The 144,179-nt window shown below is 36.0% G+C and overlaps 8 protein-coding genes and 1 pseudogene across 8 annotated transcripts; 6 read left to right on the top strand and 3 right to left on the bottom strand.

Moving 5' to 3' along the window:
• Positions 1 to 11,885: 11,885 nt before the first annotated feature.
• Positions 11,886 to 12,404, bottom strand: LOC131155110 (dirigent protein 23-like). The gene has a single exon (XM_058108038.1). It carries the CDS (start codon positions 12,402 to 12,404, stop codon positions 11,886 to 11,888), a length of 519 nt encoding a protein of 172 aa, XP_057964021.1.
• Positions 12,405 to 34,216: 21,812 nt separating this feature from the next.
• Positions 34,217 to 34,970, top strand: LOC131156721 (dirigent protein 23-like). The gene has a single exon (XM_058110613.1). The coding sequence runs from the start codon at positions 34,244 to 34,246 to the stop codon at positions 34,826 to 34,828; it is 585 nt and encodes a 194-aa protein (XP_057966596.1). The 5' UTR covers positions 34,217 to 34,243; the 3' UTR covers positions 34,829 to 34,970.
• Positions 34,971 to 59,274: 24,304 nt separating this feature from the next.
• Positions 59,275 to 59,814, top strand: LOC131155108 (dirigent protein 23-like). Its single transcript, XM_058108036.1, has one exon. The coding sequence runs from the start codon at positions 59,275 to 59,277 to the stop codon at positions 59,812 to 59,814; it is 540 nt and encodes a 179-aa protein (XP_057964019.1).
• Positions 59,815 to 63,295: 3,481 nt separating this feature from the next.
• On the top strand, positions 63,296 to 63,883 carry LOC131155107 (dirigent protein 21-like). The gene has a single exon (XM_058108035.1). It carries the CDS (start codon positions 63,296 to 63,298, stop codon positions 63,881 to 63,883), a length of 588 nt encoding a protein of 195 aa, XP_057964018.1.
• A 10,412-nt stretch (positions 63,884 to 74,295) lies between these two features.
• On the top strand, positions 74,296 to 74,963 carry LOC131156720 (dirigent protein 23-like). The gene has a single exon (XM_058110612.1). It carries the CDS (start codon positions 74,331 to 74,333, stop codon positions 74,916 to 74,918), a length of 588 nt encoding a protein of 195 aa, XP_057966595.1. The 5' UTR covers positions 74,296 to 74,330; the 3' UTR covers positions 74,919 to 74,963.
• Positions 74,964 to 79,674: 4,711 nt separating this feature from the next.
• LOC131156719 (translocase of chloroplast 120, chloroplastic-like) lies at positions 79,675 to 84,227 on the bottom strand. Its single transcript, XM_058110611.1, has 2 exons — positions 83,946 to 84,227; positions 79,675 to 83,581 (listed from the first exon to the last, which is right to left on the bottom strand). Exon 2 carries the CDS (start codon positions 83,549 to 83,551, stop codon positions 79,982 to 79,984), a length of 3,570 nt encoding a protein of 1,189 aa, XP_057966594.1. The 5' UTR covers positions 83,552 to 83,581; positions 83,946 to 84,227; the 3' UTR covers positions 79,675 to 79,981.
• A 15,963-nt stretch (positions 84,228 to 100,190) lies between these two features.
• LOC131155106 (pentatricopeptide repeat-containing protein At2g21090-like) lies at positions 100,191 to 103,081 on the top strand (annotated as a pseudogene).
• Positions 102,980 to 104,908, bottom strand: LOC131156718 (translocase of chloroplast 120, chloroplastic-like). The gene is made up of 2 exons (XM_058110609.1): positions 104,687 to 104,908; positions 102,980 to 104,290 (listed from the first exon to the last, which is right to left on the bottom strand). Exon 2 carries the CDS (start codon positions 104,132 to 104,134, stop codon positions 103,175 to 103,177), a length of 960 nt encoding a protein of 319 aa, XP_057966592.1. The 5' UTR covers positions 104,135 to 104,290; positions 104,687 to 104,908; the 3' UTR covers positions 102,980 to 103,174.
• A 31,323-nt stretch (positions 104,909 to 136,231) lies between these two features.
• Positions 136,232 to 138,599, top strand: LOC131156717 (pentatricopeptide repeat-containing protein At2g21090). Its single transcript, XM_058110608.1, has one exon. The coding sequence runs from the start codon at positions 136,493 to 136,495 to the stop codon at positions 138,332 to 138,334; it is 1,842 nt and encodes a 613-aa protein (XP_057966591.1). The 5' UTR covers positions 136,232 to 136,492; the 3' UTR covers positions 138,335 to 138,599.
• Positions 138,600 to 144,179: the final 5,580 nt, after the last annotated feature.

The raw sequence follows: 144,179 nt of genomic DNA, 5'->3' as shown, positions 1-144,179 counted from the left end.
ATTTTATTTTTCCCGGTTACTACACAGCCCGTACGCTGGCAAATCACATTCATAGCTCGGCCCGTACGCCGAAAAATTATATCATAGCACAGCCCGTACACTGGCAAATCACATCATAGCACGACCTATACACCGACAAAATATATCCATAGCATAGCCCGTACGTTGGCAAATCACACACATAGCCAGCCCGTACGCCGGCAAAATATATAAAAATCTCGGCCCGTTCGCCGATTTTCCATTTTAAAAATCAGTATCATAATCACATTTCTAGAAAACAATATTTCATAACATTTTATACTCATGCCACACTAACATATTTTCGCATATTCAACATATGAGCATTTTCAACAGTACTTTCCCAAATATAAATCATATATAAATAGATATATTCACTTTCCTGAAATCAACTGCTATATATATATATATATATTTTTTTTTTCTTAAAAAGAACTAGCTTAGTTTATCCCCTTACCTAATTCTTGAAAAACCCCTAAGAAAATTTGTCCCGCACTTGCAGGATTCTCAACTCAACACCCTGGAAACAATATTTTCCATAACTAAAGTTCAGTATTTCTAAGCGTATAACACTTTCCTCAACTGTCAAAAATCTAAATATTGAGTAGAAAGTCTTACCCTGAATTTGGGATGGTTTCCACATTACTTTCACCAACGATCCGCTCAGGAAGATTTGGAGAGAACTTCCCCAAGAGCATTGTGGTGGCTTCGGATTGTCGATCCAGCATAAATCTGGCCCGAAATCGACAAAAGAGAGAGAAAGAACCGAAGGGGTGAGAGAGAGGAGAGAGTTGGCTTCATTTGTAAGTTAAAATCCAGATTTTTATATTTATAGAATTGGATTCGTCGATGAGCCACGTCATTCGTTGACGAATTTTTCATTAATTTCGTCGACGAAATTCAGTCCATTCAACCTCTCTTGGTATTTCTTTGTCGATGAATCCCCTGTATTCATCGACGAAACCCTGATGATCTCCTCTCGATTATTCCTTCCAAAGTTTCGCGTTCGTCAAAGAAGTCGACTGCCTCCTTCTGTTTCCGATTTCCATTTCCCTTTCTTTTATTATTTAAATATCATTATTCTTCGAGTCATTACAGAACCTGCATGAGCAAGTGGTAGGTTTCCGAGCTCAGAATTTCTCAGAGATAGTGGACAAGGCTGTGATGATTGAGAGCAGCATATAGAGAGGCAGAGCAGCCCAGAGCTAGAGGAAGAGATCTGCGCCTTTTGATTTTCAGGTAAGGCCCAGCCGAAGGCCGTGAAGGAGATATGATAGCAGAGGGGGATGATGACAGAGAGGAAGAGATCGAGCAGCACAAGGCAGACAGATGCCCCCTCCTCATCCCAGATGTTTGAGGAGGCACCCAGGAGAGTGCCGAGCAAGAAAGGTTGTTTGCTATCAGTGCCACCAACCTGGGCATATTACGAGGAATTGTCAGGCACTGCCAGCGGTAGCAGCTGCTCCTCGACCATACAGAGGAGGCTATCGAGCACCTCGAGGTGGACAGTAGAAGAATACTACCCTAGCATGAGTTTATGCACTGACGCCGGGAGATGTTGAGGCGGCGAGAGATGTGGTGATAGGTACGATTTCAATATTGTCATTTAAAGCTATTGTCTTATTTGATTCTAGGGCGACTCATTTTTTTATCGTCCGGGATTATGTAAAGTTGTGTGGGTTTGAGCCTCAGCACTTAAATATTAGTTTGTCTATTGCTACGCCGACTGGAGCTGTAGGGATATGTAGAAAGGTATTTAGAGACTATCCAGTGGGTATTTAGGGGAGGTCTTTATCAGCTAATCTGGTGGTTTTAGATATGCATGGGTTTGAGGTAATCTTAGGAATGGACTGGCTAGTTGCCCACTGTGCCAGCATTGATTGCCATAAGAGAAAGGTAGTATTCAGACCTCAAGAGGGACAAAAGTACAAATTCGCGGGATCATGTGTGCGCACCCCACCTTAGTTACTATCCGCTATTCAGGCACGTGGATTGCTATTAGAAGGTTGTCAGAGATATTTAGCCTGTGTGAAGGCAGTATCAGAAGGGGAGCTGAGGGTGGAGGATATCCCAGTGGTAAGGGACTTTCTTGATGTATTTCCTGAGGATTTGTCAGGACTACCTCCTGATCGTGAGGTAAAGTTCGTTATTGATCTGGTTCTGGGGATAGCACCGATTTCGAAGGCGCCGTATAGAATGGCACTGGCAGAGCTGAAAGAATTGAAAAAGCAGTTGCAGGAGTTGTTAGATGAGGGATTTGTTCGGCTTAGTGTGTTGCTCCGAGGAGCACCGATTTTGTTTGTGAGGAAGAAGGATGGCTCGATGAGGTTGTGCATCGACTATTGAGAAATAAAAAAAGTGACTATTAAGAATAAATACTCGCTTCCGCGTATTGATGATTTGTTTGACCAGTTATAGGGGACACAGATCTTTTTGAAGATAGATTTACGCTCCTGGTACCATCAGGTGAAAGTTAGGGCGGAAGATGTTCCGAAGACGACATTTAGAACACGTTATGGTCATTATGAATTTCTAGTTATGCCGTTTGGTTTGGCGAATGCTTCTGCAATGTTTATGGATTTGATGAATAGGGTATTTCACCAGTATTTGGATCAGTTTGTGGTAGTATTTATTGATGAAATACTGGTGTATTCGAAGAGCCCAAAGGAGCTTGAGGAACATCTGAGGATAGTGCTTCATGTGCTGAGAGAAATAAAGCTTTATGCGAAGCTCAAGAAGTGTGAATTCTGGCTGGAACAGGTTACCTTCCTTGGAAACGTCATATCCAGGGGTGGTATTTCTATTGATCCGAGTAAGATTGAGGCGGTAGTAGACTGGGTACGACCAAAGAATGTGCACGAGATCAGGAGTTTCTTAGGATTGGTTGGGTACTACTGCAGGTTTGTTGAGGGCTTCTCGAGACTGTCAAGCTCGTTGACCAGGAAGGGAGTGAAGTTTGAGTGGTCTGATGAATGTGAATAAAGCTTCTAGGAGTTGAAGCAACGACTCATCACTGCGCTTGTGTTGACGATTCGTTCAGGAGAAGAGGGGTTCGTAATTTACAGTGATGTGTCCGATATGGCCACACTGTGTAAATAATTTATTCCTTCTTACTGAGATGTGTCTTACCCAAATTATCTAAATTTTTCAGGAAACATGGATAGACCAGGTGATAGAGCTCCGTGATCATAGGGAGTTAGGACCCTGACACACAGGGTGAGTTTTTGGATTAGGGGATGTGTTATTTCCCTAGAGTTGGATTGTTTTGAGTTTGTGATGATGATGTATATATGTGTATGTAGATACTCTGGGTATTGTATTCTGAATGATATAAATACATTGTCTTCCGCTGTTAGGTTTTATAAATAAAATGACTTTTTACCCGGTACCCAATGAGGGTCGGGTCGTACGAATGATAGTAGGATTGTTGACGTGGCCGATTTGTGAATGCTATGGATGACGTGTGATTATTTATTTATTATTGAGAAAAAAAATTATACGAAAATCGGGGCGTCACATCTTTGTTATTGTTCACATCTTTGTTATTGTTTTTGTTCTAGTTGTTTGCATTTACTTGCTGTTTATTCTGCTGTGCATCTTCATCATTCGATCCATATTACAACAAATTGGTATTAGAGCGATTGTTGTTATGGCATCGAGATCGTCTTCTGTAAGATTTGACGTTGTCAAATTTGATGGAACCAGAAATTTCAGTTTATGGAAGAGGAGAGTGAAGGACATTCTTGTGCAACAAGGAATGACTAAGGCTTTACTTAATACTCAACTAGAAGGAATGGATGAGGAAACATGGGTAGATTTAAAAGCAAAGACATTGTCTACAATACGCTTGTGCTTGGCTGATGAAGTTCTCTATCGGATGATGGAGGAAGATTTTCCAGCGGCTATTTGGAGAAAGTTAGAAAGTTGGTTCATGTCTAAATCCCTCAATAACAAACTTTTTCTTAAGCAGCGTTTATATTAGCTTAAAATGATTGAAGGATCAAGTCTGGATCAATATATCAATGCTTTTAACCAAATCATAAGTGATTTGATGAGGGTTGATGTGAAGTTTGATGAGGATGATAAGGCTTTGATGCTGTTAAATTCTTTGCCCTCGACTCATACCTACGAAAATCTTGTGACCACTTTTACATGGGGAAAAGAAACCCTTGATCTGGAAGTGGAAACAAGTGCCTTATTAAATTTTCATCAAATGTTGAAGATATGTGATAAAGGAGAAGGACTTGTGGTAAAGGATAGTAATGAGCGAGGCAAAGGAAAGTTTAAGAATGGGTCTAGTCAGAAATCATCTCGAAATAAATCCAAGAAGAAAAAGGAAATCCGATGTTATAAATGCGGTAAAAAGGGGCATGTGAAACTGAAGTGTCCGAACTGGAAGAAGGGAAATGCTAAAAAGCATGAGAGGATTTCAAAATCTGTGAATGTTGTTCAAGAAGAAGATTTAGTGGATGGTGATGTTTTATCAGTTTCAGGGGGGTCTGAAAATCAAATGGACTCTTGGATACTTGATTCGGTATGTTCTTACCACATGACTCCAAACAAAGAGTGGTTCAACACTTACAGGTTAGTGAATTCTAGATCAGTTCTTATGGGTAATGATGCTTCTTGCAAGATCGTTGGCATAAGAAATGTAAAGATAAAGATGTTTGATGGTGCTATAAGAACATTGTGTAACGTAAGACATATACCTGAGTTGAGAAAGAGTTTAATATCTCTTTGCACTTTGGATTGTGATGGCTTCAATTACAAGTCCAAAGGTGGAATCTTGACGGTATGAAAAGGTAATCTGACTGTAATGAAAGGGCAAAAATTGGATGAGAATATTTACACGTTGTAAGGAACTACCGTTGTAGGTGGAGTTGCGGCCATGGATGCTGAATCAAATGAGATCGTTTTGTGGCATATGCACCTTGGGCATATGGGGGAACACGACATGAAGGAATAACACAAGAGGAAAGTCTTGAAGGGCTTGAAATTATGTTAGCTGAAATTTTATAGGATATGTGTTCTTGGAAAACAGAATAGGGCAAAATTTAGACAAGTCATTCACAATAGAAAGAGTATTCTTGACTATGTACATTCAAATGTTTGGGGTCCAGTTAGAGTTGCATCAAAGGGTGGACATATGTATTATGTGAGTTTCATTGATGATTACTCATGGAAAGTCTGGGTTTACTTCATGCGTCGCAAATCAAGTACGTTTGCCAAGTTTAAGATTTGGAAGGCTGAAGTAGAGAACCAGATGGGGAGGAGAATCAAATATTTAAGGTCGGATAATGGGACCGAGTACGCTGATTTTCGATTTATGGAGTTTTGTGTGGAGCAGGGCATCAAAAGACATTTTACAGTTCAATGGACACATCAACAAAATGGTGTGGTAGAACAGATGAACCAGACTCTTGTTGATAGAGTTCAATGTCTTAGATTGAATGTAGGGCTATCAAAGAACTTCTGGGCCAAGGCAGTTAGTATGACTTGTTTTCTGGTAAACAAGTCACCAAGAGCATCACCAAAGGGTAAAGTGGGGGAAGAGGTATGGATAGGCAATGCAGTAGACTATTCTGAATTGAAAGTATTCGGGTGTCCGGCTTATGTCCATGTGTCTAGTGAGGAGAGGTCTAAGCTCGATCCGAAGTCTCATCATTTCATCTTTTTGGGGTATCCAATAGGTGTAAAGGGGTACAAGCTATGGGACCCAGTGGCAAACAAGGTGGTGATCACTAGGGATGTAGTCTTTGATGAGAAAGTTATGGGGAAGTATACTCAAGAACGTGATGAACAGAAGCAGGAGTCAGAAAGCTGGGGCAGTGATGAACATATTGTGCAGGTGGAGTTGGAAGCTCAAGGCAATGGAAATGATCATGGTCTCGTGGTTGTAGGGAGCTTTAGCTTAGAAAGCTAGCAAGTCAACGATATTTCGTTAAAAAGATCTATACGCACTATTCGGCTTCCACCAAGGTATAGGTTTGAAGAATTAATGTCTTATGCTTTTCTTACTAGTTGCAACGATCCAACTACATTTCAAGAGGTAGTGCACGGCCAAGAGAAAGATAGATGGATGAGAGCAATGATTGAGGAGATGGAGTCACTACGTAAAAATCAAACTTGGGAGTTGGTGGAGCTTCCAGATGGGAAAAAACCAATTGGGTGCAAATCAATGTATAGGAAGAAGAAAATAATATTAGAAAAGGAAGGTGAGAAGTTCAAGGCACAGTTGGTGGCAAAAGGATACTCACAGAAGAAGGGGATATATTATGATGAGATCTTTTTTCCTGTGGTCTGACATAATTCTATCAAAGTTGTGTTGGGTTTAGTAGCTCATTATGATCTTCATTTCAAACAAATGGATGTGAAGATGGCGTTTCTTCATGGTGACTTGGAGGAACAAATCTATATTGTATAGTCGGAGGGATTCAATGAAATTGAGAAAAGAAAATTTAGTTTGCAGGTTCAAAAAATCTCTTTATAGGCTGAAACTGTGATACCCCATAGATGAAAGACTTAAAAAATTAGATGTTACTAGCCATATCAACAAGGTGCACCTTTCTTTTCGGGAGTTTTCCCATAAGAACTCCATAGTTAAGCGTGCTTGATTTGGAGCAATCTTGAGATGGGTGACCACCTAGGAAGTTTCCTCAGGAAGTGTGTGAGTGAGGACAAAACACACTGAAAATGACACGTGTTGGTTTGTGGGGTCAGTCATTAGTCCGATGAGGAGAGACGCAGTGCTCCCTGGCAGACCCAAGTTGGGGTGTTACAAATGGTATCAGAGCCAACACCCAGTCGGAAGTATGATAAGATTCACATTGCCTGGGTTTGGAAATGTAGGTTTGCAACGAGGACGTTGCGTTCTATAAGTGGCGAAGAATGTGATACCCCATGGATGAAAGACTTAAAAAGATTAGATGTTACTACCCATATCAACAAAGTGCACCTTTCTTTTCCGGAGCTTTCCCATAAGAACTCAATAGTTAAGCATGTTTGACTTGGAGCAATCTTGGGATGGGTAACCACCTGGGAAGTTTTCTCAGGAAGTGTGTGAGTGAGGACAAAACACACTGAAAAGGACACGTGTTGGTTTGTGGGGTCAGTCATTAGTCCGATAAGGCCCGCCCCCTATTGTCTGGTCCAGGTGGAGGAGGAGAAATGCTCCCTAGTAGACCCACGTTGGGGCATTACAGAAATAGTCTCCAAGGCAATGGTATAAACAGTTTGATTCCTATATGATCAAAATTGGCTACAAAAGGTGTGAGTATGACTGCTGTGTATATGTGAACAAACTTGATGATGGCTCAGCAGGTAAAAGCAGAGCACCAGAGGCCAATGGGACCACTTCAGCCACTTGATATCCCTAAGTGGAAGTGGGAGCATATCTCAATGGACTTTATATCAGGGTTGCCTTCGGTGATGTATGGGCAGAATGCTATATGGGTCATTGTGGATCGACTGACGAAGACTGTGCACTTCATCCTGATCAGAGTCAGTTACTTTATGAATAGGCTGGCAGAGCTTTATGTGCAAGAGATCGTACGACTTCATGGCATCCTGATTTCCATTGTTTCAAATCGAGATCCACGGTTCACTTCTTGGTTCTAGAAGAGTTTGTGGGATGCCTTGGGATCTCAACTCACTTTCAGTACCGCGTTTCACCCGCAGACGAATGGGCAGTCTGAGAGGACCATTCAGATTCTAAAGGATATGTTGTGGGCGTGTGTGCTGGATTTTGAGGATAGTTGGATCTGGTATCTACCGCTCGTTGAGTTTGCATATAATAATAGTTATCATACCAGTATCAGGATGACACCATATGAGGCTTTGTATGGTCGCTGGTGCCAATCTCCGTTGTACTGGGACGAGGTAAGGGAGCCGCATATTTTGGGGCCAGAATTAGTTCAGCAGACCTCTGCAAAGGTCGAGCTTATCGAGGAGAGGATTAAAGCAGCACATAGTCGATAGAAGAGTTATTCGGATACTCGTTGACGGGAACTAGAGTTTGAGATCGGTGATATGATATTTGTAAGAATTTCTCCGATGAAAGGAGTGATGAGGTTTGGGAAGAAAGGCAAGTTGAGCCTTTGGTACATTGGGCCATTTGAGATCCTAGAAAGGATGGGTTCAGTTGCCTATCGTGTGGCGTTACCCCCAACATTGTCTAGAGTCCATAATGTTTTCCACATATCAGTATTGAGGAACTGCATGCTAGATCCTTTGCACATGATAAGTTATGAACTTTTGGAGATTGGGGATGCTTTGACATACGAGGAGGTACCAGTTCAGATTTTAGACCAGAAAATAGGAACTGCATACTAAGGATATACCGTTAGTGTAGGTACTGTGGCGGAATCATGCAGTTGAGGAGGCTTCTTGGGAGTTAGAGACTGAAATACGCCAGAAATACCCACAACTTTTCAGAGAGCTTTAGCCCCAGACAGATTAGTAGGAAAAACAGGTAAGTGTTAGTTTTATTTGTAGGTTAGGTAAGGTAGGTTGGTTAGTTTGTTATGATTTCCGTATATGAATGGTCTTGGGAGAGTTTGGTATGATATTGTAATCTCCCAAGATATGGTGTGTAACCACGGTATTCTTTTGCCATAAGTGAGGGTAATTAATAAATTTGGGACGGGGCCGTTATGTGGGTGGCTACTGACTCTTCAGTAAAGATGGATTGTGAATTAGGAGGTGATTAATAACCGTTAGCAAATTTCAAGGATGAAAAGAAAATAAGTATAAAAGAAAGAAATAAAGGAAAACGAATGAAAAAGAAGGAAATTTTTTTAGTAGGACCCAAATCGTCGATAATTTTATAGAGGGTGAGAAAACCGTCGCCGATTTTTAGTCAACTGGTAGGGACAACTGCCAAACCGTTGCCAGTTTTCTAAGGACAAGGAAAACCATCGCCAATTTTCTCTTGGGCTGCTCACCCATAAATAGAAGTGAGCTCATTTTTTCTTAGAAATTCAAAATCTCTCCTTTTTGGGCTCTACTAGGGTTTCGAGATTTCTTCATTAAAAGGCTCCTACGGGTTCTCTCTTGATCCAGGTTCACTCTCTCTCCTCCAGGCTAGTCAATACTCGTAGTTCTACCAGTTCAAAAAGCTAGGGTTTTGGGTCTTTCCACCCGTTTCGATTTCTTTTTCAGAAACAGGTAAGGGAATTAAGTTAGGTTAGTTTTTTTAATGAGTTTGAACCGATTGAAATGTTTTTGGTGTAAGTATATTTATGTTTTCAGTAGTTATTTCGAAAACCAACCATTCAAAATGGACTTTTCAAACCTAGGATATATGATATGGTATTTTGAGTAGAAATGAATAGTGGAAAGTTGGTTTGACATTATAAACTAAATATACTATATTTCTCGGTTGTCTACGGGCTATGTTTAAAATACTGAAATCGTGTGGTAGATGAATATTATTTTGAGGGTTATTGTATAACTAAGTTTTTGAATGTTTGTGAAATACTGGAACTGTTTGTGGAAATGCAGGGATTTGATATAGTGGTAGTGAGCCAAGTTTTATATGACGTCTAAGGGCCGGGATTTTGATATAGTGGTTGTGAGTCGAGTTTTATATGACGACCGAGGGCCGGGATTTTGTTTAGTACTTGTGAGCCGAGTTTAATATGATGAGCGAGGGCTAGGATTATGTTTTTTGGCTATGAGCTGATATGTATATGACGACTAGGGGCCGAGTTTTATAATATGACAAATTTTATACGAAATGAGTTTGAAATACAATTTGTATTACTTAAATTGCATAATATGCTTTAGGAAGCTTGAGGACTAGTTATGTTATGAGCACGGTACCGTTGCTAGAGACTTAGTATTTGACCATATGCGCCCACACTGTTCTGGATAAAAGTGTAGGGTGGTTTCTGTAGAGGGTGTACCTTCTCTGGAAGTCCTAGCCAGGAAGTGGTAAGACAATTGGACCCACAAGCAAGTTGCGGATGCTTGCAGTCGTAGTTAACGGTAGATGGATGATTTTGACTTTGTCTAGGTTGATCCCCCAGGGCTTAGTCCAGTTTTTGGGCCGTATAACCCGCACCATGGGGGAAGTAAATGATGTTTACTTCTCATAGGGATAGTGCACACGCACAAGAACACAAGCACATGCATGCAAAAAATGAAGAGTCGTGCGATTCAACTTTAAGTGATCAAAACACATTCAATGGCCATCCAAAAAATCAAGGCACACAAAAAAATGTTTCAAAATATAAAAGTATTCTCCTTTTTCCAGTTAGGTTTTGTTTCATTTGAATTTTCTAAAATAGCACTATTACTACTTGCTTGTAAGATAGTGTAACAATATAAATAATTTATAGTACAATTATGTTTTAATTCACAAATTGAAATAAATTTTGAAATTGTAAATCACATGTCAACACATTCGGTTTAGAAAATAGAATAAAAATTTGAATAAACAACATGTGAAAGTTGAGTGACTATTCGATTGCATTCGGTTCCTAAATCTTACACGAGAATGAAACATGATCAACAAAAATGAAATCAAAAGTATTACATGATTCCTCCAAACCAAACATGACATTAGTATGTGTCCATGACCAATTAATTGACCTAATATTTCCATTGGTGTCATGTTTGATTTGTAAAATAAAATAGGATACAAAAGGAATGGAATGAAAATTTGAACTAAAAGTATAACGAAACCAAGTAATAAATTTGTTTCAATTTTCTTTGATTTCATTCCATTTTCCTATGCCAAACTTATAGCAAAGATGTTTAACCCAATAATTTATGAAGCATCTCTATTAAAAACAATAGAAAAATGTCCTTGGAAATTGAGGTTGGTGGTACAGTGAGTCTTCAAATTTCTATGCCTTTCAACTTTCTTCGTCAACTACATTTTCCGATCAAAAAATCAATCTTCAAACGAAGTGCTTATTTCTATTATGTGCATCTTTATGTTTCAATTTTCATACAAATGGAATCTGCCATCAAGGAAGATGCAAATCTCACTGGTCCGTCTAAATCTTATTTGCACAGCAAATACATAATTAGGGTTCATTTGGATAGAAAATTTTGTTTGGAAAAAAAGGAAAGAAAAGAAAAATGAGTAGGAAATTCATTTATTTTCGTTTCTATTTTCCTTTTCTATTAAATACTATCTAAAACAAAAGTTTATTTTAATATGACTAATTTTTTTTTTTTTTTAAAAGCTAAATATTAATGATGTGTAAGATTTAATTTTTGTTTATAAATTTAGCACTTATTTTCTTTTCTTTCTTTTTTTATCATTTTTTTTTATAACCAAACATGAAAATGAGGATTCCATTATATTTTCTCTCTTTTTTGTAACATTTTTTGAGTTCTAAACGTGGCCTTAGTTTATTGTGAATTTTAGTCATGTGTTAAGTTCTTTTAGAGAAACATGAGCTCTAAACTAACAAAGTAGACAAGATAAAAAGGAAAATAATAAGTTTTTAAAAAATTGAATCACGAGTCTCCTAAACACAAATAGACTCGAGATAAACCCCACACAAAGCATTTGGGTCACTCTAACCCTAAGGTCACGTTTGAAACTTAAAAAATATAAAGGAAAGGAAAAGAAAATATCATAAAATTCTTATTTTTATGTTTAGTTATTAAAAAAAATGAGAAATAAAAATAAAAATATATTAAATTTACAAACAAAATCTTGATTTTACACATCATTAATTTTTAATTTTTTCTAAATTTTAGTCAAATTAAAATAAAATTTTATTTTTGATAGTATTGGGAAGAAAAAATATATAATTTTTTTTTATTTTTTCAAGTAAAATTCATGATAAAGGCCCTTGAAAATACAACTCTGAAAAGCTCGAGATAGAAACAACTAAATAAACAGCCAGTCAAAAGTAAGACACCAAAACATGGTATTCCACGACAGCGTCACCAGTCGTCAAGTCGAGGGAATATGTGTTGGCCAGTGCAACACCAGACGCAAATCTGAAAACACCGGTCCCACCAATGATGGGCATCTCGCGATACTTCTCCAGCGCCGCGTTCCGGCCCAGGAGTGCCAAGGTGCTCCCCTTGTAGGGCCCGTCGGGGAAGTAAAGGTTCATGACCATGAGCAGGCTCAGCTGCTCCAGCCCAGCCGAGGCGTAGAGGCCCTGGGCCCGGCCCACCAGCCTGGAAGACGGGTCGGGCCCTGCTGTAAGCGGGTTGTCCACCATGGTCATCTGCCCGAAGAAGGTGAAGGTCCGGTTCGCGACGGGTGACGGGACCACCCGCACCGCGCTCGGGTTCTGCCCGCTCAAGGTGTCGTGGAAGTAGTAGTGCAGAGTCGCCGTCTTCGGGTACCCGCCCTTGAATTTGCTGGTTCTGAACCACTCTCTACTACTGGGTTCTTCTTCGACTCTGCTCATGTGAACCAGTGATATGCTTATTGCAAGAGAGATGAACATTAATGGAAGCAGAGCTATCTTCTTCCCCATCTCTCTCTCTCTCTCTCTCTCTCTCTCTCTCTCTCTCTCTATATGTTTGTTATGGGACCTTAGAGGTCAGGTTTTATAGGAGGATGTGGGAGAGGGTCAAAAGCCAATTGACTTTTGTCAATTTGGGGATTATAATTGTACATTTTTTTTTTTTTTTTTGTGTTGGGTGGGGGGGTATTATTTTAAAATAATATTTTGTACATTTTTTGATAAAAATTGCTTGAGCATATTTTTTGAGCAATTTCTAATAATTTATAGTGATTTAGAGGGTAAATTTTATGGAGAAAATTTAATTAAATTATTATGTATATAAAATTTAAAATTTGTAAAAATTAATTAATCTTATAAAAAAATTAGGTGAATATGTATAACGATTGCATGTAGTTGCTTTAGAGAAAATAAATAAATACATGTTTTCCAAAATCAGTTGGTTAGTTTGCGAATAATACCTTCTAAGAAAAGTAATAATAATAAAATAGATAGTTGAAATAAGAGGAGATAGTAGATACAATTTCCACAGATTTTGGAAAGAAAAAAAAGGTGGGTGGGTATGGTGAGAGATAATGGGTGGGTTAGCGTTGAACTTTGGTTTGACTATTTTAAACTTACAGCTTGGGCATGCCTGATTTAAAATTAATACACACTTTAACATATATGTTAAAATTTGGACTAACAAATTATTAATCCCAATATTAAGTATGTTGGAATAAAATGGACTAATTGAATAAAAAATTACATGACAAATATGTAAAACTATAAAGACCAATTTCATTACATTCTATTTTATTTTTCTGTATCAAACAAGTTATAAGAGAAACTTTCGATAAATTGACTTAATCGGCTCGCTTTATGGTCAAGTTTAATATTTTAATGATTAGAATTTATAATTTATATGGGCAAGAAGAGATTCGAGGTATTATAATTGGCCAAAAAAATAAAGTTTAATAAACGCAATTGGATATCAACCTCAAGCGTTTTAATCGAACTTCATCTCAAAGTTATCATTAACATTAAAAATAATAATTTTTTTATACTGGCATTAATATTTTGTGTCTACTATTAGTTAGTTGCAATTTTTCTCAATTTTTTTGTATCAAAATAGATCTCAAGATTTAAAGCACCACACGATTGCTTGTAAAGATAATCTTCCCAATGTCATCTAAGTCATTCTTCCTTAAAGATAAGGTCATAAATTTGAAAATGAGTAAAAGACCTTCCCTAAGGTTTCGTAAAAAGATACAGTATTCAGATCTTTCCTGAAATTTAAAAAATTTCATTGACCTCCCCTAAAATTTCAAAAATGCAACAAACTTCCCCTTAAATTTGCTAGAAAATTCTTTTATTTTTTATTTTTTTGACATATCTCTTTGGAGGTTTTTGGAATTCTAAAAATCTCAAGTAAGGTTCTTGAAAATTTTAAAACTTTAAGGGAAATCAATGTCTTTTTGTCAAGTTTCAAAGGATAATGTCAGTGTTTTTTACCTTTTAAAAATATATAAAATAATTATCTAAAATTAGTAATATTAGCATTGAGGGCCAAATTTATATTTGTATTTTTTGTCCCAAAAATTTTATTTTATTGTAAATGTCACATGACTTTCTTTTAACTGAATTTTTATTTTCAAAATAATAATAATCCAAAAATTAAGATTTTTATTGAACTAACTTTTATAGTGAACCAAGTTAAAGTCAAGCCCAATGCCAAACTAGGTCGTTTAAGTCAAGATTGTCTGTGTTGATATTTCTTGGACCAAAATGCCCCACCAACCGAAACCATTTCACCTCAATTTCCAAGGCGATCAGCAGTCAATATGTGTACTCATGAGTTTAGAACTTTAGGCAGAAATTTTCACGGCGGAGATGGCGATGCTTGTGCTCTCAACACTGTTGCTAGGCTCACCGCTCATCCCTGTTAAGTTCTATCATTATATTCATATTTTCCAACGTACTTGATAACTTTTTGAATCTTGATGGGCTGCCGGCGGGTCAACTCAGTTAGGCACAAGTGAGGTTCACATTGGCATCACCTTCCACCATATTCCATTGATTTTTATATTTAAATTTGTGTAAATTTGAACAAAACATAGCATAAATTTTATAAAAATTTATCCCTATATTTGTAAATTCAAATCAAAAACTTAAAATTTGTACAATTAGGTTGTCACGCCCAATCCCCAAACTTGTAGGATCTAAGGTACGACTTTGTGTGTAATTGGATTTGAATGGATTTGGACAAAAAAATAGTATAAAATCATATTCAGTTGCTTTCAAATTCATAAATATAAATCAAAGTTTTGAAATTCATACTTCCAAATATTTTTTATATGTGTGTGTGCGTCTCTAAATTGAGGTTATGTTTGAACTAGCTGACAAAATAAGTGAACCAGGTAGAAATTGAGTGTTTGGGGTCATCCAAAGAAATGCTGCCCATTCCTTTCTCTGCTATTCTAAGCAATGAGCAGAGTTAATCCGTGTAGGGCATGTGGGTTCAAACTTACTTGAGGCAAGTCGATCATGTTTATATCACATTACTTATTGATCTACTTTAGGCAAGTTGGTCATACGAGGTGCAGACCTATTTTGGATAGGTTGGTCATATGCATGTATCATGTGAGTTGCAAACTACTCTGAGCAAATCGACCACACATATATCACATCCAGTGTAGATCTACTCTAGGCAAATTGACCATGTATAGACTGGACCTGCTCTAAATCTCAAGTTAATATTATCTTTGGAATGAATTTTGGGTTGAGTTATGTTTTATAGTAAGCTCAGTTTGCTCTTTTTTAAATCTCAAGTTCGTTTTTGTGTGAGTGGATTATTGGATTTAGTTTGGTTATTGTTATTTTATGCGTGTTTAATTTTTAGTTAAAGTTTAAGTTTCATTACAAAATCTCAAAAATCACAAGAACCCGAATCTGAACTGTGTTCAATAAAACTTTTTGTTTCTTATTTTCTTTCGGATTTACGCGAAATTTGGAATTAAACTACATTCCCTGAGGAGACAGTCTGGCTTTTGAGTTAAGTATTACACGACTAAATTCCTATATTTGGGATAACTTTCGAATTGCTCATTTTTCGAATGAGTCAATTAACACCCACTCACACACATGACTTTTATACACAGCAACCCACACACACCCTTGAACCCTGGCTACCCTTTATGTGCTTACACACAGAAGACTCACGGCTACACACACACACTAAAACATGCACTGTTACACATACACATACTAAAATACACACATACACACACTGTTTCACGCACTAAAACAAACAAAATAAAAAATACACACACAGCACTCACCCACGCGAACTGCACACATAGCACTCACCCACTGACGTGCATTGCCTGCAAAATACACCCCCACACACACACACACACACTATTTCATGCACTAACTCACGCACACACCAACACACACCACTAACACACACCTAAGCGCGCGCGCGCACACACTATTACACAAAATGAAACACACGCCACTAACCTACACCTGCACACACATTGATACGCACACCACTAACACACTAATTTAAAATCACACATACACCTACACACACCACTAACCCACACTTGCACACACACACTGATACACACATCACTAACACACTAATTTAAAATCACCCACACACCACTAACACACTAATTTAAAATCACCTACACACACCACTAATTTACACCCACTCACATGCACGTGCCCACTTCATGCACACACACACACACCACCCATGCAATACACACGCTCATATACTCCTGCACATTCATGCATCCATACTAACACCCATGCACACGTAAAAATGTTTGCATGCAACACATTCATACACTCAAGCATGTACTCTTATACACACTCATGCACATACATGCATGCAATCATACACTTAAACACATACATTCACGTACTCATGCATGTACGTGCATGCAATGCTCACATTCACGTACTCATGCATACATAGTCATGCATGCGCACGCACTTATGCGCGTACACAATTCATACATATGCGTCCCGTGGGCACCACATATTGGCTTGGCCCTGACTAAACCTTAAACCAGTTGACCACCCCTATTGACTGCTTCATTCCCTAAATTAGTTTGGTCCCCAGAATCGGTATTGGACCGGTTCCTGTTTTTATTTTTGTTTTTAATGATTTTAAAATTCACAAAAATTCATAAAATTCACAAAAATTCTGAAAAAAATCACAAAAATTCAGAAAACTCATGAGAAAATTCTAAAAATATTTTTTGGGTTTGTTTTTCAATATTTTTGCTTTAATTATCCTTCTGTTATTTCAAAATTTGGAAAAATATAAAAAATTTCCAAAATTCACAAAAATTCACAAAAATGTTTTTTGCACTTAGAAAAATCATAAGTCATAGAAAAACCATAAAAAAAGTTTTTGAGGCCCTGAGAAATTGTTTTCATCCTGAATGAGTCCAAAAACTTGTCGAAATATTACTTTTCACTTAGAAAACTCTATAAAAATTTCAAAAATCCTGGGAGCGTATTTTCCTAACTATTTTCTTGATTTTTCAATCACAATGATTGCAACCAAAAGCATGGACTCTTTGGAGTATTGGATTGCTTCGGTTATGAGGGAATACCTATATTGTATTCATTTTGTGCATTTTCTTTGATTTTCGTGAGGGAGTAATTTTAAAGGCTTATTAAATTTATTTGGGGGATGATTTTCGATTAATCTGGTACCATTCGTAAGAAAGGGCGCGTAGGGGGTGCTAATATCTTCCCCTCGCGTAACCGAACTCCCGAACCCAACTCTAGTGACGTAGACCAATTCTACCCCTAACAGGATAGCAATCAAGTGTTTTAACCGCACTTCAAAAGGTTAGTGGCAACTCTATCACACATTATTTTTCCACGAAAATACCACTTTTTCAAAATTTACATCCATTTTTCCTAGTTCGCAGTTGCACCAGCGCTAGAGTGGTTTCTGGCGAGTTCGGGACGTCGCGACAGCTTGGCGACTTCGCTGGGAATCCTTGAGAGTTGAGCCAGTAATTAATTGAAAATTATCCCAAAATTCAAATTTGATAAGCCTTTATGAGTACTCTCTTTCATTTTTGTACAAGTTGATAATTTAATTATACATAGGTGAATAATTGTGTATGTAGGATTAACTGTAAATGCTTGGCTTACTTTTACGTTTGAATAAGCATGTGATTATTTGGTTCCACTTGTTGTTTGAATAAACATGACTACTTGGTTTCCTTTGTTAGCATGTTGTTGATTGTGAATACTTGGTTTCCATAATTGTTCGAATAAGCATGTTGAATTGTAAATATTTGCTTTCACATTTTTGAATAAGCATGTTGAATTGTGTATATTTGTTTTCATATCTTTGAATAAGCATGTTGTATTGTGAATATCTGTTTCCATATTTTGAATAAGCATGTGAATTGTAAATATTGGTTTTCTTACTTTTGAGTAAGCATGTGAATATCTGTGTGAATATTTGTTTCCATGGATTGTCTCAATGAGCCAGTGTTTAATTGTGAATAAATATGGGGATAGTGGAATTAGACTAAGCTCATAAATTCACATACTTTCACTAGTCTTCTACCTGGGCTTCATCCTTTAGGAATAGAAAGGAGCACAGTATTGTTAGCCCTTATGGGACATGGTCCTTGGGGGCGCACAAACCACTTCGCTTAGTGCGAACTTTGTTCAGACCTTTGTGAGGGAGGATAATGTCACGACCCACTCATTTTTCACATATTTTTTTTATAATAATAATATCAACATCAAACATCACAACTCAGCAGGTCACCATCCACCTAGACCCGTGGGTACCAGAGATATAACAAAACATACAGCAGAAACCTACGCAGCAAAAAGTATAAAATCATATACATCACATCATAATGTGCATAATACATACCAGAGTACTACAAACACTATCTCTCAGTATATACATCCCAAAAATAAGTCTAGGGACAATTCCCACAAAAAACCTATTCCTACCAAAAGCTTACCTTCAAAAAGGGCAGATAATCCACACTATGTCAGTGGGGCTTTTCCCGCTATCCTATCTGGGGCTCCTGAAAAGTTAATGAAGTTTAGAGTTGAGACACCTCTCAGTAAGGGAAATAAACTAATACTAGTGTGTGGCAACATGAGTAATTCGTGTTCAACATATATCCTATATAACACATTTAGTACTGTTTCATCAAATCTGGGAAAACATATATAGATATATATATATATATATATATATATATATATATATATATATATATATATCAACATGGCAGAACATACTACATTTTCATAACATATCTCAACTCATGTCATAATAATAATAACATAAAAATTATCCTAGTGGGTTAGTTGGCTGTTGTCATGTATTACCCCCATATGACTGGGTTGTGTGGCCCGAAGGTGGGACCTGACAATGGTTGGCCGACCACTGCCAAGTCGATAGTCTAGTCTGTAGGTCCGATGGGTCTACCCAGATTGGTCCGTACACTAGGGGCGATAACAGCACACTCTTCGAACATAACCCATCGACCATCCAATCTCACACCACTCCGTACAGCGGCGTTAACACAGATATCATAATCACGAGGACCATGGACACATAGCAACAGTACCGTGCAAGTGCTAGCTTAAACTAAGCCAACCAGGCTCTGATATCATATACATATACTGAAACCCTGATACTTAAATATCCCATATCATTTATTTTCACATCAATCATATCATTTCACATATATACGTGTATCATGAAAATCATCGGCCCGTACGCTAGCTACACATAGCACAGCCCGTACGCTGGCAAACAGTAATCACATAGCATGGCCCATACGCCGGCAAATCACATCTCCTAGCACGGCCCGTACGCCGGCAATCACGGTCACATAGCATGGCCCGTACGTTGGCAAATCACATAGCACGGCCCATACACCGGCAAATCACATCCATATATATATATATATATATATATCTAAAAACATCTCGGCCCGTACGCCGATTTTTTTATCATAAAAATCCATCTCATCCACGTTCCTAGAAAACAGCATTTCACAATATTTTTACTCATGCCACACAATAGATTTTCCACATATTCAACATATGATCATTTTCATAGTATTTTTGCAAATATAAGACATATATATATATATATATATATATATAATCATATACATTTTCCATAAATCAAATGATAACTATATATATATATAAATATTTTCCAAAACAATACTAGTTTAGTTTATCCCCTTACCTGATTCCTGGAAAGCCCCTAATAAAATTGTCCCGCACCCGTAGGGTTCCTAACTCAACACCCTGAAAATGAAAAATCCCAGAATTAAAGTTCAGTATTTCTAAGCATACAATATTTTCCTCAACTGTCAAAAACCCGCATATTGAGTAGAAAGTTTTCACCCAAAAGCATTCAAGTTTAACACCTGAGGGGTTCCCTGACCAACACTCTGAAACTGAAAACCCCCAGTATTAAATTTCAGTATTTTCATACACACAACATTTCTTCTAACTAGCGCAAGACCAAATATGGCTTAAAAAGTCTTACCTCAACTTTGGGATGATTTCCAACTAACTTTCTCCCACGATCCGCTCTAGAAGATTTGGAGAGAACTCTGCCAGGAGCGTCGTGGTGACTTCGGATCGTCGATCTGATGATTGGTGGGGCCGAAAATGTAGAGAGAAGGGAGAGAGAACCGTAGAGAGAGAGAGAGAGAGAGAGGAGAGAGAGAGCTCGGAGGTAAATGATTAAAAAATCCCGGATTTCAACTATTTATAGAACAGGGGATTTCGTCGACGAGACCCTGTATTCGTCGACGAGTCCTTCACAAATTTCGTCGACAAGAACCTGTATTCGTCGATGAAATTCAGGCCACCTCAGAACCCCTCTCGGTATTTTCTCGTCAATGAGCCCTTTGTGTTCGTCGACGAATTCTCTTAAGCCTTCGTCGACGAATACAGGGGATTCATCGACAAAGCCCTGAAACTCCCCCTTTTTGTTTTTCTCTTCCAAAATGCAATGTCGTCGACGAAGTCTACGGCTTCCTTCTATTTTCGGTTTCCATTTCCCTTTCCTTATTATTTAAATTTCATTTTTAAATTCGGGTCGTTACAGATAAAGTTTCAATCTGGAAACCTATTGTTTATAGGGATTAGAGCCTACCCACACATGGTTGTCCAGAACCCCTTGCCTAGATAGAGCCTCAGATAACCCCATGTATATCCAGATCTACCTTGAGTTGGGACAAGAGCCACATCCTTCTCCACATGTTGTAGTCCATGTCTTTTGTAGATATGCTTGGAAAATGCTTTGTGCTGTGTACATCTTGCATCCATGTTGGTCATCCGTATCACTTGGCCAATATTTCAGAAAAGCCCAATTCATTTTTGGAAAGTCAAATTTTATTTCCCAAAGTATCCTACCAAGGGGAAAATGGATCATTTTTGGGATCATTAATGGATAAGGTTTTTCTCAGAACTTTAGCCGAATGATTATTTAGGTTGCATGCATCCATGCATAATCCATGCATAAGATTTCATCTCCAATGGGCCAGTTTCACATTTCGATTTCCAGTAAAGTCGAGCCAAACCAAAGCCCGGAATTCCAACATTGAGTACACCTCTTCTCACCCTTACAATACCAGAAGTAAGGCAAGGATTATGGCTGAACAAATGGAAAGTCGAATTATAGGCCTAGAATAGGGGCAAAAACAAATAAGAGATAATATGAGTAAGATCTTGGAGCTCTTAATGGGAAAAAGTGAGGCGGCACAAATATGAGATGATTCCAACCCCACCCACGCTCCGGGGTTTACCTCAGTGCATGGGCAAACCTCGACTCAACCGCCTATCGTCACAAAAGACTCTTTTTCGAATGTTTCCTCCTTCATCCCAATTGCACTAGTACCGAGAGGTCCAGCCATGGGAATATCTCCAATGATGATAACAGATTCGGGAGTGAACAAATCTAAAACCGAGCATCATCGTGACGTGCTTGAGGAGCGGTAGCCATCGAAGGAACTAATGTGTTCGGTTCTGTTGATCCGATAGACCTCTGCCTAGTATCGAAGGTGGTCCTACCACCAAAATTCAAGATCCTGGACTTTGAGAAGTTCGATGGGACCTGGTGTCCACGAGCTCACCTCCAATTGTATTGTCAGGTAATGACAGTGTACTCAGACTATGACAAACTAATGATGCATTGCTTTCAGAACAGTTTTGTAACATCCCTCAATTTCTAAATATATAATGTCACATAATAGATAAAATGGTCAACCCGAACCCGTGGGTAGTGGGACACCTGTCAAACACAGCGGAAAACCTAACAGTAGTAAACATAAAATCTCAACATCCAAACATAAAACATAATACCAGAGCGTTCTGTTAACATCAATATACTGTTTATATGTACAATCTCCAAAAAGTCAAAATAACTCTAGGACTATGCAACAAAATCTCCTAGTCCTAACTCAACGCTTACCCTTCTAGTAAGGAAGCTCCACTCACTCAATGGCAGCCTTGACCCGCAGGTTTCTCTAGGTTTCCTGAAAAATGTATTAATGTTGGGTGTGAGACACTTCTCAGTAAGGAAAAATAAACTAAATACAGATGTATGGCAACATGAACATTTAAAGTACTTATACATATACAGTACATTTCATAACTTTGGAAATAATCATAATATCATACTGGATAATCATGTACTATCATATTTGTTAATAAATCATAACATACATAAGCATCTGTTATCACTGTAATAACATACATAAAAACATCTATTGTAACTGTAGTACTGAAAATGTACCTAAGATGAATAGCTAGCTAATGTCATGTATTACCCCCCCAATGACGGGTTGTGCAGCCCGAAGGTAGGACCCGACAATGGCTGGCCGACCACTTCCGAATCAAATATGTCAGTAAGTACGATGAGCCCGCCACACCCTGGTCCAGACTGCCAGGTGGACGTCCACACTGCCAGGTGGACGTCCACACTCTACTGAAAGCCACATCGACTATCCATCTCACATCCCCTCGTGGGACGGTTAGTACTAATCTGAAGTAGATATCTGATCTACACATATAGCTACGGTACCGAGCCCTGAACTGAACTAAACTAACATCCTGACTATAATAACATATAATACATGAACATACATAATATCGTCATGACCTCGTGCTGAAAACATAGATACGGCCTCGTGCCGAAATCATATATATGGCCTCGTGCCAAAATCATAGTAAATACGGTCTCGCGCCGATAACATAGTAAATACGGCCTCGTGCCGATAACATACATGTGGCCTCGCGCCAAAATCATTTCATGTATATATATTCTGAAAATAACTCATTTATCATATATTCATCAAACTCAATATAGTATAATTCGTCTTTTCAAAATACCTGAAAATATGCTTTGCTTGTAAAATCATTCATATCATGATTCGCTTCACATAAAAATAATGTTCATGCCACACATGTGCTGTTAAAAATCATACTTCATATTCTAGAATCATGTTTTCCTATCATCTCATATATACAAATATATTTTAATCATCATAACAGTATTTTCCCAATCGTACATTTCCTTCATAATACACAATATAACATATGCTTTTCTGAAAATAAATTTACTCATAATCAATAATAATTTGTATGGAAAATTACTGCTTTAATTTATTCTCTTACCTGGCTACTGAGAAAGCTCCTCAAATTTCCTAGCCTGACCCCCATAGGATTTCCTACTCAATACCCTGAAACTCAAAATTTCCAGTATTAAACATCAGTATTTTTATGCGTACATCAATTTCTATAACTACCATAAAGTCTAATTTGGCTTAAAAAGCCTTACCTCAACCTAGGGATGATTTCCAACTTCATTTTCCTAACGATCCACTCTGGCAAACTCGTAGAGAACTTCGCCAGGAGGGTTGTGGTAGCCTCAAATCTTTGATCCGACGACTGGCGGGGCCAAAATCGAAGAGAGAGAGTGAGAGGGTCGAAGAGGAGAGAGAGAGAGTGGAGAGGAAGCTTCAAATGAATAAAAAATCAGATTTTTCACATATATATACAGCAGAATTCGTCGATGAGTCCTTCACAAATTTCGTCGACGAAATCCACTCCTCGTCGACGAAATTCAGTCAGCTCAAAAACCCCTCTTGGTATTTCTTCATTGACGAAGCCCTGTATTCATTGATGAAATCTTTTAAGCCTTCGTCGACGAAACCCTGTGTTCGTCGACGAATTCAGGCAATCTTTTAAAAATTATTTTATTCCCCAAATGCATTGTCGTCGACAAAGTCTACGGCCTCCTTCTGTTTCTGTTTCTATTTCTATTTCTCTCTCTCTCTCTCTCTCTCTCTCTCTCTCTCTCTCTCTTTATTATTTAAATTTCATTTAAAAATTCAGGTCGTTACAAGTTTGACCAGTTCAACCATCTGCTGGTACACACAGCAAAATAGTACCAGGGTCAGCTCTTGGAAAGACTTGGCCAACGCTTTCATTACTCAATACCGCCACATGACTGAAATGGCGTTAGACCGAGTGACCCTGCTAAGGATGGAAAAGAGGCCCACAGAGACCTTTGGAGAATACGCCTATAGGTGGAGAGATGTAGCAATCCAAGTGGACCCCCTGGTAGGTGACCGGAAAGTTATCACGTTGTTCGTGAGTACCCTAATTAAAAGACCCCTACCATAAGCATCTCTTGGGAGCAACTCCCAACGATTTCATAGACATCGTGGCAGCTGAAGGAAGGATTGAAGCCGACATCAATGCAGGTCGGGTCAAGGTTGGTAATGCCAAGACTAGCCTAAGCAAAAAATGGAATGGTAAAAGGAGAGATGAGGAAGCCTAGATGATTCAAGGGCGTTACCATCAGGGAGGCTGAAACCAGAGGCCCAGGAAAAATTTTGTTTTTGGAACCACTACTGATTAGATAACACATGCAAGCACAAGGCCCTAGACCAGGCTTACGCCCGCCTAGCCAAATGTTTGGGCACAGGATAAAGGCCTCTAGAGGAATTTTTGAAAAATTGATCCCATCTCAATGCCATATGCTGAGTTATTCACATAGTTGCTTGAAAAAGGGATAATCTCCACCGTCCCCGAGGATTTTGTTCCAACCCCTACTCCACATTGGTACACCCAAAGGCTCGATGTGCATATCACTCCAACTTCACCGGTCATACCATCGACCATTGGTGGGCATTTAAGCACAAAGTACAATCAATGAGAGATGTTGGATGGTTGGTATTTGACAGCAAGGAGCTCGGTATACAGAGGAATCTACTGCCTAATCATAGCAGGGGGTAGGGGTGAGCAAATGATCGATTTGGTTAAATTCGGGTAATTAACTGAATTAACCGAAAAATTCGGTTAAATAATACCATTAACCGAACCAACCGAATTGACAAAGGACACCGAACCGACCTCGACCGAATTGCCCATTCGGGTAATTCGGTTAACCGATTTTAACCGAAATCATTTAAAATTAATTGCTAGAAATATAATACAATTATAAATTTTTTTTAAAACCAAATCCAGCTTAATTAAATACCTTATTTAATAATTTTATCAATGAAAATAATATTTTACCATAGAACAAAGAATTCAAATAGGTTAATTAAACTCCTTAATGCACTTGCATAAGCAAAATTTATATTCATAAATTATATTTAAAATCTAATTAATTAGTAATTCGGTTAATTGATTAACCAAAATTTTTTTTACCCTTAACCGAACCGAAACCGATTAACCGAAATTTTGTAGAATTATAACCGAACCGGGATTTTTACCCGAACTGAATCGGCCAATTTTGGCCGGTTAATTCGATTTTCACCGAATTATGCTCACCCCTAGCAGGGGGTACAATTAAGGCCATCGGGTCGAAGGAATGATTAGAAATGATCTCAAGAATGAATCATGTGCTAAGAGGGATGCTTCTATATGAGTCCATTTCATTTTAAACATTTTAGATTTGAATTAAGTGAAATGCATTTTAGTCTCATCACATCACCTTGTGCCAAATTTTATCTATTTTAGCTTGCATTTTGTGCTTTGACACAGGAAATGATTTTACTAGAACAAAGGACTTGGAGCCCGTAGTTAGCTGATTTTGTGAATCTACTCAAAAATTTAAAAAAAAAAAAGAAAAAAAAAAGAGAAAGAAAAAAAGAGAAAAACAAAAAGAGAAAAACAAAACAAAACAGAAAAAATAAGAAAAAAAATAAAAAAGAAAAAAATGAAGGAAAAGTCTCCAAATTGGAGTCTAGTAAGGACCCCACTACAAGATACGGTCCAGGAGCCCTTTAAGGAAAGGCGGCCAAAAACGACCTATCAAGCTTTACATTTGCTCGACGAAATCAATTAACAAAGTCTCCTGTCTTCATTTTCCAAATCAAGATTGGTATCTTAGGAGTATAATGATTATATTCTAATCAAATGAGGGGTGGCCATCTTTGGTCGACCAATTTTTCCATAAAGAACCAAACAATGATTTACCATTTGTCAACGAAGTTGACCCTAAATGTTAAACCGAATTTTTCCTAAAAATCAGTTTGCCAAAAATTCAACTTGGGTTTGGGTCTCCTAGGGTTTGACAAGTCATTTGAGGTGATGGCCACTACCTAAAATGATGGCAGACTATTTTTCTGCTACCCAGAAAGAGGATTGAGAAATGACAAACCCTTTGCTAGCCATGTTGAGTTTGAAATATTCAATTCTTGCTTTAACCCGTCGAAGGAACACACCCCACACTGAGGCAATTTTAAAAGGTTTAGTTCTAAATGGAGTTCACATGAAAATGAAGATTAAAACTCCTCCATGAAAGGAAAAGCGAAAAGGAAGAAGATGCAGAAAAAAGAAAGAAAGAGAAAGAAAGCAATTAAGGGATATATATCACATATGATCCTTAACCAATGATTACCTTTGGTAATATCAACAAAATTTGAGCCTTATCATACCTTTTTCTTCAATAACCTTTATCCCTAAGCCTATATTGCTGTTCAAATGAAATTCCTGACCAGATTGGTACGCATTGTTGTTTCTAATGATTTGTCATACTCAACGTCGAGTATGAACTACGTAAAAAGGTATGTAGGCACCTTGTTCAAATAACAAGTTTGGTCAACACTTACGCATATGGCGTCCTAAAATGGGGCAGAATTTTTGTTATGGGATGGGGTTTTTAGCCTGTGTTTCCTTATTCTTGTTAAAACCTAAATCCCTAGCCTACATTTTGTCCCATGTCTTAAAGTCCACCTTGAGGTTGGAATATTAATCATGTTTCTCAATAAGACACTAGATATAAAGTTGATATGAGTAAGGAAGGATCACTGGTTACGCGGTTAATGAAAAAAAAAGAAAAAAAAAGAAAAGGGGGATTTGCTCATTGATGTGATTCCCTAAGCTAATAGCAAAGTTACACAATACTGGTAAAATTGTTTCCTGTTAAGCAAGCATAAAAGGGCAAGCAAGCTTGAGCATTCCATTCATATCCCTAATAAGATGGAACTATCTGATTGCATGTTTATTCATTTAAATTTCAAATTAATTTTAAAACATTAAGGATGCAATCCAAAGAAAGCCTTTGTTTGGAAAATGCAAGATGAACAGGACCCGTCACAAAATGCATTAACTAGGAATTTCATGTCAAGTTTCAGGAGAGCCAATTCAAAAATTTGCTTACTCGAGTGGAATTTAAAAATATGGCCAGGATCAGTTATAGATGCATGTAACTGGGGCTGATTTCGTGTTGAGTCTCATTGGAGTTAGGACGGGTACTTTCATGACTGAGTAAATTTTGAAAACATGGCCGAGAGCAGGCACACACCAATTTAATTAGGGCAGGTTTCATGTTGAGCTTTAGGGGAACCAATTCAGAGACATTCACCTCAGATTGAAATTCGAAGATATGGCCAAGATCAGAGATTGGGTTCATGATTACAGGTGCATTGGAAAAAGAAAATTAATACATTATCATGCATTTCATAGGAAAGAAAATGCATACATATTGCATTAACATGCACACTCATCTCCACATTTAGGCATTGTCAGTAGCAACATGCATACAATGGAGCACCATTCATACGTGTCTGGTTGAATGAGTTTTTGAACAGTCATCTGGCATACTTGACTGAGCAATCTCTGGAAACTGGGGCAGTTGACCTCAGACACACAAAGAGTTACCTGGAAACTAAGGCAGTTGACCTTAGGCACAGATTGGCGTACTTGAAAACTAGGGCAGCTCACCCCAAGCACAAATTGACATACTTTTTAATTTCCGCATTGTATTTAAATTACTTGTGTATTGTGTCTGTGTTGAACACTTGTTACATCTGTGAGTAATTGGGTAAAAGTGTATGCTTGACAAAGACACATATTAGATTGATTAATTGTGAAACATTAATCTAATTGTTAGGTAACTTGAAGTTTGTAATTGAAGGTTTTTTGAAATTAGATCTTAAAGGTCATAATCTTATAAAAATACTCAATTTGCTCCTTTCTTGAGATAACATCGTAATTCACAGAAAGGATTTTGATTACTATAAAATGAATATATGAATATATTATATAATGAGACGTGATTTATGTTGAGATAAAAACAGATATGTTTTAAATAGATATGTTGATATGAGATATGTACATATATGTTTTATACTAATATAATGATATGAGTTATATACAGATATGTTTAATGCAAATATGTTGAGATGAGATATATACAGACTAGTTTTATTAGATATGATGAAATGTGATATATATACAGACGTGAATTTCATTGATATGTTAAAATGAGATATACACAGACATGATGAAATATGATGAACAGTCATGAGTTACAGATGAGATGTGTTATTTACGCATCAATACTTATGAGCTTGAGCTTGTTTATGAGAAATGAAAGCTTTTGGAAAGATATTATTATGTATACTAAGTGGTGGAAATAAGAACTCGATTGGTTAATGATATGAGAGCACGGTACCATTTCTTGTGATTGAGTTAGTGAAGGAGCGTGCTGGTAATGGAAGTTGATTGAGCCTTTGGAGAGATGTTGACTGCCCCTGGGTCCGGACCAGGCTGCAGTGGGCAAATTGTATTATAGATGAAGTATTTTGACTTAACCTGGTAGGTCAACAAAGGTTAAGTCTCGCCTTCGGGCTATACAACCCAGTCATGTGGGGTTATTACATGACGGTAATATGAATGGGTTCCTCATTACAGACTCGATACACTCATATGATTGTACTTTGACAGTTATGTTATTTTGAACATAGAAATATTTACTGAGCATGATCATATTTACGAGAAAAATATATGGATGCAAACGTGTGTGTGTATATATATATATATATATATATATGTATATGTATATGAATATGAGTACAATTTCTATGATTTCTCAGTTAAGTTAATTTTTATACGAATATGATATGATACACTAAAACTCATTTACCACACACTGATAATAATTTATTCCCACTTACTGAGAGGTGTCTCACCCCAAGGATTTTTAAACATTTTAGGAAGTCCAAGACACTAGGCGGAGCGAACTCTGGGATAGCGGAGGCTTAGATTTCCATAGTTCAGGGTATGTTTTATTTTTGGGACTGGGGTTATGTTCATATGACCCTTGGGATAACTTATGGATTTTTGGGAGTTATATGTACTTTTGTGGAAACTCTAGGACTCTGGTATTGTACATAAGGGTTAGATGTGTTATGTTTTTCCACTGCGTGGATAGTTTACATGTATGGACAGGTGTATTCCCCGGTACCCCACCTTCGGTCCAGGTTGACTTTATTATTATTATTATTATTATTATTATTATTATTATTATTATTATTATTATTATTATTATTATTATTATGGTATCAGAGATATATGATAAAAAAAAATGGTAAAGAAAATCAGGGCGTCACATAATCTTAACAAAACTTTTGCTGAAACACTCCTCACCCTACATCATGATGTTGGAATTAAACATAGCAGAGTTAATGAGAACTCCTCTTTCTTGTGGCAAAAAAGATTGAGTCATACATCAAGGGAAAGAATGGAGAGATTGGTAAAAGGTGAGATTCTTTCAAACCTTGATTTTACTAATTTCAATGTATGTGTGGATTGCATTAAAGGAAAGCAAACCAAACATATAAAGAAAAGTACCATAAGAAGTAGAAAACTTTTGGAGATTGTCCATACTAATATTCGTGGACCTTTCGACTCACCGTCTTTTGGTGGAGAAAAGTACTTTATCACTTTCATTGATAATTTTTCACATTACGGTTATGTCTATTTGTTACATGAAAATTCTCAAGTAATAAATATTTTAAAGACATATATTGCTGAAATTGAGCGACAGTTAGATAGAAAGGTGAAAATAATTCAATCGGATAGAGGTGGTGAGTATTACAGAAGGTATGATGGAATAAGACAATGTCCAAGACCGTTTGCTAAATTTCTAGAAGAGCATGGTATTTGTGCACAATACACAATGTCTGGTACGTCCCAGCAGAATGGTGTGGTTGAAGGGTGTAATCGTACTCTTATGGAAATAGCTAGGAGTATGTTAAGTAACTCCTCAGTACCCATTTCATTTTATGGAGGCCTTTAAGACAGCCGTTTATTTGCTTAACCGGATTCCTAGTAAGGCAGTTCAAAAGACTCCTTTTGAATTGTGGATGGAAAGGAAACTGAATTTAAGACACTTTCATATTTGAAATTGTCCAGTAGAGGTTAGGATCTATAATCTACATGAAAAGAAGTTAGATTCTAGAACTGTAAGCGGATACTTTATACATTGCCCAGAGAATTCCAAAGGGTATAAGTTTTATTATCCTAACCATAGTACGAGAATTATTGAAACCAAAAATACCAGATTCCTTGAAAATGGTGAAATTAGTAAGAGTGATGTATAACGTAATGTGGTCATTGAAGAAGTTCAGTACCTATCTCGATATCTAGAACTTCAACGAAAATTATTGTTTCTCCAGTTATCGAACAATATGATAACATTGAATAACAATCTAATGATCAGTCACTCTATAATGAAAATGTTACCAATGAACCAGTTGCAGAACAATCACAAGAAATAGCATTAAGGAGATCTCAAGAAAAAAGAGATCAATTATTTCATATGATTATTTGGTATATTTGTAAGAATCTGATTATGATTTTGGGGTAAGTAAAGATTCGATTTCATTTTTACAAGCCATTGAAAGTAGAATCAAAAAATTTCTTACAAAATGTTATAGAGTTTCTCTAAGATTTGCCAAGAAGACACATATTTTTTTTAAAAAACTATTTTTTTAATATAAAATTTAAGAGAAAGTTTGTGTCTTTTTTGATAAATTTCAATAGAGGTCCTCTTGAAATTTTTAGAGAAGTTATTTAAAATTTTGAAAGCTCCAAAGAGGTTATTGTTTTTTAATTTCAGGTTTGTATCCGCTGGCCCTTTCTTTTTTTTTTTTTTGAATGTTTTAAATGAAATATTAGAAAAAGAAAATTGCAAGCGTTGGGAATTTGGGTGATGCGGATTTCTGTTTTTTTCTGGATTTTAAAGCTTGAAAGTTGGATGGTGCGGGTTGTCCACCATGGCTATGAGGCCGAAGAGGGTGAAGCTTTGGTTGGCGACGGGTGATGGAGCCACCCGCCAACTTACTCGGGTTCGGCTCGCTGTTCTTTGGATATCCAAACCCGAATTTGCTGGTTCAGGACCATTTTTTTGTTGGGTTCTTCCTTGATGGTGCGCATGTGACTGACATTTCTGTAATTAAAGATGAATATTGACGATGTGTGGCTACTGGCTAGCATGACTTTAATTTTTTCAAATATAATTAAACGACATTAATGTTCTTAATATAGCTACAGTAAAAACGTTTAATATAAATACGTTTAATGTAAATACATTTAATGTGTTAGCATAAATAATAATATTTAAATTAGTGGACTATTGGATGGTTAATGAGAAAATGAAATGGGACAATTAATATATATATATATATATTCTTAAAAAAAATAATATAAAATAATTACTACATATTTAATAATTCAAATTTTAGAATTAATCATTTGTTAATTTCAATTCAAAATTTGTTCATAAAATCATATTTGACTAAATAATTAATTTTGTGATCTTCTCTATAGAAAAAAAAAAAAAAAAGTATGATAAAGTTATTAACCAAAACCTAGCTTTTCAAATAAACTTTCTTAGATAAATAAACTTAGAAAATATACACAATTTTTAGGTCCGAATTCAAATAATATTAAAAAAAAATGAAAAAAAATTATGTTTTTATAATTGGTTTTTTTTAAAAAGTATAAAATTAAAAAAAAAAAAAAAAAAAGGGTAAGAGATACCGATCTACCCTAAGATTTGACAAAAAGACAAAAATATTTTTTGAGATTTCAAAAATTTCAAGAACCTCCTCAAAGGTTTTAAGAATTTCAAATTGTATTTTACAAAAAGACAAATCTTTTGAAAGAAAGTTCGTGCCTTTTTAACAAATTTGAGGAGATGTCTATATTTGAAACTATAGGAGAGGCCGATAAGATTTTTGAAACCTTAAGAAAAATTCTTATTTTTTTTGCCAAACCTAGACAGAGGTCAATACTTTAGTCCAAATAAAAAAATATACTAAATTCTTCAATAAAATTTTAATTTTATGTATCGCTAATATTTATTTTAATTTTTAATAATTATTTTTTTCCCTTTTTTCTCTTTTTTCTTTTTTCTTTTTTGAAATCCAACATGAAATCATATACATATATGGTAATGGTGTGATGCCACCAAAGCAGTGTAAAGAATAAGCACTGTCACGGGTGGGCAGATTGGGCCAAAAAATATGGCCCAGCGGCCCAAAGCCCAAGCCCAATCTTGATGCCCACTTTCCCCATGGGAAATGACGCGGTTACCTACAACTGGGCCCTAATTAAGCTGCTTTTAATTCTTTGTGCAAAATCTTACACGGTTTTAAGTATCACACCCCATCCAGATATTTAATTTATTGACGGTATGAACTTTCACTAGTTGACCATTTAGCAATCATTTAATAAAATAAAATTTTACAATAATATTGAATTAAATAAATTAAATTAAAAAAATTATCCAATATGATGTCTTTAAAACTAAATAAATAAATTGAAAACATAACTTATTCTTGAATTGAATAATTTATCGGTCTAATCTTTTTGGATCAATCAATTGACATATGACAAAATAATTTTATTATTATTTTATAATTTTAAAAAATATTAAAAAAATAAAAATAAAATAATATCGAATTAAATTAAATATATTGGTTAGTGTAATGTCCTGAAAACAGAATAAACGAATTAGAAACCTAACTGATTCTCAAATTAAACAGTTTGCTGATCCGATTGCCTTGAATCAATTGAAATAAACATGATAAAATAATTTTACTATTATTTTAAAATTTTTAAAAGTATATGAAAAATAAAAAATGCTAATAAATCATAAAAAATGTCTAGTAATTATAGTATTAAAAAAATGTTTGTTAGATGTAATTTCATAAAAATTTAAAGACTAAAGGAAATAAAACATAATTCATTATTTTTTAAATTCAAGTAACCTATCAACCACAATGCTAAAAAAAACATAAACTAAAATTTCAAATTCAAACTTCATAAATTAAAATTATAAAGTTGAATTTTAGTTATTTTTTGTGTAAAATATAAGTGTTAAATAGATGAAAAACACATTTATATTAATTCGTTAACCTTTGATCTAACCAATACACCAATTTTTTAAAATTTTAACCAAGTTGGTATGTTATTAAATATGAATTCAACCAAACTTAGAAGATAAGTGACAATTCGACCAATCGATTGATATGAGTCGATTTTTATGCTATATTTTAATTTTAAATATACATTTAGTCATTTAATTTGTATGTAAATTGTATATAACAATTTTCGAAACAATAAAATTATTTAAATATTTTTTGAATTATTAAATTATTTATTATATATATTTTTTAATTTTGAAAAATAATAATTTAATTATATATATTTTTAGATTACATAGAAACTCTAGCCACCAACAAACCCTTCGGGCCCCCTAGTGCGGCACCAAATTTACGGATCAGCATCCTCCCCCTAGGTCTCGCTGATCAGGTAAAGTTCGGAATGCGGACATGGCTTCCGTGCATCAGTTTGACGTTCGACCAACCCGACCCCCAGGATACATCTCCATTACTATCCACGGTCCACGCTAGCTCACAGAGAACTCTCACCATCCACGGTCCCCGCTTGCTCACAGACCGAACTCTCATCATTTATGGTTCTCGTTGGCTCACAAAGTAAATTTTCACCATCTACAGATACTGCTGGCCCCAATCGAACTAATTAATTCGAAAAACTAAGTATCCAATTTATTTACGAATTTAATTTTCAAAGTGTTTTCTACTTCGTTGAATAATTTTTTGACGTTATTTATTAAATCAATGTTATTTTTAAAGTTATGTAATCACAAATAAATAAAAAAATGATAAAATTTTTATTTTATTTATTGTTTTATATATACTTTAATATTTGTTTGTCTTGTCACTAACTTTAAACTTAAAAGGTTTTATTTTTATGGTTTTCGAAAACACAAACAGAATTGTGTCATTTTTCAGAATATTGAGCATGTTGCTACACTTTACTCTTATTTACAATCAGTTCCCCTTACGCCTTTATATAAAGGAGAGACAGGGTCTGAGAGAGAGAGTGAGAGAGAGAGAGAGAGAGAGTGAGAGAGAGAGAGAGAGAGAGGGATGGCAATTGCAGCTTTTGTGTTAATCTCTCTTGTGGCAGCAGCCATGCCGATGAAGCTTCAGAGCCTTGAGAATGGGGGCTCCCAATGGGCCTGGGCCAAGAGTGTTGAGAACCAGAAGGAGACCGCCGCCACCACCACCACCACCACCACCCTCCAGTTCTACTTTCACGATATTGTGAGCGGGAATGACCCGACGGTCGTCCGGGTGGCGGAGGCCACCAGCACCGACAAGTCGCCGACCCTCTTCGGCGCCTTGAACATGGCGGACGACCCGCTGACGGAGGGACCCGACCCGAACTCGAAGCTGGTGGGGCGAGCACAGGGGCTGTACGGGTCCGCCGGGAAGGCAGTTTTATCTCTGATCATGGCCCTGAACTTCTGCTTCACGGACGGAGCGTACAACGGGAGCTGCGTCACCGTTCTGGGTCGGAACCCGGCCTTAGACCCGGTCCGGGAGTTGCCGATCGCCAGCGGATCCGGGCTTTTCCGACTGGGTCGCGGGTACGCAATCGCCCGGACACACTGGTTCAATTTCACCACCGGAGATGCCATTGTTGGATACAATGTGACGGTGGTCCATTAATATTTAGTATTAAATATTTATTTCTGTTTCCTGATTATATGATTGGTTGATCGAATATTTGAAGAAAACAATATTTGATTTGCCTTACATATACCTTCGCAAAGTTTGCTTCATAATAATAAAGATTACTTTCTTTGGAATATGTATTTTAGATTTTGTTTTTATCTCTAGCGTCCACTTATAATCACTAGTAATTATTATAACAAAATTAAAGAAATTATGGCCATTTTAGAAGATAAAAAAATAATTTATTTTAAAAAATTATGTATATACTTAAATAAAATAAAAGTACATATAATAATATTAAACTCAACTTATCTAACGAGAAATTCTCTTTTTGATTCATTGGTGTTGCGGATTTGTCTTATAAAAACGTATCATATAATTAGAGTTCAAATCATTTATGTAAATTTAAAATTTTTAAATATGTATCGGATATAGACCATGGCACAGAATATTTATGAATGAATTATTATTATTATTATTATTAATTATAAGGTGGATTCTAATGCAAAGAGAAAGTAGTCCTAAAATGTGAGGGGTGGGGGAGACCATGATGGGCAAGGAATGATTGGTGATGCCAAAGCATTTCTTTGATTTAACCTTTTTTGTGAGATTGAAGTTGAGTGACAGTCATTCGCTTAGCCATATGACACGTATCAATGATTCATTGGCTTGGCATGGCATGGCATGCATGATGCACCCTGGCTTTTACTTAACCCTCTAATAGTCTAATTCCACTTATATAATTATATATAAATATGAATATAAATATATATAAAATGTGCATTTCTTGATTTAGGGTAATGAGTAATAATATGTAATTAAATATGCATATGAAAGTTATGAATATAGGTTGTCTTATTGGTAAAATAATAATTAAGGATCTTTATGAGTAAGACTTATAAATGAGTATGAGTAGACATTTTGAATTGTCTTAAATAATATAAGTAGATTTTTTGAATTGCCTTTTAAGAGAAATTATGATAGATATAGGGTGTCATCAGCTTAATACGCAATTGTGATATCAAGCTTTGGCTCACCATACCTCTACGTTTGTTCAAGATTCTACTAAGAAACAGAGGATAGTTTATCATTTTACTTATTAAGAATTGGTTGGGCTCCCTTTAACTTTTTAAAAGGACATTTTAAAAAGAAGTTAAAGAAAATGAGTTTTTTGATATTGTTTTAAAAATATTTGATCTTTCTGTAAAAAAATTGTAAGATGCTTAAAAGTATTTAAAATGATTAAAATATATAGGTATTTTTAGGAAATATAATTAATTCATTAATAGTTTGGTAATATATGAAAAAAAAATTAAGAATAATAATGAAATTGAATAATTTGTTGGTGAACATAGAAGTTAACTTTTACCTTTTAAAAGTTTTTAAAGGCAAAAGTTAACCATGTTGGCTTTTATTTAACCCTTTAATTCCATATATATATATATATATATATATATATATATGTGTGTGTGTGTGTGTGTGTGTGTGTGTGTGTGTGTGTCTACATGTAAATTGTTATGAAACGTGCGAAAATTATGATGATAGTACGGAAAAATACAGAGATAAAGCAACAAAAATACATGAATTTAACGTGATTCGATAGTATACGTATATCCACACGAGCCAGTAACGGCTAAGTTTCACTATTTAGAAAGTAGGATTACATCGTATATATTTATACTAACCCTAACCATATAGAGGTATTAGGAAAATTTCTCAAATACCCTTGTACCCTACCACAGGGGCGTTGCCTCCACACCCCTAACCCATTAATTGTTCCAACCCATAAAACAATAAATTACAAGCCTAAAAAGCTGATGTCGTTATTCCGCTCCACTTCTGACATCTGCTTTCTTTGTAAATGTGTTTCACTCAATATGAGTCACATACTATAATACAAATGCTCGCGAGATATATGTATGCATATGAGTGCATATGTGCATATATGTTAATATATATAATGCATGTTTCTTGATTTTCATGTATAGTATGTAATTAAATATGCGTGTGAAAGTATGTAATTATATATGCGTGTGAAAGTTATGAATATAGGTTGCCTTATTGGTAAAATGATAGTCATAGGTCTTATGAGTAAGACTTATAAATGTGTATTAGTAAACTTTTCAAATTTTCTTTTAAGAGAAATCAAGATAGAAGTAAGGCGTGGTCGACTTAGTACGTAGGTATGATATCAGGCTTCGTTGCTTTGGCCCCACCATGCTCTTATGTTTATCTAGGATTCTAATAAGAAACATAGTTAGAAAAGTTTATCATTTTACTTATTAAGACTTAGTTTGACCCTTCATGAAAAGAAGCTTTTGATATTATTTTAAAAATATTTGGCCTCTTTGTGAAAAAAAAAACTTTTAAAAAAGGAAATGTTGACTTTAAGTCCGGTAAAAAAAAACTAGTTAGAAGGCTAAAAGTATTTAAAATGTATTTTTAGGAAATATAATTAATGCATTGATAGTTTTGTAATATTTGAAAAAAAATTTTAAAGACAACAATGAAATTGAATAATTTGTTGGAGAAAAAGTTTGTTTTTACCTTTTAAAATTTTCAAATCTATGACTTTTAAAAGGTTAGCGAAAAAGCTAAAAGTTGACATATAAAAGTTAGAAAATATATTTACCAAACATGTGCAACCCAATTTTTACTTTTAAGAAAGAGAAGTTGAATGAAAAAAAAAAAAAAAGAGGCCAGACTCACCCTAAACTTTTTAGCATAAGTGGAGTTTTTATATTTTTTAATTGAAATTTGTAAAAAAAAAAAGAGAAGAAGTATGTTTAGAACATAATGAGCGAGAAAAAAACGGAATATTGAAAACTGTCATCACTTCCTTTAATTAACAGTAAAGATTCACATGTATAAATAGAGTTATAAGGCTTTCTTTTGCACAACAAATGATGAGTTTGATCCTTAACTCCTTCAATCATCTCCTTTCAAGGTTCGAACAACAAAAGTCCTAAACTTCGCTACTCCTAGGAGACAATTTACATATATATACGGTGAATAATTGAATTGTGAAGAAGGGAGGATGAGTCAAAAGGTTGTGAAATGAATATTTACTATAATAAGCTATTTGTTATGATACAAACTAAAGATGATAATATTTTAACCTAGCTAGTATAGGTTGTATAGCTAGTGAAATGAGCTATTTGGAGGGATCCTGATTGAAAGACAAGAATATTTTGACCTAGTTTGTATAGCTAGTGTTTGCATGCAATAATTGTATATATCTATGTTGTGAAAATAACGCCTCTTATAACAATGTATAGCAGAATAACAATATTATTGTAAAGAATCAAACAAACACTTGTAACAATTTAAATGGTGATAAATAGAATATATCCACAATCATAGCAGTACAAAGAAAACAATAATAAAAGCAATGACACTAAGAATTATGTGGTTTGGCAAAGCCTACATCCACGAGAGCAATTGACAAGAGATTTCACTATGAAGATCAAAGATTGCACACTACAATGATCTTCTCTCCTTCTCTTACCCTCTCTCACTCTTTTACTTGTCAAAATATGCTTAGAAGAACATATATATAATAAGCCCTCGGAGCTTTCTCTCCAATAACCCAACCACCCCAACATTCAAATTCAAAATTTGAATATTTTCTCGCAGCCCAGGCGGACTCATCGACGAGAACAGAGGATTCATGGACGAGTTAAAGAAGCCCACTCATCAACTAGTCTATCCTTTCGTTGACGAGTCTTCGCTCTGAGATTTTCTAACTCTCGGTATCTACTCTCGTTGACGAGCACAGGGCACTCGTCGACGACTCTTCTACTATCAGCACAAGAAGACCTTTATCTCATGTTTTCCTTCTTTTGTTTGTGATTTCCATCAAGTATAAGAGCCACACACAAATAGAACAAGAATATATATATATCAACTTAGAAAATCAAATGGTGATCAAAGTGACTTTATAAGTTATAATACTTAGAATGCAAAGGGAAATGAAATAGCGTATGGACTATCTTCAAAGTATAATTCAGGTCTAATTAATAGACCTTCCAACACTAGGAAAATCACATAAATACTTTAAAAAATTAAAAAACACTAACATTTTAAAAATAACAAAAGTAGTATGTGACATAATAGCATCTATACTTAATGTAAGTACACCTCTCAAGGGCGATGACGTGATATACTTATCTTAATAATAAATTTGAGCTCAGAAATCATACTTGAAAGAAGCTTAAATGCTGGGAAAAAGAAAACTCAAATATCATTCTTGGATGAAAGCATCTGCATCTTTATAGCATATTTTGTCTTTTTCAAAATGACTCAATTCTTTTGATGCCAAATTAGGCTTTAGGATGGGAATTAATTAAGTCATTGTCTTCCTCAACAGTGATCAGACAGGATATTGATAATGATTTGTGTCACAATAATTTTCAACACTTTCTTTGTTGGTTTGAAGCGGTTCATTCAGAATGAGTGATGGTGATTGTCTGCCGGCATTGAAGAGAATAGCAATAGCAGTGAGTATAGTTGAGATACTGACCATAAATCAAATGGTCATGAGATTATGAATAAAGCCAAGAGGGTAAAGTGAATTAAACAGGTACTGTCACATGTGAACACTACAAACCAAAAGTGCTAGACAGCTTCCACCTCCTGGAAATGCCATGTTGTGATGGTGAAAGGGTTGCTGCTGTTCAAAGAAAAATATTTTGAACCATTTTAAGTAAAGTCGTCATCTAACACGATATCAAGATAAGATTATTAGAGATACTGAGTTTTAAGTTTTGTTATAGTATTTATTGTACAAATTATAATATTAAATTATTATTTCAAAATGTTAGTGTAGGTACCCTATTTTGTCTGGGATCTTATTTAGGAAAACTACTTTTATAAAATCAAAAAATGAGTAAAAAATAAAATAATAATAAAAGAGCAGCTCCATCTTAGTGAGCCAATCTTTTAATGTAGGTACCTGCACACGCATCAAAAGGGAAATTTTAGTTAGCAATAGGTTAGTAAATGCAAATAAATCGAAAAAAAAAATCTGTTTTGAATTTATTGATCAATCAACTTTGATCGATCAATTAAAGTTAATTGATAGTTCTCACTCTGACCTTTAAATAGAGCTTTGTAAAGGAATGGAGGAGAGGAAGAGGAAAATTGATATTGAGAAAAGAAATGCTAAGGGCGTGGTTGAGCGATTTAAAGGACGGGGCAATACTCTGTTAAGTGAGAAAGCGAAAAGAAGTCGGAGTTTCTCAAAGAAAGATGAGCAGCTCAAAATTATTGAAAAGCAAAAGAAGCGAAAAACAAGAGGAGACAATAGCAGAAATTGTAAAGGAAGAGAAAAAGGAATTGAAGAGGTAGGCATCCAATATTTTGTCTCATATTAAGCATGATTTGTTTCGAAAAATTTAATTAACAGTGAATGGTAAAGTGTGTGATTTGGGCAAGTTTGCAGACTTTTGAGATGTGAATAATCATTTTAGTGAGTTTAATTTTGTAAATTCACTCAAAATTAAGGTATCTAAATAGAATTCTCTCAAATTCCTTAAATTCTAAAATATGCAATTAAAAACCAAAAATTCCTTAGAAATCCTCAAAACAGACTCGAGTGTTTGACTCAAATCCAAAGTCAGACTGAATACCCGTATCCAAAAAACCAAACCTGGGCCCTAAAACCAAGATCTGAATGTCCATACCCGACCCAACCTAATGACCCGGGTTCACTTGACTCGGGGCTAAGTGAATAGATCCAAGGACCCCAAGACCTAGGTCAATATTGACTTGGGTTAACTGACTTTTTAGCCCATAGCCAAGATCCATTTGTCTTAACTTAGCCCAATTAACCAAGCCCACAAACCCAATTTCCCCTAACCCAATAGCCCAAATCCAAGTTGAACCCAACACCCATTTAGCCTAATTTAATAAAAATCAGCCCAGACCATGAGCCTACTTAAAAATCCATGTCCCAATTGGGTCTGTCTTAACTCAATCTCCTGAAGCCCAATTGGGCTTGACAAAACCCAACACCTAAACCACCCCAATCACCTAACCAACCTTGAATCCAAATTAGAACCCTAGACCTACCCTAACCTAACCTGAGTTAAATCTCATGTTTACTCAGCCCCATTTGGCTCAAAAGAAAAGAGCCAAGAAAATCCATGGAAAAAAAAAAAAAAAAATCACCAAGACAATCACACAACAACAAAAAAATAAAGGGAAAAGCAGATTTCAGAAGAAAAAGAGAAATACCTTTGTGGATCAAAGTCAAGCTCTCTGCCATCTTCAAAGATTTGAGCTGAGCTCTAATATGCAAATTAAAGAGAAAGTAAAAGTGAAAAGAGAGAAGAGAAAGAGACGAAAATGAGAAATGAGATTGAAAGAAGATCAAAGAAAGAGATTGAGAAAGAGAGAGGTGAGTTAGAGAGGAAAAGAGCAAGCTGAGAGAGTTAGAGAAAAAGAGAGAGAGGTGGGATGAAAAGAAAGGGTGAGACAGAGGAAGAGAGATGTGTGTGTGTGTGTGTGTGTGTGTGTGTGTGTGTGTGAGAGAGAGAGAGAGAGAGAGAGAGAGAGAGAGAGAGAGAGAGGAGAGAGTGAGAGAGAGAGAGAGAGAGAGAGAGAGAGAGAGAGAGGGAGAATAGAGAGGAGAGAGACAGAGTTTGAGAGTGTTTGGAGAAGAAGGGACACTGCAAAAAAACTTATTTTTAGTGACGAAAGTATAAGTGACAGTTTGAATTTTATCACTAAAAGTGCATTATTAGTGACTGTTCGCTTAAACCGTCACTAGTAGTGAAAGTATTAGTGACGGTTTTGACAATCATCACTAATACGACAATTTTAGTAACGAAATTCAAACCGTCACTAATACTTTCATCACTAAAAACAAGTTTTTCCACACAAACTATCGTGGGAAACAACTTTTAGCGCCTAAAATATCTCAGAAAAATAATAGCGACGTTTTTTAAGTATTAGTTATGTTTTTAAATTGTCACTAATATGCCCCTATTAGTGACGGTTTATGGACCATCACTAATAGTTTATTATTAGTAATGATATAAAAAAATTGTCACTAATAGTCTTATATTATTAATGGTTTATACAACTTTCACTAATAATGCATTCTTGACTAGGAAGAAGGTCAACATGGTTCTCTAAAACCATCACTATTAGTCTATTAGTAGTAACGGTTCTTCTAAACCATTACTAATGGTATTGTATTAGTAACAGTTTTATAAACCGTCACTAATAATGCATTCTTTGACTAGGGAAAATGTCAACAATATTAGTGACAGTTTTCTAAAACCATCACTAATACTTTCATTACTAGTATTAGTGATGGTTCAACAATATTAGTGACGATTCAACAATATTAGTGACAGTTCAACAATATATATGGTAAAGTTCTGCAATGATTGAACTGATTTTTTTAATGCAATAGAGTTTGAGAGATCTTTTGAAATTGTTCATCACAGTAAAAAGGAATGGGATATGCACAAAAAAGAAATAGTGCACTTAGTTCAAATATCGATATCTATGGGTGGGTTGCTCATGAAGATGATTACCATTTGGAAGGGTTGGTTAGTCGGAGATTGGCTTCGTAGCAGTGGAAAAATAAAAACAGTTGCTCATATTGTCCAATAAGGAACTTGACACCACAAATGAGAATTTGGATGAGTTGAAGATAAAATACAACAAGAAGAGCACGTTCTTACGTAGAATGCTTAAAGAGAAAATCTGTCACTAATAGTATTATATTAGCTAGTGGAGTAAGGAAAATGGTCATCAAGTGCAATTAGCGAATGCAAACATAAAAATGACCTTTCCTTTGTAAAATACCTAGAAACTGACCTAACTGAGGATTCAGGTGAAAATGGTCACTAATCGTGTAGGTATTAGTGATGGTTTTCAAAACCGTCGCTAATAAGGCCCTTTTGTGACGAAATGTAAACCGTCACTAATACTTTTGCCACTAAAAGCCAATTTTCCCACTCAAACCACTGCGGGATACCATTTTTCGTGTGAAAACTATCCTGAGAAAATATTAGCGACGTTTCTTGAGGCATCAGTGACGAACTTAAAGTGTTACTAGAAGTAATTATAAGTAATAGTTAAACAACCAATACTAATAGTACTTTATTAATTACTAACGATTTATGGAAACCGACACTAATAGGTTCATATTAATAATGATTTATAGAAACGTTGTCACGCCCCGAACCCGGAAATGGGACCCGGGGTGAGAATGTAACTAACTTGTCCCTGTATCTGATCAAAAATCCAAAGATACAGTACGATGGATAAGGGTCCGACCTCGTGGGGTTCCCAGGCACCCTAAACACATCCAAACATCATCATATACGCAGTGGAAAAACCATACATACATATGCAGTACCAGACCAGAGTCTATACAATAGTAGACATAATACTCTATCAAAACGAACAACCGGGTGCCTCATACATCCCAAAATGGCAACCCACCACAATTACAGTCCTAACACTTACCCAGCACTAAATGCAGTACACCGGCCACTACGCTCCCTACACTAGGACGCTAGTTTCGGTTACTCGAAGGACCTGTAAAAATGTACATACAGCAGGGGTAAGACACCACTCAATAAGGAAGAACACAGGTTATATCGGTGTGTGGCATTTGAGTGTTATCATGATGCAACATACATGCAGTTGAATGCAATCCAGTACTAATTTACACAGTGCATACACGCACACACAACATATGATCAGCAATCCCGGTGTTGTCACACCCTTTGACCCAAAGTCAGTCTGCGACATTCGGCGTTCGCTCGGTGAACCCACGAAGCACGGCACCACCGGCACATGGCTAGTCCCCGACTCCCATGACATCATACTGGTGCTAACTGGGGGATCCACACCCTTCGGCCTAATCTGCTGGTATAGGCTCACGCCCTCAGATATAGAGCCAGACACTCTTGCTTACGTGGCAGGCGATAAACACACGCCCTTGGATATAGAGCCGGACACTCTCAGTACCTGGAATCATTTCGAAACCCAGTTCCTACTAGCACTTCAACATATCACACACACATGCATGCTTATATAACCAAACAAACCACACTCATTTGGTAATCTAAATCATGGTTTTCTAAAAAAATACAGTTTAAACAAAGTCAAGGCACAGTCATCCCAATAACAAAGTATAAATCAACACATACATTGGTTTTCATCAAAACCAGGGATGCAACCCGTCGCCCCATTTTTCCTAAAACTGCAATAATGAAAAATCCATAGTTTTCCCTGTTAGATCCCCCCAAATGAGTAGCCAAAACACACACAGGACCATGGACCACAGTTCCATCGAGTCCGATTTCAAAAATAACCAATATAAACATAGTTCCCCTTACCTTTTCCCTAAATAGCAATCTCAAACTCCAAGGCCCCTAAACAGCGAACTTAGTTCCAAAACCTACAAATCACAGTACAGAATATACTCATAAGGCTGTTACCTACAAAACTACCGGATCAGAATTGAAAACCGAGCCTTATCTCGATTTTTCGCCGAAACCCGAAAAGCTTTGAAACGAGATTCCGATCCGTAGAAGTTGTAGAGAATCCTTCCTCGATTCTCATGGTAACTTCAAATTTCTAATTCCATCAACGATCGGAGAAGAAATCTAGAGAGAGAGAGAGAGTAGGGAGAGTTTTAGAGAGAGAGAGAGAGAGAGGGAGAGATATCTTTGAAGTTTCTTAATGAAGAAGTAATGAGAATTTCCTTTTAAAGCCCTTTGACCCGGCCCAATTCGTCGACGAAATGGTGCCTTCGTCGACGAATATTTCACTGACTTCGTCGACGAATCGGTGGCCTCGTCGACAAATCTGGCATCACTAGTTTTTCCGAGACTCCTCGGCTTCTCCTCGTCGACGAGTCTCTGAATTTTGTCGACGAGAAGAACAAAGGCTTCGTCGATGAAATCTGCTAAATTCCCAATTTTTCCCCTCTCTCATTTATTTAACCCAATTATCATGGTTAGGGTTATTACAATCTTCCCTCCTTACAAAAATTTCATCCTCGAAATTTGTCATCTCTCATTCACAAAGTCATATCCGGAATACACATATACGAACTACCAACAAGAAACAGGTGACCAATACAGCGTGGCCCCATCATACACATACATATACATACCCTCACTTATGGCGGAGGAATACCTTGGTTTCATATACAATGGTCTCAATAGTTCACAATACACACACTCCCGACGACTAACCCCCTATTTTAACCCAAAGTAGGATCATGTACAAGCGCTCAAAACAACTGTGGATACTTCCGGCGTATCTTCATTTCCAGTTCCCAAGAAGCTTCCTCAACCTCGTGGTTTCGCCACAATACCTTCATAACAGTATCTCTCTGGTAGGAAGAATCTGAACTTTATGGTCCAGAACCTGAACAAGTATCTTCTCATACGCTAAAGTATCCCTAATTTCCAACTCATCATAACTGATAACATGTGAAGGATTCAACACGTACCTCCTCAACATGGATACGTGAAACACATCGTGGACCCTCAAAAGTACTGGAGGTAATGCAATCCTGTAGGCTACCGGACCCACTTGCTCAAGTACCTCGAATGGCCTGATATACCTCGGGCTCAACTTGCCCTTCCTCCCAAATCTCATCACCCTTTTCAACGGAGCAATACGCAAAAATACCTTACCTCCCACTTCGAACCTTAACTCACTGCGGCAAACATCTGCATAACTCTTCTGCCGACTCTGAGCTGATCTGATCCTCTCCCGGATCAAACCCACCTTCTCAGACGCCTGCTGCACAAGTTCACGTCCTAACACTTGACGTTCACCAACCTCATCCCAACACAAAGGAGATCGACACCTCCGACCATACAAGGCCTCGAATGGTGCCATACCGATACTAGACTGGAAGTTATTCTTATAAGTGAACCCTAAAAGTGGCATAAACTGTACCCAGCTACCACCGAAGTCTAACACACAAGCTCGCAACATATCTTCCAATATCTGTATCGTCCTCTCCGACTGTCCATCAGTCTGGGGCTGGAACAATGTACTGAAAGTAAGCTTCATCCCTAATGCCTCCTGCAAGCTCATCCAGAATCAAGAAGTGAACCTCGGATCTCGATCTGACACAATGGACACCTGTACCCCGTGCATTCTCACAATCTCCTGCACGTACAAATCTATTAGCCTACTCAAAGGATAGCTAACCTTCATCGGTATGAAATGAGCAGATTTCGTCAATCTATCCACAATCACCCAAATAGCATTCTGCCCGTGATGCATTGACGGCAAACCGGTCACAAAATCCATGAAAATATGCTCCAATGTCCACACCGGAATAGGCAAAGACTACAACGGCCTTGCCGGCCTCTGATGTTCAGCTTTCACCTGCTGACACGTTAGACATTGCTCCACAAACTGAGCAATCTTCCTCTTCATACCAGACCACCAGAAGGTTTCGCGCAAGCCCCGATACATCTTTGTACTACCAGGATGTACCGTATACATAGAACGATGCGCTTCCTTTAGAATCGTCCTTCTGATCTCATCATCATTCGGAACACACAATTTGGTCCCAAACCTCAACACACCTCCCTCAAAGATGTTAAACTCCGTAGCCAGTCTCTCTTGTACCTTTTCCCTAACCTTTGACAACTTCGCATCACTAGCCTGCACAGCTTTTATACGCTCAAATAAGGTTGGTTGAATCACCAAACCAGCAAGATAAGCCTGATGATCACCAACCACCAAATCTATATCTGAGTTTTATAAATCCCGTCTGATGTGACACTGAGTTACAACCGCAAATACAGCCGCAGGCCCTGACTTCCGACTCAACACATTAGCCACCACATTAGCCTTCCCCGGGTGATAACTGATCGTGCAATCATAGTCCTTAATCAACTCTAGCCACCGTCTCTACCTTATGTTCAACTCCTTCTGTGTAAAGAAATATCTGAGGCTCTTATGGTCAGTTAAGATCTTACACTGCACCCCGTACAAATAGTGTCGCCAGATCTTCAGTGCATATACCACAACAGCCAACTCCAAATCATGTGTAGGGTTGTTCTTCTTATACTCTTTCAATTGCCGAGAAGCATACGCCACTACCTTACCCTGCTGCATGAGCACACATCCCAGGCCTTTCAAAGACGCGTCACTATAAATCACAAATCCACCATCCCCCGAAGGAATGGTCAACACTGGAGTAGTAACCAGCCGGTGCTTCAACTCCTGAAAGCACTATTCGCAAGCACTGGTCCACTCAAACTGTACTCCCTTCCTGGTCAATCGTGTCAGAGGCCCAGACAGTTTAGAGAAACCCTTTATGAACCAACGATAGTAACCCTCCAGTCCCAGAAAACTCCGAACCTCCTGCACATTCTTTGGCCTTTCCCAGTCGACCACAACTTCAATCTTGCTAGGATCAACTGATATACCATCCCCAGAAACCACATGGCCTAAGAACGCAATCTAACTCAACCAGAATTCACACTTCTTCAGTTTAGCATACAGCTTCTTCTCCCGCAGGATCTGTAATACTAACCTCAAATGTTCCACGTGTTCTTCTGTACTCCTCAAGTATACCAGAATGTCATCAATGAATACCACTACGAATCGATCTAGGTACTCATGAAAAACCCTGTTCATCATATCCATGAACACCGCCGGAGCATTCGTTAACCCAAAAGGCATGACTAAGAACTCGTAGTGGCCATATTTGGTTTGGAAAGTAGTCTTCGCTACATCCTCCACTCTAACCCTCACCTGATGATACCCTGATCGCAAGTCGATCTTCAAAAAGACCTGCGTTCCCTGCAACTGGTCAAAGAGATCATCTATACGAGGTAAAGGATAACGATTCTTCACAGTTACTTTATTAATCTCACGGTAATCAATGCACATCCGCATCGACCCGTCCTTTTTCTTCACAAACAATACTGGAGCTCCTTAGGGCGAAATACTAGGTCAAATGAATCCCCTGTCCAGTAGTTCCTGCAACTACTCCTTCAACTCTCGAAGTTCTATTGGAGCCATCCTGTACGAAGCTTTAGAGATCGCTGCCTTGCCAGGCAGCAATTCTATCGCAAACTCCACCTCACGATCTGGAAATAAATCGGGTAAATCATATGAAAACACATCCGGGAACTCGCTGACTACCCCAATGTCCTCGAGTCTCAACTTATCCTGCGGTGGTTCTTTCATACAAGCTAGGTACCCCTAACATCGGTCCAAGAGTAGCCTCCTCACCTGTAGTGCCGACAGAATCTGTGGCGCTGAACACACACATGATCCCACGAATTTGTACTCCTGCTCCTCAGGAGGTCTGAAAACTACCACCTTCCTATGACAGTCAATCACAGCATAACTGGAGAATAACTAATCCATCCCCAGAATGACATCAAACCCCGACAAATAGTATACCACAAGATTCACCAGTAGCATCCTGAATTTCTATTGGGTAGTCTACCAACATCTTCCTACAGAAAGATATAATCCCCGATGGCGTAGTAACAGCTAACACTTCATGTCTCGGGTCTAAACCCACACCGTCTCAAAAAATTCACAGACACAAAGGAATGGGTCACACCCGAATCAAACAAAACAGAAGCTTTACTCGAAAGCAATAATAAGGTATCTGTCACCACATTACATGCATGCTCAGCGTCCGCTAGAGTAAGAGAATATACTCTGGCTAGAGTTGTATTCATCTGAATGGTCCCCTGAGGTATCTGATTGCTCCCTCTGTCCCCACTGACTATAGGCATGTCTCGCCTCGGTGCACAACAATCACAAGCCATGTGGTATAGCTAGCCACAGTTGTAGCAACTACCCCCAAATGACCGGCACTCACTCTCGTGCCGCCTGTGGCATCTAGTACAATGAGCACCAGTCTGGCTCATCTGATAATCCTGGCGCTCGGTATTCTGACCATAACCCGAGCCCTTGCTCCTCTTCTTCCACAATCCCTGACAAGATCCTGTCTGAGAACCAGAAGGTACTGTCCTCTTCCTCGACTCCTGATTCGCCTCGTCCTCTCGGATACCAGTCTCGATCACTGTGGCCTTATCCACCAATACCGAGAACTCGCAAATATGAAGCATACCCACCAGTTTGCGGATATCGTTCCTCAAACCCTTCTCGAACATCCGAGTCTTCTCATACTCGCTCGAAATCATACATGGTGCAAAGCGAGACAGCTCTGTGTATCGAGCCGCATACCCCTGCAACATCAAACTCCCCTGATTCAGCACAAAAAACTCATCTGCCTTCGCATCACATACTGAAGCAGGAAAGTATCTGTCAAAGAACACCTCCTTGAAACGGCTCCACGTCATCTCCTCAGGACCACCTCTCTGCTTCTCCAGCAAACTCACCGCAGTCCACCATCGACCCGCCTCCCTAGATAGTTGGAAGGTGGCATAAAGAACTCGCTGCCTATCCGTGCAGTGCAGGACCTCCAAGATCCTCTTAGTCTTCACCACCCAATCCTCTACTATCGTCGGGTCAGGTTCTCCAGAGAACGTCGGAGGATGCGTGTGTGTGAACCTCTCTATGGTGCGCCCCGTAATAGAAGGAGAGCACTCGCGTCTTCTCACACTCCGCATGATCTCCTGCAATACCTGCCTCGTCAAACCTTGAGGCACAGAAGGAGACTCATCACTAGCAGTTTCCTCGGAGCCACTTCCCAAGTTATTATCCTTGGGCTCCATGTTGCAACAAAATAGGAATCTATCAGTATCCCTACAACACATACAGTTAACACAATGATCTACACTAATCGTGTTAACTACTCCTTGCTAGGTCTAGGTATGTCCTATCTGTAATGCTTGACCCTTAAATCCGGGTTCGGTGCGTTATACCTGATCATATCCTAATAAATCATGATCCATAACATACGCAGCGGAAAATATAAATAAAATCTCCATATAACATATACCAGAGTTTTCTAAAATCTATCTATAATCCATAATAAATTATCAATCACCTGCATTTCCATAAATACGTAACTCCCCAAACAATTCAATATTTTCACAATCATTCCTTACTCAATAGCCTTAAAACATAAAGACATAAAACATAAATATTTACATTCCCCAAAATTAACATAGAAATATACCATTTTCTTTTTTTATTTCCCGATAATGCTATAAAAAAAAAACCTCGAGCTTTCAAAATTCGATCTCGAGGAAATCCTGAAAAAGATAAATTCATATTTGGGTGAGACACATCTCAGTAAGGGAAGAAACCATATATTAAAACAGTGTGTGACGAACATGAGTTTATATATAACATAAGATTTAACATTTGAAAATCCTTAACATAATTTCCGAAATCATTCCCTGATCCTAATCAAACACATGCAAATGTTTAACTCACGAGATTACCTGAGGATAGGGGTGATTAACCGCTCATACAAGTAGCACCCCTTTGCTCTGATACATTTGACAAGTCAAAGGTCACAACTAAAGCATACCAGGGCACTCACCTTACTCAGTAAGCCCTTAAGTGATAAATTGATCTCGTACTCACACAGTTCATACAAAAGTTTACCGGCAAAGGCCCTAAGGATAGAGAAATCTACCTACCCATACAAGTAGGTTCCCTCTCCCCTAGTACATTATACGGCTACTGCCACATCTGTAGCTACTAGTGCACTTGCCTTACTCAGCAAGCCCTCAGGCGAAAGGTACGCCACGCCCAATTGTAACATGTTTTACGTGCATACATACTTCTAATATCATAATATATCATTCTTTTCTGTCATTATACATTCATGCACATTCATTCCTGTTCATAACCTAACTTTGCATTTCGTTTCACTTTAAGTGACTCTTTTCCATTTGTATCATTCACATTTCACATTTCATTATTGCATTGTCATTCCTTGTCATTTCATTCCTTTGTACTACAACCGCTCTTTAGCTGTCATTTGTTAGTCCACATAGAAATGCGTTAGAATCTAACACAACTCATTTTAGCTGTCATCAGTTAGTCTACATAGAAATGAGTTAGAACTGCTAACCCGGCTTTCAACTGTCGTACCTTTACATGGTTGCATTTAACATACACATGCAACATTGTTCATATCATATTTTATTCTCATTGTTTTACTTACTTAACCTGCATCTCGTACATTTAACATATATTTGCACAGAATCTCATGCCACACAATTTAACAGTAAAATTCATACATAATTCTCATAAAATAAGCCAACTCACATTTTACATTATATGCTCAAAATACATTTCATTTCTTATTTAATTCATAAGAAAATTCTTTTCACGTCCATTCGTTCACTTTCACATATACACAACTATATCGACAATCCTAAGCTCAAAAAACATAAATTTCATGGCTGGCATTTTAAACCCACATAAAAAAACATATATACGTACATATAACACAATTTATTTTTCCATTAAATTCATAAAAATTATGATTTAATATATATTTTTCCTCTTACCTTGTTTCTTGAATTACGCCAACAGGGACCCCGAAAAGATGTCTGTGGCGCTCACCCGGACCCTAAAATTAAATTCCTAGTTCTAATATATTATTCCTGAATAAAATAATATTTAAATATTTCCTAGGGTCATAATTCCTAAATAAATAATAATACCCTTAAATATAGCCAAATTTTCCACATCTCACTCTCGCTTTGGAGTAGGGTCTAGAAAATCCCAATTGAAAATTTATCTACGTCAAAATGACAATGACGATGACTAGGACCCCGTGGTGGTGTCCGTTTGTCGATTTAACAGCATATTATCAGCGAAATTGAGAAAATGGAAAAAATTACCTTTCCCTAGGAGCAGTGCCTAAGCCGTTCCAATGAAAAATCTGCTCCAGTAGAAATGTCGGTAGTGGAACCAAGATTCCAACGGCACCTTCCGTTTCCCGATTCGTCGCAAACTCGCCAAGTAATTGAGAGAGAGAGAGAGACGGAGACGGAAGTGGCTATGTTGCACGTAGGAAATTTTTTTTTTTTCCAAATTATTTTAATCCTTTCAAATTTTCGGGTCTTTACACTATCACACTGATACGAAAGTCATCAATGATCTGCCCTGTTTTTACTGGAATCGTCATCCCAAGAAAAATACGGAATACTATCGACAAATCCCGATTTAGCAACCGAACAACCCTTAACCAACTCTACCCATATCCACATCCTATACTCTGGTATGTACTCATAACTAAGCCTAACCAAGTCTAACCAAGTCTACAAGATCTAGTAACCTGGTTAGCTCTGACACCAAGCTATCACGCCCCGAACCTGGAAATGGCACCCCGGGGTGAGAATGTAACTAACATGTCCCTGTATCTGATCAAACATCCAAAGATATAGTACGATGGATAAGGGTCCAACCTTGTGGGGTTCTCAGGCACCCTAAACACATCCAAACATCATCATATACGCAGCGAAAAAACCATACATACATATGCAGTACCATACTAGAGTCTATACAATAATAGACACAATACTCTATCAAAACGTACAACTGGGCGCCCAACACATCCCAAAATGGCAACCCACCACAATGACAGTCCTAGCACTTACCCAGCGCTAAACGCAGTACACCAGCCACTACGCTTCCTACACCAGGACGTTAATTTTGGTTACTCGAAGGACTTGTAAAAATGTACGTACAGTAGGGGTGAGACACCTCTTAGTAAGGAAGAACACAGGTTATATCGGTGTGTGGAATTTGAGTGTTATCATGATGCAACATACACGCAGTTGAATGCAATCCAGTATTAATTTACACAGTGCACACACGCACACACAACACATGATTAGCAATCCCGATGTCGTCACACCCTTCGGCCTGAAGCAGGTCCACGACATTCGGCATTCGCCCGGCCAACCTACGAAGCACGGCGCCACCGGCACATGGCTAGTCCCCGACTCCCATGGCATCGTACCGGCGCTAACTGGTGGATCCACACCCTTCGGTCTGATTTGCCAGTATAGGCTCATGCCCTCAGATATAGAGCCGGGCACTTTTGCCTACGTGGCAGGCGATAAACACATGCCCTTGGATATAGAGCCAGACACTCTCAGTACCTGGAATCATTTCAAAACCTAGTTCCTACTAGCACTTCAACATATCACACACACATGCATGCTCATATAACCAAAAAAATCACACCCATGGTATTCCAAACAAATACAGTTAAAACAAAGTCAAGGCACGACCATCCCAATAACAAAGTATAAATCAACATATACATAGGTTTTCATCAAAACCAAGGATGCAACCCGTCGCCCCCTTTTTCCCAAAACTGTAATAATGAAAAATCCATAGTTTTCCCCGTTAGATCCCCCTAAATGAGTAGCCAAAACACACATAGAACCGTGGACCACAGTTCCATCGAGTTCGATTTATAAAAAAAAAAACCAATATAAACATAGTTCCCCTTACCTTTTCCCCGAATAGCAATCCTGAACTCCAAGACCCCTAAACAGCGAACCGAGTTCCAAAACCTACAAATCACAGTACAGAATATACTCACAAGACTGTTACCTACAAAATTACAGGATCAGAATTAAAAACTGAGTCTTACCTCGATTTTTCACCGAAACCTGAAAATCTCTTAAACGAGATTTCAATCCATAGAAGTCGTAGAGAATCCTTCCACGATCCTCGTGGTAACTTTAGATTTCCGATTCCATCAACGATCAGCGAAGAAATCTAGAGAAAGAGAGAGAGAGTAGGGAGAGTTTTAGAGAGAGAGAGAGAGAGAGAGAGAGAGAGAGAGAGAGAGAAATATCTTTGAAGTTTCTTAATGAAGAGTAATGAGAATTTTATTTTATAGCCCTTTGACTCGGCCCAATTCGTCGGCGAAATGGTGCCTTCGTCGACAAATATTTCACTAACTTCGTCGACGAATCGATGGCCTTGTCGACGAATCTGGCATCACTGGTTTTTCCGAGACTCCTCGGCTTCTCCACGTCAATGAGTCTCTGAATTTCGTTGATGAGAAGAACAAAGGCTCCGTCGACGAAATATGGCTTCGTCGACGAAATCTGCCAAATTCCTAATTTTGCCCCTCTCTCATTTATTTAATCCATTTATCACGGTTAGGGTTCTTACAACCGTAACTAATATAATTTTGTTGACTAGGAAAAGTCAACAATATTAGTGATAGTTTATCAGAACCGTTATTAATAGCGTATTATTAGCGACGAATTTAGAAAAATCTTCACTAATTATTTTTTTCTTTAAATATATAAAAATTATTTATTTAACTATATTAGTGACAGTTAATGAAACCGTCACTAATAGTATATTATTAGTGACGATTTATGGAAACCGTCACTAATAGGTTCATATTAGTAACGGTTTGTTAAACCGTGACTAATAATACATTTGTTGAACGGGAAAAATCAACTATATTAGTGTCGGTTTATTAGAACCGTTACTAATAGCCTATTATTAGCGATGAATTTATTAAACCGTCACTAATAACCTACCTTCTAGCATGAGATAGGGAGAGGAGGGTCAAAATACCTCCTCAAAGGTATGGGAAAGCTGATATGACAACTTTTGCTCTTTCTGTTGCTTAAAAAGAAATTAAGGTGGAGTCTTGAACTTTTAGAGAGGCCATGGATAGTGAAGAGGCTAAGAAATGGGAATAATGGATTCTTGCAATGTAAGAAGAAATAGTCTTTAAACAATAATAAGACATGGGTGATGGTGCCTAGACCGGAAAAGCAGAAACTCATAGGATCCAAGTGGACCTTTAATTAAGAGGAAAGAGGGAATCCCTGGAATTAAACCACCTAGGTATAAAGTTAGGTTAGTGGCTAAGGGATTTACACAAAGGGAAAGGGGTAGATTTAGGCCTGGCAAAACGGGTCATGACCCGTTGGGTTATCCGGACTCGTCCATTTAAAACGGGTTCGGGTTTAAAGAAGTCAACCTGTTTAATAATTGGGTGGGTCACGGGTTGACCCGTTTATAAACAGGTTCAACCAGGTTTAGGCGAGTCACCCACTGGGTGACCCATTAATTTGGATCCTTTAGATATATAAATTTCAGTTTAGGCCTCTTCAGAAGCGATTCTAGTCTCCACCTAGCCACCCACACGACCACACACAAAAAGCCCTAAGTCCCTAACCCGCAACGCCGACCGCTGCTCTCCTCTCCGGTTCTCAGCTTCGACTCTCTCAATCCTCTCCTCTCCTCTCCTCTGGACCTTTCCCTAACCCGCAACGCCGACCTCTGCTCTCCAGTCTCCTCTCAGGTTCTCAGCTCTGACTCTCTCAATCCTCTCCTCTCCTCTCCTATGGACCTTTGGTGCACTGCTACGCCGCGGCTCGCAGCTCTCCTCTCAGCTCTCACTCTCTCAATCCTCTCCTCTCCGGCTCTCCTCTTAGTTCTCACTCTCTCAATCCTCTCCTCTTAGGCTCTCCTCTGGTATGCTGCAACGTGCCGCGGTTTTGGTGCTGCGAACGATCCGCTTACGGACCTGGATCAAGCCATACCTCCAGCCTCTAGTCCATACCTCCAGGCTCCACCACTCCAGCTTCAACAATCCTACATTTAATAAATTTAATGTAGTATATTTTTTGTAAAAGTTATTTTATATGGATTTTTTTGAAAAATTTTAAAATAAATAAATTATATTTTTAAAACGGGTGACCCGTTATCCGCGCGTTTATTAAATGGGTGGGTTAGGGTTGGTATGTGTGTGACCCATTTAATATTAAACCGTTTATGACCTGGCCCGTTTATGAGCTGACCCGTTGGTGACCCGCCCGGACCCAGCCCGCCCGCCTGTTTTGCCACCCCTAGGTAGATTATAATGAAATATTTTCCCTTATTGTGAGGTATAGTTCAATCAGAATTCTATTATCTTTTGTTGCTGTACATGACTTGCATTTGAAATAACTTGATGTTAAAACTGCTTTCTTACATGGTAATTTAGAGGAAACAATTTATATGCAACCTCCCGACGGCTTTGATACAAATTTGAATAAAAATCATGTATGTTTATTAAAGAAATCTTTATATGGGCTGAAACAATCACCTGGATAATGGTATAAAAGGTTTCATTCTTACATGATTCAAAATGATTTCTGTAGAAACAATTATGATGGCTGTGTCTATTATAAATCATGTGATAAATGTCATATATATTTGCTATTATATATTGATGACATGTTGGTTGCTTGTGGAGACTTGGATATGTTAAATCAAGTTAAATGCATGCTTAAATCTGAATTTGAAATAAAAGACCTAGGACCTCCTAAAGGAATACGTGGTATGGAAATAACTAAAGAAAGGGATAAAAAGTTTCTCTACTTGTCTCAAAAGTCTTATATTTCAAATGTGTTAAAAAGATTTTGAATGAGTCAGTTAAACCTACTTTTGTTCCTGTTGCGCAACATGTTAAATTGTCTAGAAAACAGTGTCATGATACTGAAAATTAGTCACCATTTATGAATAAAATACCTTATGCTAGTATGGTTGGTAGTGTAATGTATGCTATGGTATGTTCTAGACCTGATCTATTTTATGTTGTAAGTTAAATGAGCAGATTTATGAGAAAACCTCGAAAACCACATTGGCATGCTTTGAAACAAATTTTTCAATACTTGTCTGGAACAAAACAACAAGAATTAATATTTGGAAAAAAGGGATATGCATTGTGAAATAGGGTTAAAAGAATATGTAGAATTTGACTATGCTGAAAATCTAGACACCAGGAAGTCTTTGTCTGGTATGGTCATTTCTTTCTTAGGTAGTACTGTTAGTTGGAAATCACACATGCAGTCGGTGGTAGCCTTGTCTACCACGGAGGCTGAATATATAACCATGATTGAAGCCTTTAAGGAGACTATATGGATAAAAGGACTGTGTCTAGAATTAGGAATGTATAGTGGAACCGTCATTATTTATTGTCACAATCAAAGCACTACTCATTTGGTTAGGAATCATGTTTATCGTGATAGGTCCAAATATATAGATGTTAGGCTGCATTTTGTGAGGGATATTATTTCTAGTGATGAAATAGAAGTTAGGAAAATTCGAACTGAGGATAATCCCTCTGATATGATGTCTAAGGCAGTACCAAAATCCAAGTTTGAACATTATTCAAACTTGATTAACCTAGGAAGTTGCTAGTGTTGTTTTTGCAGGAACAGTCATAGGAGAAGCAAGGGAAGAGCAAGGGTTACAAACTTGCCAAGTTGGAGAATTGTTACAGAGTGTCAAGCTTGTGCTGGAAGCAATCTAGGACAGATCTGAGCCATCCATGCTGCTGGAAATCCAACGGCTGCAAGTTAGTTTTTTAGTTAAGGGCTTTTGTGTAATTTTGTTTCACTTGTATTTTATGTATAAATTAAAACAAATACCCAGCAGGGTTGGGAAGGGATTTGGGACAGAGAATCTGAAACACGCACAACACAACAAATTGTATTTTTCTGGGGGGGTGAGGTTTTCGAGTGAACTAGGGAAAAATAAGACAAAGGAAAGGCCGAGAGCTCTTGGCAGCTGGAAGCGAAGAGGGTTAGGGTTCCTTGGGTTTTCTTGAGCTGATTCAAGAGAAGATCAGTAAGCCCCAAACAGGTTTGGATATGTATTTTGTAAAGAGTTCTCCTCCATTAATAAAGCTTCTCCGAGGTAAGGTTCCTGTCGTGGATGTAGGCCTTTAAGGCCGAATCACGTAAATTCCTTGTGCTATTCTTGTGATTGTTTTTTTTGTTAATCTTGCTGGATCTTGTGTGCTGTGGGTTGTTGCATCTTGCGGGATTTTTTGTCATTGTTGTTCGGTTGAGAAATACTTTTTAATTAGGCTTGGCACAAACAAATAAACAGGTTTTGCTTTGTTGGATTTCTAATTCCACAAAATATTTGTATAGAATCTGTTTTACTTTTAGAACTAAGTAATTGTATATATATGAAGGGAAAAGTCACTACTAGGTTAATTGCGCTTTTAGGGGGCCCATTTTTGGAACTGGCCTTTTGGGCTCTCTGTTGTCAAAACGGCAGAGCCCAGGGAGATAGGCCCAAGGCATGCATCTCTAGAAGTTTGACTCAGAAATGTTGTGCAGACAACTAAACTAATTAATTAATTTCTTTGGTACAAAACGGGTTTTTCAAGCCATCCAAGACGTGCACTGCTGCAGTGCATATATCTATGGAACTATAATATATAAATTACTAATGTCCAACATTAGCAATTTGTGGCTGACATTCTTTTTATATAACGAAGCATTGCATCATAAGATTCATATACATCTACTTCTAAAATTATATTTGATTATATTTATAATTTATTTAGCATGTCAAAAATGAAAATTTTATATATTCATTATATAATTTTTTATTTAGTTTATACAAAATTTATTTCATTTTTTTAAACCAGGTATTGAATTAGTTCACAAATATATGCGTATCGTGTTTGTTAATATTTCAATTTTTTGTCCCATTACCATCAATAGGAGTCGGAATTAGAGGGTGCAAGAAGATTGTCACTTACTAGTAGATTAGTTTCGAATTGGAAGAGTTCAAACACCATCATTATAAAAAATAAAAAAAATGGGTAAATAAAGTAGTTCATGAATGATCATATGCACAAAATACTATAATTTTACTTTCATTTCCTCTACCAATATCGGTTCCGAGATCTTAATTCTATGAACATCTTTTAAAATAATCGTACGAGCAAATCTAAATTTGAGTTTATAATCGAATAGTTCACGAGCTAAAATGAATTGAATTTACTAATGTTCATACTCATAAAATTTAAAATGGAAGTTGTTTGTTTATTTGATGAATGATATTGAACGAACTCTTACATTTTGTTTCTGAAAGTGGATTGATTCATTTGCAATCTTACATCTACATAAGAATACTATAATTTTATTTTCATTCTCACTTTCCTTCATAAAAAAAAAATCTTTATCCTAAGAACATCTTTTTTTTTTTAAATTGCATAAATACTTTGGAAAGACACCACCCCGCTTAGGATGCTTCAAAGTCCAAAAGATTTTGTTAAAGACAATTTAACCGTCAATTCGTCCATAACATCAATTAATATCACATTTGGTTTGTAAAATACAATTTGATAAAAGTAAAATGAAACCAAAAAAAAAAAATCAAACTTCGTAACATTTCTACTATTCGTGTAATCAAATGTTTGATCTCATACTAACACAGCTGAATCCCAAAAGACCTAAATATACAATTAATCTGAAAACACGGCTTTGAAACTACTGATAGTAAAGTGCTAGCTCCCACCATCCATGCATTGTTGACCTAATTATTTCGCCCTTCCTCATATGTGAATCTGCTTAAGCTGTAATTGTCTCTTCGACGGTGGAAAACACAACCATAAAAACATGCATCCATATATATATATATATGGAGAGAGAGAGAGAGAGATGGAGAAGGCAGCTCTGGTTCCATTAACGCTTCTCCTCTCTTTCGCAATGGCGGTCATGCCCTTTGTTCACAGCACCAGTATTAATTATGAACAGAAAGAAGCAAACGCATGGGCCAGCAAGCTCCGGTACGCGAAGCTCAAGGCGAGCAACCTCCACTTCTATTTCCATGACATCGTCAGCGGCGAAAACCAAACCGCCGTGAAGGTGGCTCAGTCAACCATCACCGACAAGTCCGTCACCTTGTTCGGCCTCATCATGATGTTCGACGACCCCCTCACGGTGGGCCCCGAGCCCTCTTCCGAGCTCGTCGGCCGGGCCCAGGGCATCTACGGCTCCACCGGAATCGACCAACTGGGCCTCCTCATGACCATGAACCTCTTCTTCACCGACGGCAAGTACAACGGCAGCACCCTCGCCGTCGTCGGCCGCAACGTCGTCATGACCCCGCTCCGCGAGATGCCCGTTGTCGGCGGCACCGGCGTTTTCCGGTTCGCGCGCGGGTTCGCCACCGCGAAGACGTATTACCGGAATCTGACCACCGGCGACGCCGTCGTGGAATTCAATGTTATGGTTTTACACTACTGATCGATGGCTGGTTGTGTTCTTTAATAATTAATTCCAATATTTTTATGTCTCTCTGTTATTTAATTGAGACTTTGTATCATTGATGGGGTTTGTGGGCGATTTCATGGTTTGTGTTGGTGGTGTTTTCTTTCAAAATAATAATTTAATTTAATTTTGATTTTAGTTTGCCTAATGTTAATTTTTTTTAAATGAAGTGTGGTGGGTGATTTTGAAAAGATAATATTATGATGTGATGCAAAGAGTAATTAATTATAGATGAGTGGATTCGAAGGCACGATTGGAAATTTTTATCTTTCGATGAGAGCTCCTTTAATCTCTCATTTGTTATATGCAGATAATTTGTTTGTTTTTACTACGAAGAAAGCAGATCCTTGAAAATGTTTTTGAAAACGTTGGATTTGTATGAAAGTTGATGTTTTTGTGCAATAATATCAAAATTTCTAGAAGAATGGGGCTATTACGATTGATGAGTTTTGCAGAATGAAATTTTCCGATGAAGTACCTTGGAGCACCTTTGAGATCTGATTGCCTTACTGCTAGAATGTTGGAATCGTTGGTCTCAAAAATTCGAAATAAGGTGGTGAGTTGGAAGATAAGGTTGCTGTCTTAGGGAGGTCGTCATATCCTTATTCGACATGTTTTATCATGCATGATGACACGTATGCTAGCGTTTCTCTCAATTCCTGTGGTGGTGATTAGAAATTTTAATTCCATTCTCTCTTCTTTTCCCTAGGGGGGAGAGTAATGGTAGGGCGAAAATGAAATTGTGTGCTTGGTCAAAGGTTTGTAAACTCTTAGATGAAGGGGGTGTTAGCGTAAGGGACCTTAATGACCCGAGTGTTTGATTTGAATCTGAAAGTCATACCTGAATATTCGTATCTAAAAACCCAAACCTAGGCTCCATAACTAAGATCCGAAAGTCCATACTCGACCCAACCCGATGACATGGGTACTTGACTTGAGTATAAGTCAATAGATCCTTGGGTCTAAGTCAATGGATCCAAGGACCCCAAGACTTAGGTGTTGACTTTTTAAGTCCGATCCTTATTTTGATGCTGACAAAACACATGTTACTTATGTGTGTGTTTAAGTGTATTATTCAGGTCACACATAAGATTAAGAGAACATGAAAGTCAAGGTAGGTCTTAAAGCACAAATTTAGCGTATTCCATGGAGTCTTCAAAGTAAAAAAAGAAGACATATTTGATTTGTATTTGTAATGCATTTAAGTTTTATTATTTTGGTTTGTAATAATGCATGCATCTGCATGATATGCCTAAATGCTCATAATGACCGTAGACAGACTTTAGGGCTGTGCCGGATTTTTTGGGGTTATTTCTCAAAAGGCCTTAGACTAACCTTAGGACCCATAATTCTACATGAAAATGTTCCTTATTGACTTAGAATTATTTATTATGTGATTAAGGACAACCTTACAAAGAGTATAGGACCGAAATGTACAAATTGTCATGTTCCGTCGACCGAACTTCTACACGCAGAACCATTCGATCAACCGAACCTCCCTAGGATCAACATTTTGACCCTTCGGTCGATTGAACCTAAAATGAGCTACAACGCTCTGATCGACCGAACGAACACATGAGAAGTTCCAACACCCTGGTTGACCGAACCACCAAGTTCAAAAGAACTTGGTCAACCGAAGATCATAAAGTTCGGTCAACCGAACTTAGTCTGATCGACCGAACATCGGAGGTTCAAGAATCGCCTTATGAATGGTCGATCGAACTTGTAGTACATATAATAGTATTTGTATGTGTATATATAAAAGTGATACTATGTTGTACATGAAATTATATGTCATACATTAGGAGAGAAGTTCATATAATATACAATAATAACTTGTATAGTATAAATTCTAGTAAGACAATATTTATAAACTAAGTTTATCGCTGTCCTTAATTTATCATCAAAGAAAGATTTCAAAAGTTATTGTTGATCTCTCAAGTTTCTTTTTTTCTAAGCTACAAATGATTACTAATAGTTTGTAAATGTAAATATTAAAGCTCAATTTTTTCATTTAATAGCACTAATTGATGTAAATGATGTGAATTTGAATTTAGGTTTTGCTAATAAATAGTATACCAACTACATATATATGACACTAATGTTAGATATATCATTCAAATATCACATTTTATTTTATTCACTACTTTATGTACTTGTATCATAAGATTCATATACAGCTACTTCCAAAATGATATTTGATTATATTTATAATTTATTTAGTATGTCAAAAATGGAAATTTTATATATTCATTATATAATTTTTTATTTAATATCATGCCAAATTTATTTCATTTTTTTGAAACCAGGTATTAAATTAGTTCAAAAATATGTATATTTTGTCTGTTAATATTTCAATTTTTTGTCCCATTACTATTAATAGGAGTCGGAATTAGAGGATGCAAGAAGATTGTCACTTACTAGTAGATTAGTTTCAAATCAAAAGAGTTCAAACACCATCATTATAAAAAAAAAATAGTAAATAAAATAAATAATGAATGATCATATGCACAAAACTCTACAATTTTACTTTCATTCCTTCTATGAATATGGGTCCCCCAGATCTTAATCCCAAGAATGGCTTTCAAAAAAAATCGTAGGAGTAAATCTAAATTTGAACCTATAATCGAGCAGCTCATGAGTTAAAATGAATCGAATCTACTAATGTTCAGGCTCGTAAAATTTGACTTGAAAGTTGCTTGTTTATTTAATGAATGATCTTAAACAAATTCTTACATTTTGCTTCCGATAATGGATTGAATCATTTGCAGTCTTATGTCCACATAAGAACACAATATTTTTACTTTCATTCTCACTTTCTTTCATAGAAAATAATATCCGATAGAAATCTTTATCCCAAGAACATCTTTAAAAAAGAAAATTCCAGGAATACTATGGAAAGACAGTGCTCCACTTAGGATGCTCCAAAGTCCAAAAGGTTTCATTAAGGAGAATTTAACAGTCAATTCGTTCATATGATCAATTAACATCACATTTGGTTTGTAAAATACAATTTGATAAAAGTAAAATAAAACCCAAAATAAAAATTCAAATTTCGTTACATTTCTACAATCGTGTAATCAATGTTTGATCCCACACTAACACAGCTGAATCCCAAAATACCCAAATATACAATTAATCTGAAAACACGGCTTTGAAATTACTGATAGTAAAGTGCTACCTCCCGTCATCCATGCATTGTTAACCTAATTATTTCGCTCTTACTCATATGCCATTCTGCTCATTCTGAAATTGTCACTTCGACGGTGGAAAACACAACCATAAAAACATGCATTCCACATCTCTCTCTCTCTCTCTCTCTCTCTCTCTCTCCATATATATGCTCTAATTACGACATGCCCTAATCTTAAAAAGTCTCCACCAACCGTTCCATCGCCAACCCCACCTATATATACAAGCCTCTCTACTCCTTCTGCAGGACCAAAAACAGAGAGAGATGGAGAAGGCAGCTTTGGTTGCATTAACGCTTCTCCTCTCTTTGGCAATGGCGGCCATGCCCTTTGTTCACAGCACCAGTATTAATTATGAGCAGAAAGAAGCAAACGCATGGGCCAGCAAGCTCCAGCACGCGAAGCCCAAGGCGAGCGTCCTCCACTTCTACTTCCACGAAATCTTCAGTGGCAAAAACCCCACCGCCGTGAGGGTGGCTCAGTCGCCCATCACCGACAAGTCCGTCACCTCCTTCGGCCTCATCAACATCTTCGACAACCCCCTCACGGTGGGCCCCGACCCCTCTTCCAAGCTCATCGGCCGGGCCCAGGGTCTCGACGGCTCCGCCGGGCTCGACCAAGTGGACGTCCTCATGACCATGAACCTCTTCTTCACCGACGGCAAGTACAACGGCAGCACCCTCGCCGTCGTCGGCCGCAACGCCATCATGACCCCGCTCCGCGAGATGTCCATCGTCGGCGGCACCGGCGTTTTCCGGTTCGCGCGCGGGTTCGCCACCGCGAAGACGTATTACCTGAATCTGACCACCGGCGTCGCCGTCGTGGAATACAATGTTATGGTTTTACACTACTGATCGATGGCTGGTTATGTTCTTTAATAATTAATTCCAATATTTTTATGTCTCTGTTTTTTAATTGAGACTATGTATTATTGATGGGTTTTGTGGGCGACTTCATGGCTTGTGTTGGTGATGTTTTCTTTTTAAATAATAATTTAATTTAATTTTGATTTAAGTTTGCCTAATGTTGATTTTTTTTTAACGATGGCATGGAGGCTGATTTTGAAAAGATAATATTATGATGTGATGCAAAGAGTAATTAATTAAAGATGAGTGGATTTGAAGGCGAGAGTTGGAAATTTTTTTCTTTCAAGATAGCTCCTTTAATCTCTCATTTATTATATGCAAATGAGTTGCTTGTTTTTGTTAACAGGGAAAAGAGATCCTTGAAGATGTTTTTGAAGATGTTAGATTTTTATGAAAGTTGGTTCGGCCAATTAATCAATAAGGAGAAATCAGTTCTCTTTTTGTGTGATCAACATTTCCAGAAAAAGGGTATGGCTTATATTAGGTATGTTTACAAATAGTAGTCAACTTCTTAGAATTATCAAAGGTTTGTATAGATTGGATAAGATAGGTACGACTTATATGAGATATGTTTAGTTGGTTTCCTTTTGGTATTGATATCGAATTGTTTTCTTCTTTTGTTTGGTTTGATGGATGGAGTATTTTATTGGTTATTTGTAAGCCTCAAGTGTCCTTTTGTTTTCACGTTATTCCTCCACCATAAGTGAGAGTTATTAATAAAATTAAGAAAGGAGGTATCGCCCTCTTTTACCAAAAAAAAAAAAAAAAACATTTCCAGAAGAAGGGACTATTATGATTGACAAGTTTTGGGAAAAGAAATTTTTCAAAGATATACCTTAAGGCACCTTTGATTTTTGGTCGCCTTACTACTAGAATGTTAGAACCATTGGTCTCAAAAATTTGAAATAAAGTGGCGAGTTGAATGATGAGGTTGCTGTCTCAGGGAGGTCGTCTCATCCTAATTCAGCATGTTTATCATGCTGGGCAACACATATGCTAGTGGTTCTCTTAGTTCCTTTGGTGGTGATCAAAAATATTAATTTCGTTCTCTCTTATTTTTTCTAGGGGGGAGAATAATGGTAGGGTGAAAATGAAATGGTGTGCTTGGTCAAAAGTATGTAAACCCTTAGATGAAGGAGGTGTTGGTGTAAAGGACCTTAATGACCCAAGTCTTTGACTCGAATCTAAAAATCAAACCTAAATACCTATATCTAAAAAACCAAAGTTAGATCCCAAAACCTAGATCCGAATGTCCATACCTAACCCAACTCAATGAATTGGGTCCACTTGGCTTGAGTCTAAGTCAACAGATCTTCCTCGAGTCTAAGTCAATAGATCTAAGGACCCCAAAACCTAGGACCATATTGACTTGGGTTAACTAACTTTTTAGCCTATAGCCAAGATCCATTTGTCTTAACTTAACCCAATTAACCAAGCCCACTCTGAGGATTGGTATTATCCCAAGAGGGGGGTGAATTGGATATTTAAAAATTTTAGCTAACTATTTAGCCGATTTACAAACAATATCAAAATCAAATTTAAAGCATATATAACAATCACCACAAAATTGATAAAAACATACACGTGCAAAAATTTAAAGAGTAAAGGGATAGAGAGAATGACACTGTGTTTTACAAGGTTTGGCTATCCCCGCCTACGTTCTTGCCTCAAGCAAACTACTTGAGGATTTAAACTATCATGCTCCCTTAAACTAGGGCAAAGCTACGACTACAATCCCTCCTTATAGGTGGAGAAGACTCTCCAAGCGATATCCCCTTGCTTGGTACGGTACACGCCGTAATCCCTCCTTATAGGCGGAGATACCTCTCCAAGTGATATACCCTCACTTGGCACGGTTCAAAACCCGAATTACAAAGAAATGTGTTGGAATTGGTGTATTCCCAAGAGGGGGTGAATTAGGCATTTAAAATTTTGTCCTAAGTTCAACTAATCCAACAATCAGTATTACACAAACCTAGGGTCTATCTATGCAATTATAAACCTAATCATTCACAATAATAAATCATTAACATTCAAGTGCTGAAATTTAAATTGCAGAAATTAAAAGTAAGCACAAGAAATGTTATTAGGGTTCGGCCAATACTGCCTACGTCCTCGCCTCAAGCTAACAAACAAAAGGATTCCACTAAGTTGCTCACTTCACGGGTGAAGCAACACCATTTACAACACCTTACCAAGATGGTGCACCTAGTTCTCTTAACCAAGTCTGCACCAGTCCGAGACTATTCACAGGGCTAGTCTCCCTCTTTCAACCATACGTTGAGAATACATTTGATAATCAAATAAATTATTTTGTACAACAAAATATGCTTCAAATACAAGCAGATGTGTATAACACTACAGCTCAAAATACACTCACGTATGATATGAAAATAAGTTCAATGTGAGAATCTGATTTTCACAAAATAATCTTTGAATAAAAATGTGTATATGAGTGTTCAAAGATTTTATCCCCAAATAAAACTTTTTCTCAAAAAATATTTTTCCAAATGAAGTGCTGGAGAGTCTAGGGTTATGGCTCAAATTTTTTTTGCAAAGACAAGCATGTGAGCCTTTAAATCTTGCAATGGATGTACAAGATTCACAAGCCATGAATGATTTACTCCCAAGGATATTTATCAAATAAAAATATGTGGGAGAAACTGTGGATTTACTCTCAAAATATATGATTTGAAAAATGAATGTGAGATGAGAGTAAAACAAAATGCCCAAGAAATGATTTTCCAAATAAACAACTAAGAGATGATGAAAAAATGAGTATATTTGAGAGAATTTTTCTTAATAATTTTGCTATTCTCACTTTAATTAAGACAAATGAAAGGGTATTTATAGACTTGAAGAAAAATATAACCGTCGGGGACACAATGGGTATTTTGGAAAAAGATTAAGTGAGTTTAATTAAAAATAACTCAGTTTAACCTTGGTAAAATTTGAGCAACCCGAGAGGTTTGATTGACCATTTTTAGGGTTTGGTCAACCAAATTGCTCATTTTAGTCAATTAGGGTATTTTTGAATTGAAGTGTTGGTCGACCAAACTTGAGGCGATTTCTGAACCTCCGAGGTTCGATCGATCGGGCTAAGTTCGATTGACTAAATTTGAACGTTCGGTTGACCGGTCCATTTTACAACTAGGAGTTCGGTCGACTAGGTCATTGAGATTTCCCCACGTTCTAGCTTGGTTGACCAGGGCGTTGATGCCCATTTTAAGGATGATCGACCAAATGATCAAACCATTGACCCTGGGGATGTTCGGTCGACCGAAGGTCATAGTATGTTTTGGTTCGATCGACTGACCATATAAAATTTTTGCATTCAAGTCCTAAATCCCTTTTGAAGTCACTCGTATTCACATGGTTATTACTTCTAAGATATAAAGGACTTTTTCATGCGATATTTTGGGACCTATGTTCAGTTTATGGTCTTTGAGCTTACCCCAAAAATTTGACGTCAATCAACATTTCTAAGGTCCTGTGGTTCCCTATGGTCAGTATATGGTCTTCACTAAACTTTTATCCATATCATGCATGTCATGCAATTATTACAGACCAAATTAAAAGATTAAATGCAATAAAATGAAATTCAAATGTCATCTTCTTGATCTTTTGTTCTTCTCTTCATGGAGTACACCAAGTGTATGTGCATTAAGATCCGTCTTGGTCTCCTTTTCCCTTAAACCTTATATGTATGCTGAAATATGAACATGTTCACAAACTAAGAACACACATAAGATACAAATGTTTTGTTAGCATCAAAATAGGGATCAGACTCAAAAAGTCAACAAAATGAATGAAAATAATTTTTGTGTACAATGAATGCTCCTTCAAGAGCTGATTTGTACAATGAAAAATATTTCAAAATTAACTCAGAAATGAATTGAAATATGAAGTTCAATAGAGTCATCATGATCTTTTTACTATAATTGACGTTTAAGTCTAAGTTACGAGGCTCTGATACCAATTGTTAGTTTTAGTGCAATCCCAAGACGGGGGGTGAATTGGGTATTTAAAAATTATCACCTAGGTCAATCGATTTAATAACAGTATTACACAACCTAGGGTCAGTCTATGCAATCAATAAATGAACATACACATGCTGTAATAGTAAAGTGCAGAAAGGTAAACAATACACGTGATATGTTATCAAGGTTTGGCCAAATTGCCTATGTCCCCGCCTTGGCTACACCAGCACAAGGATTCCACTACTTCTCACTTAAACGGATGGAGCGGCACCTAATACAACACGCCTTACCAGGGTGGCGCACCTAGCTATCCTAACCGGGTTTAAGCCAATCCGAGACTATTCCACAGGGTTAGTCTCCCTCTTCAGGCTCACGCCTGGAATACAACAAATGATATGAAATATTTGTACACGAAAATATGATTTTTCACAAGCAGATATGTACACCAGTATATCTCAAGCAATATTGCAAGTACGTATGATATGTAAATATGGTCAGTGTTCTAATGTATGCTAAACACTCAAATAGGTATAGATAATCAATCTAAATCAAGAGTGTATATCTAAGCAGGATTTGAAACTCAATATTTGAATATCACAATATCATACCAAAGTTTCAAATATGCTAGAAACTTCACAAGATGTTCTCAATATACTATGCACAAGGAGTGTTTGAATGCAAACTTTTGAAAATAATTTTTACACACAAAAAATATAGGCTTAGGTAGCTTGCAATGACAATGCAAGAATCACAACCTTCTAAGTCTTCCCACACAAGATTTATCAAATAAAATCGGTGGAAGAACTTAAAACTATATTTTCAAATAAAATCAATCAAACAATGTAGCAAATGAGAGTACTAGCTAGTAAGATTAAGCACAAGCACTTTAGAAATACTCACAACACTTGAAGGATCAAGAAGAATTAAGTGTATAAGTGTTTGGGAGTAGTATTGTAGTGACCCGAATAATAATGTTTTAATAATAAAAGGGAGAGAAAATAGAAACAGAAATAGAAGGAGCAAAAATTTTAGAAATTGCTAGGCTTCGTCGACGAACATAGGGTTTCGTCGAAGAAAGCCTTAAGAATTTCGTTGACGAACACAGGGCTTCGTCGACGAGAAAATACCGAGAGGGGTCCGAGGCAGCCTGAATTTCATCGAGGAATACAGGGCTTCGTCGACGAATTTTTTGAAAGACTCGTCGATGAAGTGACGTGTCTCATCGACGAATCTGGCTGTATATAAGGATGAAAAACCGGGATATTTCTCATTCTCTCGCCGCTCTCTCTCTCTCTCCTTTCTCTCTACGTTTTCGGCCCCACCAGTCACCGCATCAACGATCCGAAGCTACCACGACGCTCCTGGAGAAGTTCTCTACGTATCTACCGGAGCGGATCGTCGGGAAATCGGAGTTGGAAATCATCCCAAATTCAGGGTAAAGTCTTTTAGTCTCCTTTTGGCCTTGTGGTAGTTATAGAAAATAATGTAGGCAGAAAAATACTGATGTTTAGTTCTAGCATATGTTAGTTTCAAGGTATTTTGTAGGAGGCCCTGCGGGTATCGGGCTAGAGTACAATAGGGGCTTTTCAGAGATAAGGTAAGGGATATATGCTATGCTAGGAAGTTTCAAAATGTTATACAGTTTATTTATTTAAGAAAATTATGTATTAAAGTATGGTATGGCTTGAGAATATGTGTGCAGTATGGGAGTATGTTCTATGAATTGTATTTTCATGATTTTATGTATTTCAGTGCTATGATTATGTGAATTACAATACCATGATTTTATGGATTTTAATACCATGATTATACGAATTACGGATACAGTATTATGATTATGTAGTTCCAGTATTATGATTTACAGAGTTAAAGCATGTCATGTTTTCTATTACCATGACATATGGAGTATACAGACAGAGCATTTACAGAATATATAGACAGTTATACAAAGATAGCATCGAGATGCTACAATTACAGTATTTACAGTACAGAAAGAAAGAGTTATGGTAATTTTGAAAACATGATGAAAACAGTGAAAGAGTATATATGAATATGTATATAGTATCAGACCCTGTTGGACCATACAGATTACAGAGTACGGTACCATAGCTACATACAATTTACAGAGTGCAACCGCCTATTCAGATAATAGGCTGTAGGTCGATCATATAGTGCCCTTGACATGGACAGACTCCCCATCAGATTTGGGTGGAGGTGGGTAGATCGACCGAGGGAGTATAGTGATTTACCTGGTCGGCCAGCCAGTGTAAATCCCGCTTACGAGCCGCACAACCCTGTCATGAGGGGTTAAACCATGACATACAGATATCCACAGGGGAAAGTTTACAGTTATTATTATGTATATTCTGATTTACAGAGACAAGAGAATTACTTATGTATGTTAGAAGTATTTTGAATAGTAACTTAAATACAGATGTGTTAAATGACATGAAAATGGTAATGAATATTATGATTTGTACTGTATTTATAGATTCAGATATACATGATTATATGGAAACGGATTTTTATAATATGATGACTCATTTGCCACACACTAGTAATAGCATATATCGTCTTACTGAGCATTGGCTCATTTCAGTGTTGAAACCTTTTTCAGGTGATCTAGGTAGGCGAGCAGATCAGGCTCACAGGTAGAGAGGCGTTTGTAGTGCCCTGACAGCAAAGTGAGTACAGAGGAGGGTTTTTGTATTTGCCCTATCTAGCTGAGGGCAATTTTGAGAATTTAGTAACACATGTATATATTCTTTTGGGAAACATGATAACACTCTGGTATTGTACAATATGATATATCACTATGTATGGAAATGTTTATTTGTATTATGATTTTCACTGCTTAGGATAATGTTATGGTATCAGAGTATGATAATTATTACAATGGAAAAAAAAAAATATGTTAATTAAGCAGGTCGTTACAAGTATAGGCTAAAAAGGAATTTTAGAATTTGAGAGAATTTTGCCTAAATTATTTTTTCTAATTCTTACTAATCTAAGCAAATGAACATGTATATATAGGCAATGAGACATTTTTTGACCGTTAGGGACTCAATGGGGATAATTAGAAATGTTTAAAATAGGTTTAGAAAAATTAACCAATTTACCCCTTTTAATTTTTAGTAAAATTATTTTACCCCGCGAGATTCGAGTACCCAGTCTGAGGTTTGGGCGCCCGAATAGACTCACTCAAAAATAAATTTTTAAAGGTTCAAGTGCTCGAAGTCAGGGTTGGTTGGCTGAACAAAAGACAGAAGCATTTTGTCCGAGGTTTGAGTGCCCGACACTAAGTTCGGTTAACCGAACGGTCCACTTCGGTCGCCTGAGACCTTTTTGAACGCGAACATTTGGGCGCTCGAGTTGGTGAAAAGTGCTCTGACATAGGTTCGGGTGATCGAGAAAGATATGTTCAAGTCGGTTCGGTCTACAGAACAAGAAGTCAACAATTTGACTTTGTCCGTGGTTCGGTTGCCCGAGGTGTTTTAAACGCCACATGTTTGGTCACCCGAGCTCTCACAGGATTTTCAATTAAGTCTAGATTTTTGCTTCTTTTAACTCCCCTAATATGATATGTGATGATGAGGACTATAAGCACTAAGTGTAGGTACCTAAGGTCCAACTAGAATCTGTTTGAGCATACCTACCTATCATGCATGATGCAAATTATTACAAGTCATAGGAGTGTACAGTTCATAATAATATTAAATCCCAAAATGAAGAAAGTGAAAAAGAATTACAAATATAACACTGACTTCTTCATTCATCGGCACGAATACCACACATCATCATGATGTCTTTCAGTTCGAGTACGCGCGCAAAGTGAACCTGCAAGCAAGCCTTAATACAAACATCAGTACCAAGAATATTTGTCATTATCAAAACTGGGTGTGATCTATCAGGTCAACAAAAGGAGAGTAAGTCCAAAGACATTGAGGTCCCATTTGAAAATCAGAAGATATTGAAAAAAGGAAGGAATAATATTAAGTAATTTATATTTTCATGTGTTGTTATCAAAGGAAGAAGTGAGAGAGAAAATAAAAAATCAATCAAATTCATGAACAAATTTTGATTTCACATATAATTATTTTTTTATTTTTTCTATTTTTTAGTCATATTAAAACAAACATTCATTTTTAATAAAATCTAATATTAATCGGAAATACAAATGAAAATGAGTTTTCTCGAAAAAAAAAAAATTTCCTTTCCTTTCCTTTCCTTTTATTTCCTCAAGTAAATTTTTTTGTACTAATAAGTTGTAAAGAGGAAGACATAAAGCAAAGCTTATTTCCTATTTTATCTCCTAATTTGAGAGCCATTAAAGCCTAAGGAGCAAACCTACATTAGGGAAGATATAAAGAAATTATAATAAAATAATAATAAAAATAAAAATAAAGAATTTGAGGCTATACTATAAGTGTGTATTTGTATGTGTATATATATAGCGATCGATACTATATTGTACATGATATCATATGTCATACATTAGGACAGAAGTTCGTATAATATACAACAATAACTTGTATCATATAAATTCTAGTAAGGCAATATTTATATACTAAGTCTATCGCTGTCCTTAATTTATCATTAGAGAAATATCTCAAAAGTTATTGTAAATCTCTCAAGTTTCCTTTTTTCTAAGCTGCAGATGATTACTCTGTACATATAAAGATTAAAACTCAATTTTTTTCATTTCAATATTTGATGTAAATGATGCCAAGTTGAATTTAGGTTTTGCTAATAAATAGTATATCACACTTCTAGAAGTCACTAATAGGTTAATTGGGCTTTTAGTGGGCCCATTTTCGAGACTGACCTTTTGGGCTCTCTTTTGTCAAAACGGTAGAGCCCAGGGAGGCAGACTCGGAGCAATGCTGGAAATGTTGTGCAGACAACTAAACTGATTAATTAATTTCTTTGGCACAATTACAAAATGGGTTGGTCAACCGTCCAAGACGTGCACTGCTGCAGTGCATATAACTATGGAACTATAATATATGAATTACTAATGTCCAACATTAGCAATTTGTGGCTGGCATTCTTTTTATATAACGAAGAGTCGCATTATAAGATTCGTATACAGCTACTTCCAAAATTATATTTGATTATATTTGTAATTTATTTAGCATGTAAAAAAATGAAAATTTTATAAATTCATTATATAATTTTTTTATTTAATTTCATGCTAAATTTATTTCATTTTTTTGAAACCGTTTATTGAATTAGTTCACAAAATATGTGTTTTTTGTTTATTAATATTTTAATTTTTTGTCCCATTGTATTAATAGAAGTCGGAATTAGAGGATGTAAGAAGATTGTCACTTACTAGTGGATTAATTTTGAATTGGAAGAGTTCGATCAAACGCCATCATTATAAAAAAATAAAAAATAAAATAAAATAAAAAAGTAGATCATGAATGATCATATGCACAAAACACTATAATTTTACCTTCATTCCCTATATGAATATCGGTTTTTGAGATCCTAATTCCAGAACATCTTTTTAAAAAATCGCAGGAGCAAATCTAAAATAGAGTTTATAATCTGAATTGAACCGAATCTACTGATGGTCAAGCTCGTAAAATTTGAGTTGGGAATCGCTTATTTATTTAATGAATGATCTTAAACAAGCTCTTAGCTTCCAAAAGTGATTTGATTTATTTATAGTCTTACATTTACTTAAGAACACTACAATTTTACTTTCATTCTCAATTTATTTCATAGAAAATAATTTTATCCCAAGAATATCTTCTAAAAAAGATAGAAGGAATATCTTAGAAAGGCACATCCCCACTTAGGATGCTCCAAAGTCTAAAAGGTTTCACCAAGGACAATTTAACAGTCAATTTGTTCATAAAATAAATTGAAATCACATTTGGTTAATAGAAGCGGTAAGGGTAGATTTAAAATAACTTGGGAAGAAATAGTGAGTAAGGATTTAATATTCTTGAATTTGTCAAAAGAAATGATTTATGATTATATAAATTGACGGAAAAAGATTCATATAACCGATCCCATCTAATGATGCTTAAGCTTAGTTTTGTTGTTATTGTAAAATAAAATCAAAAAAAAAAATCAAATTTCGTTACATTTCTACAATAATCAAATGTTTGATCTCAGCTGAATCCCAAAAGGCGCAAATATACAATTAATCTGAAAACACGGCTTTGAAATTACGAATAGTAAAGTGCTACCTCCAAGCATCCATGCCTTGTTAACCTAACTATTTCGCCCTTCCTCATATGTCAATCTGCTCAAGCTGTAATTGTGACGGTGGAAAACACATGACCATAAAAACATGCATTATATATATATGCTCTAATTACGCCATGCCCTAATTTAAAAGTCTCCACCAACCGATCCATCTCCAACCCCACCTATATATACAAACCTCTCTACTCCTTCTGCAGGACCAAAAACAGAGAGAGAGAGAGAGAGAGAGAGAGATGGAGAAGGCAGCTCTGGTTCCATTAACGCTTCTCCTCTCTTTGGCAATGGCGGCCATGCCCTTTGTCCACAGCAGCAGTATTAATTATGAACAGAAAGAAGCAAACGCATGGGCCAGCAAGCTCCGGCACGCGAAGCTCAAGGCGAGCAACCTCCACTTCTACTTCCACGACATCCTCAGCGGCAAAAACCCCACCGCCGTGACTGTGGTTCAGCCGCCCAGCACCGACAAGTCCGTCACCTCCTTCGGCCTCATCAACATTTTCGACGATCCCCTCACGGTGGGCCCCGAGCCCTCTTCCAAGCTCGTCGGCCGGGCCCAGGGCTTCTACGGCTCAGCCGGAATCGACCAACTGGGCCTCCTCATGACCATGAACCTCTTCTTCACCGACGGCAAGTACAACGGCAGCACCCTCGCCGTTGTCGGCCGCAACGCCGCCATGACCCCTCTCCGCGAGATGCCCATCGTCGGCGGCACCGGCGTTTTCCGGTTCGCGCGCGGTTTCGCCACGGCGAAGACGCATTACCTGAATCTGACCACCGGCGACGCCATCGTGGAATACAATGTTATGGTTTTACACTACTGATTGATGGCTGGTTGTGTTCTTTAATAATTAAATCCTATATATTTATATCTCTGTGTTATTTAATTGAGACTTTGTGTGTGAGTGGTTTTAAATAATAATTTAACTTAATTTTTTTATTTCGTTTACCTAATGCTGATTTTTTTAAATGTTGGGGGTGGGGGTGATTTTGAAGAGATAATATTATGCTGAGGTGCAAAGAGTAATTAAATAAAGATGAACAGTTCCTAATGTGATTAAATTGGTCGAATTTTGACTGGAATAAGATAATCAGACCTAATCCACCACTTTCTACTCTTATATGTTAATTACATGTTGTATGAATACATATAATAAAATAAATAAAAAATTTTAAAAATAAAAATATTACAACAATTTTTTTGATTTGAAATCTTCGCAAAACTTCCATAAATTTATTTCTTTATGAAATTTCCATTATATCATAAATAAAAATAACTTTATTGGTTTAAAATATATATATATATATATATATATATATATATATATATATATATATATGTGGTGTACCTCGAGAGAGAAGAAAGCTTCTAAGAAGGATAGCATGCATGACCCAGGTGCAAAATATTCAACTTTAATTTCAAAACAAGAGATAGCAAGCTAGCTAGGTGTACCGTCACCTAATACATGCATGCCTGTCAGTTTTATATATATATATATGACGAATTAGGGCGTGACAGGTGCAGTGGCGTAAAGTATACATATAAAGTCAATAATGTGGGAAAGCAGGTTGGTCGGGAGCACAGCTGCCTGGGCCTTGCAAAGCCCACCATCCGAACCTTTTGGGCCTAGGGGTATGCCTGGCCCACACTTGCATAGGTGGGCCTAGGGCTCCTCACTCATGGCTAGGGTTTCCATTAATTGCAGCAATACAGCATGAGAAATGGCACGCGCAACAGCACAAATGATGCTTTTGGAATAGCTGATGTCCTATTGCCTATTGCTTCATATTTCTCATTGAGCAATTGTGACAAAGAAACACTTTTTTAAGGTACGAGAAAATAAAACATATATATAAAAAAAAATTAATTAATCTCTTTTGTCTTTGATTATTAAAGAAAGCGAATAAATATATATATATTTATATATTTATATAAAATAAATTAAAGAACAGTCCGGTGTACAAAGCTCCAGCACATACTAGGTTTGGAAAAGAGACAAACCACAATGAGTCCATAGTAAGCAACCTTAAAATTTTATTTCACTTAACATTAACATTTAATTTTTCTTATTCTCAATTATATTAGAATAAATTTTTATTTTTAATATATTTGATTGATATAGAGAGAAATTGTTATTAAAAAAGTTCTTTATTATTTTTTCTTTTATTTCCTTTCTTTTCCAAATCAAATTCTTGATCCACACAAATCCTAATAATTTTTTCATCATGGCCTCTAATTCTTATATTTCCAATCAGAAATTAGAAGTCTCTTTACAAAAAACGTAAATCAGACAACAAATTTATAAATTTTAACTAAATTACATTTAATTCTTCCAAGTTCTAATGGTGAGACAAAGAAATTCTAATAGAATAAAAAGAGCAAGAGTTAACTAATACTTAAAAAAGTAATGAATCGCTATAAAAGCTAAGCTATTGCACTGATGGGTAGATTCTCAAATGCCCCATAACGTACTATAGTCTTTACTCAATCGTCATTTTATTTTTATTATTTGAAGGAATTTGAAGGAAAATGAGACGTCCGTTGAAATTTACATCAACAAATTACAACTACCAAATTACTAAAATTTCATATTCAAACTTGCCTAAGTTAGGTAAAAACTAAAATTGAAACTTTAAGGAATTCTCATATTTAAAACTAAAAATAACAATTTAATAATGCTTATTAGAATTTCATCTTAGAACATGATTTTCAGTATAATATAAATTTTTCAAGAACTTAAATTACATAATTTTTATTTTGTGTTTTGTCGTACATATTCCTACTTTCTCAATGGATATAAAAAGAGAATCATCCAATGCAGAAATAAGTATTGATTTAACAGTCCCATTAAATAATTTGCAGTGTATTAATTATATTAATGTGTGGGTTGGCATTAAGTGGAGTGGCTATTGTTGTTTAGGGTGAGCTGTCCTTCCTAATCCCATTACCCTAAAAACAAAATCCATAAATTATTTGAGATGGAGAGGACTCCACCCTACATTCATTCTTTTACCCTTTTGACCCACGAGAGAGAGAGAGAGAGAGAGAAGCTCTTCATCAAGTGCATTTATATGAATTAATTGAATTCACAGAAGAATACATATATATATATATATATATATATATCATTTCAATTAACCAAAATAATGATGCATTTCTAATTTACATAAATGTTTGGTCGAGTAATTCAATGAACCCCAGAGAAAAAAATCTCTTAAACCAAACCAATTATCGAACATCAAAATTTCTAAAAAAATCAAACCAAAGCAACCAAAATTAAAATTGTAATCCAACCAAGTCAACCAAACCAATCACCGAACATCAAAACTATTAAAAAATCAAACTAAAGCAACCAGAATTAAAATCTTAATCCAACCAATTCAACCAAACTTTGGTTGGTGAATTTGATTTTCACCGAATATTTCAAAGCCCTACCCACCCTATACTAAAACGCTATAGGTACTACTGGTGGGATGGTGTTTCTAAGTCTGAAAGAAATTATCAGAAATAGGGAAGACACAACCACAATCCACATGACCCCAAGTGGGAATAAACATTCAAATGTAAAGATCCAAATAGCTGGCAGCCAACAGGGACCAGGGGGAATAGGACAAGGAAGATGAGACTGCCAACGCACTGCCAAGGAAGGAGCATTCTGAGTTTCAATAACCGAAAAAATCATGCTTTCAAGGATTGGCCTCCCCCAAAAACGCATCATGCCTGCTTTTATATAGGAAATGTTTGCTTTTGTTTGGAGGTCCACAGATCACATGCATACCCTGCAATAATCTGTTAGCAGAAGCTGCTGGCAAACTGGTCTTGAAAATGAAAGACATGCCACCAAGAAGTTCTCTTATACCCAATTACCCAGACCTCGAAACAAAGCAAGTTTTTGACGAGCAAAAAATGGGATCTTCCACAAAACATGATATCTGTAATCTTAGTCGTATATCTCGAGAGCTTTTCCTTACTCAAACTAATAACATAATAACATTGTATATGCTGCTTCCATATTATAAACTGGTGAAGTAATTAATCATCATAAATTCATAATGATAATAATACAAGCATAGCTTGCCACCAAAATAAAGTAGAAGAGAAATATCACAGGCTGCTGTTTCCATGGCTGGGCATCACTTCTCAACATTAATGAATAAATGATCCAGTGGCAAGTTTGGCGTCGAATGAAAAAGGTGACCAATAGGAAATGGTAAGCTATATAATAACATGGCCATACTGAACCATAGCTCTGGTCATATGGCTCTTGAACCTGTCCCAATATGGAATGCAAGGGCTCAACCCTCATGAAGAAGGTAGTCTCAAGGATAACATTGTGCACACTGCATCCCCCCACCCCCACACAAAAAAACTATTGAGGCATAAGATACACACCAAATATATATGCACAAACTAAAAACCAACAACTAAAACAAGGCCATACAGATCCAAATTCTGAGGTTGTTATATTCATGGCCTTGGATTTTATATTAGAACTAAAATGAAATAAATAATTTGAGTTTCTAGAGACTGTTCTCAGATTTCAGCTACTTTTTAGTCTTTATTCACAAGAAATCAAACCTTGCAATCCACAGGCAACTGCTTTTGAGGGGGAGACACAGAAAAACTTGAGTATCTGCAGAAGTAATCTTAAGCCCAAGACAATCAAAAAGATTGAACTTAATCTTTTACCTTTCAATGAGAGGTATAAATATCCACTCAATACAAAATAGGTCATGGTAATTATCTCTAAGATCCACCAAAGAACCAAAGCCACATTTCAGAAAACAATCCAATAAATGCTTGCTATGCTCAAAAGATATGTACCAAAAGGAGAGGCTTGGTTCTGGGCACAAGGCCAGCAACTATGGTTCATAAAATGTGCCACCAATGGATTAAATCTTCCCTCAAGTGCAGCAGATCTACCAGCACTCAAGTTGGAGCCTTTTTACTACATCCAACCATCTGGATGGTCAGAGGTATCCAAAAATACTAGTCCCCAAGACCAACTCATCCTAAAGATTTTGGATCCAACATTTGCATTTTCACTTCTTTCCAGATGAATGATGAATAACATGCCAATAGCCCAGGACAGAAAAAACATGCAAATTTCTGAACATATTCCTTCACATGCTTTTTCCACTAAACAAAAAATAGCCATCACTGGCTCATTGAAGACCATCTCACCCTTCACCACCAATCCTTAGGCTTTGAATGACCAACTCTCTGATTAACATTCAGAAAATATGCATATTGGATGCATTGGTCTTGGCAATTGACAAGAAAGACGCTTAAAACCATCCAATCACCACCACAACACAGCTTAAAACCAGCCAATCACCAACCCCCCCCCCCCCCCCCGGGGGCAGATGTATGCGGTGGTGGTTTATCTTCACCCATCGAATATGAAAAACAAAACAAGAAATCAATAGAAGGGGACGGTATAAGCCCAGATGAAATCAAAGACTCTTCACGAATAGGGAAAAAAAAATTTAATGGCCCAAAGCCATTTACTAAATGATAAAAACACTGCAGCTTAAAAAAATATGATCAAGTGACAGTAAATATATTTGAGAACATACTTGAGCAAAAAGGCACAGATTAGTACTTCTATGCAAGTATAGAGCAATTTCCACACCAATATGAATATAACAGGGCAAAAAAAGACAAAGGTATAACTGAAAAAAACAGCACTACTGTGTCCAAAATTAACCTTACCAGGAACAAAATCAGAAAATTTGAAAATCTAAGCGGAAAACTACAATGTGAAAAGGAAGAAAGCAGCCGTTTGGTTTCACTCAGTTTTTCCTGTGACCATCAAGGGATGGTCACTTAAAGAGTTTTCCCCATGATAGCACAACTGCTGCAGCTCATACAACCAATTTTTCATCATTGTCCATACGGAATTTGTTGTTGAAGACCAAGAAGCTTTCTGAAAAGAGGAATGAGGCCAATTAAAGCTATTTGCAGCTGCTCTGAGCTGTTCAGGCGGATGCTGACCTGTCCTGCCCCTCTGTTATTCAAATTGGCACGAGCAATCATGTTCGTAGACCGTCCAATAGGGATCTGGGACTGTATATTGCATCCAATGGCAAGATCTCCATGCCAATCCATAATAGAGAGCCCAAGAGTTGATAGTGAACGACCTAAAGGATAATCTTTATCCCTCAAAGTAGCCTCCAAACTACCACCATAGGCAACATCCCCACGACCAGCCATGGCACCACCAGTCACCACTAACTGGAATGATTTATTGACCACCACCTTGTCCTCAAGTTTCACTCCAGCTGATAAGGCATCACCCAATAGCGTAACTGAAAGACCAGCTGTTGCCTTATTTCGTCTATAATTACTAAACCTGGTCTCACTTCGTAAAGTATAAGCCATGTCCTTTCCAACACTCTGCATATCAAAACCCAACAAAGTCGCTTTCCCTTCCCCATGCTTTATTGAACTGGCTACTTCCATTTGAAGATTGGCATCCTTCTTATCCTTTGTAACCTGACCAGAAAAAGATAACGGCATTTTATTCTGAACCACAAACAATCTTTCTACATTTATGCCTTCATAGCCAACATCGTGATCCCAACCATGGGTTTCTAGAACAGGTCTCACAAGCCACTGGTTGGAGGAATCAAGATAGCGATACCGGTGAGTGGGATTATCAGAATCAAAAGAAGAAGGTAAGGGCAAATCTGCCATGGGAACAGGCACAGATGCTGCGCCACCACTTTCTTCTTCCACATTCTCAGTATATTCACCTGGCAAATCCTTAGCTTGATCTGCCATTCTCTTAATCATCTTCCTCCGCCTTTTCTCTTCCTTCAGCTGTTTCTTCATAAAAAGTTTTTCCCTGTATTCTAGCTCATCATAATATGCTTTCTTCTGAGCTTTAGTGAGCTTTTCCAGCTGGGTCTTTGTCAAAAGCTTAAACGGTGGCAATTCATCATATTCTGATTCATCCTCTGAATCTGAAGATTCATCCAAATCTTCATCTAGAGTGTCCTCATCACCAAACTGCTCTTCTGGCAGTTTCAACTGTGGTCTTGACTGAAGAAGAGATGACAGAAGGAAAGGTAAAGGTGGGGCTCTGGCCCTGGCAGCGAAAGGCCTTCCTGGTGGACTATCTTGCAACTTTAGAAGTGTATTAGCTTCAGCCAAAATCTTTGATGCAAATGAGAGCAATAACAAATGAGGCTTCCAAACCTGACCATTTGGCAGAACCCTCTGACCAGCCCTGTTTGTTCTGCATGCCAGATGGTTCTCCACCAAAGAAACAGGATTCATGAGGCGCATATCCCCAGCTGCCTGACGAATTGCTTGCTGGACGATATGAGACCTTTGAGTAACAAACATATCATAACTAGGAGCAGTACCATTCGGTCCCTCGGGCGGAGCTGATGCAGCATGAGTCAGAACTACAATGGCATTAAACCATATTGAAGGTCCAAATATTTCAGTTATTGTACGCAACAGTGGCATGTCACCAAATTCCCTGCTCGGCATGTCCAACCTATCAAGATACAAAACAATATCTGGAGGAGATTTCTTGATAAACTGCTTAACAGAGTGAAGGATCTTCTCATTCTGTCTTCGGTCTGATGAGGATGGTAAAAGCCCTGGAGTGTCAATAACCCGTACCTTAATCCCCTGTACAGTTCCCACCACATCCTGAACCTTCTTTGTTCCCAATTGAAAAGCATCCGTCCCAAACTTAATTTCATCAAATATTGAATTGATAGTCGCACTTTTACCAACCCCAGTTTTTCCAAGAACCATAATAGTGCAAGAGAAATCAAGAGGCTCCTGCCCAGCAGCCTCCAGGTGCTCTGCCATGGCACTTGCACGGTCAAAGCTAAAAGCTCCAGCACGACCACCGGTTCTACCTCGCAACTGTTCAGCTAATCCTAATCTGTACAGGACCTGAGCTACAACAACATTATGGGGAGTCTGCCCAAGCCTATGAGCAAGCCGTAGAAACTTCACTCGTATCATCTGGAGTTTTTCACGGGTCTCATCAGTTTCTTCAGCCTCCCCATTTGTGGGATCTTCAACTAGCTGAGCTTGTACCTGAGAAACGGATCCATTTGCCCGAGGCTGCTGAACTGCTCGGGGTGCAGGTTCCAAGAGTGGAGCACCACGCCCAAGACCAGCTGGATGAGCAGGAAGAAGAGAAGGATTTGCAGATTTTCCTAATAAAGAAGCATTACCTGCAGTAGGCTTGATTTCTGGTTCCCTGTTCCCTTCAGCATTTTGCTTTTTCTCCCCATCCTTTCCTGCATCACTTTTAGGCTCCTCAACAACAGAACTGCTGTTGCAAGCTTTAACATTTTCAGAAGCATGCTGAGGTTGAGGACCCTTGACATCCTGGGCTCCCAAATCAGATACGCCACACTGAATCTTCTCATTCTTCTCAACATTTGAATGTTCAACAGAAGAGGCACTCTCTATTTCTGAAGTCACTTTCCCTTCCTCGGCAGAAGCATGCAAGCTATTCGAAGTTTCATCCACAATACCACCATTATCAGGATGCCCTGAATGAATGATGCCTGATATATCCTTCTGTTCCCTGCTCCTGTTCTCTTCACGTTCAATAACCAAATTAGCTGAAGCATCCTTCACCTCTTCGACCTTAACACCCCCAAGCCCAAAATCAGAGATGGCTGAAGCATCTTTCACCTCCCCACGCTCTTTTCCAAGCCCTGAATCAGGGATGTCTGAAGCATCCTTCACCTCCCCAACCCCTTCGCATCGAAATTCTGTATCCAGGGCATTCAAATTGTCACCTGTGTCCTCACCTCTATCATCTTGATGCCTATCCACAGAATTTTCCAGGTCAACTATCTTAGCATCGTGATGTTCAGTACTTGATTTAGCCAAGTTGTCCTTCAATTCTTCACCTAAACCATCTTGAAGCAGAATCTCTCCATCAGACTTATCTAAACAAAGAGAATCAAACTCCTCCTTGACTTTACCAGCATCCCCATTTTCTGATTTTTCATGAACCAATCTTCCCTCTAAATTTAAATTTTCTGAATCCCCATTTTCAGACTTCTCAACAACCACACCAGACTCTGCAGCCACCTCTTCCCCATCCTTCAAAACCTCCATCTCTCCATCAACACATGTATCAGGTACTTCCGTTCCCACTTCTCCATTTCCAAACACTCCCGGAGCCCCAACTGCCTCCTCAAACGCCTCCGCTTCCACCTCCACAGACCCCAAATCAGGACTCATCCCAACCTTCGCATCTTCATCAAGAAAAACACTCTGGGCAATGGTTCTTAACTGCTCCAGCGTACCCACAGCCTCCTCAAAAACATCATCCCCCCCAGAATCCTTTGATTCGTGGGACGCACCCACAAGCTTTTTCTCCACTCTCTCATCAAAAGCCCCATTCCCCGCAGCACTCATCTCCACCACATGATTCTCATCAACAACCCCCACCCCATTTTCCATTACAAATCTCCAAATGCTGCTTCAAAAACCCTACAATCACCCATACCCAACAACCCCAAAACCCCAAATACAACAAATTAATCATCAAATAACAATCATCGCAATCATCAGAAATAGTAAAATATAATCACATGCAATTACAACACAAAAAAATAAAACAAACAAAAACAAAAACCCCCCAAATTAGAAACGACTACCAATTTAAACGCACACAAATAACAACGGATCGTTCTATCCCGTATTGGGTAAAAATCATTTGCATAAAAAATCCCTTTTCGAGCAAAAAAAAAAGGATCTTCCAAAGGTTTTCTCTACATTTCCTTGCTAGGGTTTTTGCAGAAATGGGCAGCAAATGAAAATAAATGAAACAATAATCAATAATAGTACACGATACCTGGTTGTGTGGATGCGAGAGAGAAAGAGGGTAACAGAAAGTCAGAGAGAGAGACGGAGAGGAACAAACGGGAGATGGCTTTGATCTTGGCAGTAGAACTAGAGCGAGGATTTTCCCTTCATATCTAACCAGCATTAGAACCAGTAGATGAACTACGGGATAAGAGTTAATGGACGAGCGTGATGGGGCCGGGGCGGAGATCGGACGGTGCCGAACGGCCTCTTCGATACCATCGTGGAAAACGCCAATCATCGTGACGTGAAGGGTGAGGAAGGATTACCTGTTGGCAGTGCGATCTCGTGGGTCACGTCTATAGATCCACGGACGAATCTGGGCCGTTGTTTTCCGTGATGACAATCTTTTTCCTTGATCGTGTGGTAGGTCTCACCTACTTGGCCATTCTCTTTTACCCGTTGGGCACGTGCAATCGTCACGTGACAAAATCCTAATTGTGAGTTACTTGGAAAGGCAAGCGGGGGTTAAGTATGTATATATATTAAGAAAAAGGAGGACAAAATAAAAGAAAAATTAAGCATTACGTACGTGTCTTTTTATTTTGATTTTTTATTATAAAAATGATTTGATGATGTGTATAAAAGTGTTTTTAAAATGAAAAATGTTGTGTTTGAGAATTTAGGGCAACAAAAAAAAAACGTGTAATTGTCAAAATATTTAAAATGGCAAATTGAATAAAATGAACTAATGAAAAATAATTTACTAATGTTGTTAAAAAAATATTTGATCACCTATAAAAAGAGTTATTAGAAAGAGAAAGTTGACTTTGAGCCTTTGGTAAAAAAGTTGTAAAATCATTAAAAATATGTAAAACGATTAATATAAATATGTACTTTTTAAAAGTTTAATTAATAATTTGATAATTTTGTAATGTTTAAAAAAAAATAGGGACAATAATGAAATAAAATATTTTTTTGAAGAAAAAGTTAGCTTTTAGTTTTTAAAAGTTTCAAATGTGTAACTTTTAAAATTTTCTAAAAAAAGTTACGAGTTAGCTTTTAAAAACTAAAAACTAAAAAAAAAAAACTAATTACCAAATATGTCATATCTAACTTTTATTTTTTAAAAAGGAAAAATTTGAACAAAAAAAAATAAATAAATAAACTCACCCTAAGTGTTTAAATAAGTTTTTGTAAAATGTTGAGATATATATTCAAAAAAAAATTGAACTTCGGCTTTTAAAAGATTCTTTTTAAAAGGTTATTAAAGTATAGTTAATCTAATTTTAACTTTTAGAAAGAAGGATATCATCCTAAAAAGGGATGAAAAATTGATAAATCGAAAGAGCATATAATTTTTTTAAAAAAAAAAAGTGAAAAATGAAGTATAAATAATGATCTTAGGTTTGTTAAACTCCAAAAATTTAAAAAAAAAATCAACCCCCAAACTCATTTAATAATTATCATTATTGAATTTATGATATTTATTTAATGTACTTAATTAATGTTATTTAATTATTTTTAACTATATGGTTATGGTTTTTTTTTTTTTGGTTAATGGAGGATTAGATGAAGTGCACAAAAAAGTATGAAATTATAAAAAATATACACAAATAGTCTAAGGAAGACAAAGCTCACGGCTTTAATATGACTCTCAAGAAGAAGAAGAAGAAGAAGAAGATGATGAGTTGTAATATTATGACGAAATGCAAAGTCTGAAAATCAATTATTCACACAGTCAACTTCCCTTTCTCTAATGTTTTACAAGCAACCAAAAAATAAAAAATAAAAACACCCTAAAAATTAAAGTCAACAAATTTATCTTACACCTATTAAAAGAGTCATTATCACCATGGTGAGACACTGTTGATGCTTCAAACCTAAAGTGTAGGTTTAAACCTTGAGATATCTAATATATGTTATAATTTTTTTCATAGAGAATGACGTTGGAAAACATAATCATAAAAATGTTATATTATTACAAAAGAATCACTCTTTAACAACTTGACGAAATCTCTATTTCCAAGTCAACCAAATACCATATTTTATGACAATTAATTCACTATCTTATTAGAAGGTCACTCCCATTGATCTTAAAAAATTAATCTCCCATTTGTCAAAATTATCACAAATAAGCCTCTTATCCAAACACTTCCCAAGTTGTGTCTTCAACCGCTCTGAACATTAACCTTCATCCAATCATTTTTGTTAAAAAAACACTTTTTGTTTATTTATTTATTGTGACTTTTATCACAGCCGTTGGATCGTCTCTAAATCCAACGGTTGTGTAGTATCATATATATGTTTATAAGTCATGGGAAAAAGGGTGTATTGCTTGTTATTTTGTGCAAGGAGAGCTAGAGGGGGCTTTCTCTCTAGGAAGATTTTTCCTTCACTGGTTTGATAGGTGAAAGGGTGTACAGGGGATCTAGGATCGGGGAGAGTCTGATCAGATCTTATACTGTCATCGTTTCATGATGGATTTTTCTCCAGGTGCACGCTTCGTGGACGTAGACAATCTTGCCAAACCACGTAAAATATCTCATCTATATTTTTTCTGTGAATGTTCTTTGTGCTATTTATTTTGTTGATCGGAAGATTAAAATCGTTACGCATCAATAAGTGGTATCAGAGCACGATTTCGATTGGGTGCAGATTTGATAGATCAGATTAGATTGAAAGAAATTTTTTGGATAGTTTTTCCCGCGGGAGTGCTCAAGATCAGAGCGATTCGTTCAGATCAGATTGAGGTACGCGGATTCAAATCAGGTGCTGAAAAATTATTCCATAATTTTTCAATTGAAAAATCAAATTGAGGTATGCGGATTTAGATCAGTTGCTGGAAAATTATTTTGAAATTTTTTCAATTGAAGGAGGATCATTTTTCAATTGAAGGTGTGAAAAAAAAAATCGAAAAGGAAAAAAAATTCGCGAATGAAGAACATGATGAACAATGCCAAGATTGGGTGACAGACCCGAATTCATAATCGGGTCGGGTACGTAACGCAACGGGTTGACACGCAAGTCAAGAGACTGGGTTGTGGGTTGGATTCAAGAGGAACCCACCGGGTCAAGGCACGGGTCAGCATTAGGGTCAGCTAGAACACGTGAGGGTCGCACGTGCAGTGGATCAAGGATTCGGGTTGAGTGGAACAGGTTAGGTCGAGGCTCGGATCCTCCCCATGGAGTGTTGACGTCATGCTGACGTTATCTTGACAGGTGCTAACGTCAGAGGAGAGGAAAAAAAAGGAGAAAGAAAAAAAGAAATTTAAATGGCAAGTACTTCGACGACCAAGTTCGATGTGGAACCCTTTAATGGAAAAAATAATTTCAGTTTGTGGAGAGCACTGTGAAGGATGTGTTGGTCCAACAGGGACTGATTAAAGTATTGAATAGGAAAAACAAGAAGCTAGAGACCATGTCAGATGATTAGTGGGAGGAGCTAGAAATGAAAGCGATAAGTACTATTCACTTAAGTTTAGCTCTAGAAATTAAATACGCTGTGTTGAATGAAACATTGCTAGGTGAGCTTTGGAAAAAATTGGAGAATATTTATATGTCCAAGTCCTTAGTTAATAGACTGTATTTGAAGAAACAATTGTATCAGTTGAGGATGAGTAAGGGCACAGAAGTCAGAGACCACCTCAATTATTTCAATAAGATAATCACGCAATTGCTGAGTATTGAGGTAAAAATTGAGGAGGAAGATAAAGCATTGATTCTGTTGTATTCGCTTACCAATTCACTTGATACTTTGAAAACCACACTACTGCTAGGTAAGGAGACTCTAATAGTTGATGAGGTGACTACTGCCATTCTGGAGAGTGAGAATTTTCACAAACTGGATTATCTAGGACATGGAGAAGGGTTGGTGGCTGAGGGTGAGTCTAGCCAACAGCGGGGCAGGAGTTCTAGCAAGGATAATTGGAGTCGAGGGAAATGTCGATCCAAGTCCAGAGGTAAGAATGGGAACTGGAGGAATGGTTGTTTTTATAGTGGGAAAGAAGGTATATGAAGAAGGACTGTCTAAGGAGGAAAAGAGATTTAGAGGAAAAGAATGGGAAGAAGACTCAGCAAGCTACTGTAGTGGAGAGCAATTCATTAGTTTTTTATGGGGATCTTTTGGCTGTTACTACAGGTTCCAATTACTTAGCCGATACCTGGACTTTGGATTCGGCGTGCTCATATCATATGTGTCCATACAAGGACTGGTTTGACATCTATGAACCAATCTCTGGAGTAACGGTGTTGATGGGTAATGATGCTTCAAGTGGTATTCTTGGTATTGGAACAGTCAGAATCAGGATGTTTGATGGTGTGATTAGATCCATCAGGGATGTGAGAAATGTTCTAGATCTGGAAAAAAAAAAATATGATTTCCTTGGGCTCTTTGGATAGTAGTGGTTTCTCTTTTTCAGCTAGGAATGGTGTGCTGAAAGTAGCTAGAGGTTCATTGGTAGTAATGAAGGGTCATCTGAGGAACAATTTGTACACTCTAGTGGGTAGCACAGTGACAGGTGGAACTGCAGCTAGTACCTCTTCAGATACAAATACAAATGATACTACTAGGTGGCATATGAGGCTGGGTCACATGAGTGAGCATGGTTTGCAGGAGTTGCACAGGAGGAACTTATTGGGAGGTAATTCTTGTTGTAAGCTTAAATTCTGTAAATACTGTTTGTTTGGTAAACAATGCAGGGTGAGTTTCAAAACAAGAAAGCATACGAGCAAGGAGGTGCTGGAGTACATTCATTCAAATGTATGGGGTCCAGTACAGGTACTGTAATGCCCCAAACCCTTATACCTAGGTCCGGCACGTTATACCTAATAAAATCCCTAATAATCCACAATCTATGATATTCGCAGCGAAAAACATAAACATAATTTCCATATTACATAATAATCATAATCAATAATACCAGAGTTTACTACCCCTATATAACATCTTTACTATTCATCCATCACCTGCATTTCCATAAATCTACATAACTCCCAAAATATTTCAGTATTTTCACAATCATTCCTTACTCAACAGCCTTAAAACCTAAAGACATAAAACATTAATATTTACATCCCAAAATTAACATAGAAATATACCCTTTTATTTTTCTATTTCCTAGTAACGCTATAAAAATCTCGAGCTCTCAAAGCTCGATCTCGAGGAAATTCTAAAAAAAATAAATTCATATTCAGGTGAGACATATCTCAGTAAGGGAAGAAACCATATATTAAAACAATATGTGGTCAACATGAGTTTATATAACAACAAAATATTTAATATTTAAAAATCATTAACACAATTTTTGAAATCATTCTCTGATCCTAATCACACACATGCAAAAGATTTAACCCACGAGATTACTCGAGGATAGGGGTTATTACCCGCCCATACAAGTAGCACCCCTCTGCTATGATACCTAGGCAACCCAAAGGTCACAACTTAAGCATACCAGAGCACTCACCTTACTCAATAAGCCCTCAAGTAATAAATTGATCTCGTACTTGCACAGTTCAACAATAGCTTACCGGCAAAGATCCTAAGGATAGGGAAATCTACTCGCCCATACAAGTAGGTTCCCTCTGCCCTAATACGTTATGCAGCTACTGCCACATCTGAAACTACTAGTGCACTCGCCTTATTCAGGAAAGCTCTCGGGCGAAGAGTGCGCCCCACCCAAACGTAACATGTTCTACATACATAAATACTTCTAATATCATAATACATTATTCTTTTCTGTCATTATTCAATCATACACATCCGTTCATGTTCATAACTTAAACATTGCATTTCATTTCACTTTAAGTGACTCTTTCCCATTTTACATTGTTCATATTTCATTTTCATTCCATTCATTTCCCTTTTCATTTCATTTCATTTCATACCCAACATCTTTTAGCTATTTTACCCAACATCTTTCAGCTGTTTTACCTAACATTTTTTAGCTGTCATACATTTACCAAACATCTTTCAGTTGTTTTACCTAGCATTTTTCAGCAATTACACATTATCCAACATCTTTCAACTGTTTTACCCGACATCTTTTAGCTATTTCACCCAACATTTTTCAGTTGTTTACATGGTTGCATTAACACACACAAGCAACATAGTTCATTTCATATCATGTTTTATTCACAATGCATTACTTACTTAACCTACATTTCATATATTTAACATATATTTGCACAGAAGCTCATGTCACACAGTTTAGCAATAAAATTCATACATTGCCTGTAAAATAAGCTAACCAACATTTAACGTTTATATATCGAAAATACCTTTCATTCCTTACATAATTACCTTGAAAATATTTCCACTTTCATCAGTTCATTTTCGCATGTACATATCTAACAAATAGCCCTAAACTCAAAAAATATATAATTTAAATGGTTAGCATTTTAAACTCATACCGAAACATATACACATATATATAACACAATTCATTTTCCATTGAATTCATAAAAATTCTGGTTTAAAATATATTTTTCCCTTTACCTGGTTTCTTGAACTATGCCAACAGGGACCCCGAAAAATACCTGTGGCGCTCACCCAGACCCTAAATCAAAAATCCTAATTCCATTAAATTAATCTTAAATAAAATATTATTTTAATACTTCTTAGACTCTTAAATACCAAATAAATAATTATACCCTTAAATATAGTCAAATTGCCAAATTTCACAAATCTCACTCTCGCTTTGTAGTGAGGCCTAGAAAATCCCAATTGAAAAATTACTTACGCCAAAATGACGACGATCACGACTAGGACCCCATGGTGGTGCCTGATTGTCGATTTAACAGCAAATTTAACAAGAAATTGTGGGAAAATTGCCTTATCCCAAGAATGGTGTCTACGTCACTCTCACAACAAATCCGCTCTAGTATAAATATCAATGGTAGAGTTAGGAATCCAACAACACCTTTCATTTCCCGATGAGTCAAATATTCATCGAGAAATAAGTGAAAAGAGAGAGAGAGAAGACGGAGGAGTGGATGACGAGAGAGAGCGCAGAAACTCTCTCTCTCTCTCTGTAATTTTTGTGGAAGCCTTGGCTTCCTTATCCTTTTTTTTTTTTTTTTGCTTTACAATTCTTACAGGTTAAGTTTTGTATATATATATATATATATATATATATATATATATATATATATTATACTTTAACTTATATATCTTATATTATAATAATCTTACATATATATATATATAAACTTATATTATATTAATCTTATATACATATATATATATATTCTAATTAATTTTTTTTTACTATTTTATTTTTTTATTAAATTAATTCAATAATGTTTAACTAATTAAATACTAATAAATAATTTTAATTTAATTTAATTTTTTTCTATTTTTTTATTTGTTTATTTAACACATTAATTTAATAATATTAGACTAATTAATTGATTAATAATTTTAATTAATAAATAAATTTTTTATTTATTTATTTTTTACGGGTTATTACAGGTATAGTCTTACAGTGGTGTTATTTATTTTGTCTCATTTGTTGATGACTTTTCCAGGAAAGTTTGGGTGTGTTTTATGGAGCACACGAGTGAGGTATTCAGTAAGTTCAAGGAATAGAAAACTCAGGTAGAGAAACAAACACGGAAACATGTGAAGTTTTTGAGATCTAACAATGGACTGGAGTACAAAAACATCCAGTTAATTGACTTCTATAAAGAAGAGGGGATCACTAGGCACTATACAGTTTCACATGGGCCATGACAGAATGGGGTGACTGAAAAGATGAACAAAACATTACTAGCTAGAGAGGGCAAGATGTATGAGGATTCAGGCTAATCTGCCTAAGTCATTATGAGCAGAAGCAGTAAGTATGATATGCTACCTAGTAAATAGGTCTTCTTCTACTGCTATTGACGCAAAGATTCCTGAATAGGTATGGACAGGTAAGCCAGTAGATTACTCTGTGTTGAGAATATTTGGTTTTCCATCGTATGTGCATGTGCAAGAACAGAAAAAATCAAAGTTGGACTCTAAGTCCAAACCGTGTGTATTTCTTTGTTTCCAAGAAGGAGTGAAGTGACACCTGTTGTGGGACCCTATAGCATGGAAGGTGGTCATTAGCAGGGATGTGGTCTTTGATGAGGAAGCTATGTTGAAGGAGAATGCTGATAAGAAGGTGGAGTCTGATTCAATAGGAGTACCTATTCAGGTGGAGATTGACAGTATTCAGAATTCAGGTATGAGTAATACTCAGACTACTATTTTTTATTCTGTTGCACAGGATACAGCGAGACAGACTACAGTTCCTCAGGAAATTCCTCAGTCAAGTGATAGACATGAGCCTATAGGGCTAACCACCGGCAGAGAAAGGAGGAATGTTAAGCCTTTGGTCAGGTATGGGTTTGAGGACTTAGTTGCATTTGCTTTGATTACTAGTAGTGGAGATCCTTCTGATTTTCTAGAAGCAGTTCAAAGTTCTGAACGAGATAGTTGGCTTGGAACCATGGTTGAGGAGATAGAGTCTCTTCATAAGAATAACACTTGGGTGTTGGTTCAGAAGCCCAATGATAGAAATTTTTGATTGGTTGTAAGTAGGTTTTCAGAAAGAAAGAACCTACTTTCAGAATCAGAAGGGATAAAATATAAGGTCAGGTTAGTAGCAAAAGGATACAAACAAGAAGAAGGTATAGATTATAATGAAATATTTTCTCCTATTGTTAAGCATGCTTCTATTATATCCTTGTTAGCATTGGTTGCCATGCATGATTTAGATCTGGAACAGATGCGATAACCCCAAAAAAGGTTATACAAGATTAGTGGAGTGATTCCAAAAATAAAAATAAAAAATAAAATAATTAATTAATTAATGGAATTTATTAAAAAAAGAAAGAGAAAAAATAATAATAATTAAAATTTATTTTTATGTTTATTAATAAAAAATATATTATTAATATTAATTAAATATTATTATTATTATTATTATTATTATTATTATCCTAAAGCTTCAAAGAAGCTTTAGGATTTCTTCTTCACCTGCGCAGGAGAGAACCCCCCCCCTGAACTCTCTCTCTCACCTCTCATTCTCCCTCCCTCTCTCCTCATTTTTCTCGACAAATACTCGTCTAATCGGAAATCAGAAGATATCGCTGGACTCCGTTTTTCGTTGCCGTCATTTCTACCGGAGCAGATCGGTGGTAGAAGTGGCGTATACATATCTCCTAGGGTAAGCCAATTTCTCATTTTTATTTAATTTCTTGCAAATTATAAGTCTGATTGACGAATGAACACCACCACGAGAATCTATGGATGATTCTCTATAAGTCTAGCGGAACGAAATTCTCGTGGAGTCGTCGTGGGCATAACCCCAAATTTGGGGTACGAGGGTTATTAAGGGGCTTATTTTTAATTAATTAGTATTAATTTAGAAATGCTAAAATATTGAGCATCTGGAGTTGAAGTAGAATTTTCAGAATTTAGGATCCGAGTGAGCTCGGCGAGTGTAATTTTGGGACCCGCATGTAAAATTCAAAAAATTAAGTGAAGGTGTCAAATATTTGTTTAAATGTTAATTTGGAGTACATGGGCCATAAGGAAGGCTAGATGGGTGGTATTTTGGGGAAATGAATTAATTAATCTGGGGAAAATGCAAATTGCAAGAGTTGAATTTCGAGCCCCAAGGGTACGATTTAGGTTCTAACGAGACTCTCAGTAAGTCAGGTAAGGGGAATAAATTATAGCAGCATTTTTAGAATTACTGTTTAAATTAATATGTAAAAATAAGCATATGGTATTTTGCCTGAAAATGATTATGATATAAATATTAGACAAATTGTGTGGCATGTGAGTAATATTAAATTGTGAATATTAAATGAAAAATGTGTGGTATATGACTTATATTGAAAAAAGTGAAATATAAAGATAAGTAATTTCTGAGAAAATAATGGATATGAGAATTACCGTTATGATTAGTGGAAAATAATGGAATGTAGTATTTATATGTGAGTAGAAATGATTTGCATGAAAAATGAGATTTTGTGAATTATTGATATGAGTATTTTGAGAAATGTTGAAATACGCGAAATATGATATTTATTATTATGAGATGATGAAACGTGTACATAAAATGAAGAGAATATTTATATTGAACTGAATTGAGATATACGGATATATGATTGATGATATACCAATATCGCATAATAATTACAAGTAGGTGGTATTCCTTTCCTACTGATGCCGTTGGGGAGGTATGCTTAGTATGAAGATTGTGTGTGTGTAAAATTCCTACTGATGTCGTTGAGGAGGTATGCTCAGTATGAAAATTGTGTGTGAAATTCCTATTGATGTCGTTGGGGAGGTATGCTTAGTTTGGAGATTGTGTGTGTGAAATTCCTACTACTGTCTTTGGGGAGGTATGCTCAGTATGGAGATTGTGTGTGTGAAATTCCTACTAATGTCGTTGGGGAGGCATGCTCAGTACGGAGATTGTGTGTGTGAAATTCCTACTGATGTCGTTGGGGAGGTATGCTCAGTATGGAAATTGTGTGCGTGAAATTCCTACTGATGTCGTTAGGGAGGTATGCTCAGTATGAAAATTGTGTGGTGAAGTTCCTACTGATGCCGTTGGGAAGGTATGCTCAGTATGAAATTATGTGATCTATTGTATTATATAAAGTACATAAATGTGAATTTATGTATACATAAACATGTAATGAGTTTGAATGTGAAATGATTATGAGATATGAAAGAGTGTGTGTTGAATAACATAAACAATGGAAGCGAAGTAAAACTCTCCACCTGAGGGCTTACTGAGTAAGGTGAGTGCCCTGATAGGTATCAGATGTGGTCATTCCTAGCTGCATAACATGTTAGGGCAGAGGGAAGATATCTATATGGGCGGGTAATCTTCCATATTCTTAGGAATTTCACAGGTAAAAATGTGTTGGAATGATTGATTTTGAGAAATGATTTTAAAACTTATAAAAGCTTGTATTGTATATCTATATGATTATGAGAACATATTTATCAGTGTATTTTCTCAGATGAAATGTTGTTTTGAAAAGTAAAGCATGTTATAACTGAACTCATATGGCCACATATTGTAAATAATTTATTCCTTCTTACTGAGATGTGTCTCACCCAAGTTGTCTAAATTTTTCAGGAAACAGAGATAGGCCAGGTGCTAGAGCTCCGTGATCATAGGAAGCTGGGACCCTGATACATAGGGTGAGTTTTTGGACTAGGGGAGGTGTAATTCCCCTAGAGTTGAGTTGTTTTTGAGTCTGTTATGGTAATGTATACAGATTTATATCGACTCTTAGTATTGTATTCTGATTGATATGTGTATACTGTCTTCCGCTGTTAGGTTATATAATGAAATAATTTTTAACCCAGTACCCAATACGGGTTGGGTCATATGAATGGTAATATGGTGGTTGACGTGGCCAATTTATGGATGTTGTCGATGACGTGTAAATTATTTATTATTGATTTATTTAAAAAAATTGTATGAAAATCGGGGCGTCACAACAGATGGATGTAAAGACAACTTTCCTTCATGGTAAATTAGAGGAAGATATATTTATGGAGCAACTGGAGGGGTTTGTGGAACAGCTTAAGGTAAAGAACACCTAGTATATAAGTTGAATAAGTCTCTTTATGGTTTAAAGCAATCCCCTAGGCAATGGTATAAGAGGTTTGATTTTTATATGTTAAGGATTGGGTATGTTAGAAGCAGTTATGACAGTTGTGTTTACTTCCGATTGCTTAATAGTGGTGTATATGTGATCCTTATGCTATATAAGGATGACATGTTGATAGCCTCTAACAGTACTGATGAGTTGAATATGTTGAAAGCCAAGTTATAGGATGAGTTTGAGTTAAAGGATCTTGGTGCAGCTAAAAAGATTCTTGGCATAGAAATCAAGAGGGACAGACAACAAAAAAAGTTGTGGCTGTCACAGGGTAAGTATATTGAGAAGATGTTGGAAAGGTTTAATATGGATAAGGCTAAATCGATAAGTACACCTCTAGCTGCTCATTTTTAGTTGTCTGTTAAATTGTGTCCTTCTATTGATAAGGATAAGTTGGATATGGCTAGTGTGCCTTATGCCAGTGCAGTAGGGAGTCTGATGTATGTAGTAGACTAGACTTGTCATATGAAGTTAGTTTGATAAGCAAATATATGGCTAATTCAGGTAGAATGCATTAGAATGCGATGAAATGGATTTTCAGATATGTGCGTGGCACTTTTGATTATGGTATCTTGTTTGAAAGTACTGATGATTGTAATGTTCAGGGTTATGTGGATTCTGATTATGCAGGTGATTTGGATAAGAGGAGGTCTACTTCTGGCTTCATTTTTACCATGGCTGGTGGTTCCATTAGTTGGAAGGCTATGTTGCAACCTACTATAACTTTGTCTACTACAAAAGTTGAATACATAACTTTGGCAGAGGCAAGTAAGGAGGCTTTGTGGTTAACTAGATTGATTCAGAAACTTGGTGTTATGCAGGATAGATTACACGTATTTTGTGATAGTTAGAGTGCAATCCACTTGGCAAGGAATCGGGTCTACCACTCTCGCACGAAGCATATTGACGTGTGTTACCATGCAGTTAAAGGTTGGGTTGAAAGTGGTAAGTTCCAGTTATTGAAGATCCACACAGATGGAAATGCTGCAGATATGCTCACAAAGCTTGTTACATTAGCTAAGTTCAAGCGTTATTTGGACTTAGTTAATGTAGTCTCTTGTTGATTGTTGACAAAGCATCCCAAAGCGTGGGGATGGAATGTTGTGCTTGACTGTGATTAAAAGCCAATGTGGAGATTGTTAAAAAAATATGTTTTATTTATTTATTTATTATGGCTTTTATCTCAGCCGTTGGATCGTCTCTAAATCCAACTATTGTGTGGTGTCATATGTATGTTTGTAAGCCATGGGAAAAAGAGTATACTGCTTGTCATTTTGTGCAAGGAGAGCTAGAGGGGGCTTTCTCTCTATGAAGATTTTTCCTTCACTGGTTTGACAGGTGAAGGGGTGTATAGGGGATCTGGGATCAGGGAGAGTCTGATCAGATCTTGTACTATCATCGTTTCATAGTGGATTTTTCTCTAGGTGCACACTCCGTGGATGTAGGCAATATTGCCGAACCACGTAAAATCTCTCGTCTACATTTTTTCAGTGAATGTTCTTTGTGCTATTTATTTTGTTGATCGGAAGATTAAAATCGCTGCGCATCAACAATTTTGAAAGGGGGGTGTATTGGGCTATTGTAACTTAAATACTTCTAATATTATAATCACTGCAAGACCAAAAGCAATATTGTAGTCCTTTTCACAATTCCTTGGACTTTAAAATTTTGGAAGTGTGTTAAGGACAAAATATCATCAATAACCATGGCATCCCTCATCTTCCATATTGCCCAACAAATATTCAAAGAAAGAGACATGTTGTCTTTTAATCAAGTCTCAAGTTGTTGAGTGAAGAAGGCTTGAATTGCATGTGTTGAATAACATGCAATAACTCAATATTTTTTAATACACTCTTGACGTTTCCTAACCAACACAAAATATAAGAGAATCTTGTCTCGAGCATTGTGAATGCACCATATTACTAAAGTTAAACTAAATTTAAGAATAACTTTGTTTTATTGGAGATATCTCAATAGCTAAAATTTGAGATTTTTCATGTTGAATATAATGGATTCAAATCTTAGAATGTGTGCAAAAAAGTATGAAACATGAGATGAATTACCCTCTTTTGTATAGTTTTGGTTCAATGTAGGCCTTCTATCAATATGAAAAAAAAAAAAAAAATTCAAGAATGACTCAACCATTTTCTTTTCTCCGAGACACCTTCAAACCATCTAACAAAGCCCAAGGCGTCGCCCTCAAACTCAATTAGGGTCAAATACTAGTATTAGTAACAAAGTTATGGAGTCATTACCTAGCACGATATCACAATTAATTTGTTATATCTATTTATTTTGCTTAAAATTATAGTCCTTCATGCTTGCAATTTTTAAGTGGGAGGCAAAATAGTATTTCAAATAGATAGGGACAAACTCTTAATTTGTTAAAAACTTATTTCAATTTTAAAAATTTTATAAGGACACTTGTCCCTTGTGGGTTCATCACTGTATCTACTCACATTTCATAATGAACTTCAATATTTTCATCTAACCTGTAAGAACCTAGTTTGGTACAATACCAAATTGTCGACGATTTTGTAGAACTCAAGAAAATCGTCGACAGTTTCAGAAAGTTTAGGAAAATCATTGACGATTTCGTCTCAGGCAAAAAATCTATAAATAGAACTTAAGTTGTTTTAAATTCATTTCTCTCTCTGCTAGGGTTTCACTCCCCCGGTCGTCTCTCTCTCCTACAGCCTCCCAGGGCTCTGACCGGCCCTCTTTTTTTTCTCAGCTTGCCGGCAACCTTCTCCTCGTTGTATTAAGGAACCTAAGATTTGTTTCAGGGAGCGTGGTAGGCATATTTTTAGGAACAAGTAAGGGAAATAGATTATGTAAGATTATTTTCAAAATTGAACCAATTAAATTGAGAATATGGATCCATAAATACTACATATATATATATATATATATATATATATAATTGAACTGATTAAATTGAGAATATGGATCCATAAATACTATATATATATATGTGTGTGTGTGTGTGTGTGTGTGTGTGTGTGTGTGTGTGATTTTTTGAATTATTCAAGCATATGGAAACGATGGTTTTTGGCTATTATATATATATATATATATATATATATATATATATATATTTGAGGAAAACCAAATGAGCAGCGTAATCATCTCCCGTTTTTTTGAAAAATGTGTATTTTGAGTTGAATAAAATTACGAAGATGATCAGACCTAATTTTCAACAAAAATATATTTTCCTCGGCAATTTATCGTACTACGAATTAATATTCAAAACATGTGGCAGAAGATCAATTCATATGTTATTGCATAATTGAATCTGAGTATTGTTATAATATTATACAGTGAAAATGTGATTTATACTGACTCATGGAAATATTGAAAATGACGGTTTTATACTGGGATATGAGAAATGACAGTTTTATACCGAAATGTAAGAAATGACGATTTTATACTGAAATGTGAAATGACAATTTTATACCGGGATGTGAAATGACGGTTGTATACCGTGTTGTGAACGGTTGGAAATACTGATGTGAAATGTATGTTGAGAAAATGAGATTATGATACTGTTTTTATTACTTAAATTGTATTGTATGGTTTAAGAACTCTGCGGACAAGATGCAATGAGAGCACAGTACCGTTACTAGTGAATGAGTTAGTGCAGCCACATTGTACTGTGAAGTGTTGGTTATGGGAAGTTGATTTGGCCGCGAAAAGTTGTTGTACCCCTTAGAGTTCGGACCAGGTTGGGTAGGCAAATTAGACTAACATACAAGATTTATTGACTTGGCCTGGTGGTAGGCCAATTATGGTTAAGTCCAGTCTTTGGACCACACAACCTGATTATGTGGGGTTATTACATAATGATGTGATTTGTTTGAAAGTGGGTTTTTTCTATACATATATGTGAATTTATGATGTTATTTACTGAATCGATTTATATTATGAAGGAAATGTGTATTTCCAACTGTATAAGTGTGAGTTATATTGTACAAATATCATATTTGTCAGATAAAGTAATTAAAGAATGTGTTGACTTCACTAAAATTCATATTAGTCATACACTGATAATAATCTATTCCGTCTTACTAAAAAGTGTCTCACCACAATAAATATATAAACTTTTCAGGGCCTACAAGAAATCAAGTTTAGGAGCTTCAGAGCGGGACTTAAACAATCTCACTGAGGGTGAGTGCGGTGGGACACTAGTCTGTCTATATTAGATGTTTTGGACTTTTAGGATTGTAATATGAATTTTGAGTATGGTAGATGTGATGGTTGAGGTAGTACTCTAGTATGTATAAAATAAATGGTCTTTTTGCTTCTACTGTATACATTTTTAATTACGTTATGGATAGATTGTACCCGAGACCCCCTTTTAGGGTTGAGTTGTCACATTTGGGGTATCAGAGATATAGTGTGATGATGCCATTTTTATGTTTATTATGGAAATATTTAATGAATTAATTTTGAGGGGGCTACATAACCATTGTGAAGAATTCTGTCCAAAAGATAAATTTCTCCATTAGTTTAATCAAAGGCATTCAAATGAGAAAAGTAACGTTACATTCAAAAGATCACCCAAAAAAAAAAAGCCTTTTACTTTAACTTTATTTACTTGTGCACATAACTTTTTTTATTATTGAAATTAACTTCTTTTTTTTTTTTTAATTACTTAAAGAACTATAATGCTCGCCGGGGCGCCAATTTCACAGCGGCGAATCATCGCGTCGGTAAAGATGCCTTTATCCAGCGCTTTCCTTCTGCAATGCCTCCTCTTTCTCTTCCCTCAGAAACTCTTAACCTCACAACGACACTCCGAACCAAATCCCCAAAAACCCACAAGCGCCGTCCCTGCATCGTCAAAGCCATCGCCGTCCTCTCCTCTCAAGGCAAGCTCAGAGAAGCTGTTAAGTCCTTGGACCTCTTGAGATGTCATGGCCAGCGCTTAGACTCGGGCACCCTTGCTTCGCTCTTGCAACAGTGCGCCGATACCAGGTCTCTGAAAAGTATGCAAATGGGTTCACCTACACTTGAAGCTCACTGGTTTCCAGAACCCCACTACGTTCTTAGCAAATTATTTGATTAATGCGTTCTCGAAATGTGGTGATGAAGCATTTGCACGTGACGTGTTTGACAAAATGTCTGGGAGAAGTTTGTATTCATGGAATATTATGCTTTCCGGGTATGTAAGTTGGGAATGATAAAGCCAGCCCTGAGGTTGTTTGATAAAATGCCAGAGAAGGATGTTGTGTCATGGAATACAATGGTAATTGCCTATGCGCAGCTCGGTTTTTGCGATAAGGCTTTGAGGTTTTATAGCAAGTTGTGTGCTTCGTCTCTGGGGTATAATGCATTTAGTTTCGCTGGTGTTTTGGCTGTTTTCTTGAAATTGAGAGACGTGGAACTTACCAGGCAAGACCATGGTCAGATTTTATTCACTGGGTTGTGTCGAATGTGGCGCTTTCAAGCTACGTTGTTGGTGCTTTCACAAAATGTGGGGAGATGGGCGACGCAAGGAGATTGTTCGACGACATGCTGGCGAGAGATGTGCTTTCTTGGACCACCATGGTTTCAGGATATGCCAAATGAGGTGACATGAAATCAGCCAATGAATTGTTTGACAAGATGCTCGATAAGAATCCTGTCTCATGGACCGCTTTGATTGGTGGGTATTCTAGAAATGGCATGGGCCACAAGGCCCTTGATGCTTGTTCTCAATTCCACATTATTCCCAATCAATTCACCTTCAGTAGTTGCTTTTGTTCATGTGCCAGCATAGCTTCGCTAAAACATGGGAAACAGATTCATGCCTATTTGATTCGTACTAATTTCATACCTAACACTATAGTTGTGAGCTCTCTCATTGACATGTATTCAAAGGGTGGGATGCTTGGACTTGGTAGGTTTGTTTTCGTTGGCCTGTGTAATAAGCAAGATGTTGTTGTGGAGCACCATGATATCAACCTTATCACTGTATGGTTGTGGTGAGGAAGCAGTGCAGATGTTTGATGACATGGTGAGATCAGGTGTGAAACCAAACAGGATCACCTTTGTTCCTGTGCTTCAGAAACCAAATGTGTTTCGTGCAAGAGGGTCTTAAAATTTTTTAATCAATGACTTCATTGACTTGTGATCATGGCATGGTTCCCAATCAAGAACAATGTGCATGTTTAATTGATCTCTTTAATGGAGCAGGTAGTTTTAATGAGGTGATGAGCCAACTCGAAAATGTTCATTTTATACATGATTATTAGGTTTGGAATGCCATGCTTGATGTTTGTACGATTCAAGGAAATTTAGAAGTGGGAAGAAAAGTAGCAGAGCACCTTATTGAGTTGGAGCCTCAATCCCCTGCAGCATATGTAGGAGTGGCAAAACGGATCGAAACTCGATGGGTGACTTGTGACTCATCCATTTAAACTAGGTTTGGATTTAATACAATATGACCTGTTTATAAATGGATCAATGCGAACGACCCGTTTAATAAACAGGTTAAGCGAGTTTGGGTTGGGCACCCGCCTGGTGACTCGTTTATATATATATATATATATATATATATACACGCGCGCGCGCACACACAATAAAACCTAACCCTACCCTCTCCCTCTCCCTGAATCGGTCAGTCCCTCACCTCACGCCTCACGACCTCAATGCCTCACGGCCTCACCTCACCCTGCTACCTATAACCCAATAACTCACTGCTACCTATAACCCAATAACTCACTCATCACTCGACTCACTCCATAGGACCACAACTCCACTCGTAGAGTCGCAGACGGCCAGATGCAATCTCGTGCTCAGCACTCGGCACCCAACCACCCAGAAATGTGAAAACCCTACCAGATCTAGAGTCCAAGCCATCAATGAAGGTCAGAACTCAAAAGGTGAAGATGTGAAGTGAACTGAACGATTCCTGCTACCTAGTAAACCAATACGCAGACTTGTCACTTGTAGATGGTTGATGGGTAACCCTCATTCCCCATTTCTCCCAAACCCTGTTCGGCCTTCGACAACAGCAATTGGTAATTCGACGCCCAAAAAAGTGAACCCTAAACCAGTGAACCGATTACCAGTTCTCACCGATCAACCATCATCTCAAAAGCTTCTCTATTTAACCCTTATCTATTTATGATCTGCCTAAACCTGGCTCGTTAACCTATTTTACCACCTGTCAAGCACATATGTTGTACTTGGGATTTATTGGAGAGGGTTAGACAGTTAATGAATGAGACAAATGTAGGGAAGGAGAGGCTCATTAGTTGGATTGAAATTGAAAATGAGGTGAAAAAAATTGTGTATATTTATGATGTACTTATGAAATTTGATTCCAATGTTTAGATAACTGAACAAATGGAAGATATTTTTCACTTCCTTTCCTGTAATTGTTTTTCCTCATCATTTCTTTAATAAAACTCGTAAAGCTGTTTTCCTTTTCCATTGTTTCACCAATTTTTTAGTTTTTTATTAGTTCACAACTGGTAGTTTTTGTTAATACAGAGGCCACACTTACGTGGATTATGCATAGAGGATGCAAATATTTAGCCTCAGCCAAAATCAAGTTCAGTAGACAATAGCACAAAGGTGGGGGCTCTTGCCCTGCTCGCAAAAGGCCTTCCTGGTGGACTATCTTGCAACTTAGGAAGTGCATTTAGCTTCAGCCAAAATCTTCAATGCAAATGACTGCAATAACAAATGAGGCTTCCAAGCCTGACCATTTGGCAGAACCCTCAGACCATCCCTGTTCCTTTTGCCTTTCAGGTGGTTCTCCACCAAAGAAACAGGATTCACAAGGCGCATACTCCCAGCTGCCTGACGAATTGCCTTCTGGACGAAATGAGACCGTTGAGCAACAAACATATCATAACTCGGAGCAGCACCATTTGGTCCCTCAGGCAGAGCTGATGCAGCATGAGTCAAAACCACAATCGTATTAAACCATATTGAAGGTCCAAATGTTTCAGTGATTGTACACAACAGTGGCATCTCATCCCACTCTCTGCTTGGCATGTCCAACCTATCAAGATACAAAACAATATCTGGAGGAAATTTCTTGATAAACCGCTTAACGGAATGAAGGATCTTCTTATTCTGTATTCGATCCGATGAGGATGGTGAAAGTCCTGGAGTGTCAATAACCCGTAATTTAATCCCTTGTATGGTTCCCACAACATCCTGAACCTTCTTTGTTTCCAATTGAAAAGCATTAGTCCCAAACTTTATTTCATCAAATATTGAATTGATAGTTGCACTTTTACCAACCCCTGTTTTTCCAAGAACCATAATAGTGCAAGAGAAATCAAGAGGTTCCTGTCCGGCAGTGTCCAGCTGCTCTGCCACTTTTGCCAGGTCAGAGCTAAAAGCACCAGCACGACCACCGGTTCCACGTCGAAACCGTTCAGCTAATTCAAATCTGCGTAGGACCTGAGCTACAACATTATCACGAGGAGTCTGCCCAAGCCTACGAGCAAGCCGTAGAAACTTCACTCCTATAATCTGGAGCTTTTCACGGGTCTCATCAGTTTCCTCAGCCTCCCCATTTGCCCGAGGCTGCTGAACTGCTAGAGGTGCAGCTTCCAACAGTGCAAATTTTACCATTTGCGCCCCAACTGCCTCCTCGAACGCCTCCACCTCCACAGACCCCAATCAAGATTCATCCCAACATTCGCGTCTCCATCGAGAACCACATGATTCCTCATCAACAATCCCCACCCCGTCTTCCATCACAGATCTCCAAATGCTGCTTCAAAAACTCTACAATCACCCATACCCAACACCCCCAAATCCCCAAATACAACAGATTAATCATCGAATAAAAATCATCGCAATCATCAGAATTAGTAAAACACAATTACTTGCATATACATTATACAAAGTAAAAAAAGCAGACAAAAAAATAAAACAAAACCAAACAAAACAATAACAAAAACCCTCAAATAAAAAATGACTACCAATTCAAACACACTAATAAGAACGGATCGTTCTATCCTGTAATGGGTAAAAATAATTTGTATAAAAAATCCCCTTTCGAGCATAAAAATAAAAAAGGATTTTCCGAAGGTTTTCTCTTCATTTCCCTGCTACGGTTTTTGCAGAAATGAGCAGCAAAAGAAAATAGATGGAACAATAGTCAATAATAGTAAACGATACCTGGTTGTGTGGATGCAAGAGAGAGAGAGAGAGAGAGAGAGAGAGAGTCAGAGAGAGACGGAGAGGGAGAAGCAGGAGATGGCTTTGCTCTTGGCAGTAGAACTAGGGCCAGGATGCTCCTTCAGAGCGAACCAGCAGAAGTACCAGTTGACGAACTACGGGATAAGAATTAATGGACGGGGGTGATGGGGCCGGGGCGGAGATCTGACGGTGCGGGACGGCCCTCCACGATGCCAATAATGCCATGGTGGAAAACGACAATCATCCTGACGTCTTTCCTTACCTATTGGCGGTGCGATCTCTCTTAGTTGTTATGCCCTGTTTGGATGGAATTTGGATTTAGAATTTATATTGGATTTGTATAAGATATAAAATTATTTTTTAATTTATTTTAATTTAAATTTAAAATTTAAAGTTTATAATAATAATAATAATAATAATAATAATTAATATTAATATTTGTTATTATTTTTATTTGATTATTATTTCTTTACTACTTTTATGATAGTGATTATTAATAGTGCAATATTATTTTTATTTATTATTACTAGTTTTTATTATTTTTATGATAATTATTGTCCTAAAAGAATTGTTATTATTTTTGCCTTTTCTATATTTATTGCTCTTATTATTATTACATAATAACAATTATTATCACTTATTATTATTATTTTTATTTTACAATAATTATAATTTGAAATAATGATTTTTAATTTGGTTCTTTATCATTAATATTGTTCTTTTTATTATTATTTTTATAATAATAAATATTATTATTGCAATTATTATTAATAGTAATAATAATTAGTTTTATTAATATTTTATTGTAATTTTTAGAATACTTTTTTTTATTGTATAATAAGTTCAATTGCATAGAATGAAAATCAATTTCAATCCTTCTGTATTGGAATCACTATTCTTCCATTAGCAGAAATCATATTTCAATAAGTTACTTGGAAACGCAAGTAGGCGGAATAAAATACACACACACACACACACACACACACACACACATATATATATATATATATATATATATGGGGGGAAAGAAGGATAATAAAAAATAAAAATTAAGCACATTTACGTATGTGTCTTTTATGTTGATTTTCTTATAAAAATTATTTGATATTATGGATGAAAGTGTTTTTAAAAATAAAAAAATGTTGTGTTTGAGAGATTGGGGCGACAAAAAAATGTATAAGTGCTAAAATATTTTAAATGGTCAATTTGAATTAGTTCTAGGTTTAGTTTAAATAACTTTTTAAAAGAAGTTAATGAAAAGGAACTTATTAATATTTTTCTAAAAATGTTTAATCTCCTCAAAAAAGGAACTATTAGGAAGAAAAAAGTTGACTTTAAGTGTTTAGTAAAAAAATTATAAGGTACCTAAAAATATTTAAGATGACTAAAATAGGTATATTTTTTTTTAAAAAAAGTAAAATTAATAATTTGATAGTTTTATAATATTTGAAAAAAAAATACGGATAACAATAGAATAGAATAATTTGTTGGAAGAAAAACTAAGTTTTAAAAATTTCAAATCGTAACTTTTAAGGAATAGTTTGGCTCCTTGTCGCTTTTTAAAAGTATTTTTTAGAAAGTAGTTTAAAAAATGAGCTTTTTGACATTATTTTAAATATATTTAGCCCTCTATTAAAAAAAAAGAGTTGTTAAAAAGAAAAAAATTGGATTTTTAAATGTCTAGTAAAAAAGTCGTTATGCCTGAAAATATTTAAAATGACTAAAATAAATATATATTTTTAAAAATATAATTAATGCATTAATTGATTTGTAATAATTGAAAAAAAAAATGATAACAATGAAGTTAAATAATTTGTTGGAGAAAAAGTTATTTTTTACCTTTTAAAAGTTTCAATTTCATAACTTTTAAACAAGTTATTATCAAACACATTATACTCGACTTTTACTTTTAAAAAGAAAAAGTTTAAATAGAAAAGAAAAGTCAAACTCAACCTAAATAGTTTTTTTTTTTTTTTTGTAAAATGTTAAATATACATTCAAAACAAATAATATTTTTTTTTATTTTTAAATGCTTCCTTAAAAGATTTTAGAATTAATTTCCTAAAAGTTCATATTAGGTTATTAAAGCACAGTTAATCTAATTTTAATTTTGGGAGGAAGAAAGAGATCATCCTTTAATGGGACCAAAATTTGATAAGTAAAAAAGCAACATATAAATAATGGTGTTATATTATGCCGAACTCTAAAAAAAATAGTTAACCTCAACTCATTTAATAATTATCATTATTGAGTTTATGATATTTGTTTAATGTGCTTAATTAATGTTATTTAGTTGTTTTTTAACTATGTGATTATTTTTTTCAATCAAGGATTGGATAAAGTGCGCAAAAAGGTATGAAATTATAAAATTACAAACAACTAGTTTGAGGGAAACAAACCTCCTCTGAATCTTATATAATTAAGTAATGACAAAACACCTCTAAGTATGACTTTCAATGAGAAGATGAGTCGTAATATTATGACAAAATCCACACGATTAATATCCATTTTTAAGTATTTCAAAAACAAAACAATAAAAAAAAAACTACCAAAAATTAAAGTCACCAAATTTATCTTAGACAAGTAAAGATTTCAAATCTCTCAAAAGAGACGCTATATTTTCCACTGGGTTATCATGGTCTCATTCAAGTTTTATCAAGCAATTTACGTGCTAGTTACTTTCTCCAAGAGTATGCTTCAAACCTGAAGTCCAAACTTGAAGTTTGAAATATCTAATATTTTCTATAAGTTTTCTCATAGAGAATTGTTAGCACTGGAGGAGTCCAAAGGTATGCTAAATACACTTGAGTGAGCACCAACTTAACTTAAAAGCTTAAGCTTATTGGGTCTTGGGCTACACTATGTATATAAACACCCATTAAATACTCACTTTTTTCAATGTAGGACAAACTTTACAAATGGAATTCTCAACAATCTTCCCTTATTTGTGAGTTCCAATTGTTCTCCCTTGAACAGATGTTCCACCACATGTGAGTTCTAACTACTCCCCTTTGAACGGAAGTCATTTTCTCCCTTAGAAGATAAATTCTCCAACAATTTGCTAAAGTGGGTCGTCTTACGTGTCTCAGATTGTATGACAAATAGCGCCTCCAAACCAATCCTACCTTCTACGTGTTGACCCAATTTAGATTCATCTTGGAAAATGCATTTGTGCATATGCTATAATAATATTAGAGAATCAAACTCACAAACAACTTGACGAAATTTCTATTTCCAAACCAACCAAATGCAATATTTTATGGCAATTAACTTGCTATCATATTAGAGGTCACTTCTATTGATCCTGAAAAGATAATTCTCCAATAGCCAAAATTATCACAAACGAGTTTCCCTATCCTAGCACTTCTTGGGTTGTCTCCTCAACTGCCCTAAACATAAACTTTCATCCAGTCCTTCTCCAAGGGGGTGCGTTGGACTATTGTAGCTTGGGTACTCCTAATCTTGTGATTTCCATGAAAAACCAAAAGCAATATTGTGGTCTTCTTTACAACTCCTGTGACCTTCAAAACCTAAACATGTGTTGAGGACAAAATATCATTAATAACTGCGACATTCCTCATCCTCCATATTACCCAACAAATGATAACAAAAGTTCTTTAGTTTGTAGAATAAAAAATTTTCAAAGAAAGAGACAAGTTGTTCTTTAACCAAGCCTTGAGTTGTTGAGTGAAGAAGTTTTGAACTGTATATATATATATATGCTAAATAATATGCAATACCCCGATATTTTTAATACATTCTCGACATTTTCTAACCAACACAAAATACATGAGAATCTCATCTCGAGCATTGTGAATGCACCATATTGCAACTCAATTAAATTTAAGAATAACTTTGTTTTATAGGAGAAATCTTAGTAGTTAAAAATTTGAGATTTTTCATGTTGAAGATAATGCGTTCAAATATTAGTATACGCGCAAAAAAGTATGAAATAAGAAATGAACTACCTTCTTTTGCAAAGTTCAGCTTCAACATAAGCCTTTAATCAATAAAAAAAAAAATTTAGAATGACTCGGCTATATCCTTTTCCCTAGGACACCTTCAAACTGTCTAACAAAGCCTAAGGCTTTACCCTTAAACTCAAAAAGGGCCAATACTAGTATTAGAAACAAAGTTATGAAGACATTACCTAGTTTGGTCTCTTAAAACCCCTAGCCAATCTCCAATCTAAAGTTACCTTTTGAAGCCCACCCAAGTTGATTATATGTAACGCCCCGAACCCTTAAACTCAATCTGATGCGTTATACTTGATAAAATCCTGATAATCCATAAATCAATACGCAGTAGAAAACATAAATATAATCTCCACAATTATAATACTAGAGTTTACTATTCCTATCCATAATCCAAATTAACTATTCACCACTTGTACTCACATATATACATATCTTCAAAAACATTTTAGTATTCACGAACACCAGTATTCACAACTAACCATTTCCTCAGAAGACTTAAAACATAAGACATAAAACATAAAACATAAATTTTATACATCCTAAAATATCATCAACATTATACCCTTTATTTCTATAACTCAAAAATGTTATAATAACCTCGAGCTCTCTAAGCTCAATCACGTGGAAAACCTGCAAAAGATGAATTCATATTTGGGTGAGACACATCTCAATAAGAGAAGAAACAATATATTAAAATAGTGTGTGGCTAACATGAGGTTTATAAATATCATTTTAATAACATTTGCAAAACGTTATCATAAACACTGAAATCATTCTCTAAGCCTAACTAAACACATGCAAAATATTAACCCACGAGATTATCCAAGGATAGGGGAGATTATCTATCCATACAAGTAGCACCCCTATGCTCTGATACTTAAGCAACCCGAAGGTTACAATTGAAGCATACTAGGGTGCTTACCTTACTCAGTAAGCCCTCAAGTATTAGATTGATCTTGTACTCACATAGTTCAAACAAAGGTTTACCAACGAATGCCCCAAGGATAGAGAAATCTACTCGTCCATACAAGTAGGTTCCCTCTGCCCTAACACGTTATGCAGCTACTGCCACATCTAAAGTTACTAGCGCACTCGTCTTTTTCAGCAAGCCTTTAGGTGAAGAGTACGCCTAACTCAATCGTAACATGTTCTACGAGCATAGATACTTCTAGTATCATGATACATTGTTCTTTCTGTCATTATTCAACCATTCATATATGTTCATATTCATAACTTTAACATTTCATTTCATTTCACTTTAAGTGACTCTTTCTCATTTTACACTGTTCACATTTCACATTTCATTTTCATTTCATTCATTTTCCATTTTCATTTCATTTCATTACATACCCAGCATCTTTCAGTTGTTTTGTAACGACCCAAAAAATAATAGTATTTAAATAATAAAAAGAATGGGAAGGAAACCGGAAACAGAAGGAGGCAATCGAGCATTCGTCAATGATGTTGCATTTTAGAAAGGATAATCCTGAGGAAATTTTCAGCTCCTTGTCGACGAATACAGGGGACTTGTCGACGAGGGTATAACAGGAGCTCGTCAACGAGGCTAAGATTCGTCGACAAAAAGATACCGAGAGAGGATTTTTGGAAGCCTGAAATTCGTCGACGAGGGTTGAAGTTCGTCAATGAACTTTCTATAGGATTCGTCGACGAGGTGATGTGGCTCGTCGATGAATCCCGTAGTATAAATAGGGTTAAACGTGATTTTCACTTCATTTTCCTGCGCTGAAACTCTCTCTCTCTCCTCACACGGTTTCTCTTCCTTCTCTCTTCGATTTCGGGTTAGATTTCTGCCGGATCTAGGAACTGAAGCCACCATGATGCTTTTGGGAAAGTTCTCTGCAAGTCTGCCAGAGCGGATCGTCGGTGGGGCTGAGTTGGAAACCATCCCAAATTCAGGGTAAGACTTTCTACTCAATATTTGGTTATTTGACAGTTGTAGGAAGTTTTATATGCATAAAAATACTGAACTTTAGTTATAGGGAATGTTGTTTTCAGGGTGTTGAACGGGGAACCCTGTGGATGCGGGACATATTTTCTTAGTGACTTTTCAGGAATCAGGTAAGGGGATAAACTAAGCTAGTATTTTATGAAAATATGTATATTGTTATAGCATTGGATTTCAGGAAATAAATATATTTATATATGACTTATATTCGGGAAAAATACTGTTAAAAATGATGGTATGTTAAATATGCGAAAAACCTGTTAGTGTGGCATGAGTAGAAATTGTTATGAAATACTATTTTTTGGGAATGTGTTAATGATACAGATTTTTATAATGGAAAATCGGCGTATGGGCCGAGATTTTGATATATTTGCCGACGTACAGGCCGAGCTATGTGTATGATTTGCTGGCATACGGGGCGAGCTATGTGTATGATCTATTGGTGTATAGGCCGAGCTATGTGTATGATTTTCCTATGTATGAGCTAAGCTATGGATATGTTTGCCGGTGTACGGGCCGAGTTATGGTAAAATGTGAAATATCGGCGTATGGGCGATGATTTTCATGATATACATATATATATATATATATATATATATATGCAAAATGATATGATTGATTTGATAATTAATGATATGAAATATCCATGTATCACAAATTTAGTATATGTTATATGATATCAGAACCTGATTGGCTTGGTCTAAGTTAGCACTTGCACGATACTGTTGCTATGTGTCCATGGTCATCATGATCATGATATCTGTGTTAACGCAGCTGTACAGAGTGGTGTGAGATTGGATGGTCGATGTGATTTTTAAGAAGTGTGTGAGTGCCCCTGATGTACGGACCAGATTTGGCAGACCCATCAAACTTATAGACTGTACTTTTGACTTGGCAGTGGTCAGCCAACTATTGTTAGGTCCTGCCTTCGGGCCACACAACCTAGTCATGTGGGAGTAATACATGACAATAGCCAGCTAACCTACCATGAATGTTTTTGTATTATTATTATATGAGATGAAATATGTTTATGATAATGCAGTATATTTTGCCATGTTTGACGATATATATGTTTTCCCATATTTGACAAAACAGTTACTAAATATGTTTTGTATGGTATATGTATAACACAGAATACTCATGTTGCCACACACTGGTATTAGTTTATTTCCCTTACTGAGAGGTGTCTCACCCCAATATTTTATAAACTTTTCAGGAGCCCCAGATAAAAGAGCGGGAAAAGCCTCGCTGATCTAGTGTTATTTGTCTGCCCTCTTTGAAGGGTAAGTGTTAGTAGGGACAATTGGATTTTGTGGGAAATGTCACTAGATCTTGTTTTTGGGATATATATATTGAAATACAGTGGTTATAGTGACTCTGGTATTTATGGTAATGTGATGGATGTTTTGTATTTATAATATTATGATTGTATGTTTCCTGCTACTTAGGCTTCCGTTATGTGTGTTGAAGTATCCCTAGTACCTATGGGTCCAGGTGAATTATGATTTGCTGAGCTGAGATTTATGATATTGATTTTATTATATAAAATAAATATGGAAATTAAGCAGGTCGTCACGTGTTTTACCTAGTATCTTTAAGCTGTTTTACCCAGCATCTTTCAGCTGTTTTATCCAGCATTTTTTAGTTGTTTTACCCAACATCTTTCAGCTGTTTTACCTAACATCTTTCAACTGTTTTACATGATTGCATTAACATACACAAGTAGCATGGTTCATATCATATTTTATTTTTAATGTTTTACTTAGTCTGCATCTCATACATTTAACATATATTTGCACAGAACTTACATTTACTCATGTCGCACAATTTAGCAATAAAATTCATACATTACCTGTAAAATAAGTCAACCAACATTTAACGTTTATATACTGAAAATACCTTTCATTTCTTACATAATTATCTTGGAAATATTTTCCACTTTTATCAGTTCATTTTCGTATATACGTATCTAATAAACAACCCTAAACTTGGGAAAACATAATTTAAATGGTTGGCATTTTAAACCCATACCGAAACATATACACGTATATATAACACAATTCATTTTTCATTAAATTCATAAAAATTATGGTTTAAAATATATTTTTTACTTTACTTGGTTTCTTGAACTACGCCCACAGGGACCCCGAAAAGATACCTGCGGCGCTCACCCGAGCCCTGAAATAAAAATTCTAGTTCCATTAAATTAATCATAAATAAAATACTATTTTAATATTTCCTAAACCTATAAATTTTAAATAAATAATTATACCCTCAAATATAGCCAATTTACCTAATTTTTCAAATTCCTCTCTCGCTTTGGAGTGGGCCCTAAAAAACCTCAATTGGAAATTTACTCACGTCAAAATGACGACGATCATGACTAGGATCCCGTGGTGGTGCTTGATCGTCGATTTAATTGCAAATTTAAGGAGAAATTAAGGATTTAGAGGAAATATACATTTCCCCAAGAGTGGTGTCTACGCCGCTTTCATGACTAATCTATTCCAGTAGAAATGTCGGTGGCGGAGTTAGGAATCCAGTGACACCTTCCATTTCCCGATCAGCCGAATATCTGCCGAGAAATTAGGAGAGAGAGAGAAGACGGAGGAAAGTGACAGAGATAGAGAGAAGCTGAGAGAGATGCAGAGAGAGCTTTCTCGACGCATATTGAGAATCCAATTGAAATTAGATTCAAATGGCCTAAAGAAGCTTTACCTATATATATATATATATATATCTTTATTCCAATTAGTTTTTTTTTCATACTATTCCTTTTTATTTGTTTATTTAATATATTAATTTAATAATGTTTAGTTAATTAATTAATTAATAATTACTCTTAATTTTAATTTTTATTTATTTTATTAAATTTTTTTTCTTCGAGTTATTACATTCTTCCCTCCTTTAGAAAATTTCGTCATCGAAATTTCTTTACTAATCAATCATTTCCTCATTTCAAGGATTCATAACTCAACACATCTCACATATCCTAATATTTATCCAATGAATGACTACATTATCCACAATGAAATGAAATCATCATATAAACTTCTCAATCATTCATAGCCAAATTAAATCATTATTATCTTAATCATAAACCTATACCTGCGCCCCTGACATTATCTGCCTCAGTCAGGATCAACAAGTACACTCGTCTTGGTCCACCTCTTTCTAGTAGTACTTGTTGGTTTCCCGCGATACCATAACCTCTAAAATCAACAAACCAACCTCAAACCACACATTTCCATACACTACAATTTAAATATCAAACACCCAAGTTGACCACAAACCGTTAAACCACAACACCTAAATTATTCTTCTTCAAAGATTTTTCTCCCTAAATCAACCAACATAACCATTGAGTTCAAATTCCAAGTTCTTATTTCTCTACTCGGAAACATCACCATTGATGGATTTACCATGATTTTCTGAAACTAGCTACTTCTTCAGAAAAACATAGAAGACCATTAAGGGATTTCTGCCCCCAAACTTACAAAACAAAACTCAGAATTCTTAAGGGTATCTTAATCTACCCATCCCTATTCTTATCGCAGCTCAATCCTATACTCTAGTATAAATCATCCCTAACCTAATATTCTAATATTTCCATAACCAAACAATGTAAATCCAATCACACTTCCGACTAGACATTGCTTTTGTGATGACCCAAAAAAAAAATATATATATATATATATATATATATATATATGATTAAAGTACAATAATAATAAAATAATAAAAATAGTCATTAAGTTAATATCAATACAGAAGTGTTTTTCTGTCGGATCCTTGATTCCATGTTTGATGCCTAAGAAAGACCTTGTCTTAGCGAGTGCTCATAGACCATTGCGGCTTAGTCGCTCCCTGGAGGTCGGCCTGGTCAAAATGGAATTTCATAAGATAAACAGGATAGACACTGTTTGTACACGTAAATAAGTATATATACATAAAATAGTGTTTTGACAGACATAATTTGTAGAAATACATAATAAGATGATAATAATATATGTATCATATGTGGGGCCCACAAGACTATGTGGGGTCCACATGAGTCCCGGAGCCACAAGATACTGTTTATATACGTAAATAAGTACATAAAATAATGTTTTAACTGATATAATTTGAAGAAATATATGATAAAATAATAATAATATAGGTATCCTATGCGGGGCCCATAAGACTGTGTGGGGGCCCACATGAGTCCCGAAACCGTATGGAGGTTTACACAAGTCTCAAAGCTATGTAGGATGCATAAAATCGTATAAGAGTTATTCGAGTTACGTAGAATCCATTCGGGTCTCGAAGTTGTGTGGGGCCCACAAGACCATGTGGGGCCCACATGAGTTTTCAAAATTTAAATTTAATTCTTGTTCAAAAATAAATACTAAAAATAGTTTAAAATTAATAACAATGATAATAATAATGATAATAATGATTAGGAAAAAAAATAATAAAATAATAAAATAATTAATTAAGTAATTGATTAATTAATTAGGTAAGTAATTAATTAAAAAATTATTTAGTGGGAATGGTGGCAAGCACTCCCACATGGCCTCCATCCCTATCCCATACACAACCCATACCTTGCCCATTCTTTAATTTTTAAAAATTATAATTTCACCCATCTCCCCACACTTTTATAAATTTCATTTCTTCCCCAAAATTTTCCTATAAATAGGAAGCTCTCAACCTTCATTTTTCACAACAATTTTCCAAGGAAGAGAAGAATTGGTGAGTGAAAGAAATTGTGGTGGAGAGAGAATTTTTGAGTAAGTTCTCAATCACCCACTCTTTCCGATCTCATTTCTTAGAGATAGTTACAGTGTTCGTAAGGAAGAAGGTAAGTAAATTTTGATTATGTTAGTTTCTTTTTTTTTTTATTTTAAATTCATACCCGAGTTTATTTTGTACGTAAATTTTAATTATGTTACTTAGTTCCACAAAATTTTCATGAGTTTATTTTTACGCATATTTAATTATACCAGTTCTATCTTTAATATACTTGCATCTATTTTTGAGTTAAGAAATGTTCTAATCCCCTCAGGTAAATTTTCAGCATTTATTTCTATTCAAAAATAAAATTATATATATATTTAACATAAAAATTGTGTGGCATGAGTTTATTTCTACGTTGCATTTTTTTAATGTAAATATGAGTAAAGATGAGATTTTCACAATATTATTTTAAATTGCATAAATTATAATAAGATGATTTTAAAACCCCTTATGGAAGGAAAGTTCAAAGTTACAGATGCTCGGTACCGCAGCTTAAAGTTTATACGGATCAGAGTGCACCCACACTGTTTACAGAGTAGTTATTTATGTTAGTAGATTTCTCCTAAGTGCACACCTGGTTCCGGACCGGGACTTAATAAGAAAAATCTCACTTAAAGTTTATGTACGTTGATTTAGTTAAATCGGCCAGTCAGCTAAATCCAGTCTTCGGACCGCACAACCCAGTCATGGGGGTAAACATGACTTACGGCAAACAGGCCTAAGGGTGGTTTTTATAATATATGTTTATACATATTTAATTACGTGTACAAGTTACTGATGATTTGAAGGAAAAGTATAAGTTTACGTGAAAAGGATCATTTTGGTGCTTAAATGACGATTTAAGGAAAACCTATAAGGAAAAGTATATGTATGTTTATCATTTATTTTTACAGTTTTAAAGTTAAAAGTTTAATTTAGCAGTTATAATGTATGATTATAAAAATTTACAGTTGAAATTGATGACAAAAGTTTTATGCAAAAATTTTTAAATTTATATTTATTCTAAAAGCAGTCTTGAAGTTATAGTATTAAATATTGTTTTACGAAATTCTTTAAAAGCTCATTTTGGCCACACACTAATAATAATCTTATTTACTTACTGAGCGCCGTCTCACTCCAATCATATTTTTATTTTAGATAACTCTGAAGAGCATGTTGGAAATCAAGCTTAGCAAGTATACGGGTGGGGATAGAAAAATAAAAATTGATTAGAAATATTAGTATGGTTTCAGATATTTATGTTTGTGTAATTTTTCTTTTTTTCAAATAAATGATTGTAATATGGAATATTAGCGCTCTGGTTTAATAAAAATTGAGTTTATTTTGCTTCCGCTGTAAATGAGTAGTAAAAAGTTAATATCCCAGACCCCTCGGGGTCGGGGTGTTACAGCTTTGATACCATCTGTAACGCCCCGAACCCTTAAACCCGGTCCGGTGCGTTATACTTAATAAAATCCTAATAATCCATAAATCAATACGCAGCGAAAAACATAAATATAATCTCCACAATTATAATACCAGAGTTTACTATTCCTATCCATAATCCAAATTAACTATTCACCACCTGTACTCACATATATACATATCTCCAAAAACATTTAGTATTCACAAACACCAGTATTCACAACTAACCATTTCCTCAGAAGACTTAAAACATAAGACAAAAAACATAAAACATAAAACATAAATTTTATACATCCCAAAATATCATCAACATTATACCCTTTATTTCTATAACTAAAAAATGTTATAATAACCTTGAGCTCTCTAAGCTTAATCACGTGGAAGACCTGAAAAATATGAATTCATATTCGGGTGAGACACATCCCAGTAAGGGAAGAAACAATATAGTAAAACAGTGTATGACTAACATGATGTTTATAAATATCATTTTAATAACATTTGCAAAACGTTATCATAAACACTAAAATCATTCTCTAAGCCTAACTAAACGCAGCAAAAGATTTAACCCACGAGATTATCCAAGGATATGGGAGATTACCCGCCCATACAAGTAGCACCCCTCTGCTTTGATACTTAGGCAACCCGAAGGTCATAATTGAAGCATACCAGGGCACTCACCTTACTCAGTATGCCCTCAAGTATTAGATTGGTCTCGCACTCACATAGTTCAAACAAAGGTTTACCAACGAAGGCCCCAAGGATAGGGAAATCTATCCACTCATACAAGTAGGTTCCCTCTATCCTAGCACGTTATGCAGCTACTGTCACATCTAAAGTTACTAGCACTCTCGCCTTTCTCAACAAGCCCTCAGGCAAAGAGTACGCCCCACCCAATCGTAACATGTTCTACGAGCATAGATACTTCTAGTATCATAATACATTGTTCTTTCTGTCATTATTCAACCATTTACATATGTTCATGTTCATAACTTTAACATTTCATTTCAACTGCTTTAGCCAGCATCTTTCAGCTGTTTTACCCAGCATCTTCCAGCTGTTTTACCTAGCATCTTTCAGTTGTTTTACATGATTGCATTAACATACACAAGCAACATGGTTCATATCATATTTCATTCTTAATACTTTACTTACTTAACCTGCATCTCATACATTTAACGTATATTTGCACAGAACTTACATTTACTCATGTCACACAATTTAGTAATAAAATTCATATATTGCCTATAAAATAAGTCAACCAACACTTAACGTTTATATATTGAAAATGCCTTTCATTTCTTACATAATTATCCTGAAAATATTTTCCACTTTCATCAGTTCATTTTTGCATATACGTATCTAATAAACAACCCTAAACTTGGAAAAACATAATTTAAATGATTGGCATTTTAAACCCATACCGAAACATATACACGTATATATAACACAATTCATTTTCCATTAAATTCATAAAAATTCTGGTTTAATATTTATTTTTCCCTTTACCTGATTTCTTGAACTACACTAACAGGGACCCCGAAAAGATACATACGACGCTCACCCGAGCCCTGAAATAAAAATTTTAGTTCTATTAAATTAATTATAAATAAAATACAATTTTAATATTTCCTAAACTCATAAATTATAAATAAATAATTATACCCTCAAATATAACCAATTTACCTAATTTCTCAAATCCCACTCTCGCTTTAGAGTGGGGCCTAGAAAACGTCAATTGAAAATTTACTCACGTCAAAATGATGACGATCACGACTAAGACCCCGTGGTGGTGTCTGATCGTCGATTTAATGGAAAATTTAAGGAAAAATTAAGGATTTAGAGGAAATATATATTTTTCTAGTGCCTACGCCGCTCCCACGACAAATCTACTCCAGCAGAAATGTCAGTGGCGGAGTTAGGAATCCAACGATACCTTTCGTTTCCTGATCGGCCAAATATCTACCGAAAAATTAGGAGAGAGAGTGAGAGAGAAGATGGAGGAGAGTGACGGAGACAGAGAAATGCAGAGAGAGCTTTTTGGGCTCATACTGAGAATCCAATTGAAATTGGATTCAAATGGCCCAAAGAAGCTTTACCTATATGTATATATATATTTATTCCAATTAGTTTTTTTTTTTATTTTCATACTATTCCTTTTTATTTGTTTATTTAATAATGTTTAGTTAATTAATTAATAATTACTATTAATTTAAATTTTAAAAAAAAAAATTTTCCGAGTTATTACATTTTACCTACCCTAAAATAGGGTATTCCCAACAAACGTAACCTTGTTTTTTTTTTTTTTTTTGATCTAAAAATTATAATTATATTAGGTCAAAATGGATATGTATAGCTACACTGGGCATATCCAGGAAAGAGGAGCATTTAGCTCCAACCAATCAAAGTACTATTTACAACAAACAAAACTACATCAAACTTGGGCATACCGAGGGGCCTTGAGGCCAAAATAACTTCAACTCAAAAATTCAACAAGTGACTACAATCAGTCACTCCAGCAAAATCAGAACCTATCAACCAATCAAGTGCAATAGGAATGGAATTTGTCATACACAACTCAATAAATGTGGGTCTGGATCACTTTGACAATAACATTCAGTTGAGTAACAAACCCCTCAAATTTCCTTTCATTTCTAAAATGCCATAAGTCGTACACTGTAATGGTCAAGTAAGCTTTCTTAGCTACTGCTTGAATTCCAGTACCTCTAGCCTCCTTATGTAGCCATCTAAGGCTAGCCTTGATAGTTGCCAACCATTGAGGACAGCCTGCATTTGAACAATAGGTGCTCATTTGTTTTCAATTCAGTGCCACAAAAAACACAAGTTTTTATCACAAGTAAGCAGCTTCCCCACAGTAGCCAACCACAGAATGAAAGAGCTTTGGGGGACAACCATTCTTCCAGACCAGGTTCTGCCATAGAACTCTTCAACCTTTATTTCTCCAGAACTGGTATGCATCAGAACACATGAATTGCCCATCCCTATCCCATTGTTTTAACTGGATCTTAGCACTAGTAATGTCCCTGCACTGAAGGAGCAGCAGATCTTTAATCTCAATCAACTTCTTAAAGAGTGGAGAGTCTTCATGCTTAGCTGAAGCCTCCCAAATACTTCCACCTTTCAAATAAACATTGTTAAATTGTAAAGTCTTTTTCAAGCATTCAAAGTCTAACATAGGGGCTGTACTATTCATTTGGTGGTTGTACTATTTATATGATGGCTACACTATTCATTTGGTGGCTGCACAAGTCTACAAAGGTGGCTACACTATTCATTTGGTGGTTGCACTATTCATTTAGTGGCTGCACAAGTCTACAAAGGTGGCTACACTATTCATTTGACGGCTTTGAAAAAGAGGCTTACAAAACCCCTATAAATAGGGAAGTGGTGGTGAAGGAAGTTGTATCCATCCCAAGCATCTCCAACTCCACCTTTAGAGAGAGATCAAGTACTCGCCTACAAAGTATCTCTGTTGTAGCCCGTGTTTCTAGTTTCTCCTAATTTGAGAGAAGTTGTATCATTATTTTTCATAGTGGATTCCTTCTACTCTTGCCCGTGGTTTTTCCCTCAATTTGTTTGGGGGTTTTCCACGTAAATCTTGGTGTCAATTCCTCTTTTCTAATTTCTTATTTTAGCTGTGTGATACTGTTCCTACTCATTCAATTTCCTAACAAGCATGACTCGCCCACTTTGACCAAAGAGCATCCTTTTTGTTGTGGATATTCCACAAGGTCCTAGTGAGGGGAGCCCTATTCCAGAATTTTAGGTCCATAACCCCAAGTCCACCCTCCTGTTTAGGCAAGCAAACATCCTTCCACGCAACCAAAGTCCTCCTCCTGCCACCCCACAAGAAAGCCCTACAAAGTTTGACAATGTGAGCCAAAACAAAATAAGGAATAGGGAAAATAGAAAGCCAAAAATAGTCAACCCCTTGTATCACAGAATTTATGATCAGCTCAAGCTTTCCAGCATAGGATAGAGTGTGCCTTGGCTACGAGTCTATAAGTCCATTTGTTTAAGAGGAAATGATTCAACATCAAGTTTACATAGTTTCCACATAGATTGTGCTTAAGAACATTTTGAATGTAACTTGATTGTTTCTGCTCATTCATATGCACCAAGTTGTTAAAGTAGACATAGTTGGTCATGATAACCATATTAAGCAATGGACTCGTAAATTTTTTTTTTTTTTTTTTTATGTGGCAAAAAAATGTGTTTTTATATTTTTTGAAACAAGTTATATATTGCATAACCATTCACACTTAATACTAATAGTACACTAGTAACAATTGTTCCAAATAGCATTAATTTACTTTAAAAGAAGAAGAAGAAGAAGAAGGAAGCACTTCTTACCATGATATCACAATTAATTTGTAACCTTTGTTTATTTTACTCAAAATTATGGTCTTTCATATTTGTTATTTTTAAGATGGGATTCCAAGTAGTGTTTTCAATGGATAGGAACAAAGTCTTAATTTATTTAAAACTTATTTCAAAATAAAAATTTTTACAAGGACATTTTAGGATCAACTCCAATATTTTCATCTAATCATTGCAAAGGATACAGTCTAAATAAAAGGTGAATTTCTTATTTACTTCAATCAAAAGTGTCCGTATAAGAGAAGTCATAAGACATTCCGAAGATCTAAAGAAGAAAGCATTTATATTAAATTTATACACTTATGTGCATAATTTGTTTTATTGATGATTAACCTTTTTTATAATTATTTGATGACCTACTAATAAAAATAATAAAATATATATATATAATTTATCAAAAGATATTACAAAATTTGTCACTTAAAAAATATATTAATGAGGTACAATGCATGTGTTGCACCAATTATTCAAACAATTAGCAATTCAAATCTTGAATAAATCTCATGAAAAACTATATTAAAAATATTTTCTTCCAAATTTCACTTGATTTATGGGCTTTTGCGCAATTATTTGGTCCCTTAATAACACATTGAAAATATCATCTATTACAATATTACTAAATTAAAATAATGATCAAGTAAGCACACAAAATGCATTCAAATGGAAATAGAAGTCTCTTGTTGTAACTTGAGCACATATATTATAGGGACTTGAGCTCCCCTTGTAAAAGTTTGGAAAAACCTAGAAGAGGCAGTGTTGAATGCGTTGTTGTCGATTATATTAGACTTTCAACAACAAAGTGCACTAGGAAAATTCTATGCACAAGGAGATGGGTGCAACTGAAATGTTTATGACTACATTTTACTGCATAAAACATAGTTTGAGATAAAAGGATATATGGGAAGGTGAGGCTTTATCTTTTAAATGACGCAAATAATAATGTAAATTTTGTAAGCATTTTTATCAACGCCATATTCTGTTTTGGGTGCTGACAAAAAGGGAATAATAGTTCCCAAACAAGAAAGAAAAGGAGCTTTTGAAGTAAAAGGGGTAAAATCATTAAAAACGGAATCGCCACCTTATTTTTTCTTTAAAAATATAAGGAAAAAAAAAACCACTTGATTTGATATATTGATATTGCTACGAAAAATTTGAATTGTGAGAATAGAAGGGTTGTTGAACTTGTGTCTCCTCTTTGCACTTCATATTCTTTGTTGTTGTTTTTATTTTATCTTGGTTAAATGTTATTTCATTGAATTCGGTTTTTCTACAATTATTAATTATTAGTAATAATATATTAAGTATTATTACAACGTGACTTCCTTTGTGATAGCTTCTTGCATTCCAAATTGCATTGTCGTGAGCCAGATGCTGAGGTGACGACGTTAGGGTGGCCTATCATAATCTGGCTCTTCAAAGTCAGAGGATCTCAAAGAAGCTAAGTGGTGCCCAACCCCGTCTCTGCCTATTCATGGGATTGGTCTCGGAAGAAGATGAAACCACTAGTTATTGTTCCTAAGGAACCTGCAGATCAGTTTGAACAACCTCTTATTGATTTATCTTCATCAATTATGTTGTGGCATCCCGGGAGCGAGTGTAACGCCCTATTAAATTATACCATAAGTATGCTCTGATACCACATCTGTGACGCCCTATAAAATTCTACTATAAGTATGCTCTGGTACCACAACTGACACGACCCAAAATTCTAATAATAAAAATAATAAAGATAACAAATACAAGCTTCGATATCACAATTGTAGAGCCCCAAACCCGGTGGGGCCCAGAGAACTATTCTCTATGCATGCATCTCTAATAACAATCTATACATCCCGACACCCAAAGTGGGCATCGGTCACACCTATCGATAACTCAATATAATAAGTGCAGCGGAAAATATAATACCACAATATCTATACCAAAGTTCTAATACCATCACAATCCTACATATACCTCCAAAATTCTGATTATTTATATCCCCAAACAGTCCAAAAATATATCTACATATACGTATCAGTATCTCACCAAAACTTACCTACACAACACTAACTAATCCCGCCCCTGAGCTGTAGAGACCTGTAAAATAGAAATAATAAGAAAAACAAAGAAAAAGAGGAAAATGGTTTGGTTAGGGCCAAACCGTCGACGGTTTTGGGAGAGCCCAAGAAAATCGTTGACGGTTATATTTTTATCGCAGCCGAGTTAAGGGCAAAACGGTGAAAACTAGTTTGGTTAAAGAACAAACCGTCGACGGTTTCAGAGAAGCCTAAGAAAACCGTCAACAATTTTTTCCAGGGATAGGACACTATTTAAGGGCGGCATGTCATTTTCTCTTCTGTATTCTCTCTCTCTCTCTCTCTCTCTCTCTCTCTCTTAGCGGCGATCCTTGTCAATTTGACCAGAGTAGAATCATGTTTTGAGGATTCTAGGCACCACTCCAAAACCAAAGTAAAGGAGTTGTTTTAAAGATAAATTAGTTATTTGAGTTGTGTAGACTTAGAAATGCTAGGATGATGTGAATTTTGGAGTTGAATTGATAAAATTAGGGTTTATGAAATACAGGGTCTTGGTGCGAACGCCGCAGGAACGGGTTTAGGGTCTCTGCAGGCGTTTCCTCAGGGAATGAGGTAAGGGTGATAAATATTTAATTGTATAGAGTTTTAGCAGGCCTCTCAATAACCAGGTAAGGGGAATAAGTTAAGCTAGTAGATTTCAGAAATTTTATTAAGTAAAGTATAATATGTGTTGATGGGATTTTAGCATATGATTTTCTAGATATTACATAATAGAAAATTTAGAGTATAGATTATGACTTTCCATGTGTTATATATATTAGTGAAAATTCATAAATTGGGTTTTAGATATACCCTACAGATGATGTATTATTTTCATACAGCAAAACATATGATCTTTCCATACAGTAGTAAAATACAGCTTTCTTATACAGATTATAGTATTCTGAGTATACCCAAATTGTGTGGCATGAGAAATATTAACTTGAGTATAGAATATTAATTCAAAGTTTTATACAACTCTCACAGAACCATGATATTACAGTTGTTACAGAACTATGATATTATAGTTTATACAGAATCATAGTAATGTAGTTATGATAAAATCATGGTAAAATAGTAATATATACAACATAGTATTATACAGTATCAAAACCCTGATGGACTAGAACAGAACACAGAGCATGGTACCATAGCTAATATTGTATAGATAGTGTAACCACATATCTCAGATAGAGTGTGGTGTTGACAGTCGATTGTGCCTCAGTGAAGAGTAGAGGTGTTCCCTGGCAGTCCGGACCAGTTTGAGTAGGCCAATCGTACTACAGATGTATTACAGTTTGACTTAACCTGGTAGGCCAGCCATGATTAAGTCCAACCCACAGGCTGCACAACCCGATCATACGAGGTTAATTCATGATTACAATTATCCATCCAGGGAAGCTTTCATAGTTATATAAATAAATGTATATAGTTTTACAGAAAAGAGGAACTATCTATTACAGTTAAAAGTATGTTCAAATAGAAAGCTTATTTCAAAAGGCATAGGTATGAGTTATGATATGTCTTACATTGAAATGTTATCACAATTACAATTGAATTAATAATTATTTTATTCAAGTAAAAGTCATTTGCCACACACTAGTTGTAACTTATTCCATCTTATTGAGAGGTGTCTCACCCTAGAATTCCAAACATTTTAAGTGATCCAAACAGGCGTGCGGAGCGAGCTCCGAGATAGATTAGACTTTAGTACTGCCCTCATTGAAGGGTAAGTGTTGTATTAGGAGATGTATTTTGAGTAGTACCTAGGAGTTTTTGTGGATTTTTTGGGAGATGTATATGTATGTTTTGAGAAATACTAAAACTTTGGTATTGTAAATAAGGTTAATGTATTTTTATGTTTTCCGCTGCATAGATGGTATGTTTTATGAACAGGTATCCTCAGATAATAACTATATTCGGCTTTTCCCCAGGCTCACATATTTCTTTATCCATGAAATTCTAAACTACTATTTATTTATCAATATTACTTGAGTTTCTGGGGAAACACCTGCTGGGATCTTCAACCCATGTCTGTGGTGTTTGAAAACCCAAACCCTGAAATTACAACACTTTAGTTTAATAAACTCAAACATTAGTATTTCTATCTTATACAAAATCTAAGCTCAGAAAAGTCTGATAACTACAAAAATCCTAAAATAACCTACTTACCCTAATTTTGGGATGGTACCTAAACTTCTCAAACCAAAATTCTGCTCCAACTAAGTTATAGAGAATCTCCCCAAGATCATCGTGGTAACTTCTGATCGTCGAACCAAGGAAAAATGGAGCCAAAATATTAGAGAAAAGGTGGAGAGACCAAATTTTAGTAAGGAAAAAAGGCAAGAACTGATTTCTTCGCCAAAGATATGATTTTTACATATTTATAGGTGGCTAGCCACGTGGCTTCATCGACGAGACATGTGGACTCATCGACAAATCGAAGAAGAGAGTTTGTCGACGAAGGTGATGAGCTCGTCAACGAACCAAGAGGGTATGAATTACCCCTCTCAGTATCACTTCGTCAACAGTCAGTAAAGCTCGTCCACGAACCATATATGGGCGTTCGTTGACGAAACCAGGGTGTTCGTCGACGAACCCTATTTTTATTTCTTTTGAACTTTCCTTTTTAATTTTTTGGGTCTCTACAACTGTGTTCATTAGGGTTTGAACCCAAAAATTAGGTTTGAATTCCTACATTCAGAATCTCATGCACAGTTCAACATATCAGATTATAAAACAGGAAGGAATAACCTTTTGTTTACCTTTAGCTTTCCTCTCCTCCGGTCTTCTTATCCTGTTTGTGAGTTTGTAGGTACTAGTCTAGGGTGTCCTTTTGGGAGGTGACTCCTAAGTTCTAAATGGGGCCACTATGGAGTGCTTTCTTTAGATAGGGCAGACTGGCACCAGTGGGTGTGCCTCTTGAGGGGTTGGCTCCAACTTTCAAGAGCCTTGCTGGAAAACTCCTTCAAGAACTTCAATCTTCATGTCTATGTCTATCCTCCTTGCTCCTAGCCTCCGTAAAGACTCTTTTTCTCCCTTGCTCAATTGTATGTCTTACTCAGTGCGAGACTCCCCTATTTATAGAGTTGGTCCTAGGTCAGCTTAGGCAAGGTTAAGTCAATCTTTTTCTTCCTTCTTTCCTTCCCAGCAGCAATCGATTGTTGGCATCCCTTCCAACAACGATTCGTTCCCTAATTCTTGTGATTGGGTTAATTCTCCAATCAATGGAGATCCTAGCAGCGAGTCTGAGGAGGGAACTTTCAATTTTGTCTTATCTTTTGCAATAATCACTAGGAGATTGTTTCCAAATTGGTTTTCCACCGAGGTACTTTTGCGCACATGTTTAATTTATTTTGATGTTTCATTTAAAAGCTTTTTGATTCACTCACTTTTATTTCCAATTTGGGTGGACAGGTATCTTGAAGATGCTCAGAATATTCTAATGCGCATCAATTGAAGTTTTTTCTATTTTCTATATTTTCCCCTGTATTTCCTTTGTATTTTTCAACATTGTAATTATTTCCCTGTATTTTCCCTATATTTCTCTGTATGTCCTTGTATTTCAGTATTTCCCTAAATTTCCTTGTTTCCCTGTATTTCTTTGTATCTCAACATTTCCCTGTATTTCATTGTACCTTGTGACTTGGGCACGTGCCCACTTAATAAAATGTCTCAACTTGTTACGCATGCTTGGCCCTTACTTATGCATGAAACAAACAGGAATTAAAAATTCCTAAAAATTTCAATTAATCAACCAATTCTGGAAGCACAAATGATTTTAAGAATTTCTTAACCTCACTTAAATTCCTATGGTGTAGCGACCCTAAATTTCGTAAGATGAAATGTAACATAATAAATGGGTAAGTTGACCCGAACCCGTGGGTAACGGGGACACCTGTCAATCACAGCGGAAACCTAAGCAGCAGTAAAATAAAATCTCAATCATTCAACCATGAAACATAATACCAGAGTTATTTACATTCCCAAAATACTGTATTTATTTACAAATTTTCCAAAAAAGTCAAAATAACACTAGGATCATACAACAAAAATCTCATGATCCTAGTTCAATGCTTACCCTTCTAGTAGGGAAGCTAAACCCACTTAACGGTCGCCCTAACCCACCGGTCCCTCTGGGTTTCCTAAAAATCATTTAATATTCGGCGGTGAGAAACTTCTCAGTAAGGGAAAATAAACTAAATACAGCTGTGTGACAACATGAATATTTAAGGCACTTATACGTATACAGTACATTTCATAACTCTATAAACATTCATCATATCATACTGGATAAACATATAATTTCATATTTATTAATAAATCATAACATACATAAAACATTTATTATAACTGTAATACTAAAAATATACTCAGGATGAATAGCTAGCTAGTGTCATATATTACCCCCCACGACGGGTTGTGCAGCCCGAAGGCGAGACCCGACAATGACTAGCCGACCACTGCCGAGTCAAATATGTCTGTAAGTATGATGGGCCCGCCACACCCTGGTCCGGACTACTAGGTGGACGTCCACACTCTACTGAAAGCCACATCGACTATCCATCTCCCACCTCCTCGTGGGGTGGTTAGCACTAATCTGATCATAAACATCTGATCTATAAGCTATAGTACCAAGCCCTTGAACTGAACTAAACTAACATTCGGGTTCTGATAACATATAATGCATGATATAATAGCGGCCTCGTGCCAATCATTTTCATAAATACGGCCTCGTGTCGGAATCATAAATACGGCCTCGCACCGAAATGATACATAAATATGGTCTCGTGCCGATAACATAAACACATGGCCTCGCGCCAGAATCGTTTCAGGTATATACATTCTAAAAATAAATCATTTATCATATATTCATCAAAATCATCACAACATAACTCATCTTTTCATAATACCTGAAAATATGCTTTGCTCGTAAAATCTTTCATATCATAATACATTTCACGTAAAATAATATTCATGTCACACATGTGTTGTTAAAAGTCATACTTCATATTTTAAAATCATGATTTTCTGGCATTTATACATACATATACATTTTAATCATCATAGCAGTATTTTCCCAATCATACATTTCATTTGTAATAAATAGATATAACATATGCTTTTCTGAAAATAGATTTACTCATAATTAATAATAATTTGCATAAAAAATGACTGCTTTAGTTTATTCCCTTACCTGGCTACTGAGAAAGCCCCTAAAATATCCTAGCCTGACCCCCGTAAGATTTCCTGATCAATACCCTGAAACTTAAAACTCCCAGTATTAAACTTCAGTATTTTCATGTGTACATCATTTCCTAGAACTATCGCAAGATCACCGAAGTAATGTCTAAACCTAATGGTTCAAAGCAAAGATAAAGGATCCTGGAACAAGGAAAGCCCGTTTTGATTGTTTCAATAACGGGATTAGACTGGAAAAATCCAAATAGATTCTAAATGAGACAAAAAAAAGGGGGTTAGAGACCACTTAATAAATGAAATGCCTAGGAATTTTCCTTTCGGCTTAAAAAGTCTTACCTCAACTCAGGGATGATTTCCAACTGACTTTCACCAACGATCCGCTCCAGCAGAATTGGAGAGAACTTTCCCAGGAGTGTCGTGGTGACTTTGGATTGTCGATCCAACGTAAATCTGGCCCAAAAATGATGTGAAAAAGAGAGAAAGAGCCGAAGAAGAGAGAGAGAGAGAGGGCGAAGATTGCTTTAAAATGAAGTTAAAAATTGGATTTTTGGCTATTTATAGGATCAGATTTGTCAACGAGACACGTCACCTCATCGACGAGTCCTTCATTAAATTTGTCGATGAAGCCTTGTATTCGTCGACGAAATTTAGAGTAGCCAAAAACGACGCTCGATATTTTCTCGTTGACGAATACATGTATTCGTTGATGAATTTTCTTCTGCACTCGTTGACGAACCCCTGTGTTCGTCGACGAGTCTTAGCAATTTCCTAAAATTAAAATTATCCTCAAAATGGAATGTCATCGAAGAATGCGAAGCGAAGTCTACGACCTCCTTCTGTTTCTGTATCTATTTTCTCTCCCTCTTTATTATTAAAATGCTATTATTTTTCGGGTCACTACATAGGGTGTAGTCTTGAAACAATCAGTTGAGGGTCTAGTGGGCACTTATGAACATGCATCAGTAAGTAAATCACTTGTAACCCTATCAACTTAGGAACGATTAATAAAGACTTAATGATGAATAATCCTAACCTTTGGATCAAAATTTGGACTAATTTGATTCAGGATCCCTATTTCATAATTAAAATCACCTGTTAAAAATTAGGGTGTCTACAAGTTAGGCTTTCTATACATGCAGAGTCATCTCAGCGACCTTAAAGACAACGCGTTCAACTAGCGCGCTTACAGGATTATGTTGTTAATAATGATATTAATTTATCAAATGAAGATATTGTTCATTTTTCCTTATTTTTAGATTGTGACCTTGTCTCAGATGGTGAGGCTGTAACACCCCGACCCCGAGGGGCCTGGGATATTAACTTTTTACTACTAATTTACAGCGGAAGCAAAATAAACTCAATTTTTATTAAACCAGAGCACTAATATTCCATATTACAATCATTTATTTCAAAAGAAGGAAAATTACACAAACATAAATATTTGAAACCATACTAATATTTCTAATCAATCTTTATTTTTCTAATCCCCACCCGCATGCTTGTTAAGCCTGATTTCTGACATGTCCTTCAGAGTTATCTGAAATAAAATATGATTGGGGTGAGACGACGCTCAGTAAGTAAATAAGATTATTATTAGTGTGTGGCCAAAATGAGTTTTTAAAGAATTTCGTAAAACAATAATGAATACTATAACTTCAAGATTTCTTTTAGAATAAACATAAATTTAACAATTTCTGCATAAAACTTTTGTCATCAATTTCAACAGTAAATTTTTAAATCATATACTATAACTGCTAAATTAAACTTTTAACTTTAAAACTGTAAAAATATTTAATGATAAACATACATATACTTTTCCTTATACGTTTTCCTTAGATCGTCATATAAGCACCAAAATGATCCTTTTCACGTAAACTTACACTTTTCCTTCAAATTATCAGTAACTTTGTACACGTAATTAAATATGTATAAACATATATTGTAAAAACCACCCTTAGGCCTGTTTGCCGTAAGTCATGTTTACCCCCATGATTGGGTTGTGCGGTCCGAAGACTGGACTTAGCTGGCTGGCCGACCAAACTAAATCAACGTACGTAAACTTTAAGTGAGATTTTCCTTATTAAGTCCTGGACTTAAACCAGGTGTGCACTCAGGAGAAATCCACTAACATAAATAATCACTCTGTAAACAGTGTGGGTGCACTCTGATCCGTATAAACTTTAAGCTGCGGTACCGAGCATCTGTAACTTTGAACTTTCGTTGCCATAAGGGGTTTGAAAATCATCTTATTATCATTTATGCAATTTAAAATAATATCATGAAAATCTTATCTTTACTCATATTTACATAAAAAATGTAACGTAGAAATAAACTCATGCCACACAATTTTTGTGTTAAAAATATATATATAATTTTATTTTTGAATAGAAAGAAATGCTGAAAATTTACCCGAGGGGATTGGAACATTTCTTAACCCAAAAATAGATGCAAGTATATTAAAGATAGAACTGGTATAATTAAATATGCGTGAAAATAAACTCATGAAAATTTTGTGGAACTAATTGACATAATTAAAATTTACGTACAAAATAAGCTCGGGTATGAATTTAAAATAAAAAGAAACTAACATAATCAAAATTTACTTACAAATAAACTCGGGTATAAATTTTGAATAAAAATACTAACATAATCAAATTTACTTACAAATAAACTCGGGTATAAATTTTGAATAAAAATACTAACATAATCAAATTTACTTACAAATAAACTCGGGTATAAATTTTGAATAAAAATACTAACATAATCAAATTTACTTACAAATAAACTCGGGTATAAATTTTGAATAAAAATACTAACATAATCAAATTTACTTACCTTCTTCTTTTACTGTGTGCTACGAACACAATAATTATCTTTAAGAAATGAGATCGGAAAAAGTGGGTGATTAAGAATTTATTCAAAAATTCTCTCTCCACCACAAATTCTTTCACTCACTAATCCTTCTCTTCCTTGGAAAATTGTTGTGAAAAATCAAGGTTGAGAGCTCCCTATTTATAGGAAAATTTTGGGGAAGAAATAGAATTTATAAAAGTGTGGGGAGATTGGTGAAATTAAAATTTTTAAAAATTAAAGAATGGGCAAGGGATGGGCAAGGTATGGGTTGAGTGGAGGCTATTTGGGAGTGCTTGCCACCATTCCCACTAAATAAATTTTTAATTAATTACTTACCTAATTAATTAATCCATTACCTAACTAATTATTTTATTATTTTATTATTTTTTCTTAATCATTATTATCATTATTATTATCATTGTTATTAATTTTAAACTTGAGTGGAGGCCATTTGGGAGTGCTTGCCACCATTCTCACTAAATAAATTTTTAATTAATTACTTACCTTATTAATTAATCCATTACCTAACTAATTATTTTATTATTTTATTATTTTTCTTAATCATTATTATTATCATTGTTATTAATTTTAAACTATATTTAGTATTTATTTTATTTTATTTTATTTTTGAACAAGAATTAAATTTAAATTTTAAAAACTTATGTGGGTCCCACATGGTCTTGTGGGCCCCATGTAGTCTTGTGGGCCCCACACAATTTCGAGACCTAAATGGATCGTACGTAATTCCAATAACTCTTATACGATTTTATGCATCCTGCATAGTTTTGAGACTTGTGAAAACCTTCATACGGTTTCGGGACTCATGTGGGCCCCACACAGTCTTGTGGGCCCCGCATAGGATACCTATATTATTATTATTTTATCATATATTTCTTCAAATTATATCAGTTAAAACATTGTTTTATGTACTCATTTACGTATATAAACAGTGTCTTGTGGCTCCGGGACTCATATGGACCCCACATAGTCTTGTGGGCCCCACATATGATACCTATATTATTATCATCTTATTATGTATTTCTACAAATTATGTCTGTCAAAACACTATTTTATGTATATATACTTATTTACGTATACAAATAGTGTCTATCCTGTTTATCCTATGAAATTCCATTTTGACCAGGCCGACCTCCAGGGAGCGACTGAGCCGCAATGGTCTCTGAGCACTCGCTAAGACAAGGTCTTTCTTAGGCATCAAACATGGAATCAAGGATCCTACAGAAAAACACTTCTGTATTGATATTAACTTAATGACTATTTTTATTATTTTATTATTATTGTACTTTAATCATATATATATATATATATATATTTGGGTCATCACAGATATATATATATATTTGGGTCATCACAGAGGCATCCTAGGAGGATCATTGGATTCGAGTAATGGATGAAGAAATTCATGCCATTGAGAAAAATCGGACTTGGGAACTTAGCACACTTCTCGGAGGAGTAAAACCTATTGGAGTCAAGTGGGTTTTTAAGACGAAGTACGAGTCAAATGGTGAGGTGGATTGCTACAAGGCAGGATTGGTAGCGAAGGGATATAAGAAAAAACCAACTATTGATTATTTTGAGGTTTTTACACTTGTTGCTCAGCTTGATACTGTTCGTATGATTATTTTATTGGTTGCACAAAATTCATGGAAAAAATTTCAAATGAATGTAAAATCTGCTTTTCTAAATGGTTATTTGTAGGAAGAGGTTTATATTGATCAGCCTTGTAATGACCTGCCATTTAACTTGGGGTTATATATATACATATATACCATAACATTTATAATGCTCTGATACCAAATTGAAATAAACCCAACCATCAACCTAAGCGGCGATAGGCGGAAATCAGATGAACACAACCATATATAATTAAATACAATACCAAAGTGCTAAAATGTTTCCCAAAATATACATATATGACTGTTTTCCAAAAATTCCCTCAACTGGCTAAGGCTATACAAAAACACTCCCAAAAATACTCACTCTAATATCAGGACGAAATATGCTATTGCTAGTGTGTGGCAATTGAGCTACGATACTGTAAAAATCTATAACTATATAATCATGTATCACAGAATCTATAAAAATAATACCAATAATATAAATCATCACCTTTTCCTGGTTGCTTATCATATCTGTACTTTAGGCTTCTACTCAAAATACTTCTAATATATATACATATATATATATATATATTTTTTGTCTCTGTAAATCTGTATAAACATAGTAATAACTGAAAACTTCCCTGTGGATAATTGTGTATCATGATTTAACCCCTTATGATAGGGTTGTGCGGCCCATAGGCGGGATTTACCCTAACTAGCCAACCAGGAATAAATCACTATACTCCATCAGTCTGATCAGCCCTTCTCAACCCATATCTGATGGGGAGCCTGTCCACTCATGGGCTCTATACGATCGACCTTTATGCCACGTATTATCTGAATAGGTGGTTGCACTCTATATACTGTATGTAACTACGGTACCATGTTCTGTAAACTGTATGGTCCAGCAGAGTCTGATACTATATAATACATCTTTATATACAACTATCTGTTTTACCATGATTCTGTAATAACTGTATAAACCATGACGCTGTAGAAAACTGTATCTATATCAACTGTGTTTCTGTAATTAACTGTAAATTTGTATGTCATGGTACTGTAAAACTGTATAATCAGTATTTTTGTAATTGCTGTAAAATATATTCACTGTCTGTATCTTCTATAAAACATATCTCTGAAAAGTACTGTAAAGCTTGTCTTTATACTTTATTTATATTCTCAAGTCACACAGTAATTTAAAACATATTATACATAATGGATAAACTATAAAACTGTATTATCTCCTACTGTGAATAATAATCTGGTATAAATATATATATACTATACTGAAAATCATACTAAATTTGCCTAGCATAGTATATTTCCCTTACCTAATTATTAAAAGCCCTTATCGTATACCGGTCCTATCCCCATAGGGCTCTCCACTCAACACCTTGAAATCAACATTCGTCAGAACAAAATATCAGTATTTCTTTGCCTACGTCATTTTCTACAACTGACAGAATGCTAAAAATTGACTAAAAGGCCTTACCCTGATTCTGGGAAAAAATTCGACTTGATCCCATTGACGATCCGGCAACTGATGGGGCTGAAATCAAAGATAGAAAGGGGAAGGGTCGTAAAGGAGAGAGAGAAGAGGGTCTTCGCTGAAATTCTACGTAAAAACTGAGTTTAAGCACTATTTATACTGTGGGATTTGTCGACGAGCCACGTCACCTCGTCGACGAGTCCTGTAGAAAGTTCGTCGACGAACCTGCAACCTCATCGATGAATCTCAAACTTTCAAAAATCCTTCTCGGTATTTTCTCGTCAATGAGATCCAGAAGAACCCTCGTCGACGAGATCCAGAAGAATCCTCGTCGATGAAACCCCTGTGTTCGTCAACGAGGCCTGGGAATTTTTCTTGGAATTATCACCTATAAAATGCAATGTCATCAATTGCCTCCTTCCATTACTGTTTCCATTTTCCTTCCTCTTTATTATTTAAATATCATTATTCTTCGATTCGTTACAAGCCTAAAGGTTATATTAAAAAGGGTGAACAAAATAAGGTTTATAAATTGAAAAGAACTGTATGGGTTTAGGCAAGCTCCTAGAGCTTGGTATACCTTGACTAATTCTTATTTTCTTTCACATGGATTTCAGAGGTGTCCACATGAACACACTTTATATGTGAAAATTAATTTATGGGGTGATGTGATCATAATATGTTTATATGTGGATGATTTGGTTTTTACTAGGAACTATTCTAAGTTAATTTTAGGCTTCAGGGAGGCTAGACTAAAAGATTTTGAAATGACTCATATGTGTTTAATGTCTTATTTTTTGGGCATTGAAGTTATTCAGACATATGATGAGACATTTACTTCTAAAAAAAAAATATGCTGGTGATATTTTAAAAATTTAAGATGGATAATTGCACGCCAATATGGACTCCAATTGAAGAAAATTTGAAGTTAGGAAAAGTTGGGAGTGATAACTGTGTGAATAATACACAGATAGTGACTGAGTTAAAGATACAGAAATACGAAAGAGTACTTTAGGCTATTTGTTCTATCTTGGCTCTAAAATTTTTTCTTGATCATCTAAAAAAAATAGTAGGTGGTTGCTTCATCTATCGCAAAGACAGAATATATTGCAGCGAAGAGAACTGCGACACATGTAGTTTGATTGAGATGGATGCTTGATTTTTTGTATCATAGGCAGGAAGAACCAATAAGGATTTTTTTGTGATAATTACTCAATGATTGCTTTATCTAAAAACCCAATTTTTCAAGAAAGAAGCAAAATTTTAATATCAAGTTTCACTACGTCAGAGAGCTAGTGAAGAATAAGGAGATTGTCCTTGAATTTTACAAACCTGAAAATTAGGTGGTAGATTTGCTCATGCCACCATTGAAGTGAGATTTATTCTTAAGGTTGAAAAAGACGCTAGGCATGGTGTCCATGAACAATCTTGGTTTAAGGGAGACAACGTTGGCCGTAACTCAAGCCTAGAATTGATTTTATTTGTTAACTTAATTTATTATTAACAAATTGTGATTGAGTAATATGAGATTATTTAAATTGGATAATTATCCTAATTTAAAACCTAGATACATATAATATATTGAAATATTGCTACTATACATTTGAATTGTAAGAATAGAAGGGCTTCTAGACTTGTGTCTTATCCTTAGATTCTTATTTTTCGCTTTTTTTTTTTATCTTGTTTAAACAATATTTCATAGAGTTTTTGTTTTTCTACCATTATTAATTAGTAGTAATAATATATTAAGTATTGTTACAACATGACTTCCCTTGTGTTGCCTTCTTGCATTCCAAATTTTGCGCTGCCGTGAGCCAGATGCTGACGTGACGAGGTCAGGGTGGCCTATCAGAATCTGCCTCTTCAAGATCTGAGGAACTCGAAGAAGCTAAGTGGGGCCCAACCCCGTCTCCGTCTACCCAACAAACAGTGGATCGTCACCGTAGTTCGTCGCAGCCACCGATGCTCGCCGGTACGCCCATTTCACAGCGGCGAATCATTGCGTAGATGAAGACGCCTCATCCAGCCCTTTCCTTCTGCAATGCCCTCTCTCTCTTCGCTAAAAAACTCTCAACCTCAAACAATCCGAGCCAAATCCCCAAAAACCCAGGAGCGCCGTCCCTGCATCGTCAAAGCCATCGCTGTCCTCTCCTCTCAGGGCAAGCTCAGAGAAGCTGTTAAGTCCTTGGACCTCTTGAGATGTCATGGTCTGCGCTTAGACTCACGCACCCTTGCTTCGCTATTGCAACAGTGCGCCAATACCAGGTCTCTGAGAGAAGGCAAATGGCTTCACCTACACTTGAAGCTCACTGGGTTCCGGAATCCCACTACGTTCTTAGCAAATCATTTGATTAATATGTACTCGAAATGTGGTAATGAAGCATTAGCACGTAAAGTGTTTGACAAAATGTCCGGGAGAAATTTGTATTCTTGGAATAATATGCTTTCTGGTTATGCTAAGTTGGGAATGATGAAACCAGCCCAGCGGTTGTTTGATAAAATGCCAGAGAAGGATGTTGTGTCATGGAATACAATGGTAATTGCCTGTGGGCAGCTCGGTTTTTACGATGAGGCTTTGAGGTTTTATAGAAAGTTACGTGCCTCATCTCTGGGATATAATGCATTTAGTTTTGCTGGTGTTTTGACCGTGTGCGTGAAATTGAGAGACGTGGAACTTACCAGGCAGGTTCATGGTCAGATTTTAGTTACTGGGTTTGTGTCGAATGTTGTGCTTTCGAGCTCTGTTGTTGATGCTTACACAAAATGTGGGGAGATGGGTGATGCAAGGAGATTGTTTGATGGCATGCCGGTGAGAGATGTGCTTTCTTGGACCACCATGGTTTCAGGATATGCCAAATGGGGTGACATGAAGTCAGCCCTTGAATTGTTTGATAAGATGCCCAAGAAGAATCCTGTCTCATGGACTGCTTTGATTAGCGGGTATTCTAGAAATGGTATGGGCCACAAGGCCCTTGATTTGTTCTCTAAGATGATGATACTTCACATTAGTCCTAATCAATTCACCTTCAGTAGTTGCCTTTCTGCATGTGCCAGTATAGCTGCGCTAAAACATGGGAAACAAATTCATGCCTATTTGATTCGTGCTAATTTCAGACCTAACACCATAGTTGTGAGCTCTCTAATTGACATGTATTCAAAATGTGGGACGCTTGGACTTGGTAAATGTGTTTTTTATGGCATGGGTAATAAGCAAGATGTTGTGTTGTGGAACACAATGATATCTGCCTTAGCACAGTATGGTTGTGGTAAGGAAGCAGTGCAGATGTTTGATGACATGGTGATATCAGGTGTAAAACCAAACAAGATCAGCCTTGTTCTTGTGCTTCAGGCATGTAGTTGTTCGGGTTTTGTGCTGGACGGTCTTAGAATTTTTGAATCAATGACTTGTGATCATGGCATGGTTCCCGATCAAGAACTCTGTGCATGTTTAATTGATCTCTTCAGCCGAGCTGGATGTTTTAATGAGGTGATGAGCCAGCTCAAAAATATTCATTTTAAACCTGATCATCAGGTTTGGAATGCTATACTTGATGTTTGTAGGATTCAAGGAAATTTAGAAGTGGGAAGAAAAGCAGCAGAACACCTTATTGAGTTGGAGCCTCAATCCCCTGCAGCATATGTATTATTGTCAAGCATATATGCTGTGCTTGGAAAGGAGGAATTAGTGGCGAGGGTTAGACAGCTAATGAATGAGAGAAATGTGAAGAAGGAGAGGCCCATTAGTTGGATTGAAATTGAAAATGAGGTGCATGCTTTCTTTGTATTGGACAGCTTACACCGTTTGAAAGAAGAAATATACTCGGTCTTGGAACAATTAGCCGGCCAAATGGAAGAAGATGTCTCATTAACTAACATAGAATAGTAATAGTTTCCATTCTTTCTGTTTTCAATGCACCATCAGGGAGACTGAAATCGTATTCCATTAATTTTAGTCTTCTCAAGTTGGTGAGGGCATGAAAATTTTTTTTGTGTATATTGATTTTCACTGAATCTACAGTGATGTACTTATGAAAATTTTATTCCAATGTTTGGATAGCTGAGCACATGGAAGATATTTTTTACTTCCTTTCCTGTAATTGTTTTTCCTCATCATTTCTTTAATAAAATTGATAAAGCTGTTTACCTTTTTCACTGTTCCACCAAATTTTGAGTTTTTATTATTTTACGACTGGTTGCTTTTGTTAATACAGAGGCTACGCTTTTCTAAAGTAGATTATGCATAGAGGATGTAAATATTTCAGGAGACGATAACATATTAAGCTGGAACTAGAAGCCCTGGCCTTAACAAGCCCAAAATGGGCAAGGTTGAACTGAGGTTTTAAAAGGTATGGTGGACTTGGTTCAAGCATTCTCAACGTGAGTTTGGATCAAGCTAGATATGTTATCTCCTTTAACTGGATGGGAGATTGAAGTTATAATTTTTGCGTTATGCATGCATGTATAGTGCTTGTACAGCATTTAACTCCGTTCCCAGTTTTATTTAGGACGAGAAATCACCACGCCTTGATTCTTTTCAAATCTGTTGTTTTATACTAGTCTGGTTATTTTGTGATTATAATCACCATCAACATTGTAAGGTTAAGGTTTGCTCTTCTTTTTCCTGATTTTGGAAGTTGTTTCGAGTCAATGTCTTGTTTCGTGAAAAATACTATTCAAGGTACATTTGATCAGTGGAAACTGCCTAGAGATCTGGTCTTTGTTCAATGGAAACTGCAAACAGGTATGGTGTCTGGCGTCTGCTAATCATTGGAAGTTGCAAGCAGGTACAAAATTAATCAGACCAAGCCAACCTAGCCCAATCTAGCCGGGGAGCCATCCCAACCTGGGTTCAGTCAGCTTTAGTGCTCACCACTGTACATCTAGCGTGAGGATAGCATTAGCCTTTTAACCTCCTAAATTGTATGTTAGGCAACAGACAGGTAATTAAAGTAGTTGTATTCTGTGCAAAATGTTTTTATTCACCTTGTTCAGGTTCAGAAATCTTATGGAAATGCTTTATGGTTGCTTCATGATTTACGAATGCGATTATATATGCTTTATCAAGTGTTTATTTTAGTAATGTTCTGTTATTTAGTTATTTGGTAAAATTCTTTTGGGTAAATATATCACACCAAGGGTGTCTAATATTTTAGTGTTCTTGGTTTATGTTAGATTTTAGATTGACTTTATTTTTTTGGCTTTATTATGTAGCCACAAGTTGATTGCCAGTCATCATGTGGACAGCAGAGTCTATCTACGAATTGTGAAAATTTATTAAGCATATCCAGTGCAGTGAAATGAGCCAAAACCCAAGGAATAAAAACAGATATTAGAATTCACTACACCATTTATACTTTGAACTATGTCGTTTAAATATCATGCAACAGCATTACTGTGTACTTCAGTGAAATAGATTGAGAAATTTAGATTATATTGGTTCGCAGAATACAATAAGGTGGGAATGGAATAGGAATTATGGAGCTGTACAATAACTTAAAAAGTAAAATGTGTTATCATCATAAAGCAAAACCATGCAAAAAAATTTATTAATCCATAACAGTGTTTTAAAGGGTTCAATCGAGGCTCGCCTCAAGGCAAGGTATGCCTAAAATACCTTTAGGCTCAATCTAAAATACCAAATTTTAAAAAGGCTTACGCATTTTTACAAAAAAGTACGCCTTTTGCGCCTTTCTAGTTGAGACTTACACATTTTGAGTGTGTGATTCTTAGGTTAGAATTGGTTAGAAAATTTTAACTGCATGTTTGTATCAAAGGAATGTCATAGTATGAGTTTCTTTTCTAAAACTCTTGAACCTCAACCTCTCCAAAATAACTGAGGGTTGTATCTCACATCATGAAAATAGTTTGAACTTTGTAATGATATAGCTATCTCTTGTCATGATTTATGTCATGTATTCAAGTTAGCAATTTTTGAATGGCCAACCAGTATTTTGCAAAGTACATCTAGTTTTTCTTTTTTATATTTTCTTAATTTTTACTTTATATTAAACATATATAATTTATTTAACATATTTTTATCTTAAAAATAAATTCTCAAAAGGCTTACGCCCCAATGCCTTGAGGCTTACGCATTACACCTTGCCTCTTAAGGGTTAAAAGGCATTGCTTTACGTCTTCGCCTTTTAAAACATTGATCCATACTACATGGAATAGATAAGTCCCAAATTTTACAAGAATTTCTATTCCTATCCTATTTCATGTTGGATGGAGTGGCACTAACTTTTACATGAGTGACTTTTTTGTAAATTATTATATCTTCAATAATTTCTATTCCATTCCCATCCTATTTCATTTTTACGAACCAAAGGTAACCTTAGGGTCTATTCAATGGTGGAGAATACTTTTTTAGTTTTCAAAGAAATACAAAAGCAACACCTTGTTTTTTAATTTTCCTACATTAAAATAATATATGTATTCCAACTTCCTATAATTTTAGGAACTAGAAGACAAGGTGGTGTTTTGTAATTATTTTGGAAAATTGAAAATGGAAAATGAATTATGTGTTTAATGTTTCTGTAGTTAAACTTATCAGATACTCCATGTTTTTATGCACTGTTAAACTTAAAAAGACAAAATAAATAGATTAAAACTCTGATAAAGTCGATCAGCTGAAAGTTTGAGCTCATGCTATTTAAAGGTCTCGTATGCTCTTCACCTTCTTTTTCTGTTCAGATTGAGATTGCAACCTATCGTCACAATGCATGCAGTACATCCCATAAACCTTCAGGGCACTGAATTTTTTTCCCTTTTGTCTGATTTAGGAATGAGGTATAATCGTCCTCAACTGACCCTTCTGGTTTTCGCACGGCTCTCCACTCCCCAACCTCATATGCTCACATTATTCTCCGTGGATTCATTTCTTCTGCAGGTCATGACCCTTTTCCATGTATTATGTATTTTGACTCTTTATACCCTCTACTTCCATGTATTTATAAGCAAGAGCTGAATTGTTTTAAACTCTACTTAGGAAGAGGTTGCAGTTTGATGATGGTTCTTGATTTCGCAAAGCAGGCAGTATATGTGTGAGGCCACAACTTGCAATGGAACATTACTGGGTAAGTTTACTATGCAATGTTTATTAACCATTAGAAGAAAATAATGCTGGTCCATTGATTTGGAGGACCTGATTGATCATGTAGACCTAGATCACATTATTTAAACCACAATGGGAACAATTTCCAGCATCCATCCGTACACAAATTCGTTTCCATTTGACAAACATGATTTTGGGAAGTTAACTGATCCTGATATCTGAATCTCTTTTCGCTTGGAAATTATTCCATGCGGCGGACAAAATATGGCTCCCTACCACAATGGGAATGCCCTTACCTGCGGCAAAATTTTGGTTAGTCCTGAACTACCAACTCAACATGTCAAGTGGCGGTCTTCTTTTACTCAAATGCTGGCATGTGTAACTTCGGTAACCATATCTTTGACCTGTTGGGTTTCCCTACTATGTGGAGGATGACCTACATGTATAAATAATTTTATTGAAAAATGCCCAAGTAGAATTTATGTCCAAGTGAAAATGAGAGCTTTGTGCTTTGGTATCTCAATTGCTGCCTTGAAGAGGACTAATTCTTTATTAGTTGAGCGTAGCTTTCTTTGGAAGGTGGAGGGTCATTTTTGAGAAGTAAATAAATACTTTTTTAGGAAGTTATTGCTATAGGAAAAAGATAGCTTCGTGCAACCTTGGGACAGCTAAAAAAGAGTGAGGGAGAGAAAAAAATTGATGGTTGAAAATTCAGTATTGAAGATGCCTACGCAGTTAACTTGATCCTGATGATCGGGTGGTGATTTCTCATACGATTGAATTGAAATTTTGACAGGTTATTCGTGACTCATCTTTCTTCATTCTAGTTGATCTAATTGTAATTTTTAGGTTTGTAACTTTGGTTTCGTGGGTTGGACAACAACCTCTATTTTTTGTGGACATCTTCATTTCTCATTCAAGTTTGATTCCACCTTGATGGTGATGACTCGTATTATTTTTCTATGCCAATAATTTTTTATTATTGATGATTGTTGTTGATGTATGCCTCTAGTTTTAATTAGGTAAGACCTATTATAACCTACTAATTTGAAATAGTGGAAGATTGAAAGTGGACTTCGATCTCGTGATTTTTTCTTTCACATCGAAAAATTTTCCATGTAAATCTTGGTATTCTCTTTATGATTATATGGCTGATTTTGTGTGTTTGGTTGGTACGTGTTTCTGTTTTTGGATAGTTAATTAGTCTACTTAGTGTTGATCGGACTTGGAGGAAGGTTTTTTTGTTTTTTTTTTTTCTTTTTTTTGGTACCATTGTGTTTTAGACATCACCTCCGTAAGCCACCTCTTCTCTAACATGACCTTTTGTGTAAAAGAAATAGAGGAGACTCTCCTTAATATGTGGAGCCCAAATAAATTTTAAATTAAATATATGGTTATGTTATTTGAATTATAATTTTGCAAAAAAAAATGCAAAGAAGTATTACAAAAATCTAACAATATGAAATAAAAACTAAGGGCTAGCATACCAACAATTTTCATTTTCTATTTTTTGTTTTGTGAATTGTAAAATTTTCAGCCTATTTTTAAGTTTTTCAAGATTAGAAAAAAAAAAAAAAAAAGGTAGAAAATAAAGGTTTGTTTGGTTGGGCTAAACATGAGTTTCATTTTTTATTTATAGGTTTCAAAATAATTATAAAAAGATAATTGATTTTTCAATTTTATAAAAAAAATACTAAGGTAGTATGTTGGGAGCAAGAATTTTGGGGTTTAGATTTGTATTTGTGTATATTTTATGCTATATTTTGTCTAGATCTATAAAATCCAAACTGACGATTTGAATTCCATGCTCCCAAACTCATGGTAAGAAATTTAAAAATATATGAAAAATAATAAAAAAAATATTTTTTTAACTTTCTTATATAAATCTATAAAATTTGAAAGTAATATGGTAATTTTGTAACTATTTGAAAAATCAAAAAACAAAAAAAAAAAACTTTTGTCACAAGCAAATAGTGTTAAAACTTTTTGGAGTGAAAGATATTGACCTCGTCTGAGATGTAAAAACAAAAAAAACTTTCTTTGAGATTTTTAAATTTTCATAGATAAATTTTAAACATTTCATAGTCCCAACATTTTATTTTTAGGTGGACGCTTGTACTCCTCAAAGAGTTTGTCTTTTTGTCAAATATAAAGAGAGTTTAATGTCATTTTATCAAATCTTAAGTAAGACTTGTGAACTTTTTTAGACCGAGGTTCTTAGGAATTTTGAATCCTCCAGCCCAGGGAAGGTTCGGCTCCGATAACGCAATTTCGGGTGGAGTCAGAGGAGATCAATGTCTTTTATTTAACTTTTTATTATTGTTCATTTTTTATACAAATGTTGTAAAATTAAAATTTTAACTTTTTTTTAATAATCCTTTAGAACAATAAATATTATTGTTCACAACTAAATGGGCCTTTAAATTTTTTTTTGTTCTATATTGCCCATTTAAGTTTTGTTAACATATATGTTATAGTATTTTTCCATTTATTTTGCTTTACTTTGACAAAGACATTGATACGTGTCACGCATTCACACCCACATATTTCTTAAACAATTCCTAGATCACTATCACCATTACAAATTTGTGATGTGGGTGATTGTATTTGCCCACTGCGTGGCCCTGCAAGGGCCTGCGCCATAATTGCCCCAGTCCTTCCCATATAAAAAATT

The sequence above is a fragment of the Malania oleifera genome, chromosome 5, assembly GCF_029873635.1.
Source record: "Malania oleifera isolate guangnan ecotype guangnan chromosome 5, ASM2987363v1, whole genome shotgun sequence".
Classification (NCBI taxonomy): domain Eukaryota; kingdom Viridiplantae; phylum Streptophyta; class Magnoliopsida; order Santalales; family Ximeniaceae; genus Malania; species Malania oleifera.
This window is presented reverse-complemented; position numbering and strand designations above follow the sequence as displayed.

Bases quoted from the DNA above. Each gene is read 5' to 3' on its own strand.
- LOC131155108 (XM_058108036.1), top strand. From the start codon at position 59,275: ATGGCGGTCATGCCCTTTGTTCACAGCACCAGTATTAATTATGAACAG.
- LOC131155110 (XM_058108038.1), bottom strand. From the start codon at position 12,404: ATGAGCAGAGTCGAAGAAGAACCCAGTAGTAGAGAGTGGTTCAGAACC.
- LOC131156717 (XM_058110608.1), top strand. From the start codon at position 136,493: ATGCCCTCTCTCTCTTCGCTAAAAAACTCTCAACCTCAAACAATCCGA.
- LOC131156721 (XM_058110613.1), top strand. From the start codon at position 34,244: ATGGCAATTGCAGCTTTTGTGTTAATCTCTCTTGTGGCAGCAGCCATG.
- LOC131156718 (XM_058110609.1), bottom strand. From the start codon at position 104,134: ATGGTAAAATTTGCACTGTTGGAAGCTGCACCTCTAGCAGTTCAGCAG.
- LOC131156720 (XM_058110612.1), top strand. From the start codon at position 74,331: ATGGAGAAGGCAGCTCTGGTTCCATTAACGCTTCTCCTCTCTTTGGCA.
- LOC131155107 (XM_058108035.1), top strand. From the start codon at position 63,296: ATGGAGAAGGCAGCTTTGGTTGCATTAACGCTTCTCCTCTCTTTGGCA.
- LOC131156719 (XM_058110611.1), bottom strand. From the start codon at position 83,551: ATGGAAAATGGGGTGGGGGTTGTTGATGAGAATCATGTGGTGGAGATG.